The 142,656-nt window shown below is 40.6% G+C and overlaps 4 protein-coding genes across 12 annotated transcripts; 3 read left to right on the top strand and 1 right to left on the bottom strand.

The window, feature by feature from the left end:
* The first annotated feature begins 18,401 nt into the window (after nt 1-18,401).
* Nucleotides 18,402-45,353, top strand: LOC309480519 (cadherin-like protein 26). Of its 7 annotated transcripts, none has more exons than XM_082145065.1 (18): nt 18,402-18,502; nt 28,411-28,527; nt 28,665-28,820; nt 28,915-29,059; nt 30,636-30,829; nt 30,969-31,100; nt 31,232-31,414; nt 31,696-32,015; nt 32,125-32,267; nt 33,058-33,282; nt 33,520-33,741; nt 39,345-39,563; nt 39,673-39,791; nt 40,587-40,691; nt 41,012-41,083; nt 41,168-41,200; nt 44,348-44,428; nt 44,598-45,353. In XM_082145065.1, exons 1-18 carry the CDS (start codon nt 18,467-18,469, stop codon nt 44,802-44,804), a joined length of 2,709 nt encoding a protein of 902 aa, XP_082001191.1. In that variant the 5' UTR covers nt 18,402-18,466; the 3' UTR covers nt 44,805-45,353. The 7 variants fall into 7 exon arrangements, with proteins under 7 accessions (XP_082001191.1, XP_082001190.1, XP_082001189.1 ...); XM_082145064.1 differs by having other exon boundaries at nt 40,572-40,691; nt 44,351-44,428; XM_082145063.1 differs by having other exon boundaries at nt 40,572-40,691.
* Nucleotides 45,354-78,021: 32,668 nt separating this feature from the next.
* Nucleotides 78,022-123,332, top strand: LOC309480674 (cadherin-like protein 26). The gene is made up of 17 exons (XM_082145312.1): nt 78,022-78,124; nt 113,993-114,109; nt 114,253-114,408; nt 114,503-114,647; nt 115,200-115,393; nt 115,533-115,664; nt 115,796-115,975; nt 116,257-116,579; nt 116,689-116,831; nt 118,095-118,319; nt 118,563-118,784; nt 120,827-120,945; nt 121,729-121,845; nt 122,176-122,247; nt 122,336-122,376; nt 122,470-122,539; nt 122,711-123,332. The coding sequence occupies exons 1-17, from the start codon at nt 78,089-78,091 to the stop codon at nt 122,888-122,890; spliced, it is 2,472 nt and encodes an 823-aa protein (XP_082001438.1). The 5' UTR covers nt 78,022-78,088; the 3' UTR covers nt 122,891-123,332.
* On the top strand, nt 85,247-87,856 carry LOC309480045 (uncharacterized protein). The gene is made up of 5 exons (XM_082144408.1): nt 85,247-85,290; nt 85,388-85,742; nt 86,330-86,397; nt 86,538-86,581; nt 87,647-87,856. Exons 2-5 carry the CDS (start codon nt 85,616-85,618, stop codon nt 87,735-87,737), a joined length of 330 nt encoding a protein of 109 aa, XP_082000534.1. The 5' UTR covers nt 85,247-85,290; nt 85,388-85,615; the 3' UTR covers nt 87,738-87,856.
* Nucleotides 91,049-94,796, bottom strand: LOC309480185 (uncharacterized protein). Of its 3 annotated transcripts, XM_082144583.1 has the most exons (10): nt 94,701-94,796; nt 93,700-93,801; nt 93,270-93,502; nt 92,809-92,902; nt 92,506-92,705; nt 92,297-92,414; nt 92,119-92,210; nt 91,900-92,006; nt 91,515-91,691; nt 91,049-91,366 (listed from the first exon to the last, which is right to left on the bottom strand). In XM_082144583.1, the coding sequence occupies exons 5-8, from the start codon at nt 92,557-92,559 to the stop codon at nt 91,920-91,922; spliced, it is 351 nt and encodes a 116-aa protein (XP_082000709.1). In that variant the 5' UTR covers nt 92,560-92,705; nt 92,809-92,902; nt 93,270-93,502; nt 93,700-93,801; nt 94,701-94,796; the 3' UTR covers nt 91,049-91,366; nt 91,515-91,691; nt 91,900-91,919. The 3 variants fall into 3 exon arrangements, with proteins under 3 accessions (XP_082000709.1, XP_082000708.1, XP_082000710.1); XM_082144582.1 differs by lacking the exon at nt 94,701-94,796 and having other exon boundaries at nt 93,700-94,076; XM_082144584.1 differs by lacking the exon at nt 94,701-94,796 and having other exon boundaries at nt 92,851-92,902; nt 93,700-94,076.
* Nucleotides 123,333-142,656: the final 19,324 nt, after the last annotated feature.

Here is a 142,656-nt window from a genome sequence, read left to right as displayed (position 1 = left end):
ATCCCGTGTCTCTTGCTATTCTGTATTAAAAGAAAATACAGGACACCTAGAAATGTCCTCATCATCTTTTATCCTCATGCCATTCGAGATACGACTTTCTTTCTTCAGATGAAATAAAAGGTTTTTATAGAAATAAATAATCTCTGGGAATACATATAAGTTAGTGCAAGCTCATGTGTTCCTAAAAGTTGAAGCATCAAACATCACATAGAGCAATAACTAGTAATCCATACGACCCCAATGGATGAACCAATTTCTTCTGAAGTGAAACGATAAGTGTTTGTAACTGTTTGTAATGCTCACAACAAAATACAAAAAATAACAGATAATAATAATATAACGAGAAACGAACAATACAGAAGAACAGAGACGCCAGATCTTGGCTTGAAGCTTCACGTTGTTCATTACAATGTGTTTTGTGAAACGTGAGGTTGACTCTCATGCACGCGCTGGTGACAGTTGGTCTGAAGTGAAAAGATGAGTAAATTATGAGAACATTTCTGGGTGTCCTGTATTTTCTTTTAATACATAATAGCAAAAGACAAGGGATTCCTTCTTAAGATTCATCAGTGGGAAGAAAGAAAGAAAAAGAAGACAGTAAAGACAAAGAAGAACCGCATGCATGCACAAAATGGCGGCTAGTACAGCACAACATTCTGAAAACCTTTGTTTTAAAAATGGGTTATCTGAAAATAATGATAGAAAAAAACAAAGGCAGCGTGTGTGGAGCACCTGGCTCTCTCCGACATGTTCCCTGTGTTGGTCTGTTGTTGTCATCGTTACTGTAATTGTGTTATCAAGTTCTGTGCTCCTATTGGTTCTTGATGTGACGGTCATCTTGAAAGTCGTCACACTGCCGGACAGTGGCTCAAAATTTCTGACACTGCCAGAATTTTATCGAAGTACACAATTTATCAAGTGGATGCTGCACACTGGTGGTGGTGAGGAGAGATCCCCTGATATGATTGTAAAGCGCTTTGGGTGTACAGTAGTACATATGAAAGCGCTATATAAATGCCCGATTCCGATTCTATTCTATCATAATGATCATTAATTGGCTGTTGGTGAACCTGTCAAACTAGCGCTTAAAGGAATAGTTAACTTCAGAATTAAAATGTCCTGATAATTTACCCACCCCCATGTCATTCAAGATGCTCATGTCTTTCTTTCTTTCTTCAATCGAAAAGAAATCACGTTTTTTGAGGAAAACATTCCAGGATTTTTCTCCATATAATGGACCTCAATTGCAACTAACGGGTTGAAGGTCCAAATCAATGCAGTTTCAAAGGCTCTGCACGATCCCAGCCGAGGAATAATGGTCAAACCATCTGTCATTTTCAATAACAAAACAAAACAAAAACATTTATATACTTTTTAACCACAAATGCTCGACTTTGGTGTTCTGCTTCTGCACGACATGTTACGTTATCACATTGGAAAGGTCATCGACCCAGTGTTAAAACGAACATTCAAAGACTAAATCAAACGTCTTTTACAAAAATAAATGTAAAACATCGATGTCGGACAAATTTTGAAGTTGGAGGAGAAAATGAGATCGGTACTTCCACCTACGTCACAAGCGACGTGATGACGTAATATGTCGTGCAGAAGCAGAACACCGAAGTCGAGTATTTGTGTTTAAAAATTATATACATTTAAAAAATTTTTTATAAAATGGCAGAGGGTTTGGCTAGATAAGACCCTTATTCCTCGGCTGGGATCATGTAGAGCCTTTGAAACTGCTGATTTGGACCTTCAAACTGTTGGTTACCAATCTAAAGGGTAGTTTAAACGAGAATGCATGCTTTGACGATGATGCATAAACTGGTTGTAACGACAATGACTATGACATGCGGTCACATGCTGTTCAAATTAGTAAATCCTGATCTCCAAGTCTGCTTGAACGGTCAAAATTGCATCTTTGTGGCTCCCCCGAGGGACATTTGAGTCACATAAGGAAACCCTGTTTTCTTAGAATCCCCTCTAAAACCCCCATTTCAGCTCTGGACTCCCTGTGACTTTTACAACCTCACAGACTCGTGACATTCCAGAACACACACACACGTACACACACACACACACACACACACACACACACACACACCAACATCCTTTTGTGTCTAACTTAAAATGTGTGTAACTCAGACTGGTATCTGAATTTCCTGTAGGTATGCGTGATTAATGTTGTTGTGATCATACAGTTATGATCTTCGAGTGTTTGGATCTGAAATGTATTTTTGAAGAATGTTCTCCCAGTAGAATCGCATCCCGTAACCCGAGCTCATTGGCAGGTCATAAAATTTGACCACAGAGCTATCCAGCCCTATGCATGAGATAACAGGGTCGCAACATTCCAACACACACACACATACAAACACACTCTGGACTGTGAAACAGAAACCCCCTACAGAAAAGGACTTTTACCCATAAAGTCACTCCTAAAGGTACTAAATATATAAATTTGTGTGTTAAGAGGTGTGTGTAACCCATAGGAAAGCATATGTCCTATTTGTGACCTTAATAGAACTGCTATTGCCTATACAAATGCATAATAATGTATCGTTGCATGGCTACAACGCCTAGATTCTATTTTTGATATCTTTGTAATCCTCTCCAGCTAACGGAGTTGAATTCCTATAACAGAATTCAGTGATGCGCATTGTTTTATAAGTTCATATGTCTGGAGAAAATCCTCTCCAGTTAAAGTCAATCATGACTCATTCGAGTGGGCGTGTCTAACCGGACAAAGGAATCTTCCCGCTCGAAAAATCTCGACAGCTGATTCGTCCTTCACGAAGGAGGGGACGGCACCTGGGACACTGATAAAAGTCCAAAATCTCTTCTCTTCGCTCTCTCATCCTTCCGCTTCCAACTCAACTTCTTCTCCCCGGCGCAGCGTTTCTCCAAGGAACATCTGAAGGAGGCCCTGGCCTTCTCCTCGGACCAACACATGTTCGAGTCGTAGCTGCCGTTCGTTGCAACTAAGATTTCCAGCCTCTCCCATCCCGGGAGACGAATCTGAACTTTCTCGGTAACATCACATTCAGTGAGCCTTTCAAGCCTTTCAAGCCTCCCGCGACACCGGAAGACGCAGCAGAAACAGGACACCATCCTCGCTTCTTGCATCAGCTTCAGCCTGACCAAAAAGAGCACTCGCAAGTATATTGATTCCTATAAAAGCTGTTCCAGGTGTCTAGGTCTTAGGTCTGTGATTTAAGTTACCCTTTATCTTCCCTCTATATCTTTCTTTCTTTCATTCCATTTTCATTCCGATCACGTCATGTTTGTTTAAATGTTTATGTGTTTGTTTGCATTTTTACGTACGTTTATATTTGTAGTTTATAATCTCTAGCGTGTGCCATTTTATTAATAAACCCATCTATACTTTTAATTGTCTCTGTGTTTGAAAACCCACCTTATAAAAGTCAATGAAACTTCAAGATCTAAGCTACAAGCTCGATATTGACTACCTTGAGTAGTTTTAATTCATAAACTCAGAAAGTTTGATATTCGCGGCCAGAAGATAAAACTTTCGTGGAGTTTAAAAGGGATACCCCTTCTTAACTGTAATGATCAGACAGTACAGAACAAGGTAATCTCGAAAATTGATAAAATAAATGTACATGCGACTTATGAATTATGACCATGCGTTATAAATATTAATATTCCCTATATTCTTGAGCTAATTCACATTAACCCAGAGGCATTTACGTTACATGGTGTTGCATGAAAATGTGGAGAATGTGAAAACAAAGATGCCTCTTAAATTTATAAATGTATCGATTTGTTGCACGTTGCATCGATGCATCGTTACACCACTAATAGAAAGTATGTGATGAAAAACTAAATTGTATCATGGCCCCCTAAAAACTTTTTGTTAAAGCAATGTTTTATTTAATATAACTCTAATATGAATGCATGTTTGTCCTCTCCCCACAGCTTGAAATTCACCTGGGCTCAGGAGTCTATGTACCAAAAAATGTGTTGTGGTCAGCTAGCCATGCAAACAGCCCCACTACCATGGCACGGATGCTTCTCCTTGGAGTATTTGATATTGAGACACTTCTAAAGAGCAATCTCAGAGGTATCACTTACGGAAATGAACTATGGTTTTACTATAGTAAAACTGTAGTTAACTATGACTGTAGTAACCGTGGTATTTTGGTCAAACCATGGTTTTTAAAAACCATGGTTTTGATACCATGGTTTTACTACAGTTATATTGTAGCAATACTACAGTAAAACCATAGTAACCGTAGTTCAAGATGTTTTTTTTTGTTTTTTTAATGTGTATGAATTGGTCTTTTGGGCTTGATTGTACTTGTTTTAACTTTTATTGTCAAATAAATCAAATATTTTTTTTATTTTTTTTTAAATGACTGTAGTAACCGTGGTTACTACAAAAACCACGGTTACTACAGTCATGGTTACTATGGTTTCACTGTAGTATTACCACAGTGTAGCCATGGTTTTACAAAATTATCTTGAATTACATTTAAGCCATTTACTTACAACAAACATCTACAAAATAACAACAGAAAGAAGTTACCATTCTATGATACAGACTTTATTACAGAAATTACATAATCTGAAAAAATATATAAACTCGCATTTGTTCTCACACATGTGACATAAAACAATAAACTATAAAGTTATACAAAATTATTGGTGATAAAGTGGTGCTGTGCAATGGTTAAAAAATTCAGTTGCTAATTTACAAAAAAAAAAAAAGCAATTTGTTCCACTGTAATAATGATCTATATACAGAAATAACATTGCACAAATAAACATGACTTAGAGCACCTTTAAATACACAGCATCTACCTCCTCTAAAATGTCTATAACCTGTAAACACGTAACCAATTTATACTGTACATACATTAACAAGATGACAACAACTACTTCATTACTTAAAAACATTACTAAAAGTTTAATGGAAAATTCTTACATATACTACTAAACAAATTCAGAAGAAATGAGCAGTTCTTTGAAGAATGTTTAAAATGATATCCTGATATATGAAAACATGTGATGCAGCATCCATGCCAGTAGCTGTCAGTATGAAGTCAGTCAGGCCAGTTGGTTACAGTCCAGCTTTGGTTCGGTTCTGTCTCGACATTCAGCCCAAATGGGGGTTATCTGAAAATAATGATAGAAGCTAAAATGATAGGAGCTAAAATGAGAAGAATACACACCACATTAATACAAGACTTGCTGGATTACTCAACTGTACTATCGGGTAGCCGAGTTATATTGTCCAAGTGCAATAATGTCCATTCAGCCAGTGTTTTCATAAATAACCCATAAAATAAATTAAAATAAAACCCTTTTACTTATACTCTTGAAAGGTTAAACAGAACAAAAAGTACAAGTCTCATACATAATTTCAAGAAAGAAAGAAAAATGAGTTGGAATAAAGGACAAAAGAGATGGTGAAAGTATTGGTTTGAGTAGAGACATCTGTAACCAACAAAGGGATAGAGCTCTAGACACTCAATTCAATCGTAAATGCATAATAACAGAGAATTGAGAAATACCCAGACAGATAATCAAGAAAGGGTTTTTCTCACCCAAAGCTATTGTATTGTTTCAACCTGGAAAACAGTGCATGAGTCATGTGGACCTATTTTATGGTGATTTTTCATTCAAAATATATTAACAATAAGGAACAAGTTCAATTTGTGTTGGTTATAGATCTGCCAGGTTCTCACACCAGCCAATCACAGCGCACTCCCACTTCGTTTCACCTTCGTTCATCTTAGGAACACAAATGAAGATATTTTTAATGAAATTCTGAGGGCTTTCTGTCTCTCCATTGGGAGCAATGCAACTAACACATTCAAGGCCCAGAACGATAGGAAAGACATCATTGAAGTAATCCATGTGACTCCAGTGGTTTAACCGATTTTATGAATCGATGCCGGTGCTTTGCTTGTTTTTGCAAAAAAATACTGACCTGCAATCCAGTAGGGGGAGCACTGCGACGCATGCGAATTGTTTTGACTCAAGACCGGAAGTTGTTCTGTGAATATGCTTTAGATAATATTATTTTGTAAATATAGAGGTAAATTATGCTGTTGTTTTTTGCGCAAAACAAAGCACTTGCATCGCTTCATTAAATTGAGGTTAAACCACTGGAGTCACATGGATTACCTCAATGGTGTCTTTACTATGTTCACTAAAAAATAAGATGAAGAAGTCACATGGACAATATTTTTGATACTTTCAGAATTTAAATGAAGTAAATAAAGGGATAGTTCACCCAAAAAATGGAAATTCTGTCATTAATTACTCACCCTCATGTAGTTTCAAACCTGCAAGACTTTAGTTCCTCTTTGGAACACAAATGAAGATCTTAATAATGAAATCTGAGAGCTTTCTGACCAACCATAGACAGCTACGTAACTACCACTTTAACGCTTTAAAAAGTTCATAGAGATTGTAAAACTAATCTATTTGAATTGAGCAGTTTAGTCCAAATTTTCTGAAGAGACAAGATCGCTTTACATGTAGGGCTGTTGCGGTGAAGGATTTTCCCTTGCGGAAATTTTGAGTGGCTCAATAGTGCTGTATGCGGTATTAACGCTATTTATTTATTGATTTATTTTGATTTATTTGTTGCTATATAAATAAGTGTTACGATGTGGTCAGCAGGCACAAAAACAAGTACATCTTCAGTAACCAATGTAGCCGAAACTAAATAGCGTCTCTGCGCATTGAAAGGCTGTCACTCAGCGGCTGTCACATTGTCACGGCAACAGACTGTCTTTGAGTGAGTCATTAAACATCATTCAACGAACACGTTCAAAAACGCTGATTCATTAAAAGATAGATGTAATGAAACAAGGTGTTAATTATTTTTAACTTTGAGCTCCACTTTTCAAGGCTCAGCTGACCAGCAATGCGTCGCATGGGTAACGCTGAAGCTTCACTTAATAGAGACCAATGGCATTGATTCAATGCATGACTCGCTGATTTTTGTTTTGTCGCGGCTTCCTCGCGCTGTGGATGCTGACCAGCGCTGACACTGGTAAACACTGGTCACAGCGCTGACACCAGCGCTGACATTCATGGTAAATACCATTAAACGTTAAAAGGATGACAAGACATATATTTTCGTTTTCCTTGGACACGGCAACCTTTTCACCAATATATATGACTTGACCTCAAAAAGAGACGCAGGTCATCGCACGCGCTCAGTCGATCTCTCTCATTCACTGTCTGTTTAGGCTTAAGTGCAAATCAGCGAAGCCTCTATACAAATCACCATGATAAAAACAGTCTTGTTATCATTATTAACTTATTTAACGTTCAATGTACATGCACGAAGTTTCAAAACAAGAAGGGTATAGCCTTTTGAAAAAAGAAAACACGCGAATATCGCAGTTGCTGCGATTACTTGCATTCCTCTGCGCTACTGCGCTACTGACAAGTTGGCTTGTCAGTAGCGCAGTACTGCAATATTGCGGTTATCGCGACAGCCCTATTTATATGATGAACAGATTTAATTTAGTCTTTTCTTCACACTTAAACAATGATTAGCGAACATAAACAGAAGCTCAACCGAACATGCTTGACACGTGAGGGCAAACCTCTCTCAAACGTGCTGCGCAACACACGAGAATGAGCCTCTTTTGTTCTCGCATGTCAAGCGAACATGCTTGAGCTTCTGTTTACTGTAACTGATGTGTGAATTTATGAATGTTTATATGTGAATAAAAGCCTAAATTCAACCTGTTCATCATAAAGGAAGCGATCATGTCTTCACAAAATTTAGACTAAACCATTAAATTCATTTGGATTAGTTTTACAATCACTTTAACTTTTTAAAGCGTTAAAGTGGTAGTTGCTTAGCTGTGTATGGGGGGTCAGAAAGCTCTCAGATTTCATTATTAAGATCTTCATTTGTGTTCCTAAGATGAACGAAAGTCTTACTGTTTTGGAACGACATGAGGGTGAATAATTAATACCAGAATTTAAATTTTTGGGTGAAACCCTTTAACATGTTCAAGCTAAAATTGTAGCAAAATGATCATTTAAATGCAATTGTTTCTTAATTGCATTTACACTCACAGTTAGGACACTTACGATTGCATTTTTATAAATACCCGCAATGAACGTAGCAAAATTCAATGTGGATTTAAAAAAAGGATTCCGAGCCGATCACATCCCCGCCTCACCCTGTCAATCACTGCATCAAGTGCCTTAACTTTGAGTGTAAATGCTAGGAAAAATAACTTAAATGATCATTTTGCTACAATATTTGCTTGAACATGTTAAACATCTAATTTCTGTAATAAATTTTAATTGTAATTTTAAAAAAAGGGTATAAACGTTCAAATGTATGTTAAAATTATATGTTAAAGCTAGTGTAGTAATGTAAATTATTATATTTTTGATTGAATTTTTTTTTTTTTTTTTTTTTTTTGATGTAGCACATATCGTATGGAAAATGTAAATTCAAATACAGAAAAACATTGCCATTTTACACCTTGCATTGCCATTTTGCATGCTACATTTCAAATTGACATTTGGTAGCTGTATGCTACCATACATCATGAATGTCAGAGTTTTATGTGAATTAACTTTCAATTAAGTGACAGAAATCTTTCAGATTTCATTTGAAGAGCAGTTACTGTGCTTTATCAAGATTGGCATCATTCTGTCATTATGGCAAACAAACTCTTAGGACTAAAATTCAACCTCACCAGAAAAAAATATCATAAGATGCCTCACAGCTGAGGATGCAGGAAGACTTTCAGATGTGTGATAAGTGAGACCAGCACTGGTAGTTTACCCCATCATCTTCATGATCTAAAAATTAAAGACACATTTGCTGAGTTTCAACGAAGTTCTCTGTTAAAATGAATGACCTGTATATGACTTAGGGCAGAATCAGTTAATTACAATCATTTAAACATAGAGAACGAGTGATCAACTATTTTATCTGTGCACTGTTCGGTGGTGTTCAGTCACGTTGTTCAAGTGCATACAGTATTGTGGACTAATGTAAAGTACACCAGCATGGCACCTCTGGTTAAGCACTCATTTACAATAATTACCTAAATGTGTACTCACGACACAGAAACTCAATTGCTTTAAAATATATTTGCCGACAGTTAATATCACCGACTCGATTCGTACCTAATTACACAATTTACACTCGTTATTGTCATGTTGAGTAGCTGTAATGCTTTATACATTTGTTATTTGGTTAAACATAAACATAAACATAAAACCCACCTTTGAATTTCCTCTTCTCTTCATCTTATATTCTTCTGTTTAAAATATGGCTTACTACAATCGTACAAAACATTTACTATATTATTATACATAGAGCAGATATCCCTCCCATGGTTTACGTCTTTACAGTTAACATCGCTACACATTATTGCATCCTTAGGTAAATAAATATTATTCAAGGATCTATCTGCCAATATAAAAAGCTAAAAGATCCTCCTTAGTAAGTTCTGACCAATCCATTTTTACGGTATTGACATTCTTTTCATTGTCCAAAATCGCTATAAGATACTCCACATTTATCAACATAAAAACAGGTATATGATCAGTTGTTACTGTGTCATAAATACTCATACCCTTCAAAGAGGCATGTGCATCAGCTGTACTGATACAATGATCAAACCAAGATGTAGTATTCCAAGCCTCGCTAACATAAGTATAGCTATCTACAGGCAAAATTACTTCACTTGACAATATGAGATTAGTATCCTGACAGAATTGAACAATATGTTTAGAAAACAAAAATGTATGCATTCATATCCCAAATAACATATACATTAGAAGTAGAATTACTTTCAATAAAAGAATAAAGGCTAACCTATTTAAATACTCATCTTCATTATGGTGACATTCATAAGGTTATACATTTAGGTTAATGAATTCCTTGTCCTGATAGGAAATCTGTATTGCTATACCCCAGCTGACACCAAGTCTAACCAGCCACATTTTTATTCCACAGTATAGCCACAACCCCGGGTATCCTACCTCTAATTATACCAGTACCACTATCTGTTGTGGATTCACCAACACCATGAAAATTGACATTAAAAGAGTTCAGTTTTTCCAACTCTTGCACAGCTAAAAATGTCTCTTGCAAACATAGAATATCACAGTTCTCCAACAGCCTGGCTTTATCCCCATCACTCTGGCCCACGCGCAAACCACGACAGTTGTATGACACGACCCGAATGTCCATGGGGGCCACTAATGGATGATCCATTAGTGATCCATTCACTAATTAATGATCATACTAGCCGAAGGCACACGCATATCCCCGGACCCCGGTACAGTGTGAGACCTGATAACTCCCGCCCTGCGCGGCTCACAATAGCGTTTAACAAATGCCACTTCAGGCCAGAGCTCCGGGTCATACATTTCACTGACCTTATTACATTTAGCAGAAACTGTAAATTAACTATATCTGCTATATACAGAATCAATCCTCTGACAAGCAACTTTGCGCCCAAGTTTTTCTTTCAGATACCCAGACAAAGTCAAAGCATCTAAATCAGGTGTGAACTTGGAGGCAAAAACACTCACCAGTTTAGTCTTGATCATTTTGATGTTGCCCATAGCTCCAGTGCCAACAACAGACATAGCATTACCAATCTTATTTTTCTGTCTGAAAATGACAGCAAGTGATCTTGATTTGGTAGTATCATTCTCAAAACCTTGACGGCGAGCCTTTTTCACCACACGACTCCACTTTGGAGAGTTTGAGAACGTCTCAGGTTACGACTGTAACCCTAGTTCCCTGGGTAGGGAACGAGACGATGCGTCAATGACACTTTGGGAAGGCCCCTGCGTGATTGCGTCTGAAGCACATGTGTCAACTAGTCCTATGGCGAGAATGAACATCACGGGCGGGTGACGTCATGACCTGGAAAGGATAAAAGCACATCCGGATTACGACCGCGCCAGCTTCAAAAAAGGCCGAAGCAAGTCGATCACAGGGATGTAGTGACGAGAATGGCAAAGTGACGCATCATCTCGTTCCCTACTTGGGGAACTAGGGTTACAGTCGTAACCTGAGACGTTCCCTTCCGAGGGAACTCGCGATGCGTCAATGACGCTTTGGGAACGAGAATGCCCGAACGCCATACAGCCAATAACCTGTCATGTAAAACTGTCACGACATGAGAACTCTAGACCCCGGGGCATCCAAGTCTAAGTCATAAAATCTGACAAACGTAAGTGGCGAAGATCAGCCAGCTGCATCACAAACTTCTTGGATGGACACCCCAGACATAAGGGCCTTGGAGGCTGCCATACTCCAAGTAGAATGGGCTCTAGTAGCCAAAGGTGAAGGCTGGCCCAGAATCTTGTATGCAAGAGAGATAGCCTCGACTATCCATTTGCTAACCGCCTGCTTGGATGCAGGAAGGCCTTTCTTAGGGGGCCCAAAGCATACCAATAACTGATCAGACTTTCTCCACTGGGCAGATCTGTGGACGTAAGTATCCAGTGCTCTGACTGGACAGATAAGGTTCAGTTTCTCCTGGTCTAAATCCTTAAAGGGAGGAGGACAGAATGCCTGCAGTACAATAGGCTGAGGTATGTTGGTTGGAACCTTAGGTACATAACCGGGTTTAGGATAGAGGAACGCCTTAACCATACCGGGTGCAAACTCAAGGCACGAAGGAGATGATGATTCCTCCACAGACCTTGAGCTGAGCGGCCTTCCATTACCGCTCCCCAGCCCGTGAGAGAAGCATCTGTCGAGAGCGAAACTCGATGGCAAAGAGCTCCTAACACTGAACCCTGGGATAGAAACCAAGGTTTCCTCCATATAACCAAGGCACGGAGACACCGCCGTGTTATCTTGATCATACGGAGTGGGTTCCCCCTCGGGGAAAACCCCTTGGTCTTGAGTCACCACTGCAGGGGTCTCATGTACAGCAGGCCGAACTGAATAATGTTGGACGCGGCTGCCATCAGACCCAACAGTCTTTGAAACTGCTTTACAGTGAGTGACTGGCCTAGCTTTATTTCTTATAAAAACGCGAGGATTGAAGCGACACGAGCAGGCGAGAGCACGGCCCTCATTGTCACTGAATCCCACATGACACCAAGAAAGGTGGTCCTCTGTGCTTGAGAGACTACACTTTTCTTGGTATTCAATCTTAACCCAAATTTCTTCATATGCGCGAGAACGACATCTTGATGCCAAACTGCCAGAAGTTCCGACTCTTCTAGGATAAGCCAGTCGTCTATGTATTTCAGAATACGTATGCCCTGCAGCCTGAGCGGGGCTATAGCTGCATCTACGCATTTCATGAACGGGCGGGTTGATAGAGCTAGACCAAACGGAAGAACTCGATACTGGTAGGCTTTGCCCCCAAAAGCGAACCTTAGGAACTTCCTGTGTTGTGGAAGGATGGAGACATGGAAGTATGCATCTTTCAGATCTATTGTGACAAACCAGTCCTCGGATCTGATTTGAGTCACGATATGCTTCAATGTCAGCATCCTGAACTTCAATTTCTTGACTGAACGATTCAGAAGACGAAGATCTAAAATGGGACGCAACCCCCCATCCTTTTTTGGAACAATAAAATACCGGCTGTAGAACCCTGAATCTCTGTTGGCCGGCGGAACCGGCTCTATAGCTTCCTTTGCTAAGAGTGCTTCCACTTCTTGTTCCATCACCAGAGCCTGCTCTGGATGTACTACTGTGAGTAACACCCCGTTGTAGCGTGGTGGACGAGAACCAAACTGGATTCTGTACCCCTTTTCTACTATGTGCAGGACCCATTGAAATATATTTGAGATATATAGTCTTCCACTCTGACAGATAATCTACTAAGGGAACCAGCCTCTCGAGGATGACCTCTGGTATAATAGGAGCCATCACTTCGGTGACCTGGAACATACTGGCAGGAAATAACCAAACTGACTGACTTTCGACCCTCCTCAGAGGGCGCGAATCCAACGCAGCGTCGAGGGGGTGCTGAGTCGTAAATTACAGTAACAGTTTGGCCATTCATTTACTGGACAGGGGCATTTTGGGGGCCTTTTTTGAAAACTATACGATTATTGTCTCCATGTAAATTACAAAAACATGAATTTGTGAAAACGGTGACATCATGCGCATGTGTATGACATGTTCAGTCTATAGGCACGTAGTGTTTCTTTACAAAGTGATATCGCCATCTACTGGCCTGGCATGAATAACACAGCATTTTTAATTGTTTTCGTGGATCCGTGTGAACGGGGATCATTTTGACAACATTATTGTCTGTACATGAAAAATGAAAAATGCTAAAGAAAAACTTTCCATTTTTAGTCCAATGGAGGTCTCCAATAATATGGGTGAAGGTTTTTGCATGTTACTTGTCTTTCCTTTTAGCAACACAACAAGATTAAATCTCTTGTCTTGTCTAAAAAACAAAGATTTATTTCTCATATGCATTTTCTCGTTATTTCATCTGACTCCATAAATGAAAATGTTTTAATGATATCTGTGCACCATTAAATTTGAGCGAATGTTTGACTATTCTTTTTAACTCTTTACTGAAAATAATGCCAGAGTCCATTAGAATAAAATCAAATGTTTACAATTTATTATGTCAGGTAAATGTAGCATGCCAATTTCATAATCAGTTCAAAGATAATCACTACAAAACATCAAATGCTTTGGAATAAAGAGAAGAGATGCGAAGTACATGACGCTGAGAGTCACGGCCGCTCTCAGCATTCACGGGCTGATCTGAGGTACAGAATTGTGCTGATCCTCTAGTTGCATTTCATTATATAGACAGAAACTTCTTTCACATGGAAACATCTGATAACAATTGGAATTTACATTCAGAATTTACACCTTTTGGGAGTAGTAGACCATTTGTCTAGAGACCCACCCTCCTCTGTGTGCCAGTTATCTATAAACTCTTAAAAACCTTATTACCTTTTGTTTTACTTCTTTGGAAATGAGACCTTTGTACCAGTCGCACTGAGACATTTCATACGATACCAAACATGTGTAGTACTGTATGATAATTATTCACATTATAGATTCTTGGGTGAATTTTGGTGATCTCAGCATGAGGGATGGAGGAAGAGGGGAAGAAATGTAGATTAGGATTGCTTAGGTGAGACTTGTGTCTCGAATGATAGTGCTAGTTTCACAAGAGAGAGTTCAAATGTTAATTCCAAAAAAGGTCCTTTGTCTTCTCAGGGAGTGGTTGTTCCTCAAGTAGACTGCCTGGCATTTATCTAATTTCTCAAGTCTTACAGGGTTGATGGAGGTCGGTATAAAAATAATACAAAATGTAACTTATCAATATCCATGTTTTTTTATTAATGTTACATCTCAACAACTGACATACTGTAACATCACACAGTTGACCAAATAAGGACTGCTAAGGTCAAATTTGTAAAATACAAATAATGGACTAGACTTGCCAAGCCTGTTCCATGTTCCAACCAATGAACCATGCCAATAACCAAAGTGCAGGCAAGTTCTCTGATTACACTCTCTGATAACATTGTTTGCTCATTGTTGGGAATTAGGTGTGCCTTGTGTCAGAACTTTTTATCATTTACTGTTCGACAATGTTTCTAAAGAATTTGAATTAAGCAGCTCCTCAAGGTAACAACGAGACGCATTGCTGCCACATACATATTCTTTTTCCACTCAATATAAACGACATATTTTCTCGTAATAACGAGATCTTATGTCGTTTTAACGACATCTTTTTCTCGTAATAACAAGATGTTATGTCATTAAAACGACAAATTTTCTAGGCCTTATAAGGACACGTGTAGTCATGTACAAAATATGCCTTTAGTTTATCCACATAAAATGTATAGCCTATCATTTCTTTATCATACGTTCAAAAAGCTGAAGCAGCAGCCCCCAATGGACATTCATGTTAAAAGATAAAATTCTGTACACACCTTATTAATAAAGCATGTGTAGCCTACAGATTAGCAGATGATTCCAGAATACGAACATTGCGTTTAATTGCACATTAGGCTAAGCGTTTTCTTCCCATAGAACACCCTTATTATAAAGAAAAAGCTCAATGTGGCTTAATAGGCTACTACAGTGATAAAGAACAAATGCTGTACACACCTTATTAATAAACCATACTATCCTACAGAAAAGCAGATGAGCCCAGAATATGAACACAATGCATTTAATTACACATTACGCATTTTCCTCCCATAGAAACCCTTTATTATAAAGAAAACTCTTAACGTGGCTTTCTATGGGAGGATGGCATTGCAGTGCACAACAAATCCTTTAAATGGTATTCAATGCAAAACAAAAATGAAAAATATATTGTGCCATTAATTAGCCCACAAATAATATTTATTTTAAAGTCTAAACAAATGTATTTAAAGAAAAACACTAGCATTGGGCGTTTATCTGCAGTGTTGGGCAAGCTACTTGGAAAATGTAGTGAGCTAAGCTAGCAGTTACTCTACATTAAATGAAGCTTCACTACACTGAAGCTACCACCCTGGAAAATGTAGCAAGCTAAGCTTCAGGAACATGGCAAAAGTAGTTCACTTCATCTAAGCTATTTTTTAAAATTGCATTTTTATATTGAACCAACTTCATTCCAAATCAATGCTATCTCAGTGATCAATAAAACTGTAAGTTCAACAGATAGGCAAGCATAATTGTTCTGTTCAATTGTTTATTCAACAACTGTTCCAAACCAATTTGGGAACAAAAACAAACAAACATAAAACGTGATCCACATAATAACAAAACCAGGTGTCGAGAGTGTGCGTGTATTCATCTGTATGTGTACGTATCCATATGCACAACATGTTTGCCTGGGTATGCACCAAGGTTATTTTCGTAAACGAAAACTGAAACTAAGACTAAAACTATTGGTCAAAAAACATTTTCGTAAACTGAAATAAAATAGAAATTTCAACATTAATGAAAAACTAAAACTAAACGAAACTAACAACAGTTACTGAAAAAATAACTGAAACAAAATAATAATTCGCAAAAATAAATAATCGTTTTCGTAATTAATAAGCTCTCCTAAATAAGCCTACCGGAAAATCACTTTTTTCCACTGTGCTACTTTATTTTTCAATGTATTTTTTAAAAACATTTAGTATTTTTGAGCAGGACTGAGGTTGATTAATAGATTTATGCAAAAAAAATTGAAAAAAATATTTATCTGATACATTTTTACAGCAGATTAAAGTAGTGGCTGTTTTCAGCCACAAACATAACGAAAGGTTGTAAATTGAAACAATGCACAAGGGTTAAAATGTTTTCCATTTTCAATGTTTAATATTCTTAAAAAATAAAAGTTTATAGATCTTTGAAAAGGTGTACCTGCATTATTATGCCATTATCATTATATTAGATGAATATGGTCTCAGAACGACAATATTATCGTTTATCGCAATAATTTCTTGGACAATTTATCGTCCAGCAAAATTTGTTATCGTGACAGGCCTAGATAAAAGCGTCTGCCAAATGCATAAATGTAAATGTAAACACTGATTTAAATGTATGGCGATGATGTTGTCAGGGATCGGCCAGGCTCCATCACCATTCAATCACAACGATCACTATCACCTAAGTATTAATCACCAGCACCTGCACGCCATCTGCTCATCACCACCTACACTTATAAGCACACACCTCACTCTGGCACTTTGTCCGGTCTCGTATATGAGTAAGGACTCATCTCATTGTCTTTTCCTATCTTTCATGCATCTTTGGCAAAGTCTCCTAGTCCTCGTCCTCTTCCCACACCGGTGTGTGCTTCCACCATCCTCCGCTCCATCATCCACGACCTCCTCAACCATCTCTAAACAGAAAAGACTGTCAGTATCTCCATTCATCATTACTCATAGACCTTTGCCTTTAAAGTTTCCCGCTACTGCTATATTTGCTTCATATTGTCAATAAACCTGTTTCTCACCTCTACCATTATTGTTTGGAGTCTCTGTTCCGTAACAGGTCACGTGTGTGTGTGTGTGTGTGTGTGTGTGTGTGTGTGTGTGTGTGTGTGTGTGTGTGTGTGTGTGTGTGTGTGTGTGTGTGTGTGTGTGTGTGTGTGTGTGTGTGTGTGTGTGTGTGTGTGTGTGTGTGTGTGTGTGTGTGTGTGTGTGTGTGTGTGTGTGTGTGTGTGTGTGTGTGTGTGTGTGTGTGTGTGTGTGTGTGTGTGTGTGTGTGTGTGTGTGTGTGTGTGTGTGTGTGTGTGTGTGTGTGTGTGTGTGTGTGTGTGTGTGTGTGTGTGTGTGTGTGTGTGTGTGTGTGTGTGTGTGTGTGTGTGTGTGTGTGTGTGTGTGTGTGTGTGTGTGTGTGTGTGTGTGTGTGTGTGTGTGTGTGTGTGTGTGTGTGTGTGTGTGTGTGTGTGTGTGTGTGTGTGTGTGTGTGTGTGTGTGTGTGTGTGTGTGTGTGTGTGTGTGTGTGTGTGTGTGTGTGTGTGTGTGTGTGTGTGTGTGTGTGTGTGTGTGTGTGTGTGTGTGTGTGTGTGTGTGTGTTTCTCTTCCACATGTCAAGTGCGGGGCTCCGTATTGGGTAATCAGTATGACAAATATTTTTTTCTTTTTCTTTTGTCGAATTTGCTTTTAAGTCATTATTCATACTTTTCTGACTAAGATACAGTAGTCAGGGTCTTCTCAGACTCTTCTCTTCTCAGTCTTTTCTGTTTAGATGGTGTGTGTGTGTGCTTCAGGGGGCAGTCATGGTCTAATGGTTATAGAGTTACTGGTGATTCAAAGGTTGCTGGTTCGATTTCAGTACCGGCAGGAAATGACTGGTGCCCTTGCGCAAGGCACCTAACCCCCAATCACGCACCTAACCCCCAATCACTCCCCGGGTGCCACACAGGCTGCTCGCTGCACCGGGTGTGTGTATCCACGTTTGCAGTGTGTGTGTTCACAACTCACTGCTCTGCTCCTAATGTGTGGGCACTAACTTGGATGGGTTAAATGCAGAGGTCAAATTCCAAATATGGGTTACCATACTTGGCCATCACGTGTCGCTTTCACTTTCACTTGTCAACATTTGAAGTGGATGAAAAAAGTTGTCATCAAAGTTGTCCTAAGACAAGAACGGGTATTTTTCAAAATTCATGTATAACTTTAATGAAAGGTTTTGATCCACTTCAGATGTTGACTACTGTATAAAGTACAAAACATTTGCTGAATTTCAGCTATAGTTGCCAAAGCAATATTTCTCATTTTGGTTTACTTAAAGTAGCCTACAAAAATAACTAAAACTAAATAAACAAACTATAAACATATAAACACACACAAAAAGAATTCAAATTATGAACTAAAACTATAACAGTATATCAATGATAGTAAAATGGCACTGAGCCAGTCCCTGCCCTCCCTGATTTGAATATCCCCTCCCCTCTCCCATCAGTTATATGAGCAGCGGTGAACACTATTGCTCTATGAGAAAGAAGGAAACTCAGACTCATTCACACTGGATTGCTTGACAATCTGCTTCAACATGAAGATCCTTCCTGTCAGTTTGCTCCTAGTGCTGGTGAGTTCAAGGCCTGTGTGATGTGATGCAACTTTAGCTATGTGTTTATGTTACAGAAACTAAGTCTAGCACACTGTATAAAGTCAGGTGAAATTCAGGTTTATACATATGGGGCGCCGTTTGTAAAGCGGCTCACGCTGAAAATAACAGCAACATTTTGTCACATTTAGCTTCAAACAATGTTTGAAAAACTGGTATGAATTTTTGACGGTCACTTTTTAGCACATTTACAACAATATTTGTCAACTTAGAGATATTTTAAATAGTTAAATCTAAATATTAAATGTTACACCTAAATGTTAAATCTAAATATTAAATCTAAATCTAAATGTTAAATCTAAATATTAAATCTAAATCTAAATGTTAAATCTAAATGTTAAATCTAAATGTTAAATCTAAATATTAAATCTAAATGTTAAATCTAAATCTAAATCTAAATGTTGAATCTAAATCCGATTACCGGCATTTTGAATTTGCATATTTGTTAAATATTTAGTTCCACCTGAAACATTTAGATTCAACATTTAGATTTAGATTTAGATTTAACATTTAGATTCAACATTTAGATTTAGATTTAACATTTAGATTTAGATTTAATATTTAGATTTAACATTAAGATTTAGATTTAACATTTAGATTTAACATTTAGATTTAACATTTAGATTTAGATTTAACATTTAGATTTAACATTTAGATTTAGATTTAGATTTAGATTTAACTTTTAGATTTAACATTTAACATTTAGGTGTAACATTTAATATTTAGATTTAACTATTTAAAATATAAGTTGACAAATATTGTTGTAAATGTGCTAAAAAGTGACCGTCAAAAATTCATACCAGTTTTTCAAACATTGTTTGAAGCTAAATGTGACAAAATGTTGCTGTTATTTTCAGCGTGAGCCGCTTTACAAACGGCGCCCCATATATACAATGAGCTGAATAATGTTTGATTTCCATCGAATGATTAGCTGATGCGATTATTTGTCATGTGTCTTCTAGTAAAAACTGTTGGTAGAGCATGCTTATTTAATTAGTTATGTTGACTTAGATACATGTTACCACTATTGGGTGTGGATGAAAAGTGTATTTCATTGCTGGACGTCTTTGAGATCATGACACATGAACATGAGCATGCACTTTAAGAATGGTTTGAATTGTAAGTTCATGCCTTAAGGTACTCTCAAATATGCTTATTAGTAAAACTAATAATTATGTGAATTCAGTCAAATGTGCATTGGCTGTATCTGTTGAATATATTCTCTATAATCTGTACAGCTGCGAGCTTAATTTTGAAGGTTTGACACATCATTAAGGGAATGTCAAGCAGTGCAAGCGTATGTCCTCAAGCAATGTTAGAAAGGGAAACATCACAGAAAGTTTGTTTTATTAATGTGAATGCTGGCCAAAAAAAAGTGAAATTATAAATAACATAATAAAGGACATAATAAAGAATCCTTTATGCAACATCATTTACTCTTCACAAGTTCTCCTTTGGTGCAAATTATATTTTAATTACCCTGACTATGGCAATAAAATAAATGATTTTAACAAGCTTGTCAAAATCTTCTCAGCAAAATGTTTATATTTAAAGTAGTCAAAGCAATTTGGGGACTGCATTACACATTTAAAACCATCTACAGTTTACAAAAAATCAAAGTTGTAAATAAAACAAAGATTATTGGAGTACGTTTTACAAGAAAATACTATTTCAGTATTCTTAACTTAAATTCACATTTAATTCAATGTTACTTGCCGTTTCTTGGTAATTGTTTGTGAAATTTACTAGCAATTTGGAGTCAAGTCAAGTCACCTTTATTTATATAGCGCTTTTTACAATACAGATTGTATCAAAGCAGCTTCACATTGATAACATGAAAATAATACAACAAAATTTGTTTCTAGAAGAAAATTGCGTCATCGTCCACCCTAAGTAAGGCAGATCAATAATATTGTTGAATATTAAATGTCCCCAACTAAGCAAGCCAAAAGCCAAGGCGACAGTGGCAAGGAACCAAAACTCCATCAGGTGACAGAATGGAGAAAAAAAACTTTGGGAGAACCCAGGCTCAGTCGGGGGCCAGTTCTCCTCTGCAACAATATTCACTCAAAATCATACATTGTTCGCTCGTTGGCCAAAGTAAATCCTCACCAATTTATTACAATGTTTCTATTCCACAAAAACATTTGAATTTGTTTCTTTGACTTTCACATGACATTACGACCTTAAGTCACAGGAACAATCCTCCTCGAGCAACCTTGGGTTATTGGCTTTTTTCAAGGAGAAGAACGTGGTAGTTCAAGGTTTGTTTCTTGAGGCCTTTAAACCTTTTCAAACCAATCCATTTTTGGGTGATCACCCACATTTTTAGCTGCTAGACTAAATCACCCCTCTATTAAGAATCACACTGACTTACTACTAAAATGAGAATCTACTACATGTAAAATAACAATAATGGCTAGTCTGGTGAAGATGAATAAGATTCCCAAAAGGTTGAAATAACAATATTAATTATAAAATAAAACAAACTCATGTAATACACAAAGGAAACAGATAACTGAAGAAAGACAAACTAAGGCCCTGTCCCAAATGGCACACTTCATATGCACTTTCGGTCTCGTAGACTTACAATGGCTGCCGCGTGCGCGTGCGCGTGTCCGTGTCCGTTAAGTCCGCGAGACCGTAGAGTGTCCCATTTGTCATTTTAGGTCTCAGAAGGGTGCTCGCGAGCAATTTTGCAGAGCCCGCACATATCCTTTTCACAACACAAAATAACGACACTCGGTTACTAACGTAACCTGGGTTCTCTCTAGAGAGGGAACGAGTGTTGCGTAAGTTAAGCTTACGCTACGGGAAAACTCATTTTCTCGAGAATATTGAAGCAAAAAATTATCCTTTATTTTTAATAATTTAAAACGCATTTGCTGCAGCAGGTAGACATAGGCGAGGCAGCTCGTGCGCCCATTGGCTGCTCTGCAGCAACCTATCAGTGCGTCTGGCATGACTTCAGCGCCAATGGGAAGCCTTCCCTGCGCTACATCATGACCCACCAAAATGGGTGTGGCCTAAGCCTATAAATACCCATCGCTTAGGTTGCACTATGATTTCAGTCGACTGGAAGCGAAACCATAACGCAGCACAAGCACGGCAGGTTACGCAACACTCGTTCCCTCTCTAGAGAGAACCGAGACTAGTAACCGAGTGTCGTTCTCTTACGAGAGTACTCTCGTGTTGCGTAAGTTTAGCTTACGCTACGGGAACCACATGTAAAACGCTGTGCGTGCTAGATTCCAACACTAATGTCCCAAGGGCAGTATACCCGGGGCTCTTGTAAAAGTGGAATAGTCGGCAGAATGGGGAGGGACGACTCGGTGTTATGAAGATAGGGGCTTACACATATATACAGTTAAGGCAATTATATCAACCTTGAAACTGCATAGGCCCACAGGACGCTGCAAACATATCAACGGTCTGAGCAAATTAAGTGCGTTAATGTAGCATAATTAGACTGAGAACAGCCTAGCCTGTAAGGCGGGCACTTCCAGGTTATAGAACCTTACAAATGTAGACGGGGAGACCCAGCCTGCCGCCATACAAATGTCTTGAAGTGAGACCCCACTTGTCCAAGCCCACGACGAGGCCATGCCTCTAGTTGAGTGGGCCCTGACACCCAAAGGGCAATCCAAGCCCTTGGATGCATAAGCCGACGCAATAGCGTCTACTATCCATCTAGACAGGGTCTGTTTCGAGATGGCTAGCCCTTTAACGCGGCCACCGAAGGAAACAAAAAGCTGCTCTGTCTGCCTGAAGGCAGCAGAACGTTCCACATAAATCCTCAAAGCCCTTACTGGGCAGAGAAAATTAACCCCAACCTCGCTGTCGGATGCAGGGAGGGCTGACAGGGAAATGACTTGCGCTCTAAACGGGGTCGCAAGTACCTTCGGGACGTATCCATACCTTGGTTTGAAGATGACCTTAGAGTCATTAGGCCCAAATTCCAGACACGTAGCACTCACTTAGAGTGCGTGAAGGTCGCCCACCCGTTTTACTGTGGCCAATGCCAGCAGAAAAGCGGTTTTGAAGGAAAGGTATTTCAGCTCTATCGCATGTAACGGTTCAAATGGGCCGCCTTTCATGGCCTCTAGGACCGTAGAAAGGTCCCACACTGGAACCGAAGGGGCCAGAGGAGGATTCAGCCTCCTAGCTCGCCTGAGGAAATGGATTATGAGGTCATTCTTTCCCAGCGACTGGCCATTTACAGGCTTTATAAATGCTGCTATGGCCGCCACATACACCTTGAGCGTGGATGGGGTTCTCCCGCTGTCCAACAGCTCTTGCAAGAAAGAAAGCACCTCCGTTACCTCGCAATCTAGCGGGTCCAATTCATGAGCTGAACACCATTCAGCGAACACTGACCATATTTAGATGCGTAGAGCCGTCTAGTAGACGGAGCTCTAGCCTGTGTGATTGTGTTCATAACTCCCTCCGGGAGGTGAAATGGTAATAATTGATCGCCCACGCATGTAGGGCCCACAGTTCGGGGTAAGGGTGCCAAACTGCGCCCCCGGCCTGAGACAGTAGGTCCTTCCTCAGCGGAATCGGCCATGGAGCTGTGCTCCCCAGCTCCATCAACTCTGGGAACCACACTTGATTCTCCCAGAGCAGGGCTATCAGTATTATCGAGCATTTGCACTCCCTGATTCGCTTGATTACCAGTGGTAACAAGGCCACCGGGGGAAACGCATAGAGAGGACATCTGGGCCAGTCTAGGGCCAGCGCGTCCCTTTCTTTTGAAAAGAATACTGGGCAATGAGCGTTGGCCTGCAACGCAAACAGGTCTACCTCTGCTCTGCCAAAGATGTCCCAGATGTTTCGCACCACCAGGGGATGCAAGGACCATTCCCCTGGGGGAAGCTTGGCCCTGGACAACATGTCTGGGCCCACGTTCAGGACGCCCGGCACATGCGCTGCTCTCAGCGAGCACAGATTGTGCTGGGCCCATATGAGGAGGCGTTTTGCTCTCGCAAGAAGGCTCCGGGACCTGAGACCGCCCTGGCGATTTATGTAAGACACCACTGACATGTTGTCTGTTCTGACTAGAACGTGGTGGTTCTTCAGCACAGGGAGGAAAAACCGAAGGGCGTTCTCGACCGCTTTCATCTCTAGACAGTTTATGTGTAGACACTTTTCTGCGTCCGACCACAGGCCCATTGATGGCCTCCCTTCGTAAAGGGCGCCCCAACCCGTGTTTGAGGCATCTGTCGAGACTACTTTGATTTTTGAGGCTATCCCCAGGTTCACGCCGGACTGGTACCAGTCGGCCCTCGTCCATGGTTTCAGCGCTGCTGTGCATGTCTGATTCACCGTGAGACGAAGCGAACCTGATGCCCATGCTCGCGCTGGAACACGCCGCTTCAGCCATAGCTGAAAAGGGCGCATGTATAGCAGACCCAGCCGCAGCACCGTCGAGGCTGAGGCCATAAGAACCATCATCCTCTGAAACACTCTGAGGGGAAGATACCTCCCTACTATGAATGTCGCTGCTAGGCGCTGGATTACTGCCGCGCGTTCTCGCGTTAGGTGTGCCAGCATAGACCTGGAGTCCAACTCTATCCCTAGAAAGGATGTTTCCTGGCTGGGATATAGATTGCTTTTGGCCCAGTTGACTCTGAGACCCAGCTGTTCTAGATGGTCCAGCAATAGCGCTCTGTGTGACACCAGTTCCTCTTTCGACTGCGCTAAAATCAGCCAGTTGTCCAAATAGTTCAGGATTCTCACGCCCCTTCGTCTGAGGGGCGCGAGCGCTGTGTCCATGCATTTCGTAAATGTACGAGGTGCTAAAGACAGGCCGAACGGGAGGACGGTGCACTCATAAGCCTGGCCCTCGAAGGCGAATCTCAAGAATGGCCTGTGACGGGCTGCTATTTGAATCTGAAAGGTAGCGTCTTTCAGATCCACTGATATAAACCAGTCTCCCGGTCGAATCCGAGCGAGGATTTGTCTGGTTGTGAGCATTTTGAACGAGTGTATCATAAGCGCTTTGTTCAAACGCCTGAGATCTAGTATGGGGTGGAGCCCGCCGTCCTTCTTCGGTACTAAGAAGTAACGGCTGTAAAAGCCCAACTAGCTCTCGGCTAAGGGGACGGTCTCTACCGCCCCTTTCCTTAGCAAAATCGCTATCTCGGTGCGGAGTAGGTGTGCTACTCCCTGATTCACAGAAGTTTCGACCCGGGCTGTAAAGCGCGGCAGTCTGCGAGCGAATTGTAGCGAATAGCCCCGTTTCACTATCTCTAGCCCCCGTTTTGAGACCCCTGGAATCGATTCCCACACATTCCCAGAATGAAATCTGGGCTCCGGTCGCTGATATTCAGGGACTCGGGGACCCGGCCATGATGACGTACTTCGTTCACCAGGCTCACATTCAATGGGGCAGTCGGCACTTCGTGCGGCGGCTTTGTAACTAACATCCCGGTCGCAGAAACGGGAAGGTGTTACGTTACAAACGAGGTTGTGTGAGCTCGCGGCACGAGGTGCTTTTCAGAAAGTGTGTGCGTTGTGTGGCAGACACGTGATTTACACCTGAAACACCGCCAGCGTGAGCTGGGTTCATACACTGGGGCATTATGTGTGTGCGTAACACAGATACAGTCGTGTTCATATAGGAGTGAGGACTATACAGTGGGCACATTTCCTACACTTAAAACATGAACGGCATGAGCCGGTTTGACTGATATGGACCCCGGGGTGGTGTGAGACACTGCGTGGGTAATGCCTATGTGTAGGGGTGAACACTGGGCAGTGGGCACTTTTTCTACACTTAGCGGTTGAGCGGCATGAGCCAGCTTTATTGTTTTCGACCCTGGATGAGTGTGAGAGGGTAGTGTTTATGTGTAGGGGTGGGCACTGGGTAGTGGGCACATTTCCTACATTTAAAACACCTTCGGCCTGAGCCGGAATATGACCCGACAAAATGCTCTTTTTGAGATTTATGTGGGTCGCCGTGAGAACGGCGTTTGTGTGCAGGCGAGCGAGTTGAGGAACTGACTCATTGGCTGCTGAATACACTCTTCGAAATGCCTCTGTTGAGGGAACTGAGAGAGCGGGTCGTGCCGATTTCGATGGCAGTCCTGCAGCGGCGAACACACATGGAAGCAATAAAAGGATATATGCGCCGGATAGCGCAGCAGGTACGGCGAGTGAAGGCGGCGATAATCCAGCCGGCATCCTCTGTCTCAAGCTCATCCCGCTGAGTGCTGTTCGACGGCGCAGCTTCTTCTTCTCTGTAGATCCAGCGAAGTGAATCACTCGCTGAAAGGAGACGAAATCATAGTGCAACCTAAGCGATGGGTATTTATAGGCTTAGGCCACACCCATTTTGGCGGGTCATGACGTAGCGCAGGGAAGGCTTCCCATTGGCGCTGGAGTCATGCCAGACGCACTGATAGGTTGCAGCAGTTGCCGCAGAGCAGCCAATGGGCGCGCGAGCTGCCTTGCCTATGTCTGCCTGCTGCAGCAAATGCGTTTTAAATGATTGAAAATTAAGGATAATTTTTTGCTTCAATATTCTCGAGAAAAGGAGTTTTCTCGTAGCGTAAGCTAAACTTACGCAACACGAGAGTAGGGGAGCGCGGGGCACAACCTAACGCGGGGCTAGTTGTAACACGCTTGTTTTAAATACTTCCGCACATGCTTCGATGACGAAACTTTGTGTATTTACTAGTTGCCATATCAACACTATGTAGAAAAAAAAATTCCGCCAAAATTAATTTTTGTTTTGGAAGATATCCATAGACATTTATTAAACCATAGCAAAAGTAAATTTCTTACTTAAGTTAATTTTTTATCTCTATTTTTTGTGTTTATTTAAAATAAGACAAATCTGATATTATTTTAATCTCCAAGATGTTATTTAACAGTTGAGATAGTTCTTTAATGCTTCGCTAACTAGCAGAAGACACTAGCAGGGTTTAAATCCCAGTTGTGCAGGCGGGGGCATGTTGTAACACTGCGTTACAATGTGCCCCTATTAGAAATATGCTATTATATTCTATACTTTTATTAATTTTATTGGGAAAACGTGAGAAAAAGGTGAATAAAGACTGAGAGTCAATGTTCAGAAATGACTAATTATTTATTTGTTTTGAACAATGTTGTATAGCTGTGTTTTCATGTGTTCGTAGTCAAAACTCAAACATTTGTTTATATTTAATTATTAAAACTGGCCATTATTTTATATGAAAAAGTTTTTTAATTGTATTTTATTTAGAAAATATTTTAGTTTGTTTTGTATATATTTTTCATTAGATCAGATAACATTTTAAGCTGTCATATGTTATGTTACAATGTGCCCCACATATGTTACAATGTACCCCACCTATGGGGCATGTTGTCACATTTCACTTCCATTCTTTCGGGGTATGTCAAGAAAAAAGTATATACTGTATTAATAAAACAAAACCACATAATTGTACTAGACATGTGGGAAATTAATGTGGGAAAAAATAAATACTCTGAACCATAAGTAGATTTACACAAACTGAGAAAGTCAAAAAGCGTTAGGTTGTGCCCCGCTCTCCCCTACTCTCGTAAGAGAATTGTTTCATCTAAATGTTTCATTCACAGTAGCTGCCTTTCATAAAGCCATTACTATCAAACTTTTGAGAACTTTTTACTTACACTACATAGGTTATGTGGTGTAAGTGTATTTTCTAATGTGGCAACTGTAGCCTGTATTACTGCAATTATTTCAGCAACAAGGGTGAATTGAAACATGCATCTTGAATTGTTTGCTGTTGAATGAACTGATTGTTAAAAGTACTAAACTGAAAGAAGATCATAATGTTGTGTTTTGGTGATTAAACCAAATGTTCTCTTTACATATTACAATAATCTGGTGTTTGAAACTATGGTTATGTGGACTGAAAAGTCTATAACTGTAATGAAAGCATGGGATCAGGTTATGAAAGAATGACTAGCTGTTACAAGTGTTATCAGTTTGGATTTTTGTACTAAGAGTTTTGAAAATGTACACCTTACTTAATAAACCTTACTGAATAAAAAAAAACCTGATCAGATTCCAAAAATGAAATTCTTGTAGATGATTAGATTATATGGCATTTTAAAATACTAGTTAATTTTTTATTGATTACATAATTACTTAATACTCACAAAATGGATGTAAATTATTAAAAATGCTTTATTCTCCTCTTTTCATTTTTCCTATCCAAAAAAGCCTATATATATGTTCAGAAAGTCTTCCAGTTTTACCGAATAAACACAGACCAGCCACTAGTCAGGCGAGTATAATTAAATGGACTTTTGAGAGACCGAAAAAATATATATAAATAAATAAAAATAAAATATACTTTTTTTTTAGTTAGTGCTTCATTTTGATCGTTTTAATTTTAAAAGGTTTTATTTCTTTTAATTTAATTTGTTATTAACTTTTCATCAGTTTACGAACCCCCTGCAGTTTCTTCACAAACCCTAGTTTGGGAAACCCTGAAATAATGTAATGTTCAATGCACCTAATGTTGTTGAAAACAGAAAATTTTATAATTTTTCTTTCTCTTTGTATTTTTTTATTTTATTTTTTTATCAGCATGATAAAGGATTTTACTCAAATCAATGTGATAAACGAGTTAGGTCCAAAGTAATTTAAAAGTAATCAGATTATATTGTGTGTAATGTGATAGATTATCTTACTAACTAAAAAACAAATTTCATGTAATTTGTATTCAGTGATGGACTACAATTTGTAAGTAATCTACACAGCACTGAAGGTAATGAAAATATAGGTAAAATAGGATGTTATGGCCGGAATTTGTGAGATTCACGTATTGACAACCTTTATAACAACTTTCATAACATTATTTATAACTTCTTTATTCACTTCTTTTTTATCTCAGTTTACTTGGACCGTGTGTGTATGGGCTGACAGGGGAAGACAGAAGCGCGCATGGATCATTGAGTCTTTCACTATTGAGGAAGAAAACCCTGGTCCATATCCATATACACTAGGCAAGGTGAGCGGAGTTAGAAACAGTTTTGTCGTTCAATTCCATTTCATTTTTATAGCGTTTTTCCACATTACATATGTATACAAGTACTGGATTAGCATGATTATGTGAACACTTAAGTGTGCCTGTTGTTTGTGTTTCAGATTGAATTGAATCAGTCTTATTTAGTCAAATACCAGCTAAAAGGTCAGGGTGTGGATTTAGAGCCAACGGGTATTCTCAATATTGATAAAGATGGTTATGTTTTAGTAAATGGAACGGTGGACTTTGAAAATAAACAAGGAATTAAAGTTCTCAAAGTAAGTACTCCCTAATAAACAAATCACTTTGAAATTCATGTAAATACACTGCAAAAAAGGCTTGTATATTGACATGCGCTGGACTCAATTACAGTTGACATTTGAAGCAAAAGACAAATCAACCGATGAAGTGGAGACAAGGCTCGGGATTCATATCCAAATATTGGACATAAATGATCACGCTCCAAAATTTCAGCAGTCGGTCTATGAAGTGATTGTGGATGAGTCACATTCTCAAGGTAACCCAGTTTAGCTTTCCCTTCACTCATTTATTTGTGAAATTGTAAAATTAAATGATTAGTTCACAGTTCGTTCTGCAATTCCAGTTCCCGTTTGGCATCCACACAGGATTATTCATATCACTCATCCTCTCCGGTGTATTTGTATCCTGGTCACCCGCCTGCTACGTGGTGTTTTGAGTATTATCATCATCATCTGTTCAACCTGCCTTCAATAAACTGTTTGCTGAAATGGCCGGGGCTTGAAAACAGCCTTGGGGTCAGGAACGGTTCTAGGGATGAATCTTTGATTTGGAAAGGAATTGGGAATGAACTCAGGGGCCATGACAATGCTAGCAGGAAGGGTGCGTGTCAGGGGAGTGTGTTCGGGAGAGACCTGGACAGTATTAGGCACCGACTCGGAACCGTGCTCTGTGGCTGAAGAGAGGTTGAAGTGGGAAATGGCGTCGGGGTCCATATCGACCACATCCTCTCCTGCGGCCTCCGCGGGTACCAGTGAATATGGCTAGGCGGGTTCCCTCAAAGGATTGCTTGTAGAAAGGAGTGTTAGCTGAACAGGTCTCCGTTGTGCTGACGGAAGGGGGTTCAGGGAAGCTGCTAGTAGCAGTATTGGACCTTCCTCTTCCAACTTGACAGCGGGCTGCTATGGTCTCCTCAGTCCTTCGCGTACATATGGCAAAATACTCAAACAAGGTCATCTGAGACCCTGACTCTCCTCCAGGTAGATAAATCTCACTCCGCTGTATCACATGTTGGTCGGTTCGTTCTGCAATTCCACCGTGCTTGCTGGATCCAATGATGGTCGGTTTGTTCTGTCAGAATGAGAGTCGTAGATCCAAATGCAAGCAAACAGTTTATTGAAGGCAGGTTGAACAGATGATAATACTCCACGTATAGCAGGCAGGCAACCAGGATACAAATACACCGGAGAGGATGAGTGATATGAATAATCCTGTGTGGATGCCAAACGGGAACTGGAATGAAGAGAACTCCAAATGATCTCCAGAAATCTGGGAACACAGACGAGATCGAGGAAATAACTCCATAAGGAAACTCAGACACCGGAACTGAGTAAGAGAGCATAAACAAGAGTGACGAACCAACACCATGCAATAATCACACCCGCTAGATATAGGCAGCTAACAAACAGAAGTAACTAGCTGCAGCTGCGGGCTGATTAAGTGATCAGCTGGTTTCTAAGCAACAAACAAGCAACACACACACAGATCCCGCACCCACAAACATACCAACAGAGACACAAAATGAACACATGGATCGATGAACCGTGACAGATTTTTAATGAATAGCCTAAACAACTTATTTTGGTCGGATCCTCACGCCCAGCTATTGTTAAAGATACTTAATATAAAGTGTAAAGTTCTATTTCCTAAGTGCAATGACCATGGATATTAAACAGATAGGATTGGATTATGTAATACAGCAGTAAAAACAGCATACAGGTTTGAAACAACATAACGGTGAATAAATAAGGACTGGGTGAAATATTCTTAAATATTGAATAAATTATTTGAGGGTGAAGAAATTACTTTACATTCATCTAGCACTTTTTGTCTAGGTAAAACAGTAGTGACAGTACTGGCATCTGATGAAGATGATTCAAGAACAAACAATGGAACATTTGATTTAACAATCAAGTCTGTCACACCAACACCAGACAATGTTAAATTTTATATTCAGCAGCAAAAAGATGTAAATCAGCAACAGCAACAATTTGGGAAAGTTTATTTTAATGGGTGTTTGAACTATGAGGTATGAAACTAATTTCTTTCATTGGTAATAATAAGCTACTTTTGTACCTTTACCTGTTTGGCATGCATTGCTTTTTGTGCTTTATAAATATTTATCCATTCCTACACAAGAAATCTTCTACAAAATTGATCTTTTCCAGAAAGCTCAGAAATATACAATCCTGGTTGAAGCAAAGGACAAAGGGGAAAAGATACAATTATCAAGTACAAGTACAGTGATAATCAATATTTTGGACAAAAACAACAATCTTCCAGAGTTCTCTGGCAAAACAGTAGGTTTCATATTGGACTGGAATTTTCCAAGTTTTGATTGCTTGTTATTTTTAATTTTTTTATTGTATTTATTTTAATGGTAGGCATATTGTCCTATAAAACCCAACCAAATATTTGACTTGTGTTTCAGGGACCTGGGAAGGTCAAGGAGCGAGAAACTGGGGTTGAAGTTCTGCGACTGCAAGTAACAGACAAAGACACCCGTGGTTCAGAAGCCTGGAAAGCCAAATACACTATCCATGGAGATAAAAAAGAGCAGTTCCAAATTGAAACAGACCCTAAAACAAACGATGGGATTTTAACAGTTGTTAAGGTAGGCATATGGTTGACGTTTTTATTGTGTAAGTCAGCGTGCCCAAAGGTTGAGTCAGTGTTGCTGGTTTAGGCTGGTTATGATGCTCAAACAAACAGAGAAAATGTTTTGATTGCGCCAGAACCAGTTTGCACTGAAATACCTTGTCGTTATATTGTTGCCTCTGCTGGGATTGGAGCTATTTTGACATAAAAAAAAAAGATATGAAAATATGTATGCATGCATTCATGTTGACACTTCTCTGAACTCTCTTTATTTTTTGGCTCATTCCAAACTCCTAGCAAATGGACTACGAGGAGCAAACATACCAAAATCTATCCATCAGTGTGCAGAACGAACTTCCTTACTGTTCATGTAAGGTCAAAAAGCAAGTAGAGAATGCCAAGTGGGAGGTCGACATTATACCCCAAAACTCTGGCATGAGTGTTGAAAACCTCTATAATACCATTCCAGTGACCATTTATGTTGAAGATGTCAACGACCCTCCGGTATTTATACCCCCTGTAAAACACGTTCACATAATGGAGAACATAGCAGCAGGAACAAGTCTTACAACCTTCACTGCTAAAGACATGGATGGAAGCCATACAAACACATTTAAGTATGAGAAGCTAATAATAAGTGTAAAACTAATGCCACTGTAGTTTATTGGAGGTACAGGATCACATATAAACACAGGTGAATTCATCTGGTGTTTGTTTGGTTCTCAGATTTGTTAAAGGTGAAGATATTGATGGATGGATAACTATTGATGCAAAGACTGGACGAGTATCCACGAATAAAATTCTGGACAGAGAGTCGCCGTTTGGGATAAACAGCACCTATAGAGCAACCCTATATGCTGTTGATGATGGTAAGATGATGTTTTTTAAAGAAATGAATACTTTTATTCAGCAAAGATGCATTCAATTGATCCAAAGTGACAGTAAATACATTTTTGTTACAAAAGATTTCTATTTCAAATAAATGCTGTTCTTTTGAACTTTTCATCAAATAATCCTGAAAAAGTTATCACTGTTTCCACAAAAATATTAGGCAGCACAACGGTTTTCAACATTGATAATAATCAGAAATGTTTCATATTAGAATGATTTCTGAAGGATCATGTGACACTGAAGACTGGAGTAATGATGCTGTAATTACAGCGTTGCATCACAGGGATAAATTGGAATATTATTGCACAATGCTACTGCTTTTACTGTATTTCTGATCGAATAAACGTAGCCTTGGTGAGCATAACAGACTTAAGAGAAATCTGACTGACCACAAACTTTTGAACTGTAGTGTACTTCTAACTATTATAGATATTGTCATATTCTGAAGTATACCTGGACAAAGAAGTTATTTTATTTTATTTACAAAATTATTTACAAATTTAATTGAATTAAGTAATTAACCACACAGGGTCCAACATTAACATCTGTCTAGCGGAAAATGTATGAAAAAAAAAAAGCTAGCCAGTTAGTCTAGTTGTGTAACCAGACTTACTATAATGGCATAAAGTCAGTGTCAGAAATGTTAGGGTGATAAAACTGTCCTCTTATCATAATGAAGAAAGCTAAACTCATGAATGATCATGGATGGCATTATCATGTTTTGTACTCCAAATTAATTTCTGTTTACCCCATTTCTCCGATTGGCAGGTGTCCCACCGCTGACAGGCACAGGAACTCTATTTATTCACCTGAATGATCAAAATGATAACGCACCAATGCTGGAAGTGAACACAGTCAACATGTGCCTGGATACAGAGCCCACAGTGGCCAGTATCACAGCTGTGGACCTGGACCTTCATCCATACAGTTCACCTTTCAACTACGAGCTTTTAGGATATGTTAAGGACAAATGGAGAGTTGAACCAACCCATGGTAATGTCACCTTCTACTTCACTCATCCCAGTCCACCCTACACAATTCCTCACTTAATGTCCTGTTTCAATCTGGAAAACACATCACAGAAGAAAAAAAAGTTATGAACAGTGTTATGTTATGTTAGGCAAATAATGCCAGAGATCTCTTAGAAAGACAGCACTCTTCCACCACCTCTTTGAGGTTGTGTTTCTGTATCTTTTAGCAGTAATAATAACACATCTTTTTCTCTTGAAGGCACAACGGTGAGTCTTGTAAAAGAACACAGTGTGTATTCAGGTCATCACCTCCTCCAGATCAAAATATCAGACCAGCAGGGATTGTCCTCCATCCAAAACCTGTCAGTCACAGTGTGTGACTGCTCTATCGCTCCCGACTGCCATGTCAGGATGACTCGGATGGCTCAAATGGGACCTGCTGCAGCCTGGATCGTTGTTCTTACAGTTCTGATCTTCATAGGTAATGCAGTGATTTACAATGTTTTGTAAAGGTAACCAAAAAACACATCCTTCTGTACAAGTCAATCCAACCATTAAAGGTGTGGTAAAACAACAACCGAAAATTATGTGGAGACCTATTGAAACCGGTTTTTGAATGACTTTTTGAGAATTACATTTTTATTTTATTGTTCCAGACCGCCAAAGATGGTGAATCATAGTGGAAAAGTTTGTGCACTAGCGTACACTTATGAGAATCTCATGTTGATCCAGTCACACGTGACTCTAATCAATGACATACCTGTCACGCTTTGGCTGACAGAATATAAACACAGGGTAAACAAGGGAACTAACTACACAGGTGGATGAAGGTTAACTAATCAGGGACTAACAAGAACAGGTGCAGACAAGACAGAACATAATTGTGACATCACGGTCCCCCTCGGAAAGGCGCGTCCTCATGCCGTGATGATGACAGAAGTTGATAGGTGTGTTCGACATTGGCTGCGGCTGGATGTAACCGATCGGCGAAAGTTGCCGTGTACAGGAGCTGAAAACAGACAGGTGAAGTCGGACACTTTCTGGTTCCCGTAGTGACCGCTCACGTGGTGTTTGCATACTTTACCACAACTAAAGTGAAATAAATGCAATATTTGCCAAATACACAGATGTTTCAGAGACATTTTCATTCAATACTTAATGTACTTATGTAATACTTAGTTCAACATAAGCCTATAGCTACTATCAATGAAGTGGAGTCAACATTTTTTAATCAGTTTTATTTTGATAAACACAACACAAAATAACATTGCGACTACATGATCATTGTCATGCGGTGAATCCGGCCAATCGTGGAACAGCTGTGTCTTCATCAGAGCTTGTGCAGCCGCTCTTGAGAAACTGCACTGGCTGAGTTCTCCGGCTACTCTCGAATCGCTCTCGCGATACTTTGATGGCATATGTCACAGTCAAGTGGCGTCTGCGCTGTATCAAGTCGGACAAAACATCTAACCGGCATGCACTGCTTCAAGTCAGCCGCTGATCGGTCTGTGCAGAGCTGCATGAAGTCGAACAAGCCTGATAAAAATAGAAAAGGGGCGGAGGTTTCGGTGGAGGGTGTGGACCTGGGGATGGACTGGACCCTGGGGGCGTCGGCCACGGGCACCATGGTGGCGCAGACAGTGAGAGGAGCCAGGGTGGAGTCCATACAGAGGGACCCTGGAGCCGATCGGCGGAGGCGGAACCATGGTGAGTGGTGGAGGAACCGGTGGAACCAAGCGGCTGAAGGTCCAAGGCGACACCGTAGAACCGGAAGACAGGAGCTGAGCCCCTGACCTGCGGGACTGAGGCGGTGACATGGGGACGGATGACCGGGGTGACGATGTGGTGAGGGAGGCCGACGGGGAGGTCAGAGGAAGGGAGGAGTCCAGGGGTGCCAAAGAGGTGCAGGTTGAAGGCCGACCTGGAGTGTCGAGCAAGCCCAGCGGAGCTTCCGGGCAGACGGACCGCGGAGGCGATGAAGGAGTGGTGGGTCGAGGTGAGGGCGACAGGCCTCGGTGGTGGCAAGAGGTGGTGGTTTGGGCCTGGAGGGGACTGTAGGGGTGTAGTTGGGGACTCGGCCTCTAGCCGAGCTGGTGGCACAGGAGCCCGAGGCGCAGAGGATGAGCTGCACGGAGTGAGCAGCGGTGGCAGAGCCGAGGAGCTACACGACACCAGTGGTGCCGACGGATCCAGGGGGCTGGTCGTGACCAACGATGGAGACGGGAGAAGGACAACAGGCAGGGATACGGGCGGAAGACTTCTGGGCAGGACCGGTGAAAAAGATGAAGTGAGGGTGGGGACTTGGGTGGGAACAAGATCCGCGGACCACAGGTCTATCAGGTCACAGTCCGCTCCTGGCTCTGCGATGGACTTTCTTACATGCGTCGACTCCGGGGCCCTGAAGTATGCGCCTTGGGCTCGTCGGCCGGTGAAGAGAGACCGCTGTTCCGGAGCATCAAGGCCAGGTAACCAAGATAGGGCCTGCTCTGAGGGCAGAGGAGAAGCTGCAGCATGGGTGATTCCATCAAGTTCATTTCTTTGTTGGGTCGGTTATTCTGTTAAGCTTTGGCTGATGAAGCAGACAGACGAATCTTGATTCCAAAATATGTCAAAGTTTTAAAGGACACAAGCAGGTGAATAGGACGCAACAGCGTGTATAACATAGACACGAACAATAACCGACAAGGGACTGAACTGAACAGGGAGAATATATAAACAAGGGTAAACAAGGGAACTAACTAGACACAGGTGGATGAAGGTTAACTAATCAGGGACTAACAAGAACAGGTGCAGACAAGACAGAACATAATTGTGACAATACCGGAATCCATATATGCTACCGTTTATCATGGTCTGCTTTGTCATTCTCACAAAATTATCTTGCTCGATTGTGCACAGATTGTTTGGCAATCCCCACGGGGTTTCATCTGCATGGATTAATCTGACTTGAAGGACTCATTGGTTATTCAGGGTCTCTCATCAGGGAAATATCTAACAGTATAGGTGAATATTAGTAAAACTTATAAGTCAACCAGGGTACTCATTACCATCTTACTGGGTCGCGTGGTGTTTGTATGTGATTTCTAGGCCTAATCTTAACCCTCTAGGCGCCACAGTCGAGTTTACTCGACAAGATGCGGCACTGAATAAAACGGCCGATTTTGTCAAATAGGGTGTCAAATTTCGTTCGACCTCCCCTCCACTAGATGGCAGACATGTCATACTTCATCCCGACTCAAAAAAAACGTCATGCTTCTATACAAAATCTTCGAGCTAGAGTTCATTGAATCAGTGCGAACAAAAGCGGAGCTAGTGTGCGAGTGAGCCATTTTATTAGAGCAATATTGTCAACTTCAGCGAGTATTTGCATTGGATTATTATTATTATTATTATTAATATTATCTAATGGCATCAATAAAGCTTACCCACAATGAAGTGTTGGGTCTTCTATTCGCGGACCCTGATTCTGAAGGGGAATATCTGCCTTCAGAAGATGACGGTGATTCTGAAAGTGAAAGTATAGCCCTACACCAAGCACAAACGGTGAATCCTTTGCTCAATGTAGATGGTCCTTTGCCCAATGTCAGTGGTGGGAACAATGTTTCCCGGGGTCGGAGTGTTCATCGCGAAGTTACCAGGCGTGTTAGTGTTGTGGGGAACGAGGCGGGAGATTTTTACCGCGCTAGCTTTGTCTTCTGACCGTGTGCCTCTCCGCTATCGCGGCGACAGTATTGTGGTGGAGACTTTGTCTAATGCCACTGGGTATGTTAGACGAGGTCGAAGTATTCATAGGACAGTTAGGGGGTAACGTGGAGGCAGGGTGGGGAGTCGCAATGACAATGACAGTAGTCCGAGCTGTGCACACTCGCCACGCGCGCGAGGGAGATCTGGCCGCGCTGCTCGTAGCAGGAGCAGAAAAGGAGCAAAAAAAATAACATTGTCTCTCGTCTTGTCTCGTCTGTCTCTCGTCTTGTCTCGTCATCTCACTCATGATCTGTGCCTTGCCGTGGAGAGTGAGCTTTTGAACTAAACAGGTCTTGTCTACTTGTGTTTGTGTGTCATATGAATAATATATATGTGCCCCATACATGGAATCAGAGTGCCTACTGTATGTAGTAGATGGAAAATCTCTACAGCAAAAGGCCAACTGCTACATGCATTCGGTTTGTTTCTACCATTTATTAGTAATGATTTACACAGTTTGTTTACAACTTACTATTTACCTGAGCATTCAGTATTGTGCAATATAGCATACAGAAGGTGAGGGAGATTTTGGGGGGAAAGAAGTGCTGCATTTTATCATTTAAACATGTGACTTTTCATGAAAATTCTATAATCCAAGATGGCCGCCACCATATGACGTCATAATATGCAAATTAGATGGGAAAATGTAATCCCTACATAAACTTTGGGTCATCCTTAATATTTCTCTAATTTACAGAAAGTCTCTATCTTTTATCACTTTTAAGATATAGCCTTTTGAAATTAAGATGTCAAAATCGAACGTTTTAAGAAAAAACCTCTGGCGCCTAAAGGGTTAAGAACGCTCACAGGTTTACCAGAGTATTGTGTTTGGTTGTGGTGATAACATTTGGACCTCCCTGTCAAGTGGTAATTCTTGTTTCTTGTTCCTTCTAGTACATGTGTTCATGTATATAAGAGAACTGCCCCTCACCACCGTTGATGCCGCAGGGTCTGTGACAGTCCATTTTTCAGTCTCTCATATACAACATTGGAGGGACATTACAAACAATGTGTGGCTCCTCGATACACTAGAAAACGGTTATTGTCATCAAGTCAGTATAAGACCCCTGTTATGTACTGTACCTGTATTGGCCCACAGTAGTTTGGGACCTTTGCCAGGCTCTTGCTTCAGATCCACCCCAGGGGCTTCCATTCAAAATACTTTCTTGTTCAGTAACAGGATGGGAATTTCAGACCAATCCTCGGCCTCAGACCAATTGTCACCTCAAACATCTACCTTTCTGCATATTATGTCATGTGACTAAAAATGTAAATGTGGTAGATGTATTGCGTGCTGTTGAACCTGGCATATGGTTCACCTTCGTAAACCTAAATGATGCATATTTGCACATCCAGATTACATTCAGACATTCCAGGGCAGAACATACCAATACTGCGTCCTTCCCTTTGGCCTTTCTCTCTCCCCATGTGTGATCACACAATGTATTCAGGTGGCATTGGAAGTTACCAATGCAGTGGGACAGCCTGTTGATTCTACACATCGACAAGCAGCCAACAACAACACACTGCAACCACTGAAGCATGTTGCAGCCTCAGGGCTGAAGATGAATCTGCAGAAAAGCTGTTTGTTCTTCATCAGTCAATGTGTTTTCTGGGTATGCACCTGGATTCAATATCAATGAGGGCAACTCGCACAGTGAACAAAAGTTGGTAGCAAGGTTCTAAGTTTCCAGAAACCCTACATCGAATTCCCGTGACTGAACTGCTGCCTCAGCAGTCATTCATCTACTGTGGTTACACCTTCAGCCATTTCAATGCTGGTTAATAGCCAGGTGATTGTCAGCCGTGCACAACTGCGGTTTCTCTGGCATGGTGTGTAGATGGGCTGAGATGGGCTTGGCATGTCTGGCATGGGCTGCCTCCCACATGCAGAAAAGTGGAAACCTTGGATGCTTTTCTGACAGGATGGGGAGAACTGTGGCAGAATTGTGGCATACAGGGGAGGTTTAGTTCATGGCTGAGGGTATGTCATATCAATCTGTTTGAGTTATGGGTGGTGTTTCTTACCCTTCATCTTTTTAGACAGGGACTTGCAGGAGGCAGATACTAGTGAAAACAGACAATACCACATTAGTGTTTCTCATCAATCATCAGCATTGTTGCTTCTTGCAGACAGACACCTCCTGTCAATTAGAGCAATGCGCATTCCTGGTCAGAGCTGGTCAGAGCAAGAGTGTGGTGGATTCCCTTTCTCGCTGCAGCCTGAGCTCAGTGGATGGGTGTCTCCACAGACCAGTGGTTTGATCAATTTGGGAGAGATATGGGATGGTGTCAGTGGACCTCTTTGCCAGCAGGACATTAACACATTGTTCCCTATAGTTGAGCAGAATCAAGTACTAGTTCAAGTACAAGCCCTAGCTCACGTGTGGCCAGATCTCCTGCTATATGCTTATCCTCCTCTTCCACCGATCTGGGTGGTCCTGAGACGTGTGCAGGAGAGACAACACAAGCTAATATCCATTTCCGGAGACATTGAAGTTGTGTGTCTGGACCCTGGAGCTCCAGTACTGACTGAATCAATGCAAGATTCTCTGTATGGTACATAAACACTCAACCTTTCCATTATGAATAACCATTTCTGGCAGTCTTCCACTGTTAATCGAACCACGGTTGCACCAAGGTAGACAGAAATTCTCTCTTTTTTCAGCAATGTGCTTAATGGTCCTTCTGATCTCCTGCAAGGCAGAAAAAAAAATGATTGAAATGGACGATGGCATTGGTTGTCTCATCAAAACAAATACGGAAAATCCAGGAACAGACTGCGTGGTAATTTCATCACACAACCCACAGTAGCGGCCCTTCAGTAATATTTGAAATGGTGCATTTTATTCATTTTTAGGCATCACTTTACAACAAGGTTCTATATGTCAACATTATGTAATAACATGAAATAATGAACCGTTCTTTTACATCATTTGTTCATTTAAGGGTAATTTTTCTTTGCTATTGTTATATACTTTATAATGTAATTTTTTCTTGTGATCAAAGCTGAATTTTCAGCATCATTACTCCAGTCTTCAGTGTCAGGTGATCCTTCAGAAATCATTCTAATATGATAATTTGATGCTCAAGAAACATCAATGCATTGTGAGACATATTTACATTTTATTTATTAATGAAAAGAAAAGATTTATTTGAAATTGAAAGATTTTGTAACATTGTAAAGGTCTTTGTCACTTTTGGTCAATTTAATATGTCCTTGCTGAATAAAAGTAGTCATTTCTTTCAAATTAACCCAAAACTTTTGGAAAGTACTTGATGTGACATTTTTTGACAAGATTGAAATGATGCATAGTTCTTGTTATTTGAAGAATATAATTACAGTAACATATGTGTAAGAAACACTGTAAAATAAAATGTTTCCACATTAACTTTATATATTTTTAAATGCTGTAAAAACTATAGTTTATAGTTCATGCTACCTTCATTAACAAGTTATAATTAACCGAACCTTATTGTAAAGTGTAAAATATTGATAAGTGTAACTCATATTTATATAAAACATTCATTGTTGCCTTGAATGATTGTTTTAATTTAAATCATCAGGTTGTCTTCAGAAAGGTTCCTTCCAGTATAGGCATTCAGAAAACAGATTCTTCTAACGTAAATACCAGCTTTAAGTTGTCTACAAATGTAATTTCAAGCCACAAGCTCACATCACGAACCGTGAGTAACAATAAAACTCTTCATGTTTGTCTTTGGGGTTAATTAGAGCATTCTGGGAAATAATCTTTGTTTCAAAATTATTTCAAACATAAATAATATCATCTAACATTTCTGGAAATGTTTCTGTATGTTATGTGTATGATTAATTGTGCATGAGTAATTAAAACTGAAAAATTAAATGTTTTATTTAAAAAATACAGTTAAAAGCAGTTCAATTTTATTTATACTCCTTTCAAGTGAAATTCTGCATCCTGTTTTCTATCATATACAGGAGATGTAACTTTTTTTTTATTATTATCTTTTTGCTTCAAAATTTCCAGGTGATACATAAAACACTGGAGGCTCCACAGCTAGACTTCCCCGACCAGATGTCCATACGCTCAATAGATAGGGTATTACAACCACAGCAAGTTTCCAATGTTTTGGTCATTTCATTGGTTTTGTGATGGACTGTTTCTTCTATGTGTGTTTTCTAGAGTCCCAGAAGATCATACAGAGAAAATTTCAATGTAAGAATGTAAACAGTAGGGCTGGGACAAAAAATACGTCGACGCAAAATATGCGCGTCGATTCGTCGACCTATATTCATTTATCTAAAAAAAACGTTTGCAAATTACTTCACAGTGTGTACCTTATGTGCGCTGATACGCGATGGCCGGACCATCATTCTATCCAACGTTATATAACCAATCCAGGGGTTTTCCTGCATTGAATTTTTTTTGGTGGCTGCCAAAGCCTTATTTGATCGGTGAGTGATGTAGAATAGAATGACTGACTGCGCTTGACAGGGCGCATATAAGTACGAGAGAGAGCCCCGGCCGCGCGCGCGCACTCGCCGTCTTCAAACAACACGAGCGCTGTCTTGCTCTCTCTCTCTCCCTCGTGCATATTAATCAAAATCATTAGACACGATAGAAAAAGGGCGGAAGACTAAAGTTTCACGTGGAGCATTCGGAGATTTTTTTCTCTTGAATTACCGCGGAGTGTGAATTGTGGTAAAAAATAAACTGCCGGGATAATCACACAACGCTTGCCGTAGGCTACAGGTCCACTAATGACACGTCCGATTTGCGAACTAATGACTCATTTGAACCGATTCACTTTAATGAATGGTTAAAACAACTGATCTGTCCAACACTGAACTCACGAGACGTCTGAATCTGTGTAACAAATCGGTAACACTTTACAATAATGCTCCATTTTTTTTTATTAGTTTTTTTTTTTTTTTTAAGAAAAAGGTGAGTGGCAGAGTGTATTACTATACGTTGTTGTTATTTTTATGTGAATGAAGAATTAAAAGATGCACTTTTTTCAGTAAGCTATGACTAGCTTACGGAAGGCGCTTTTCCACTACACAGTACCAGCTCGCCTCGACTCGACTCGACTCGGCTTTGTTTGGTTTTCCACTGTGTAAAGGCGCTTTTCCACTACACAGTACCAGCTCGCCTCGGCTCGCCTCGACTCGACTCGGCTCTGTTTGGTTTTCCACTGTGTAAAAGTTGTACCTGTACCTGCTTCCAGGTACTTTTTTTCGTACCACCTCCGGCGCGGTTCCAAGCGAGCTGAGGCGATACTAAAATGTGACGTGAAAACACGGCAGACTGCTGATTGGTCAGAGAGAATCGTCACTATTCACTGCGTCATCATTGCACGCGTCATACGGAGTATCCTGAATAAAAAACAGCAAAAACAAAAACATTCAAAAACAGCATACACTCGATTTCCTCCATTGTCCTGTGTGTGTGGGTAGCGAGTGTGTCTCGCGCGTCTCCCGTAAAAGATTAAGTCACGGCAGTTTCCTGCAGCGTCGCTATGACGACCAGGTACTATTGTGGAGGTACTGGCCCTCATTTATCAAAAGTGCGTACACCAAATTTCCAGCGTACACCTGGCGTACACCCAAAACCACGGTGACTTTGAGATTTATCAATATGAACGTTGGCGTACGGCACGCTCAAATCCTACGCCAGCTCAGGAGGTGGTGTACGCACGTTTTGAGTGCGGGAATGCGCAGAAAAACAATTCCTAACACCACAAAACGCACTGACAAACTAAAAGATATGATATATTATGACCCACTGTAAAAAAACAACAACATATAGTAATTATAAACTTCAGTGTTTATTTTTGTGCAACATGGACTTCAATGTTTAAGTTGTGTGACCAAAGCATTTGATTTGTAGGCATATGTATTCCTTCAGTTGCGAGCCTGTGCGCTTTACCTGACGTTTCAAGCCTTGTTTATACTTTCGCCTGACTCCGCAGCGCGAGTCTCCGCAGACTGCGCGCGCACCTCCCCAAACGGACGAGGCGTTTATACTCGACGCGCTCGCCATTGTACTATTCTTTGAAACGATGGTTAGGCCAGGGTTAGGCCCGGCAGGTGTGCACGGACTGGGTTTAGTAATGAAAGGCTTTCAATGACCAAAAAAATTAGTCAGACTGACAAAATAATAAAAATTACATTCTTCTTCTTTTAAATAATAATAATAATAATAATACAAATAATAATAATAACGACATTCTTCTTCTAAATAACAATAAGCGTCATTAATAATAAAAATCTAGAAATCAATTTTGTTTCTTTCCACTTCCCTGGTTTCGCTTTCTCTTTCTCAAAGAAGTTTCTCTTCTTTGCCGTCTTCCGTGTGTCCATGGCGTAAAATGAGGGCGTGGGGGAAGCGGAGACTTGAATATATAGGGGCGTGTTATTCTAATGACGATCGTTTTCAGCCGCGGCATTTATCAAGGTCAGGTATTGCGTACACCTGGATTTCAAAGGTACGCACAGCTTCATAAATCAGGCGGTGAGAGGAGTGTAAGCATAATCTTACGGCAACATATACACCCGTTTCTACGCAAGAATGATAAATGAGGGCCACTATCTGCAATGGAAAACGGAGCGAAAAGCGAGCCGAGCCGAGTCGAGTCGAGTTGAGCTGGTACTGGTAATGGAAAAGCGCCATATGTGTTTTCAACATAAATGTTCAATTCTGTTAGTTCAGGAAGGACGCCATGACAGGCTGCTGGCTCCCACTGTTAATTTTTATTTATTTTTTGTTGGAAAAGCACTCTCTGTATTAGCTTAAAGCCCTCAAGTTTACATTGGTTACTGCATTCTTTCAATTGCTCTAAACAAGTATTTTGGGTGACCTTTTTATTTTTTTATTGAATGCTAGACATCAAGTTGTTGTTATTTTCATCTGAAAGAAGAACTTTTTCTCAGTAAGCTAGGCCTTATGTGTTCAGTAAGCTTGTTTCAGTTTTCAAGGCTTTAAGGTTTTATTGAATGCTACCTCTGACTAAGAATGCATTACTATGCACTTGTATAGTCTTTTATTTTGGAATTTTAAGAGCAATAAACATATATTGCAATGTTAAGGAATTCCTGTTTTTTTCATTCAGATATGTAAATTAACATGTATAAATTGCTATTAGTCAATTAATGGGGATTGGGGAGATAATCGAATCGAATCGAATCGGACTGGAAAAATGAATCGTTAGATTAATCGATGCATCGAAAAAATAATCGCTAGATTAATCGTTTAAAAAATAATCGTTTATCCCAGCCCTAGTAAACAGTAATAATTAATAAGATATGCAAACATCGGCTCAGCTCAGCCTCAATTACATCATAATCTGTGTTTTTTTTTAAGCAGCGTTCGAGTATCAGATCAAGTGCTTTTTATGGCAATGCGGCTTACCTGAGCAACAGCCTTGCTGTTATCATCAACAAGGTGATTTTATGCTTCTTTCAACATATACTACTAATCAGAGGATTGGACATGATCTACTCATTCTTTATCATTAATCATTTAGAAGCATTTAAAACCTTTAGATCATAAGAAACATGTCCAAATGTTTGACAGAATGGTCAACCATTTTCATTGCCCTTCTTCTCTATAGAAACTACTTGCTCTCCAAACCCGTGATGAGGAGTTTGTTGTTTATGAGCCGCACTGCTACACGGATGAAGGACAAGCTATGGACAATGCTGAACTGGATGCACTCTCTATTCCAGAGAATGACTTTCATCCAGAGATGCTTATCGATCTGGACAGCAGGTTCTGTCAACTAGCAATAATTTCCAGACCTGACCTGATGCAAAGGTAACAGTTATCTCAAGAAGTGAAGCAGATTTTTTGAAAACCAGATACTGAATGAAAACTTGAAATAAAAAATATTGATACAGAATATTGGATGATCAGCGATGCTGGGTCAAACATTCAGGACAAATGGAACGAGGGTCTTCTAATATTTTTCTTCTATTTAATAGTGTTGATGTTAATGTAAGGTTTTGGGTTTTGGGTCAGTGTAGATACATTTTTTGTTGTGACTCTCAGCGCCACGTCTTGTTTTCTTCTGGTGTTTTAACCACTAAGTGTCACAGTGGTGTTCTGTTTAGTTTGTTTTCATTGGACTTGTCTGCCTGTCTTCATGTCATCATCATCATTATCAGTTCATCTGTATCACCTAGGTTTAGTTCATCATCATCATCTACATCACCTGTGTTCTGTTAATCAGTGTTCATCTGTGTTAGTATTTAAGTTCCTTCAGTTCAGTCAGTCTTTGTCTGTTCTCTGTTGTATGTAGGTGTGTGTGAACCTTCTGCCTGTCTGTACCTGTTTGAATAATATTGCTAGTAAACATTTTGCATTGGAACTTTTGACTAGTGATGGTGAAATTAAGCTTTGTGAAGCACTGGGGCTTTCCCCCTCGACTGTATCGTAAAATGGTTCATTACTCGAAGCTTTTCAACACGTTGCACACTAACGACATCTTGTGGTCAAACGGTGGAAAAAGCATTCCTTTCTGTCCCAGAAGACCTTTTTTTTCTTCTTTATTTTATTTAATAAATCACTTTCTGCTCTGTAAACCACAAAGCAATACAATTAATCCTCATAATTCAAGTGTTAGTGTTGATGTAGTTCTTATACAATGTATGAACAAATAACTGTATGAATTAATTTATGAAAAAATTTATAATAAATGGGACTAATTCACTTGTACAGAAACCATTCTTATGAATCTGCTTTGATCTACAAATGCAGCCTTATTCACATAAACTTTAGCCTCAGTCCTAATCCTACGAGTTCATAGGCAAGGCTTATATAGGCATATATAATCAAAAAAAAAAAAAAAAAAAAAAAATTGTTGTGGAATGGTGAAGTGCTTGTGAACTGGGGAGCTGACATTTTATTTTGTGGGTAATTTAATAAATGAATGTTTTTTATTAAGGAACAGGACTTGTTCAACAGTGTGAGGGCTAAGTCTATTTCTTTCTTTTTTACTACTACCGAAGGGTATGACACTCGGAACCTGCTCAAGGGGTTCGCGCTATTTTTGAATCTGAATCCGAAGCGGTCACGTGACTTTGTGTGGAAACGAAGCTTCGGACGTCACAGATCACGTGGTTATGGCAAAACTAATCAAGCTCTGATACACTGCTTCAGGGGGGGGACCCAGCCTCCCTCTCCCACCTCCTCCCATATACCACCTCTCAACCCTTCTTCCACCACTGCCTGTCAGCCCCTCAACTCCTCTAACCACCTTCAGAGAGGTGGAGTCGCCGTGGATCTGCCGGCCTACAACTCCAGCCTGGTCGGTGGATCCCCGGTCTCCGCCTCCAACCTCCGCGACCAGGACTCCGCCTCAGCCTGACGGTCCATTAACGTCCCTTTGGCTCCTACCTCCCTCAGCTCCACCGTGGCCCATCAGTTCCGCCAGGCTCCCTCGTCCCCCCGGATCCACCTTGGTCGCTCGTCAACCTTCCCTCACCTCTGGACTGCACTCCTCTGGCTAAGCCTCGTCCCGTCTCTTTGTACACATATATACTCTTTAATGGACGTATGCACGTTTTAACACAATTTAAAACAACGTAGGCTTATTATTCATGCATTACTTCTACTTACAGTATATTAAGTTGCTCAAGCAAGTGGTCAAATATTTAACCATGTATTTATATTAAAAATCGCAAAAAAATTAAATTAAAACTTAAAATTGACAAAAACAGCTGACTCTCATGCTGTCACGGATGGAACAGGAGTCAGACAGGTGGTATGTGAAACGTAGCTTTATTAACAGAAACACGGAACCAGATGGAGATATGGTGAGTATGCAAGCAGATGATAATCAGACAGGAACTTAACTGAAGAATAATCAGAGTCTCTGTTTCAGATAGCGGCTGGAAGATCTCAGGAAGAGGGCTGAAGACTGAAGAAGGCAGACGGAGCTTCGGATGTAGACGGAAGGCGGATGAATCTCAGGTGAGTAGCGGGTAAGTAGCGTAATAGAGTCTGAGTGTCTTGTAGAGACGAGACCAGACAATGAGTGTGAGAAGAGGAGCTGAATATAAAAGGTGGTGGAATGATGAGATGCAGGTGATGATGATTAGTACTCCGGAGATGATGAGCGAGTGGGAGGAGTGAGTGAATCTGGTGGAACCCTGACAACCGTCACCTCAGAACCTCCTCCAGTGGCGAATAACATCAGAGCACAAATCCTTGCTGGTGCAGATGTGGATTTAGCCTGTTTATTATCTATGTTTCCCCCAGCCAAGTACAATCGCCAGGTGGACTGCAGAAATATTTACATTACGTTCAAAAAAATACTCAGAATTCTTCCAGCATACTATCTCTGGCTGAATTTTTCTGCTGCTACACAGAAATAATTTGCTCTGCTTTTCCCCATAGACGGTGCAAGCTGAACGATTATCCATCCCTTATCTAGCGCTGTCTTATGGGGTGTAGTCATCTTTATACATATCACAGGCTATTTTTAGCTAAATGCGTCTAATGGAATCAGTGTTCATTATTGAGGCACTCTGGACACTAATCTCCATAACAGGGTCTTCCTAGGATTCCGCAATATATACTGTGCAAATTGCAGATTAGTTAACCTTTCCACCACGACCTGCCTACAAATTAATTCCTCAATGCCTCCCTTCCTGGAACAGAACCAGATTAAGTCCACCAGCTTTGTTCCATGGCTCGCCAGAGAAGATCCCTCCTTCGGTAGGGATTTTAGGAACAGAGGAGAGCGGAGCGTAGGTGGAAGGAGGATAAATTACAGGTGTTGTTTGAAATATTACGGGAATCTTTAGTTACTTATCAGACTGCAGTTAAAACATCTAAGAGAAATTATTTTGCTGATTTACTCATAAAGTGCAGTGGTAATTCTAAAGTGCTGTTCAATACTATCAATTCAGTGGTTAACCCAACTGCCACATGTCTTGTTATGCTTGCTACTGCCTGTGATGATCTGTTAAACTTTTACACCCTAAGCCTACAAACTATCCCAGTCAAAGAGGAGTACCCTGGGGTTCGGGCCAAATTCAGAGTTCGGAGCCCTCCCCTGGCCAGCACGCCAAATAAGCATAATTTACTATATCTGATTTGATTTATGTGTGAACTGAAAAGGACTTTATACTTACCTTGTGAGCACACCATAATGAGGTGGACTAGTGCCAAACTGATAAACCTCATTCCATGGCCTGCCAATTCCACAGATACAAATGGCAGAAGTTACCACACTGCCAAGCGTTCTGTAAGAGGTATCAACCTCTCATTATAGACTGCATATCGTAGGGAAAAAGGTTTATTCAGTGCCCTAAAACAGCTAGCTGGCAGGAAACAACTGAATACATTGACCAGGGGACTCGTTGCGAGGGGATACACAACACTGTTTAGGGAGGGGTGTTGCCCTGACAGCTTATGTCCCAATACCCTCTGTAGGTGGGTGCGGTTGCCATAATCTGGCAGCCTAGCTGAACGGAGATGGGGCGAAATCTCTGCTGGAAACTGGAAACATCCTCTAAGTATAACACGATCTGGGTGATAGACTGATTTTGCTATAAATATAACCAGTATCCAATTACTCAAAGTTAGACACCATCAGAAAATGTCCCATGTGTACCAAAAGAGTCAAACAAGGTTTTTGGGTAGCATGAGATTCCTGCTTCCAGAGTCAGGAGAAATAGCAAGAGAAAGGGGGACACCAGTCTCAAGCTCCACTTAATCAACTCAAACTGCAATCCCCACGATCAAAGCCGCCGCGTCACCTATAGGCAAACACGAGACTGGAACCACGGGGCGCCAACATTTCTAACAAGCATATATTGTGTGAGTCGTCCTCCGTAAAAAACGGGGGCATGGCATCACACACTTTCTATACTTTAGACCTGACATTTTATCAGACTAACTCCCGGTCTAATGATTTTCCACACACACAATACACTTTTTTTTTTTTGATTTCACAAAGTGCTCAACAAACATGTGACTTTTGAAGACAAAGAAGCTGATGACGTGCATTTCAGGCACTGCATTGCTTTTTTTATGGTGTCTGTGATGCGATGCACTACAGCACATCGCCATGTCCATATGTTCGGCCAATCAGATTGACATGTTAAGACGTGCTTCAGACAATGGCTCATGCAGGAGCGTTCCTATAACAGCCTTTTAGATACACTTTAAGAGAAGTTTAGACTTAAAGTACATTACGTCTGTGGGAGATGTGTGGGAGATGATTGTAACACATTTTGCTAAACCACAAATGGGAGTGTTTTGTTTCAGATCCAATACATTTCCAGATCTGCCTACCACAATGTGAGTCATTTTAAGATAAGAAATTATTGTTGTGGTTTAATTATTTCTTTTCAGGGAAATGACTTCAGAGATTTTCGATACCAGAAATATTAGACTTTATTAACAAACAAAGCCGAGAGACCCTCTGCAGAAAGAGCCCCCGCAGAAAGATTGTCCAGCAAACGTATATACCTTCATCCTTCTCCCAAATATGGTAATACATTCTATAGGTATTTTGAGAAATAGTTTTGTACCATGTGACATTACTGAAATAGAATTCTCTGCTGTAACCACACAGCTCTCAGGTTCCAAAGTCACCCAAAGACATACACAGACAGAAAGGAAATAATAGTGTACAAAAAATAGTTAAATTACTTATTTTCTAAATAATAAAATCTTCAACATTCCCTCCTCTGGGGCTTATTTAAGCCCCACATTCACTATCGTTTTCCAGAGTGTAGTTTCAAAATCCAGTCCCCTCCGTTATACTACCTTAGTGACTAAATTAAGTCACTCATTCTTATTTTCAATGACTGAAATTATGCCACCACACTCCTGGAGGAGCAATCGAGCCAAACATCTTTCTCCATACATTTTTCTTTCTTTCAGTTGTTTTTCTTTCTTTCAATGGAGAAAGTAAAAGACTCGAATCCTCCCTAATCAAACATCAAACATTGTTACAAGTGTGTGGATGAAATTGGTTCAGCATTGTCTGTTATTGTCACAGTTATGTATAATATGTCAAACATAAAAATCCCTTATGCAATTAAAAGTTCTTCTTGCAATGTAGATATCCTCTTCGACCCAGACACCCAGGATCTGGCTTATTCATTATCTTCTTCATCCTCAATAATATATGATTTAGTTGCCCTCTCCATTATCTTCTTAATATGGAAAGTACACAACAGAATAATAACCCCCTTTCAATATTCAATATATACTCAATCGTATTTGCTAATTTTTCTCCAAACATAAGTCATTCTACTTTTTTCATGTAATTGTTTTCATTATAATAAAGGCAAATCATTATAATAAATCTCTGCTGATTATAGTAGAATCATTGGTTTAGTTTGCTTTTTAATTTTGCATAATCCATATGAATTTTGATTTAAAATAGGGCTGGGGAAAAATTACTTCCTCTCATTTTTATTCGCTTCTTATTTTTATGAAGGAATATCAATTCTTAAATTTGAAGAATCAATCTTTTAGTCAGTCATTTTTAGTTGATTAAACAAACATAACATTGTAGTGCACCTTCTATCCATTAAATCGCAATATGCTTCGTTATAACGTTTTACATTTCAAATTCTGTCTACTTTATTACCAAATTTAAACAATAAATAAAATGTTTAATCTCACGTGTTGCAGCTTCTTCTCATTTTTACTCCTCAGTTCAAGCATACCTTAACTGAATACCTTTTCTTCCTTTCTACTAATTTCTAAATGAACTATCATGAATAAACTTAATTATGTCACATGTAATCACTCAAACTAAGAAAGCTTTAAGAGCAATGTTACATTTACTTCATACAAGTCATTCAATAAACTCATTAGACAATTAGAAAAAATAACTCTCAAAAATAACTTTTTATACTATCTTACATATTCATTAGGGGTGTAACGATATTCAAACCGAACCGACAAACCGCGATACAACAGCCACGGTTCGAACCGCGATACTCTCATGTCGAACCGAACGCGCCCCGCCCCCTGCTGCCCCGGCCCAACTCTCACATCACTTTGTCACAAAACTATTTTTTTCTTCCTTGACATTTGATTAAATAGTTATTAATGAGTACACTTTTAACAACTAATAAGAGCTGTAGTTTTACTAAATATTATTATAATATTATTTACTAAATAAAGTGCATGTCACGTGATTTGGGTGATCGATCACGCTCGAGAGTTTACATACGCACTTCAGGATGGCAACTCCGCGGCATATTGAGATTGAAGACCCTCCGGTCACAACCACTGACTGATACAGCAGCAGTGCTGATCACGAATCACCGACACCTGTCATCATCCAATATGATGACATATCACAGCATTTTTTAATCATCGTTTTCAGACAAATCATTGTTTGTTTTGCGAACATAATCCTCTGCCGTCTGGTCGCTTCCGCTTCAAGCCGGACTCGTCTCGCGCTAACGGTAATTCCTTTTCACTGTCCACGTTTTGATTTCGGCAAATCAATTTTAGCGAATGCAAACAACGTGATTATTGTTCATGAGTCCAACATCCAGCCACGCAAGAAAACATGTAATCTACCTGAGGGAATAATATGCTCACAAAACATTTCTGATTATTATTAATGTTTAAGACTGGTTTGTTTTCCCCCCCCCCAGGATTCTATGAAGAATGTAAAGATCATAAGATATTTATTTGAAATAGAAAGCTTGTGTAACACTATAAATGTAGGCTACTGTCACTTTTGATTAACGTAATGCATCCTTGCTGAATAAAAGTAGGTAATTACTTTCTTTAATTTCTTTCCCCCAAAAAATTATCTTACAAACCTCAAACTTTTGAACTGTAGGCCTATGTACAGTATAATGTTAAAAAAGCTTTCTATTTCAGATAAATGCTGTTATTTTGAATGGTGGTTTGTTTGTAATGTGACATTTTGTTTGTATGACTTTACAATAATTTTTAGAATTAAATTGTACATAAATAGGTTAAGCAATACAAATGTGTTTGTCTGATAACCTTTTAAACATATACTTAACTGTCTGCAGACAATGAAATGATGTACATTGTGCGATGCAGTACAAATATTTTGAGTGTCCCTTGTTTTCCTATAAAGAACCACGATTGTCCCGCATTTTACTTTTCTGAAGTTGGCAACCCTACTCAGGTGTGCAGTTTATTTCTGACTAGTCAGTGGAGGCATTTATTTCATTTTAGTTAACTCAGGTGTGCTAAGTGCTCTAAAGAAAGGCTGAAGCCACTGTATAAAGTTCAGTTAATAAAGTTAAAGTTAATCTAGCGTTATTATTGCTGGTGCCCTGCCATGAACCCTGCCCCCACAGCAAACAGAACCGAACCGAACCGAACCGTGGCTCCAAAACCGTGATATGAACCGAACCGTGGCATTGGTGTATCGTTACACCCCTAATATTCATTGTACGTACATTTCTTTTTCTGTATATCTAATTTTAATCTTAATTATTTCAAACATAAAGCATTATAACTTAAAACTTCCTTTCTATAATTTAAGTCTCTGCACACAAATCATTTTAATCTTCAATTTCTTTGGAATGACTGCTGTCCCATTATCTAAACTTATTTCTGATAGAATTTCAAATCTAAGGAATACTTCTCTGGGAATGTTTAATTACTTCTCCTGACCCTCCTCTGCTGATTTCATTGCCTTTACCTTTCTCTATCTTGCTCATATAATCCATTACCAGGTGTTTTATTAGCCCTTCTGGTACTGATATATGGCCTATTTGTGTCACTGTTCCTTTTTTACCTTTATTTTTGGCACAAATTTCATATGTGTACAGTCAGAAATTGCCAGAAATGCCTTTTATTTAATTTTCCTTTAATTCTTAATTTAGCCTTTTAATTCTTTCCTTATTCTTAATCCCTCTTTACTCCCCCCTTGCGCACTTGGTGAAAACCATGCGCATCTGGATTGAGAATATTCAAAAGTATGTTTTTGTGCAATAACCTGTCATTCTTACCCCCCTCTGGTACCATATAAATTGTTCATAATGCCTGTTTGTTATTGAATTTGAACAACTTACAACTGAGGTGGTCGTTCTATTAGCACCATTTAAAATACATTAAATTAGTCAATAGCATATTGAATCAAATCATAATCTTATAACTTAAATTGAAATCAAATGTTTGTTAATAGCCAGTGTTAATCTTTTCTTTAATTTTCAACTGTAGCCTTAAATTAATTACTTATACTCCTGTATTGACAAATTACATTCGAGTAGGCCCACCATTTATGATCTTTTTTTTTTTTTAAATGTCATTTAGTTCTAGTTGTATTTTCCTTCATGACTTGTCTTAATTCTCACTTTGCTATGACAATTACTTGAATTAGTCGCTTATTCATTATTTTGTTTCTTTTTAAATCATTTATAATTTCTTTTCTACATTGTTTTTGATATATTCTTTAATTCAATATTTTTCCTTCTGGTGGGGTTATTATTAAGTTGCTACTAGTATATTCAAAGGCTTTAACATTACCTTTAAATAAAGTTTGGTTGATGTTGACTTTGAACTTGTACTCATCTCTGTTGATTCTCTCTTCTTTGCACAACTTTTCGTGAGCTTTCCACATTCTGCAAATTTTCATTTAAAGTTCTTCTTGTCGTTTGTCTTCTTTTTACATTCATGTTGATCATTGTGTGTTGTTGTAATTGGCTTTTTCATTTACTTTCATTGGCAAGGGAAGATCATTGCCAGCATGTCCTTGAACCCTCACTTCCTGTTGTGGGGGGTTACTGGAGTCGTTTGATGTATTTTAAGTTGAGAGGCATGGACTCAGATGTCAGTTTGCTGATCAATGCTCTTCTGAGATGACAAAGCAGTCACTGGTTCTTTTTGTTTGAATCGTCTTAGTAACCTTCCTGGAACTGAACTGTTCTCATCTGTGAATGAAACCTTCATTATTTCTGTTAGTTCAGTTAGTGACAACAACATATTAAATCATCTGCTCATCTGGCCCATTGTCCTTCTTGCTGTCACCTGTAAAATGATCATGTGGGCTGAGTGGTGTTCTGTCCCCTTTTGGGGGTCTTTAACCCCTATATTACTTTTTACAATTAGTCAATTCAGCTCAGTTATCTCATTGTTTTGAGTCCCACTGTTAGCACACTATTTATCAGGCATCTTAGACAACACTCAACCCACTTTGCAACAAGAAAAAAGTTACACAACAATATTTCATACTTTTGACAAAACGTCAGCTCCTTCATGATATTCTGAAAAGAAATTCAGATGTGTTATGCTCCTTCATATTCTGAAAGGAAAGTCAGATGTGTTAGGCGCTGCGCAAAATGCAGTACTGTTTTATTCTTTTCTTTTCTATTGCCACTACAGTTTCAACCAGGAAATTAACCAAATCCATCCATGGTCATTATTGGGCAGAATATGCCCTGTGGGCCCACATATCAAATTTAGATACAGCTGTAGGCAAAATAATGGATTTGCCTTGGTGTACACCATCTCTCACTCATTCATACTCAGTCACTCATTGGCCATCACACATTCTTCTTCCGCAGGTTGTGCTCTAAATGCGGAACTTGTAAATTTAGCTGTGGAATTCCAAAGGTCTGACGGACACCGTCACACACAGCTACGCAAACACTATTCAGAAGTGTCAGTGATCTTAATGTTTAGTTTAACACCGTTGTTATAAACCCTTTTTTCTTTTTCTTTTTTCAAACTCTAATAGATTAAATATTTCAGAATAATAGGCCTTAGTATGGTGCAGTTGAGAGTAAGACCGCCAATTGTAATTTCTCAAATGCATTTTTTCTTTCATTTGTTTGGTCTACTTTTTCATATTCTTTTTATTTTTGCTCATGAGCTGCTTTAAGAAGAAAATTGGAAATCTCTACCTAATCTTGGAAAATTGGAGATCTCTACCTAATCTTGGATCCATGGCCAACAACATTTCCATCTCATTATCCCAGTTTCGACATCATTTTTGATTTCATAATTTTTTTTCTTCTCCAATCTATCTCTAGAAAATTATTAAAACAAGATGGAGTGACCAGTATCATGGTTTTGCAAACAAAAATAATAATCATTTTTTGACATTTTGTGTCTATCTTTTTCTTTGCCCTATATGTCTAATATAATAGCCCTCACTATACCAAATCCAGCCTCAGTTTTAACTATTTGGTGAGTTGAGCACCCACTTCTCTGTATTTTCTTTTTCTTATAGAGCTGGACTTGTACCTACTGAAAAAGCAGAGAGGGTTAGTTTAGCAGAGAATATAAAGAATTGCTATGAGACCAGTGAATAATCAGAATGAATAATGTTAATATAATAATTAACCAAATTTGAAGCAGTCTCTAGAGTGTTCATAAGGTTTGTCACACCTGTCGTGTCGTAAGGGTCTGTTCTTCTGTTTTTAGCTTGGCTGTCGCTCTGCATGTTTTGCCAGCCGTCACTCAAAGGCCATTGCAGAGTGGAGAATAGGCTCTGTTGTTTCTCTGCCTCTTCTTAGTTTGGGCTTTTTATCGATCCTGCCAGTTTTGCATCTCAGTATTTCTCTTTGTCCTCAGGAAAAGTCTCAAGTGAAAGTTTCACCTTTTCCCATATTAATTCAGTCTTTCTGAGTCTTTTTGATTGGTCAACTTCAAGAGGGGAGCTGAGAACCCCTCACCCACTCTCTGTTCTTCTCTCTGCATTTGTGTCTTTGCTCTTTGCCCTCTTGTTGCTTCCACCGGACACTGAAGCCATCTGCAATTTGAACACTCAGAGATCTGCATGAATCAAATTGAACTTTCACATATAAGCTATTAGTTCTTTATCACATTCCACTTTTTAACCTGCATCTTTTCACTATTCCTTTTTATATAAAAAATCTCACTGGTTGACAATAGCAGTTCCCCAATTCTATTAGTAAAGCAGTTCTTCATTGCAGGAAAAAGCAATATCAGCAATAATTCTAACTTTGATTATCTGAGTATAATAAAATTAAATAATTTTCCCTATCATAAAATCATACTTCAATCTTTCTACTATATTTTCATGCAGTGTTCACAATAATCTAGTATGTTTCTCAACAAACATCAAGGAATTCCTCTTATTTTTTACTCTCATCTACTTCTGAAGTATTCATGACTTTTGAAACTTGATCACTCAATCTTGCTAACCTTCAGCACTGCACCAGTTATTTTTCTCTTAACACAAACTTATTAATCTGCAATGGAATACTTTTTTCCACTCTGTCTTCAGGGATAATGAGATACAAATTTTAGACGTCTTCAGATATAATATATAATATATTAAGCACGTGCAATCTTATTTATATTCATCTATTAATATATCATTACATTTATTGATTAAACATAAATCTTATTATGTTAACTTGTTTTATACAATATTCTTTATAGTTAATATCTTGAAACAATTGTTTTCCCTTACTTTTCTTTCTTTTTTTTCTAATACACACCATTTCAGTCCCCTTCATTCACACATTCTCTGTCCCTTCAAGCAACCAGGGTCAGAGGTCACTTATTTTCAACCACAGGCACAGTCACACAGGATCCTACAGGCACACCAACATGATCTCACACACTCTTTTTTAACAATACTCAGTCAGATCTGAACAATACATTACAAATGTCTGCAGATTAACCATCTATATAAGCTAAACTACACCTGTATCAATCAATGCCCACTTACAGGTATAAAACATAAATAACTGATATCCTTATATCAGTACGCTTGTCATCCATCAAGGCCCACTTGACAAGTAAGACATAACTATCCTATTCCATAAACCTCTGTGATTCACTTCCTCAACACAACAGAGTGAAATAAGACCTAACTTCTACTGTGTTCATGCTATTCTTGTATCCATCAAGGCCCACTTACAAGAACCCACAGTCCAATTGATATCCTTATCAATAAATTCAAACCCTCTGTGTGCATGCTTTTTGCTCATCATCCTTCAAGGCCCTCTTGATTGAACAAACACAGAACTTTACGTACAGTACGTACGTCAAAACTCTCAGCGCTAAATCAGCATCCCCAGTAGTTATAGAATCCACTCAGGATTAAACAAGTACTGGCAAACACTATCGGGAGCTCCCCCACGCTATTACCAACTACTTGACATTTACAAAGACAATGCATGCAATTATTTCTGATATCAAACATCTCTTTTTAAGTTCTTTAAATTTGGAGAAGCTTTTTCTTACCACATCCGGGCCACTGGTGACTAACACATACCTTATTCAAAAGCAAAACTGCTCACCTCAAAGTACACCGGCCACTGTTGTCTGTGTAAGTCACCAGCGAGCCCTTCGTGGCTTCTTCAGCTCCTAAGCCACGTCCCATCTGGGTCGCCATTTGTTGTGGTTTAATTATTTCTTTTCAGGGAAATGACTTCAGAGATTTTCGATACCAGAAATATTAGACTTTATTAACAAACAAAGCCGAGAGACCCTCTGCAGAAAGAGCCCCCGCAGAAAGATTGTCCAGCAAACGTATATACCTTCATCCTTCTCCCAAATATGGTAATACATTCTATAGGTATTTTGAGAAATAGTTTTGTACCATGTGACATTACTGAAATAGAATTCTCTGCTGTAACCACACAGCTCTCAGGTTCCAAAGTCACCCAAAGACATACACAGACAGAAAGGAAATAATAGTGTACAAAAAATTGTTAAATTACTTATTTTCTAAATAATAAAATCTTCAACATTATCAATTTTGCATTTGGCAAGAAACACATTTTGTTTCCTAATAATATGGTAAACTGTATATTTGCTTTAATGTTCAGACAAAAGAAGAGCATGGCTGTGTGTGAATGTGTCACAGTGGTAAGTTGTCCCACTTAGTTGCAATTAAGTTGCACTTCAGACAAGATGAAGAAGAGATTAAGGAGAACTAGTATGCTCTGTTATATTTCACAATGTTTCCTATCAACTGGGATTAGAATAAAAAACAACGTTACACAACGTGGACATTGAGTCATTGGGGAATACCTGAACTGTTCACATTTGTGAGGAATACTGAAATCACATTTTCTTTAATATAGCAATAAACCAACTAAGAAAAGTCTAACATTCAAAATATTTTAAAGCAGTGAAATCCCTTTGTTTTAAAAGTTTTAGAAACAGGTTAGTTTTTCAATGAGACATTTCAATTAGAATTTTAGTCAATTAGATGACGTTTTTTTTAAGGAACAGAAGCATCTCTGCATGTTCAGCTATAAGCCTGCTTCTGTTTTCATTCAGAAAGTGTGACACTGAGCTGAACAATCTTTCACCTTCCACACTACTGCATGGGGCTGAACGATATGTTTGAGCCATTTGAGCCAGACCTGTAAATCGCAGATTTTAAACTGTAGAGTACTTGAAGGGTTTGTCTGAATAATGCACAGTGGCCTCTCCAAGGTATGTTTCCAGCTATATAGGAGAGGCCATTGCAATTTCTTCAAAAACACTGTCCAGACTGGTTGTGGAGTGCTACGGCTATTCTCAAATTCTCAAATAGCGGCAGTTTCAATTTCAAATGTTTTATCAGATTACTCGTATTATACAAAACATTTTTTGTGCCTCCTCTTGATACTTTTAAAGTACAACGTTTGTAGTCTGCCATGCGTAGGTTGTCATCATTCATTTTGAAATATTTCCGCACCACCGAGACTGACATTTTGTCTGCTGTTGTGTTTCTGTGCACTGAAAGTTGTCAATTATGTCAGAGCTATCGGTCTTTGGTATCGGAGTATTTTTATGAGTAAGCTACGAGTACAAGTAGGCCTACATACGCTCAGTATCGGGCCATCCCTATATGCTGCATTTGGAACCACTGTCACAACTTACCCTGAAGAATCTGACACACTAGCAGTGGTATTCTTGGTTCCATCTGGATTGCGGGACACAATTGCGCCATTTTACCGTTTCTACAAATTAAAATGAGCAGCGCGTCAAAACAACTGAGTTCACACCACAAGCACTTGGGTTTATGGTAATGATCTTTCAGAGCTATGTGTATAATATTTTTATCTAGAGCCAAAAGTGCTTCATTCAAGCCCTTCCCACTCCGTGCGTGTTGCTTCTCTCGCTCCCTTGCTAAAAACGTAATGCACCACATTAAAAGCTGCAGACGACGCGTTGTTTTTTAACAACTGTAGCAGAAACGCTGTGAGCAGCAAAATAGATACTTTCTCTAAAACACTGCAGAAAATGAGAATGCCACTAATACAATTATTTTTATCTATCATACAAATGACTCCGACCGTTTAACTAAACTAGGTTTGAGACAAGTAAAGTTTAATATACATTTAGCATTATTAATCAACATATAAAGAGCATTTCATAATAAACAATGTTAGAATTTGGAAAATTATTTAGAGATAGGGTGAGTTTTGATTATTAGATTATGTACATTGTTTGTTTTAGCAGTTTATTGCTTTGAGCAAAATATAAAAATGGTCCATACTTTTCTTATTATGTTTTCTTAGTCACAAGGCCTTCTATGTGCCATACACAAATGTGTCTAAATGTAAAATAAAAAAATAAATAAAAAAATAGCCTGTTAAAACATCTAATCTAACCTTTTTATGTTCATATCCAGTTGGGAAAATATTTAATTTTTTGGGTAAGTTTTTGGTAAAAATTGTCACTGTTTTGGCTCTCTGGGCCCAGGATTCTCATCTTTGACTATTTTGAGTGTTTAGATTTTTATTCTTTTACAAAGTACTACTTTGTAAATGTATTACTGTTCCAAAAAAGTATTGTCCTACCTCCGCTGGGAAGAAAATATAGAGACCGGACCTCTTGAAACTTTAATTAAATACCCCTGCCTGCACTATGTTGATAAAAATAAAAATCTTACATGCTCTCACTAATCTTATTCCCTCCCTGTTCTAGCTTGTACTGTTCTGAACAATGTCTGAAACATTATATTGCTAGCCCTTCTCGTGTTTAAAAGTCGCTTTGGATAAAAGTGTCTGCTAAATTAATAAATGAAGACCTCTGATGCAAAAGCCTCTAAAAGCCACCTATGTCAAAAACGAGATAATAATATTGAGCGAATGCTCTCCGCACATAGTATACGCTCATCAAATACTTTCACTTCAAACTCACTAAATCCCAGCCTCAGCCCATTCAGAAATGCCGGTACTTAGGTAGAAACCTATACATAGGAGCCTGATAAAAATGTTTATAATAAAGAAAAACGTTAGACGGACTTAGAGGCTTTTGCATCTGAAGTCTTCAAATGTAAATGTAATGTGTTTGCGTGTGTGTGCTTGTACGTATGCATGGTTTACAAAGACAATTGCATGTAGGCTATAATTCCATGGCATTATTAATATGTAATAATACTACATACATACTATATAATTCAAACATCTTAATAAAAAACATACTAAAGAATGCTTTATGGAAATTAAAAAAAATCCCTAAAGTTTTCCATGAGGGTTATGTTTAGGGGTTGTGTTCTAAAGGGTTAGGGGATAGAAAATATGTTGAATGGTTGTATGACATTTTCATGATTGCCATCAACATGTACTTTTTCATGAAATTCAAATGAAATTCAAATGTAAAACATGCATGCTACTTATTGCATGCTAACAATTGTATTACAATACAAACCGGTGTGCATCATTACAGATGGTCATGACTTTTAAAATCAGGCAACACTGACCTCTAGTGTTTAACAGGTGACTTGTTCATGTCTTGTGTTAACCATGTGGGGAACAGAAATTTGTCTTGGTTACATTTGGAATCTGATAAACATTACGCAAAAAGAGAAACTCACAACAGTCAGACAAGTCTCTCGTTTCCATTGAAAAACCATGGACACACAGCGCAGAGGAATGCAAAATCATGTTCTGTGTGAAAGGACCCTCAGTGTACTGGAATGTGGGTCAACACAGTAAGAGTTCTAAATGGGCTATATTTCTATAAATAAATGAATAAATAAATATAGTTCTATATTTTCAGTACAAGGAAGTAAAGTACACTTTTAAGAAAAATGGTTCCAAACAGTGCCAAATGAGGGTTCTTCGGCTTGTAACAATAGCAGAACCCTTTTTAGAAAGTTCCATATAGAACCATGCTTTGAAAGTGCTATATAGGACCTTTATGGTGTTATAAATAACCTTTAATATTATTTTTTATAAATTATTTATTAATATATATATTTTTTAATAACCCTCTATCTGCCTGGTCTTATATATTTTTGCCTCTATTTGGGATTTACATAAAAAAAAAAAAAAACAGCATGTTGTGTCAATTAGGTGCTTTTATTTTGTATTGACATGGCAGATTATAAAAATGACAGTGCTTTAACAACAGAGGTTAGCTAAATACATTAATAAATAACAACTGACATTGAACACGATTTAGATGTAATGAAGACCAAGTTCCAGTGAAATATCTTCACAATCCCCATGAGGTCTTTACACATTATGTGTGTATTCTGAGTGACAGTTTCTCTCTGCAGATGATGAGGTTATGATGCGTGAGTGACAGCATCTGAAATAAACAATTGAGTTTAGAGTTACATTGTGTCTCTTCCATTTGTTCATGAAGGCCAAAATTAACAAAAATGGACAGAATGAGCCCTTTAGCATGCTAAAAGGAAAAAGTGATATAAAGTCATGATTTAGCTTTAATGTTGTTTTTTTGTGACTGGGTATCCTATGTCACGGTTCATGAATTCGCTGCCTCTTCCTTGTCTCGTATGATTGTGTGTAGTGTGTGTGTGATTAGTGTGGGTGTGTCCTCGGATTACGGCTGATCATCAGCGCCAGCTGATTCCACTCTACTTACCCATATATTCTCAGTGACTGGTGTCTTGTGTTGTCAGATCGTTGTGGTGTTTACTGGTGTTGGTTTCTTTCCTGTTTGGCGTCCTTTTCGTCATCATCCTTCTTCTGGATTAATGGATTCCTCATTCACCTGTCATCCACCATCAGCCCGGTAGCCCATTGAGGTCCCTGCGTCACTTTCCTGCCCTGTGTGTTGTGTTGTTTGGACCTGATCATCACTGTTTATTTATAATAAACATATTTTACCTGCATCTTGCTTCCTCTCGCATTCATGACAGTTTAGGCATAAAGTCATAATTTAAAAAAAATCAAACAATATAGATCATAAATCCATCTCTGTTACTTACTTTGTCGAGAAGATGAGTATCCTTTAACTGAACAGTGCTGCTCACACTAACATGTTCTGTCAAATTAAAAAGAGAAAAATACATGATTGTTAAGATTTTTAAAGTTATAATTTATAGACATTTTAAGAAAGAAATAATTTACCTGTTGAGAGTATGTTGACAGTCTGTGTAGTAACTGTAGTTGTATTGCTGAGCTCCAGAAAATCAGTAATGAGGACATGGCTTTGACAGTTACAGATTTGAAAAACAAAAAAGCGGGAATAAAGAACCCTAAACTCTAACACAAAGAACCATTTCAGCATATAAAGGGTTCTTCAGGACGATACGGTACTAAATAGAACTGTTAATGCGTGTAAAGAACCTTTAAAGAACCATCTTCTTTAGAGTGTAGGAAGAATTTTGATTTCTGCCTCCAATAACCAGTTGTGGGTTTCAGTGTTAAGCCTTGATTAATTTATATGTTAGTACATAGGCTAGTTAAAGGAACCGTATCTAAGAAATGTATTTCAATTAATCATAAAATGGCCCTGATATGTCACTAGACATTAAGAAATCATGTTCATTTCAAATACTTATATCACTGACAACAGTAGTCCGGCCAGGATACTGTCATTTAAAAGTGAAGTTGCAGCCCTCAACTGATGTTGATGTTGTCATGTTGTGTTTTGGCCTGATGCTCCACCCTCCACCTATCTACCAATCACGAAGTCAGTAGTGTTTCGGCATCCGGGTTGCCAGCTCTGCTCTAGTTACCACAGCTGCAGCTACAAACGTGTCGGATAAAAACTGTCTAACGTTGCGAAACCTAAAAGACCTCGTTATGAATCCGAAATACGTCGTGAAAAAGTCCGGAAAAAAAACGTACTGTGTAGGACTCGTCACTTGCCATTGGAAGCTCCTTGTAGCAGCCGACGTTCCTGCTGGATCCTGCAGCCTAACTGGCAACCTCGAGTCAGGGGGGAGGGGGAGGGGATACACCGCTCTACAGTCATTTGAAAGTGATTGCAGTACCAGTTTTGGCCACAATCTTACATACGGTTCCTTTAATTAAAGACACTGTAAATTAAATTATAGCGTGCTGTAAATTAAAGTGGTGATTGCTACCCTCTTGTTCCATGTAGTTACAGGGGAGGGTAAGTACAATAAAACACACACACAATCTCACTGACTCTGAAACCTTTATTCGAAGAAAAAAAAAACTTATTTCAAAACAGATTTATAACACTTCTAATTTGTTTCTCTTGCTTGGCTTCCTCCTCCTCTTGTTCCTCTTCTTCTTTTTCTTTCTTTCCACTGATGAATCTTAAGAAGGAATCCCGTGTCTCTTGCTATTCTGTATTAAAAGAAAATACAGGACACCCAGAAATGTCCTCATCATCTTTTATCCTCATGCCATTCGAGATACGACTTTCTTTCTTCAGATGAAATAAAAGGTTTTTATAGAAATAAATAATCTCTAGGAATACATATAAGTTAGTGCTAGCTCATGTGTTCCTAAAAGTTGAAGCATCAAACATCACATAGAGCAATAACTAGTAATCCATACGACCCCAATGGATGAACCAATTTCTTCTGAAGTGAAACGATAAGTGTTTGTAACTGTTTGTAATGCTCACAACAAAATACAAAAAATAACAGATAATAATAATATAACGAGAAACGAACAATACAGAAGAACAGAGACGCCAGATCTTGGCTTGAAGCTTCACGTTGTTCATTACAATGTGTTTTGTGAAACGTGAGGTTGACTCTCATGCACGCGCTGGTGACAGTTGGTCTGAAGTGAAAAGATGAGTAAATTATGAGAACATTTCTGGGTGTCCTGTATTTTCTTTTAATACATAATAGCAAAAGACAAGGGATTCCTTCTTAAGATTCATCAGTGGGAAGAAAGAAAGAAAAAGAAGACAGTAAAGACAAAGAAGAACCGCATGCATGCACAAAATGGCGGCTAGTACAGCACAACATTCTGAAAACCTTTGTTTTAAAAATGGGTTATCTGAAAATAATGATAGAAAAAAACAAAGGCAGCGTGTGTGGAGCACCTGGCTCTCTCCGACATGTTCCCTGTGTTGGTCTGTTGTTGTCATCGTTACTGTAATTGTGTTATCAAGTTCTGTGCTCCTATTGGTTCTTGATGTGACGGTCATCTTGAAAGTCGTCACACTGCCGGACAGTGGCTCAAAATTTCTGACACTGCCAGAATTTTATCGAAGTACACAATTTATCAAGTGGATGCTGCACACTGGTGGTGGTGAGGAGAGATCCCCTGATATGATTGTAAAGCGCTTTGGGTGTACAGTAGTACATATGAAAGCGCTATATAAATGCCCGATTCCGATTCTATTCTATCATAATGATCATTAATTGGCTGTTGGTGAACCTGTCAAACTAGCGCTTAAAGGAATAGTTAACTTCAGAATTAAAATGTCCTGATAATTTACCCACCCCCATGTCATTCAAGATGCTCATGTCTTTCTTTCTTTCTTCAATCGAAAAGAAATCACGTTTTTTGAGGAAAACATTCCAGGATTTTTCTCCATATAATGGACCTCAATTGCAACTAGTAGCCGGTGTTTTCATAAATAACCCATAAAATAAATTTAAATAAAACCCTTTTACTTATACTCTTGAAAGGTTAAACAGAACAAAAAGTACAAGTCTCATACATAATTTCAAGAAAGAAAGAAAAATGAGTTGGAATAAAGGACAAAAGAGATGGAGAAAGTATTGGTTTGAGTAGAGACATCTGTAACCAACAAAGGGATAGAGCTCTAGACACTCAATTCAATTGTAAATGCATAATAACAGAGAATTGAGAAATACCCAGACAGATAATCAAGAAAGGGTTTTTCTCACCCAAAGCTGTTGTATTGTTTCAACCTGGAAAACAGTGCATGAGTCATGTGGACCTATTTTATGGTGATTTTTCATTCAAAATATATTAACAATAAGGAACAAGTTAAATTTGTGTTGGTTATAGATCTGCCAGGTTCTCACACCAGCCAATCACAGCGCACTCCCACTTCGTTTCACCTTCGTTCATCTTAGGAACACAAATGAAGATATTTTTAATGAAATTCTGAGGGCTTTCTGTCTCTCCATTGGGAGCAATGCAACTAACACATTCAAGGCCCAGAACGATAGGAAAGACATCATTGAAGTAATCCATGTGACTCCAGTGGTTTAACCGATTTTATGAATCGATGCCGGTGCTTTGCTTGTTTTTGCAAAAAAAGACTGACCTGCAATCCAGTAGGGGGAGCACTGCGACGCATGCGAATTGTGTTGACTCAAGACCGGAAGTTGTTCTGTGAATATGCTTTAGATAACATTATTTTGTAAATATAGAGGTAAATTATGCTGTTGTTTTTTTTTGCGCAAAACAAAGCACTTGCATCGCTTCATTAAATTGAGGTTAAACCACTGGAGTCACATGGATTACCTCAATGGTGTCTTTACTACCTTTCTGGGGCTTGAATGTATTAGTTGCGTAGGCTACCAATGGAAGGAACAGAAAGCTCTTGGAGTTCATAAAAAATATCTTAATTTGTGTTCCGAAGATAAACGAATGTCTTACGGGTTTGGAACGACATGAGGGTGAGTAATTGATGACAGAATTTTTTTTACAAAGTAGAGCTAGGGCTACTGTATGATGAAAGGCAAGATGTTCACTAAAAAATAAGATGAAGAAGTCACATGGACAATATTTTGTATACTTTCAGAATTTAAATGAAGTAAATAAAGGGATAGTTCACCCAAAAAATGGAAATTCTGTCATTAATTACTCACCCTCATGTAGTTTCAAACCTGCAAGACTTTAGTTCCTCTTTGGAACACAAATGAAGATCTTAATAATGAAATCTAAGAGCATTCTAACCAACCATAGACAGCTACGTAACTACCACTTTAACGCTTTAAAAAGTTCATAGAGATTGTAAAACTAATCTATTTGAATTGAGCAGTTTAGTCCAAATTTTCTGAAGAGACAAGATCGCTTTATATGTAGGGCTGTTGCGGTGAAGGATTTTCCCTTGCGGAAATTTTGAGTGGCTCAATAGTGCTGTATGCGGTATTAACGCTATTTATTTATTGATTTATTTTGATTTATTTGTTGCTATATAAATAAGTGTTACGATGTGGTCAGCAGGCACAAAAACAAGTACATTTTCAGTAACCAATGAAGCCGAAACTAAACAGCGTCTCTGCGCATTGAAAGGCTGTCACTCAGCGGCTGTCACATTGTTACGGCAACAGATTGTCTTTGAGTGAGTCATTAAACCGTTCATTCAACGAACAGGTTCAAAAACGCTGATTCATTAAAAGATAGATGTAATGAAACAAGGTGTTCATTATTTTTAACTTTGAGCTCCACTTTTCAAGGCTCAGCTGACCAGCAATGCGTCGCATGGGTAACGCTGAAGCTTCACTTAATAGAGACCAATACGCTGATTTCACGCAGCCGTTATTTTGAAATCGAAAGCGAGGCTCCGGTGGGAAGAAAACCGGAAGTGTCGCCTTTAATCACAGGAGAGTCGTGAATGCGATGGCGTATTGTTGTGTTTAGATGTTGTGTCAATTCTAAAAATGTACATACATTTCATTCATACTTTAGACTACAGTGAAATTCATTTATAAATAAAATATTTTTTTTATATATAGAATGTAAAAAAAGAAGCAGGAATGAACTATATACATGTCCTATATTGGATATTAACATCCAATAGTGTAAATCGCGGCAGCAGCTTCAGGTTGGTAATCCAAGGCATTGTTGTTTATCGTTACTTCCGGGGATCTTCCCACCGGAGCCTCACTTTCGATTTCAAAATGGCGGCTGCGTGAAATCAGCGTATGGCATTGATTCAATGCATGACTCGCTGATTTTTGTTTTGTCGCGGCTTCCTCGCGCTGTGGATGCTGACCAGCGCTGACACTGGTAAACACTGGTCACAGCGCTGACACCAGCGCTGACATGCATGGTAAATACCCTTAAACGTTAAAAGGATGACAAGACAAATATTTTCGTTTTCCTTGGACACGGCAACCGTTGTTTCACCAATATATATGACTTGACCTCAAAAAGAGACGCAGGTCATCGCACGCGCTCAGTCGATCTCTCTCCTTCACTGTCTGTTTAGGCTTAAGTGCAAATCAGCGAAGCCTCTATACAAATCACCATGATAAAAACAGTCTTGTTATCATTATTAACTTATTTAACGTTCAATGTACATGCACCTGAATCTAAATTCAACCTGTTCATCATAAAGGAAGCGATCATGTCTTCACAAAATTTAGACTAAACCATTAAATTCATTTGGATTAGTTTTACAATCACTTAAAGTGGTAGTTGCTTAGCTGTGTATGGGGGGTCAGAAAGCTCTCAGATTTCCTTATTAAGATCTTCATTTGTGTTCCTAAGATGAACGAAAGTCTTACTGTTTTGGAACGACATGAGGGTGAATAATTAATACCAGAATTTACATTTTTGGGTGAATTAACCCTTTAACATGTTCAAGCTAAAATTGTAGCAAAATGATCATTTAAATGCAATTGTTTCTTAATTGCATTTACACTCACAGTTAGGACACTTACGATTGCATTTTTATAAATATCCGCAATGAACGTATAGCAAAATTCAATGTGGATTTAAAAAAAGGATTCCGAGCCGATCACATCACCGCCTCACCCTGTCAATCACTGCATCAAGTGCCTTAACAGTGTAAATGCTAGGAAAAATAACTTAAATTATCATTTTGCTACAATATTTGCTTGAACATGTTAAACATCTAATTTCTGTAATAAATTTTAATTGTAATTTTAAAAACGTATAAACGTTCAAATGGATGTTAAAATTATATGTTAAAGCTAGTGTAGTAATGCAAATTATTATATTTTTGATTTTTAATTTTTTTTTATTTTTTTTTTAGATGTAGCACATATCGTATGGAAAATGTAAATTCAAATACAGAAAAACATTGCCATTTTACACCTTGCATTGCCATTTTGCATGCTACATTTCAAATTGACATTTGGTAGCTGTATGCTACCATACATCATGAATGTCAGAGTTTTATGTGAATTAACTTTCAATTAAGTGACAGAAATCTTTCAGATTTCATTTGAAGAGCAGTTACTGTGCTTTATCAAGATTGGCATCATTCTGTCATTATGGCAAACAAAAAATTCAACCTCACCAGAAAAAAATATCATAAGATTATAAAGTTTATATACTATACAAGTTTTATATACTAAAACTATTGGTCAAAAAACATTTTCGTAAACTGAAATAAAATAGAAATTTCAACATTAATGAAAAACTAAAACTAAACGAAACTAACAACAGTTAGGCTACAGAAAAAATAACTGAAACAAAATAATAATTCGCAAAAATAAATAATCGTTTTCGTAATTAATAAGCTCTCCTAAATAAGCCTACCGGAAAATCACTTTTTTCCACTGTGACTGTGCTACTTTATTTTTCAATGTATGACCGTTGCGCTTGAGTCTTGCGTCTTCTGCAGCATCACGTGCATGACACGACGCTCTAAAAACGCGGCACTCAAGTTCAAATAAGTTCAACTTTTGATCCCACTGTGCCGCTCTTTTTCCCCACTGAAAAACATTTTTTTCCGTTTTTCAAAGCATAACCGACTGTGTGAACCAGTCCTAAGAAGCAGAAAGGCCCAAATCTATTTCCACCTCATGCAAATACAGCTGTACCTTAATTCCAGGAATAAGATAACCATCTCATGTGAAACTAGCCTAAACAAGATAGGCCTATACCACACATATTAGACAAGATACCACACTGAGCAGAAAACGGAAAAAACAAATAGCATGTCTATAGCCCAGAAATAGATGTATATTTGTCAGAGTAGAAGTATACTAAATGTCTGGTCTGAAGAGAACATTTGAATATGTGTCTAACTATGATTATATGATTTTAAACGATGCAATAGACAGAAAGCATAAATGGATCAATACAAGAATAATGTTTGAAAGGATTAATAATTGAAATAACCTTAAAGAATAATCATAATAATCATACGCATATCTTTTTCTTATACACCACGTTTAACAAGATTTCATTTTTAATATTATTATATAATTTTTACTTTTTAGTTGCATTTGTTTGGTTCTTTGTTCATCCTCAAACAATTATTTAATTTTTATTATTGAAAGGTTTTCACAAGAGTTAAATGTAAACGGCAAACATTAAACTTTGCTGAAATGAAATGTCTTTAACTGGAAATGTTCTGTTAACTCTGCTAAACTATAATTACTAAAACTGAAACTAAATATATAAAAACTAAATAGAAATGTGTTCACAAAATAAAAACTAAACTAAAACTAACAAAACCATTAATGAAACTAAACTAAAACTAAACTGAAATTTATAGGAAATTTGAAAATGATATTAAAATAAAAACTAATATAGAATAACTATAATACTAAAAAAAATAACTATAATAACCTTGGTATGCGCAATTTAGACTTGGGCATATTTGCAGGACTAAGTTAATTTATCTCAACTCAGCTCAAACCACAGTAGCAAAATAATTAAGACCTGCTCCAAACAGTACCAACATGGCGAAAAAATTACCACTAGATTCTGGCCAAGGCCCCTCTTTTGCAGGATGTGTTATTGAACCCATCGTCAATACTACGGCAAATGTACAAATAAATAAATAAAACATCTAGGTGAACATCAGATTATGTGGTCATGTTTGATACCAGCCAATCAGAAAGATTATAGAGATGCACAATTTTATAGGCCAATTCCGATTTTTCATTGAGTTTGACCCGCCGATACAGATTAACAGGGGCCCTTGGCGAAGCGGGGGCCCCACAAAGATATATTGATAGCCTATATGAAGAGTTCAGATGCAAAAGCCTCTAAGTGCCATCTGAAATTTTCTTCTAGAATTATCATTTTTATCAAGCTTGTATATTTAAGTTCAGTAATTTCACTTAAATGGCAATGAAAATGACCTATTAATTGTCCTTTAAGTGAAATAACTGAACTTATACGAGCTTGATAAAAATGATCCTTTTAGAAGAAATGTTCAGATGGCACTTAGAGGCTTTTGCATCTGAACTCTTCATATCTTGATATAGACGGCGGTGTTGTGAGGGGCCCACCTCTTGGTTCTGTGACCGGGGCCCAACATTTGGTGCTACGCCCCTGCCCAAACTGATTAATAAAAAGTAGTTTAAATGGGTACATTTTCTATACATGGGTAATTCTTCAACTATGGTACTCTTTGAGCTAAACAGTTTCAGAAAATAAAAACATTTCTACAAACAGTTTTTTAGAATCAGTTGGTTTCTCAATCTGTCTAGAAACCTTCCCTTAAGTTGGCTGTGATGATTTGTATTGAATAATATATATATTTTGCCATTTTTATCAGACAGTCCAAGAAAACGGTCATTTCCATCACATAGCAAAACATGTGTTTTGAAGAGAAAATAATGAAATATCTTCTGTTATAAATATATTTGATTAAACAGCACACACATCTCTGATCAAATTTGTAATTTATTTATTTTTCAGAAATGTGACTGTAAAGATTTTACAATGTTTACACTAAAAAAACACCTAAAACTAGATCACTGGAACATTTCATTTACTTATCATAGCTCAAAATCATGTATTTCTCAAAGTGTATACACATATCTTACTACCCCTAACTGCACAATTATCAACACCACTGCATATAGTTGTTTTGATTGTATGTTTTTTATATGTTTTACTTTAAAATATGTGTTGTGGTGGAAATGACATGGCGTGGCGGAAGAGACAGTGTGTGGCGGAAATGACATAGATTGGCAACTTCCAATTAAAAACTATTTTTCTACTGCTCTATGTGGTGAACCAGAGCAAATCAATAAGCAAGAGCATTAGTGAACAAAAACATATCAATATTTTTTTATGAAAAACAATCCAAAAAATGAAAAAAATCAGCAAATCATTTCTTCACTGCTTTCTACATGCTGAACTAGGACAAACTAGTACAAACTAGAGCAAACCCTTTATGTCATCATTGCCTTAATATAACCTTAATATAACCAGTTGAATATAATGTTGAATAACAGATAAAATAGGCAATATTTAAGTGGATCTGATTTTATTCTTTCTCTATATGATCTTGACCTCTGTGCTGTGGTATTGCTTGCCATCTTAAAGAAAGAACCAAGACATCATGTCAAACTTACTTATCTATTGTTCTCTTATTTACCAACAATATTGTAACAATAATAAATAATAAAATATTTTAACTTAACCTTTTCATGCATGAATTATGATAACCTCAGTCAGGATTTTTTTCCTATGTGTTTTTATTGCTCTTAGGGCATGAAAAACAAGATTTGATTTTTTTTTTTTTTTTTTTTTTTTTTTTTTTTTTTTACACATTTTTCAAAGAGATTTTCAGATGTCCACTTGAGCTGACAGCATGCGTTTATAGTTTAAACGGAAGAGATACTGTATTAAACATACCGTAATACAATAATCAAATAGATAAAGTATGTGTATTTAACAAACTAATCAATAAAATTATATCAAATCATGTGAAAACTATAAAATATATACAAAAAAATATAAATGTGAAATATTGCAAAGGCAAAGTTGAACTTCATACAAGTTGCACTTCGCGTGTCTTTGATATCAGAACATGAACACGTGATTCCATCAGAATTTTCTACAGCCTGTCAAGGTAGCCTACAACTGTGGAAACCACTCAGATGCTCTCTCCAGTGCACCAGAGTATGGAGATTTACCCTTATTAGCTGAGAATTCTGATTATGTTCAAGATGGACACATTTCTATCATAGCCCTCCTCTGAGAAAACCTAGCGATACGTTTTTTTCAATCTCATCTGAAATGATCAGTGTTGGGGGTAACGCATTACACATAACATGCATAACGCATTCAGATTACTTTTTGATGTTACAAGTAATGTGTTACAAGTAACATGCATTACATAATCAGATTACTTTTTGATGTTACGAGTAAAGAAACGCATTACAATAACGTGCATTACGAAATCAGATTACTTTTTGATCTAACAAGAAAAGTAATGCATTACAAGTCACATACATTATGTAATCACATAACTTTATTGATGTCAATGAAAATTACATTCTAATAATACAAATACATTTTGTAGATCATTCTGGTGAATGATCGTGTTTGCATACTGTATGGACACTCTGAGTTACCGTACTGGAGGAAGCGCGCATGCGCATTAGTTCTGCCTGCGCTCGTGTCATCCCCCCGCCGAGTTCAAGTTGCTAGTTTAGCATGTTGTCTGTGGCAGTATAAGTTGATTATACACAACAGAGGTTTATATAATAAACACATCTGGCTTGGATTCATGGACTCCTCACTCATTTCTACACATTTATTTACAGTCAAAAAAGTCACTGCAGATTAAGTATTTTCGTATGAACTATCGTATGAAGTATGAACTGTAGCTGAAATATAGCCATTGATGCATGAGGTCCACTACAGTGGACAGATGATTAATCAGATTTTTCTCCCAATCTAAAATTTGGGAAATGTAACTGTGATATGACTCATTAGATATTGGTTGATGCTGCAATATATATATATATATTTTTTTTTTTACCTAAAAAGAGTCTCCTAGCATAGAATGAATAGGTGGATATTCCAGAGCAACTTGGCATTTCTGACTGACCATTGGCCATCTTGGTTTGGAGGGGAAAAAAATCCAAACATAACGGCTTGCCACTTGGTGACAATGTATAGGATGATGCATCAGGGTCCACTGAAGAGGATGATGTGCAATTAAGCTATCAAAACCCATGCAAATTTAAGAAAATGTTTTTTTAATAGCTGTCCACTGTAGTGACCACTATGCGTGAAAGGGTTAATTAATTATATGTTTTTTTACATTCAAGTTTTAGTATTATAGCCCAAATAATTTGCTGTTTAGCACGAACAATGTCATTTCCACCACCGTGGAAGCCACTGTGGTGGAAATGACATTTCCCCCCTTTCTCTCTAAAATATCATGCTATGTTAGCCTGCTAATATTAGTTTTAGAGTTAGCATTAAATATACACAAATTACACATTATTAAATTAAATTTATCCAGTTATTTGTACGTCCATGTGAAATATGAGCCGTTTGGAAATGACGACTAATAAACATACTCTCAGTTTTAGTCATATTTACCTTGATTTTCTTCTTTTCATTAACCGAGGTCACCCTTTCACCCAGCCTTGTGTTCCACTGTGGAGTTTCTGTTGCTATGGTTACCAAGTATACAAACCTAAAACAATGATCCCAGGATTCTATTTTGTACAGTGTGGTGGAAATGACAGTGAACCCAAGGGACAAGGGTTCTACTTATGAAAAATATAGGAAAATGTGAATAAATATTGCAATATATAATATGTATAATTGAATTAGACAATATTTTATCATTTGTACTTGAAATGTACATTATTTAAATATTTAATTTAGAATTAAGCGAGGTTGAAGGTACAAAGTCTGACTTAGGGACAGAGGGAAAACAGTAAAAACCATGCATAAAAGGCCTCATATTATATAATAAAAAGAATGATTGAGCCATGATACATTTTTTATAAGTTCCCCTTGGGGTGAAGTAAATGTGGCAAAAACAAAAAAGAAGAAATGTTTTTTAGATTTTATTATTTCATCCAGGGACAAGAAAAGTACCATAGTTAAAGAATCACCCACATATTTTTGAATCTTTCTGATTTCTGACATAGCCTACTCTAGTTCTTGTTAAAACACATACATGCAAATTATGCGCATTTTAGGTACTTTTATTGTGAAATCATATTTATTTTGTCCATGAAAAGTGTGCTTTCACTTTAACTGAGCGTGAGCTCAATGGTGAATGAAAAATAGACTCGGCGCCGAAACCCTCAGCTTCACTACTGCTCAGCTCACGCGCTGCTCCTGCTCGCGGAGTGTGAATGCACTTGAAAATGCACGCCGAAAACAATTCACGCTACTCGCGGTTGCGGTCTGAAACGGTCGTAATTCACAAGATTTCCTACATGTGCGTTCCGTGTGCACGTGTGATGCTGATGTTGCGCGATGTTAATCATGCGGCGACCGAGTTGAGCTTGTGCTTCAGAAAATGTAGCTTCAGCTTGTGTGGACGCTACCGCACTACTTGATCAACAAAAGAGCTTCGCTACTGAAAAGCTATTTGATTCAGAAAACAGCGACGCTACCACCACGCTATTGAGAAATGTAGTTAAGCTAGTAACGTCACTACTTGTAGCAACGCTACTGCCCAACACTGTTTATCTGTATAGGCGAAGTGTTGTGTTTCAGCCGCCCAGCCACAAACTGGCGCAAGAAAATGCAACAGAATTTGATTTGTTAAACATGAAGGGTCTGGCATGGCCGCTCGCTCTAACGTTAACCAAGATACATGTTCGCTATTATTAGGTGCATATCCAAGTGTTTGTGCGGAGTGTGGAGCACGCACCTTGCGGTTCAGGGCTTCCATAAATTTTCACTTCAGTGAAAAGTCTACTTTCATATTATAGCTAATTTAGATTTTGTTTATGGTGAAATTAAGAAATTAAGACCTCCACACCAAGGGGTAAAACATTAATATAGGCATTTCACTGCATGCTTTGCTTTAGTAATTGTTGCTAGATTGTTGTAGGATTACGAAACATGAATTATGAATTTGGTAATCTGCCACATTGTACTAATTTGTCTTCTAATTTTAATTTAGTTCAGCTGTGTCCATTATTGTTTTTATTTTATTTTATTTTTTTAGCTAAATTAAAATGAGGGAATGAATTAGTACAATGTGGCAATGATTCAACTTGAAACGATGGAAGGAATTCTAAATGTATGGCGATGATGTTGTCAGGGATCGGCCAGGCTCCATCACCCATAGACATGTATAGAAAGGCTAGATGGCTCAAGGCGGAGTCAGCTGTGTCGTCACTTGGCGGCCATCTTAGGTCAGGAGACTGCGCTGCTGCTCCCTGCTGCTGTGGACGGAAGGTGAGTGACATACGCCAACTAAAATGCTCGTAACTTGCTGAATTCTTGACGGATTTACAAACGGTTTGGTTTATTACAAACCTTATTAACGTGGCTATGATTTGTGCTGATGCCGTTTGTGGCTATAATTTTTCACAAGTATGCAGTTAAATAGCCGCATCCTTGACGTTTATGACACACCAAGCCGTTTGAAAATCGGTTGAAAATTGAGCAAAATATAGTTATTTCAGCACTACATGCACAATAGACTTTAATGTTATAACTGGACGAGCGGTCCTGTCCTAAGATGGCCGCCGTGTGACGTCGTCGGGTCCCATTGGCTCTCAGCGCCGGTAAGCTATCTAGCCTTTCTATACATGTCTATGCCATCACCATTCAATCACAACGATCACTATCACCTGAGTATTAATCACCAGCACCTGCACGCATTCTGCTCATCACCACCTACACTTATAAGCACACACCTCACTCTGGCACTTTGTCCGGTCTCGTATATGAGTAAGGACTCATCTCATTGTCTTCTCCTATCTTCCATGCATCCTTGGCAAAGTCTCCTAGTCCTCGTCCTTAGTGATGGCCAAATGAAGCGTTTCGAAGCATTATTGCTTTCTGATACAATTGTGTCGAAAATGGTTCATTACTCGAAGCTTCATTCAGATAGAAATTGCAGCACCATCTCCTGGTGAAGTAAATGTAATGCAACAAAGCTGACAACCATAAAATGCAAGTAGGCTTATATGTTAACGCCCCGTTTATTACGTGTTTACCGAGGCGATCAAAGCTGAAACAGTGTTAGTGCTGTGAAACTCATTTATGTAGGTGAATTTTACAGATACTGATGGATTTCATGTGTTCACCTTGATAATAAAACATTAAGCATGATGTGTGTGTGTAATTATTTCTTTAGACAAGGACAGAAGATCAGACCAGCTTAAAAAAAGTTGGAAACCATCACAGAAATTCTAATGGTTTCTATTAAAATACCAATAGGAACCATTGGCTTTTATCATTTAAACCACTATAGAATTCTTTTTTGTAGTGTGTTTGGGACATATTCCATTAGGATTTAATGCCCCCACCAATAGAACCCAACACATATCAGTAGAGACCCCACAGAGACCACTATAATCCCCATTACAACCAATAAAATTCCCATGAAAACCATTAAATCCAATAGAATTTCTGTAATGGTTTCTATCGTTTTTTTTTAGCAGGGCAGTATCATGTGTGAAAGCTTTATCTTGTTTAGCTGTGGGAAGCAGAACTCTATAACTTGTTAACTGGTGGGACTGATATTTTTGTATGTTAAGGATGTGCTTGTGTAACTGGTTGTACTTGTATAATGTAGCAGAGGGTTTTTGAAGTTTCTGTCTTTGATGCATGTTTTTATGTAACAATGTTCATATGTTCTCTAATTAATAATAAAAAAAATGTGGCAGAGGGTGTGCTTTGGGTACATGCAGAAGGCTTAGACAAAGTGTTCATTAAATGGTATGGTTTTTATTCAGAAATATTATTTTGGAAATATTATCACGGTGTTGCCATTGTTTGGCTTCACTTTTATAAGAAATACAGCCGCCAGGTTTCAAACCTGTCAACACTGGATTGGGCTGTCAAAGCAGTCAGGTGGTTCACTACAGGAGTGAACCAGTGTGTTTGCTTCAGAAGTCATTTTCACGTGACTAGTGACGTAATGATACAAGCTCCGAAGCAGTGGTTCATTGCAAGGACCGTTCGAGTTTGAAGCAAGCTTCGGAGCGTCAGTGTCAGACGTAACATCACTACTCGTCCTCTTCCCACACCGGTGTGTGCTTCCACCATCCTCCGCTCCATCATCCACGACCTCATCAACCATCTCTAAACAGAAAAGACTGTCAGTATCTCCATTCATCATTACTCATAGACCTTTGCCTTTAAAGTTTCCCGCTACTGCTATATATTACGTGCGTGCGTGCGTGCGTGCGTTCTTCCTTCCTTCCACATGTCAAGTGCGGGGCTCCGTATTGGGTAATCAGTATGACAAATATTTTTTTCTTTTGTCGAATTTGCTTTTAATTTTGAAATCATTATTCATACTTTTCTGACTAAGATACAGTAGTCAGGGTCTTCTCAGACTCTTCTCTTCTCAGTCTTTTCTGTTTAGATGGTGTGTGTGCTTCAGGGGGCAGTCATGGTCTAATGGTTACAGAGTTACTGGTGATTCAAAGGTTCGATTTCAGTACCGGCAGGAAATGACTGAGGTGCCCTTGAGGAAGGCACCTAACCCCCAATCACGCACCTAACCCCCAATCACTCCCCGGGTGCCACACAGGCTGCCCGCTGCACCGGGTGTGTGTATCCACGTTTGCAGTGTGTGTGTTCACAACTCACTGCTCTGCTCCTAATGTGTGGGCACTAACTTGGATGGGTTAAATGCAGAGGTCAAATTCCAAATATGGGTTACCATACTTGGCCATCACGTGTCACTTTCACTTTCACTTGTCAACATTGAAGTGGATGAAAAAAGTTGTCATCAAAGTTGTCCTAAGACAAGAACGGGTATTTTTCAAAATTCATGTATAACTTTAATGAAAGGTTTTGATCCACTTCAGATGTTGACTACTGTATAAAGTACAAAACATTTGCTGAATGTTTTAAACGCATTTAATTTCAGCTATAGTTGCCAAAGCAATATTTCTCATTTTGGTTTACTTAAAGTAGCCTACAAAAATAACTAAAACTAAATAAACAAACTATAAACATATAAACACACTCACAAAAATAATTCAAATTATGAACTAAAACTATAACAGTATTATCAAACCGGGCACTGAGCCAGTCCCTGCCCTCCCTGATTTGAATATCCCCTCCCCTCTCCCATCAGTTATATGAGCAGCGGTGAACACTATTGCTCTATGAGAAAGAAGGAAACTCAGACTCATTCACACTGGATTGCTTGACAATCTGCTTCAACATGAAGATCCTTCCTGTCAGTTTGCTCCTAGTGCTGGTGAGTTCAAGGCCTGTGTGATGTGATACAGCTTTAGCTATGTGTTTATGTTGCAGAAACTAAGTCTAGCACACTGTATAAAGTCAGGTGAAATTCAGGTTTATACATATGGGGCGCCGTTTGTAAAGTGGCTCACGCTGAAAATAACAGCAACATTTTGTCACATTTAGCTTCAAACAATGTCACTTTTTAGCACATTTACAACAATATTTGTCAACTTAGAGATATTTTAAATAGTTAAATCTAAATATTAGATGTTACACCTAAATGTTAAATGTTAAATCTAAATGTTAAATCTAAATCTAAATGTTAAATCTAAATGTTAAATCTAAATATTAAATCTAAATGTTAAATCTAAATGTTAAATCTAAATGTTGATCCGATTACCGGCATTTTGAATTTGCATATTTGTTAAATATTTAGTTCCACCTGAAACATTTAGATTCAACATTTAGATTTAGATTTAGATTTAACATTTAGATTCAACATTTAGATTTAGATTTAACATTTAGATTTAGATTTAATATTTAGATTTAGATTTAACATTTAGATTTAAGATTTAGATTTAACATTTAGATTTAGATTTAACATTAAGATTTAGATTTAACATTTAGATTTAACATTTAGATTTAGATTTAACATTTAGATTTAACATTTAACATTTAGGTGTAACATCTAATATTTAGATTTAACTATTTAAAATATCTCTAAGTTGACAAATATTGTTGTAAATGTGCTAAAAAGTGACCGTAAAAAATTCATACCAGTTTTTCAAACATTGTTTGAAGCTAAATGTGACAAAATGTTGCTGTTATTTTCAGCGTGAGTCGCTTTACAAACGGCGCCCCATATATACAATGAGCTGAATAATGTTTGATTTCCATCGAATGATTAGCTGATGCGATTATTTGTCATGTGTCTTCTAGTAAAAACTGTTGGTAGAGCATGCTTATTTAATTAGTTATGTTGACTTAGATACATGTTACCACTATTGGGTGTGGATGAAAAGTGTATTTCATTGCTGGACGTCTTTGAGATCATGACACATGAACATGAGCATGCACTTTAAGAATGGTTTGAATTGTAAGTTCATGCCTTAAGGTACTCTAAATATGCTTATTAGTAAAACTAATAATTATGTGAATTCAATCAAATGTGCATTTGGCTGTATCTGTTAAATATAGTATTCTATATAATCTGTACAGCTGCAAGCTTAATTTTGAAGGTTTGACACGTCATTAAGGGAATGTCAAGCAGTGCAAGCGTATTATGTCCTCAAGCAATGTTAGAAAGGGAAACATCAGAGAAAGTTTGTTTTATTAATGTGAATGCTGGCCAAAAAAAAAGTGAAATTATAAATAACATAATAAAGGACATAATAAAGAATCCTTTATGCAACATCATTTACTCTTCACAAGTTCTCCTTTGGTGCAAATTATATTTTAATTACCCTGACTATGGCAATAAATTAAATGATTTTAATAAGCTTGTCAAAATCTTCTCAGCAAAATGTTTATATTTAAAGTAGTCAAAGCAATTTGGGGACTGCATTACACATTTAAAACCATCTACAGTTTACAAAAAATCAAAGTTGTAAATAAGACAAAGATTATTGGAGTACGTTTTACAAGAAAATACTATTTCAGTAATCTTAATTTAAATTCACATTTAATTAAATGTTACTTGCCGTTTCTTGGTAATTGTTTGTGAAATTTACTAGCAATTTGGAGTCAAGTCAAGTCACCTTTATTTATATAGCGCTTTTTACAATACAGATTGTATCAAAGCAGCTTCACATTGATAACATGAAAATAATACAACAAAATTTGTTTCTAGAAGAAAATTGCGTCATCGTCCACCCTAAGTAAGGCAGATCAATAATATTGTTGAATATTAAATGTCCCCAACTAAGCAAGCCAAAAGCCAAGGCGACAGTGGCAAGGAACCAAAACTCCATCAGGTGACAGAATGGAGAAAAAAAAAACTTTGGGAGAACCCAGGCTCAGTCGGGGGCCAGTTCTCCTCTGCAACAATATTCACTCATAATCATACATTGTTCGCTCGTTGGCCAAAGTAAATCCTCACCAATTTATTAGTGTTTCTATTCCACAAAAACATTTGAATTTGTTTCTTTGACTTTCACACGACATTACGACCTTAAGTCACAGGAACAATATTAATCACCCCTCTATTAAGAATCACACTGACTTACTACTAAAATAAGAATCTACTACATGTAAAATAACAATAATGGCTAGTCTGGTGAAGATGAATAAGATTCCCAAAAGGTTGAAATAACAATATTAATTAAAGCTGCAAGCAGCATTTATCGGGGTTCAAGCAGTTAAGGCCTTTAAGGCCTTAAAGAACAAAAGCATCAAAAGATATTAAGTTTTATTTAGCAAGCATTTAACCACTGACGTATATGATGGAAAAGACCATTTACAGCCAATACAGGCCATTTAACATAGGAAATATATGGTTTTCAAAGCTTTTTGACAGTTATAGCACCTTTTTGCCTGAGTCTTCTTACAGTCTTGCCTGATCTCCACCACTTTTATTAGTAGTACTCAAAGTGTGCCAATATATATGTGTCAAATTTGTTGTAAATATGTAATTTTGATAAGGAGTTTAGACAATTATATCCGATTGTTAAGTTGCGTGACGTTTTGGGTCCAAGCGCTCCTCTCATCCAGAAATAACAACGGTGGAACCTGTAAATTTATTTACGATCACGTCCTTCTTAGTGAGGCACCCTTGGCGGTCAAAAAGGGTTTAAATTCCTTTAACACCAACAGAGTGGTTAGTGTAGCTCATCACTCAGGTGGCATAATTAAGGGTAGAGTCCAGGCATCAATGAAAAAGAAGATTTACGAGGTTGAAGTGAGTTAGCTCGGGACACGGGACACAGCACTGCGGCATTGTAAAAACACTCAATAATAACCAAAACACTAGCGAACGCGGTAGGTAGGTAGAGAGGACCTGGACTTTGGACCCGGAAAGAGTATTGGTTACGTCACGACTTAACAACCGAATTCAGTGGTGTAACGAACCAACACCGGGCCCTTAAGTAGGATTATCAAGGCGGGCCCCTTGATGACGCAATTGATGACGCAATGTCCACGAGTAAGCTACCATGAATAGGGCAGGATATGATCATACACAGCATATAAGAGATGAGATGACTAACAAAATCAGGAGGAGCCTACGCTCACCAAAAAACAAACAAAAACAAAAAAAACACTGGTGACAGCGCACCATAACACATTGTTAGGCCTAGGTCCAAATACATAAAAAAGATGCTCTCTTACATTATAGCGGGATTTTCCGGGCTTTCCTATGTGCAACTGCAAAGTTGTTGATTAGATCAGGATTGTGCGCACGGGCATTCTCAATTGACCCTTTGCAGGGAGTTTGATTGACAGGCGATCTGACTAATCATAATCCGCCATTTTGTCCCACAAAGCAGTCAGGAGAGTTAGTAGATTAACATTGGAGGATTTAAATTTGAAAAACAAAGTGTACTGACGTCTTAGCACTTTAAAACAACATTCCTTTTATGTTCATTCATGTTTATTTTAATGCTATAAATTAACTAGAAGGAAGAGATGATTGGTTCACGAGCAGCTTTAACTGAGCCTCGAGTCTACAGCGATCTGTCAGACACATTAAAGAGTCACAAAACAGTATTTATTGTTTAAATGTCTCTAAAAAATGACTACATTTGAAAGGTGAGACTTTTGGTGCTTTTCCATTACCAGTACCAGCTCAACTCGACTCGACTCGGCTCGGCTCGCTTTTCGCTCCGTTTTCCATTGCAGATAGTACCTCCACAATAGTACCTGGTCGTCATAGCGACGCCGCAGGAAACTGCTGTGACTTAATCTTCTACGCGAGATACATCCGCTGCCACACACACAGGACAATGGAGGAAATCGAGTGTATGCTGTTTTTGGATGTTTTTGTTTTTGCTGTTTTTTATTCAGGATACTCCGTCTGGCGCGTGCAATGATGACGCAGCGAATAATGACGATTCTCTCTGACCAGTCAGCAGTCTGCCGTGTTTTCACGTCACATTATGATTTTAGTATCGCCTCAGCTCGCCCCAGCTCGCTTAGAACCTCGCCGGAGGTGGTACGAAAAAAAGTACCTGGAAGCAGGTACAGGTACAACTATTACACAGTGGAAAAAGTACACTGTGTTACACTGTGTAGTGGAAAAGCGCCATTTGTTTCATATCAAAAGTACTTGTCTGTCAGCGCGCAGTCTCCTCTCTGATCCGCAATGTATTTTTCACTGCGTGAGAACTTGGTGTGGTGTGAGAGTGGCGTCGCTTGTCAGACATAGCAACAGTAACTAAAGTGGGCGGGTCTTTGCGAATGGTCATTGACAGTATGGACGGGGATTCGCCAGTCCCAATTCAAAACAAATTTCATCACAATCCATCATTGTTCGTTTCAAACATGTGAGAGCATCAAAATGATCAACCCGTTCTCATCTCAGGGCGTCATATAAGGCCGTTTTGTCACGTCCTTCGGCGTTTTCTGCCCACGCATATAGCACCCTTTTGCGTATAGATGACACGCACATGGCTTTCAACCAACTTCAATGTAAAACCATCCGCGATGTAATTACACGCTCAGGGCTTCGCCAGTCGTCAATTCACCTCAACATTGACCGACTGCACAGACTAAAGACGTTTTCAGCAACGACTTATGTTTGCTCTATGATTAGGATTGCCTACACCTAATATAGGAGGTCATTGTTTTCCATTATTTATCTTTTGAGAGGAGATATTCGCCATTTTCAACACCCTTATCGTCTGTGAGAGACGCTCGCGGCTTAACCACCTCCAATGCAACCCACCCGCGTTTTACAGGACGCAGTTGGACTTTGCTAGCCAATCCAAGTGCGTGATATCAGACGCTTTCAGCAACAGTAGCATGCGTAGGCTACAATTTCGTTAAGTTTTAAATAAGCCTGTGGTAGCCTACTCAATTTAAACGTGAATGTGTGCTAGGTATCCTAACTAAAAACACGACAATATAGGTTCCATCATCCCTTAATTGCCCGCAGGAGTATATTGGCCGAATTCAACACGCACCCTTTATCGTGTGTGAGAGACGCTCATGGCTTTCAACCATCAATGCAACCCACGGGCGTTTTACAGGACGCAGTTGGACTCGTTGAATATGGACGCTTGGCCAGGACCCCTTGGCGTCACTTTTTAACGCACTGGGTATACCTTTGGCGTCATTTTTCAACGTGCAGGGTAGTCTGTTTGACTTCTATAGAACTCTGAACCGGAGCCTGCGGCGTTGAAATTTGACGTCTTGGGTAACACCGCAACCCGTCTGCTGTGCTGTGTATGGGTCGAGGCTACAATAAATAAAAATAAAAAGGAATAGACTACAATGAATGATCTATGCCAGGGCTAGTAAAATGGCGGCCCCCAGATGATATTTATCTGGCCCTCCAACTGGTTTTTGATGTTTAAAAACCCTCGCAATCTGATATCAAAGTGCCCTCTCTGCGCAAAGGTTTAGCGCGTTCGGCAACCGCATTCAGCGGTGAGTTTAACAACGCACATGGTGTGCAACCGCATTCAACGGTGAGTTTAACAACGCTCAACTGCAGGTAAAACGGCATTCAGAGGTGAGTTTAACCAAAACAACGCTCAACTGCAGGTAAAACTGCATTCAAAGGTGAGTTTAACAACGCTCCACGGCGTGCAAGTAAGCAGTTTAAGCGTTTTCTTGTCATAGGAACTGGTACATAGGTAGGCTACACTGCTTTAACTAGAGCATGCTGGGTAACGTATTTTTATCGGAGGTTTGTTGATGTTAATAAATATATAATATGCTACGATTGTGTTCAATTAATATTTTATTTTTTATTTTATTTTTTATTGATTAAATCCTCTAAATTAATAACGCTGACGTCACTGTATGGGGCGATCCCAAGGTCCATTGCGATTTCCCACTTGGTAAGTAGAAGAGTTAATTAATAGAGATGGATACTATTCTTAAATTTACACATCTAAAAACTGTTGAATCAGGACAAGAAGTTGTGTTTAGAACCTTTAGATGTGTAAGGTGGCAATTTCGTATGACGGTAAATAATAGAAGGCATTATAAAAATATAGTTTGCTGCACCAAATGTGCAGGCTAGCAAAGTTAGCTAATTGAATTCAAGTTCATTTTTGTCGCATATAATCATGTATCATACTGGGGAATGTAATATTTTCAGTATTACATTAGCCCACAACTATTATCCAATATTAGAAATGTTCAGATGAAGAACAGTTGCCAGATTGGTTTGTTTTACAGCCTAATTGTTTAAAATCCACGCAAAATTATATAATTAACACCCAAATAAATCTATAATTAACAATACAAATTAATTTATAACTACAACATTATTGTGGCTCATCACAATATGAAATGATAAATAATTTGTGTGTTCTTTCAGAGGCTATTTAAGGCTACTACAGTGAACAGTGCAACTGTAAAATTATTTTCCATTTCTGTCCTTTGCCTTAAAATAAAAAAAAAATCCACTTTCCCAAGCCTTTTTTTATCACACATAGATCAACCCAAAACCAATCAAATGGCTGGGAAACTATCCAATCTGGCAACATGAAGAATACTGGTGTAAAATATAAGGTGTTTGATTCTGAATTGCTGAATTGCAGGTCCTTCAATTTTGCCTGCTCTTTATTCTAATCCCCCACCACACATACACACACAGAAACACACACAATAAAGGCACTTTTAAGAGCCACGTCTGTCTTGTGTTTTTCTGTCAAGTATTACTGTAAGTCATGATGGCAATGGCAGAAACTGCAGAGTACCTCTGGCCTTATCTGAAACTGGCCATTGATTGCATACAGTTGAAGAGGAATGTTTCTTGCATTGTACTCTTGCATTGCATTGATGTTTCTAATAATTCAGTGGATTTAACTAATGTCTGATAACTGCTTTTGTTCATTTCAGGTGAGTAAACTTGAAGCTGTATGATACAAGCCAATTTTATTTATTGGCAAGCCAGATAAAAGGGCTTCGAATAAATGGATTGCAGAAATAATAACCCATCTGCACCCCACTCCTGTCACTAAAATTATTTGGAGAAGATGCGGAGGGCCTATGAATTTATCTTGACAAAATGTAAGTAATGTTTTGATTTAGAAATTATGAATGTTTAAAATGTATATTTCTTTGTTAATATGTAAAGATTTTAAATGAAAGTAAACTTGTATTATAGCAACCTCCACAGCACAGCAACCGGAGAGTCAAATGGTGCAGCAGGCGGAGAGTCAAGCGGCGGCGGAGAGTCAAACCAAGGAGTCTGAGACTGTATTTGTTCTTAACCTTGTTCCTCTGTCTTCCCCACTCTCTCCAACCTCTCTCTTCTACTTCTTCTACTTGTACAACTATTCTTCCTTCACTTTCTTCCAAACTTCCACTGCCATGCTCTAAGTCTTTGCAACAAATGAAAAGGACAAACACCTCTGCCTCTTCACACTATTCTCCCTCTGTCTCTCTTCCATCTCCGTCTGCCTCTTACATTTCCACGTCTTTGTGTCAGGAAGGGCCACGTGTGAAGAACAGAAGAAAAGGTAACCTTTTGCATGGTACATCTTACCCCACACTGGTAATAAATTTGCTCCCAGTCAGAGTTGACTTCATGTAAATTTGATTCATTGGGCTAACCGGGTCATTGGTAGCCAGTTCACAGTATTTAGTTATTTAGCTGTGGCCAATGTCCAAGGCCTGTGGTTAATGTCAGTCCCTGACTTAAGGTCCTTCCACACTGAGTCTGAAATTTTCGTATGCGTTTTTCCGTATTCGTCATTCGGTGGCTCTGAATTGTCAAAACACCATTCCAAATTCTTGCTACTGATCCGAAAAACGCAGAAAATCGAACCCGATCCTATTTTTTTATGACGGCAGTGTGTAAACGTGATTGACAAAATATATTTATTCGTCGATTTCAGAGTCAGTGTGCAAGGACCATTAAGCTAAGAGGACTTTGGGAAAGCCAATCCTGTACATTTTGCTTTCAAAAACAGGGACAAATTTACTTTGACATAAATGAAAAGTACTGCATATTACCTCACATGTGAAATTATAAATTTGAACTGATTTAGCTACAAAGCATGGCATCATGGCTTAATAAACTTTCCGTGTCTTTTCATCATTTCAGGTTGCCGAAAATGTAGTAGGCAGAAGGTTTTCCTCTTTGATCGAATAACTGGGGAACGGATAAATGAGGTAAAATGTGTTCTGTTAGGCTGCTTTCTTGTCTAAATTACTGATTCTGACCTTTCAAAGATAATAAAACAATATGTTATGCCCTAATCAGTGATTGCTAAAACAGTTCAAATAATTATTATTCGTGTTTTTGTGTGTAGGGGAAAGCCGAGTTGAAAGTCCACTGGTTGCCATGCACTGTGTGGTAAGTCATATTTTATTTATTATTTAATTCTCAGTACTCAAGCAAATAGCGATGAGGTGGAGGCATTTGGAAGAGCTAGATCCGGCAGGTAGGCCCTTGTAACCTTTAGGACATGCATTCCGATGATGAAAAATTATGGAATAGTCTTCCGAGCATTCCAAAATCAGACACACTCTCTCAGTCCAGACTAAAGACAAATATCTGGACTGTCTTTAGTCTGGACTGAGAGAGTGTGTCTGAATTTGGAATGCTCGGAAGACTATTCCATAATTTTAAAGACAAATGGGCGAATGATCTACCTCCTTGTCTTTATTTAGAATATTCTGTTTGTAAGATCCTGGAATTTTGTGATTAACACAATGGATTGTAGGTAATGAGGAGCTGAACCATTCAGTACTTGCTGAGTAATTAATAGAACTCTAAAATTAGCTGACAGACAGCCAATGTATGGACAATAAAATGGTCCTGATGTGATCTGGTTTTACTGTTTCTAGTAAGTTCTCTAGTGGCTAGCTCTAGCTCTGAAATATCTTATTTATTGAGCCTGCAGCAGGACATCCACTTGGTAATGCATTACAAAAGTAGCAGTGTTTCATGCACACATAAATTAATCTTTCAGCATCTGAAACACTTATGTGTCATAATTTAGTTGTTTCCTGTTGTACATGTGTTGGAAATGTGATTTTCCTCTTCCCACTAATGACAACTTCATCCCTCAGTTTATCAGAAACATTTTGAAATCCGTAAATTGAGATACATGGCTTTCAATGTACAGGAACTGTGTGGAACATTGTGTAACTAGAGCTGCCAGACAATTGTAGTTTAGTAAAAAGTACAATAGTTTCCTGTGAGATGCAATGTTGTATAAAAATGTGTAAAATGAAAAAACACCGTAAATTGAGTGAATGTACTCAGTTGCATTCCACCACTGGGCTTAACCAGGGTTAATGCTACTTTAACAAACATAAATACATTTCAATGAACTCTCTAAATTTAACCCAACAGGTTTTTTTTTTTTTTTCCTCTGTGTTCTAATGAATTTTTTGCACTTATGATATTTTACAGTGGCAAAACCTGGGATGACACATGGGAGCCTGCCAGTGAATTCCTGCATGTTATGCCTAATTCCCCACATCCCAACCAGCTTTCAGCATGACAGCCTAGTCACCTGGACTCAAGCACCCTTAATTTCTTTTCTTTTTTTTTGTGAGTTTTTTCTTTTCTTTTCTTTTTCTTTTTCTCTTGCTTTTGTTCATTAAAGTTTTTTGCACAATACCCAGTCTCTTTTTGTGTTTATTTTCTTAATGGTGTGTAAAAAAAAAAAAACTTTTGCATTTTCAATAACTGCACAACAGCCAGGAAGTGTGCCATGGAGATCATAAGGGAGAAAATGAGTGCTGTTTGGCATAATGGCATTCCCAAAGGCATTATTTGTACTTTAAAAAAAAAAAATTATATAGTTTAGGTAAGTCTACTTGAACTATTTGTTTGGTATGCCAGCCATGAATACATACCACAGAATACTCCTAAAGATATTAAAATGTTGTAATCCTACAATTTCCGATATTAATTCCTTTAACATTTATAATTGTAATTACCTATTTATATTTGCCTTTTTACAAAATAATGTAAAATTAATCATGTAAATATATATATTGTTTTTATTTTGGGGGGCAAAGTGTTCTTCAAAGGGAAGAAAATAATGTATTTTCTGGTGGCAGCCTTGCATCTCCTGGGGTTTTTTTTTTTTTTTTAAGAAAAGAAAAATTAAAGTCTTTAAATAGTTTGGCATATCAATACATTTTGGGAAATTAGTACAAAGTGTGAGCGCAATCATCTTTAAATGTTACAGACGCATTTTATTTGATTAAGAGATTAACTTACATCTGTTTAAAACAAATACTGCATGCTAGAATAACTATCAAGAGTAATTTTCTTTCTGTAAGATCCCTGTAGGGTTACATAACATAGGTTACATAGCCTATCTTCAGTCAGAACTGGGAAGAGTCTGTTTTTTTATTTTTTATTTTTTATTGCAGAACTTATACATAAATGATCATGGAAATAAAGCGTTGTTGTATATCTTTCAATGAAAAATAACAACAAAATAAATAAATATCCTGGATTTGCGTACATCAAAAGTCGGAAGAGCCTGTAAATACCATATATGGACAAGTGTGACGAGGCTTTGACGTTTCCATGGCCCCAGAAGGACAAGCTGTGGTTGGACTAACGTTTAGGTCAGAATAAAAAGCGCTCCATATCGCAAACTATGTTTTGCTTGCGTTATGTTGTCAGTAATACTGTCAGTTAACAATAAGGTATTGCTATATTGAAAGAAATTACACGTTTACCGAGATCCTAACCCTAACCCTATAGTGTAACTACACACTTCAATGAACTACAATTTACAGCGCCCGTCCCATGGACACAATGATAGAGGCTTATGGGTAATGTAGTTTAAAAACGTTTAGTAATGGAATTAAATAAATACAATCTTTAATGAACAAAGGGACATCCAAATATGTTCATTATACATACCTCTTTGACATATTTGAGAGCCAGACTGAAATTTGGTATTTTACTGTGAGCACTTTTTAAAATGCTTTTTTAACACCTTTCCATGTATGCCAGACATCTCTGTCCAACATTATGTATTAAACATAGCATAAATAATTGTCCTACCAATTTTCACTTTTATACACTTATCAGACTTTGCATTTGCAGACTTTGTAGAATGTGCAGTTTTTTGCTCTTCCAGGGGTGCTACGGGACCCCTGGGGGAGGAAGGGCAGTAAAACCTACACATATGTACTCTCTTCATCATGGACAACAAACTGTATTGAGTCACATTTATATCTGAACATTATTTTGCTTTCCCGCTTTTTCTATATTTACATCATGCTTGTGTTAGGTTTTGATTATATTGCAAGACTCTGAACTCGGAATACAAAAATACAGTAATATTTTACAAATGTTGTAAAATAGACCTTTTCTGAATTGCTAAAACACTAAACCTCCCAAATTATCAATAGCCTAATCGAATTTGTCGAGTAAATCACTCTTTCTGTAAAACATTAAACAAGTTCAGGTAGTTAAAACACTGTTTGCAAATCTCATGCACTCTTTTGGCAAAACTCTAAACACATTCTCACTCACTAAAACACATTTCGCACTGACACATTTATGTTTCAAAACACTAAACACGGGCAGGCAAAAGTTAAACAACTACAACACAGTGTCATCGTTAACACACAACTACTCAAAATTGTTCACTTATTTCTAATGATGAGACCAAACCAACTGTACATCATACAAGTCAGTTAAGAGTGCCAAAACTGACTCAAAATGTTACACTGAATGTTACCAACAATGGATGGAAACAATATAAGAGGGAGAGGAGGAAGAAGAGTATGTGAAATAGGTGGTGAACAAAGAGGAAGAGGAGGAGGATGAGAAAGAGCAAGGTGTGAAGAATGTTGTCAAGGCTGGATCTGCTTTAGGGATTTTCCCTTTTCCTGAGATGACATTGTTATGTGGAAGAAGTCATCAGGCCGGACCAACATGAAGACATGATGCTGAAGCAGAATAAAATCTCTCTCACTGACCTTGATTCCTCTAGTTGCACAACTCTCCTGAGTGACTGTAACGCTTTTCATTTAGAGTTTTTTACTGTAACCTTTTTGTCTTTTGCAGTTGGGTCACTGTATTTTCACAGTATAAAAAGTGCTGAATATACAGACCTTCAATACTATACAATATTCAGTACAATACTATACTTGCAGTGCAGTGCAGTATACAATTTATTCACCTTACTACTGTAAGTTGTCATTACTATACTTTTTTTACGCAATTGCAAAATTTGTTTACTTAGTTACGATATACTTTTATTTCGGTAACTGCGTGTTTTGGATTCTGCTCTTCGTTTTTCTCTGTAGTGTCTAACGGTTGATCTGTAGTGTTTATAATATTGACTGATGTGTGTATGATCTGAAAGCATTGTTTGATTTGAGCACAGATAAAATGGTTTTGAGGCAATTGTTTGATTTTGCCATAAGAGTCAGATGTTCTCTGAATGTGGTTTGAAAATTTGGTTTTGTGTTTAAGGTTTTGAGAATGTGAGTTTCAAGAAATGTGTTTTAGCAATCCAGAAAACTGTAACATTATACTGTTAATCAGGTCACAGCTGATAAATCTACACAATTGAGTGGTGAAATGTTCTGAGTACCACAGAATCACATCAGTTGACTATGAAACCTGTACTAGATTACACAGAAAGCACATTGAATATTATGTTGGGGAGAAAATTATTCCTCATCATTATGGTGTTCTTCCTTATAATCTGCTTCTTCCATGTCTCTTAACAGGTTTCAATTGTTATACAGCACCCTACAGTTCAACTAATGAAAGTTACTGTACCACACAGTGCATGCATGCATGCACACATTTCTATGTATGTGAAAGAAGAGGTAACACTTTGGTTATATTTATGGTGATAAAAAGCAGATTTTATTACATGCTTTATATTCATAGTTAAGGTCATTGTCCAGAAGTATGAAAGGTGTTACTGTCTTGTAGATTACAGTCCATCATCAGATATTTCGTAGTCACTGTCGTACTCATCAGCTGAAGCACTGTACAAGAAGTTGATGTCCTCTGCTCCAGACAAAACTTGCAGGTAACAGTCTCTTGCTTGCACCTTCATTTCTCTGATTTGATGCCACTTTCTGAGGATGATGCTCTGCAGACCTTTCAAACCTTCTTCACTTAGGCCACATTGCGAATCTTAAAAGAGGAACACAAGAATATAAGACCAGCATTAGAAACTTTATAAACAGTCATCATTGTTGTGTATATTTATTAGGGCTGCCCCCTAATAGTAATCTTTGGTCGGGGCAACCCTATGTTTATGTAATTTATTACAAATACATACTTTTCATTGTCTCACTGGAAAACAAGCAGGACAGCTCTCTGAGGGTATCGGAACGAGTTGAAAGAGATTTCCAATGGTGGTCCATCTCTGCAACAAGAATCTTCTGCTCCTCCTCAAGTCTCCTTACTGACATGATGATGTCAAACACCTTTCTCTTTGACCTTAGATCGACAGAGTCTGGAATGCATTTATGATAAATAAATAAATAATTTGTATTAAACATCAACCTTCAAAGAATCTCTGAAATAGTATGGGGTTACAGAATGACATTTGAAGCATTGTGGGTTATGTGTCATTATGTATCAGATTTGTCAGAAGCAGTCAACAAACAGTAACAATTACAATTATTTGTGACTAAATGTATTACAAGTAATCATTTCCTCACCGTCAGCCCAATCCTTTACATCATTCTTCCAATTGGCTCGCTGTCACTGTCAATTGCGCTTTCATGGACTCTAGGTTTTGTAACTGGCTTTGCAGAGCTTTTGTGGTCTACAATAACAAACAGTGGTAAGAAACAAAAAACAAATGCTCAATGCACAGCTTCATACACTGCTAACATGCAGTACTGAACATCTAAAATTAATTCTACTGATGTCATTACCTTTTGATATCGGCAGGTCAGTGAGATAGCCAAATTGTTGAACTTTTGCTGATTCCAGCGCATGGCCATGAGAGTCAGCAAGTCTGTGCATCCTGAAAAACAAAGAAAATATGATGTTACCATATTCCTCCTAAGTATTATGTAAGGATGTAACTAGTGCAGTATGTGGTAATCTTACCTGCTTTTGACATATGCTTACTGGTTACTGCAATCCTAGATAGGAAGGCATTGCACTGTTCCACCTCCTCCCCTAGTGTTAAACCAGCACCGTCCTGATATGCCCCACTCCATTTTACCTGGTTAAGAATAAAAAAATAAAAATAAACAGATGTTTGCAGATGTTCAGTTTAGATAATACGATTCTATCACATAGCAACACTTCCTTACCTCGTATTTAAAATCATGGGCTTTGGCATGAAATACCGAAAGGAATGGCTTCATGTTAAGAAGGTGCTGGAGCTCTGGAGCAGGACTCTGTGCCGACACACCACAAGCTCCAATCCCTCCTCGTCTACCTTGCTGGCAGATCTTTATGAGGTATCTCTGGCTGCTGACCACTCCCCTCCACAAACACTTCTTCCACTGAACTACAATATGGAAAATTGTTGATGAAAATAAGACTCTCCTAAACAAACTCTTCAGAAAGAGGTTATTATAGTGCTGTAGTCTAATTATCATCTAGAATTTTACATGTTTGGTTGTGTTGTGAATGTGGTCTACAAATCTTTTTACGTCTTCATCCTTGGCTATGAAGACGCCTTCAAAGATGGCCTGTTCCTCAGATCTAAAAAAACAAAAAAACAACAATTGATGATTGACAACAATTTATAACTTAAAATCTGAGATTTCTTAGTTCACATTAAAGAGCTATGTTTTCTTATTAATACAAACACTGTGATACACAGTTTGGAGTAGCTAGCAGCATTCTTGAAACGGTAATGCTTGCGGTTTCCATCAACTGAAACTGCAAGCATATCTAGGGTGCATGCAGGACAGTTGAAGGGCTCTTCCTTGCATATGTTGTCCACCTCAAATCTCACAGCCTCCCACTCAAAAAAACTTTTCAGAAAACTGTCTGCTGAGATCTTGCTTATCAACCAACAACTCAAAGATATCAACAACACTGCAGGATAGATAAATTCAATACTCACACGACCAAAGCGGACCGTTGGCTGATTCAGTATTCTTAAAAATGCTTGGCAGGACAGTCCTGGTGCCGCCATCTTCATTTCTTCAAATGAAAAAAAGACATCTGTGGCATAAACTGTGGCAAATTGAAGGGTTGCAGGCCAGTAGTCACTTCTGTTTAGGGCATCGACTCCAGCAGTCCAAGTGGATTGGCATGCCTCACAAATTAACTCGGGCATGGTTCGATCATGTCATCCTGGAAATATCAAAAACACATCCACTGTAATGTAAACCAGGGTTTGGGTTCTTTGTACTATTTATATATTACTTTGTATACTTCATATATTTTTAGTTTTATATCTATGTCAAACTTGTAGGGAGTCGCGTATGGATATATATTTATTTTAAAGATGCTTCTCAAACAGGACAAAATAAAGTTCTTCACATTCTTACCATTCATTGTGACCACAGCAACAATCTTTCCTGGACTAACCCTCAATAACTCTGGTGAACAACCACAGATTTTGTCAGGCATCTCCACAGGTACAAGCCGGACTGAAAAAGAGCATACAGTACACTTGAATTATGTTAAGGGGGTAAGGCTAAAAATAATTTTTGAAGCTGCCGAAGAGGGACCTAAAGAAAAAAAAAAAAAAAAACAGAATTGAACATTTTACACCAGTATTCTCTTCATCTGTGTTGCCAGAATGGGCTAAATTGTATGTGATATTCCTTTTCAATAAACAAGAAGTGAATATTGTTAATTACATTTTAGATAGAAATTAGACAAAAATTGTCAATAAATGTAAGTTTTGCTCTATTTCAAAAAAAAAAAAAAAAAAAAAAAATTCCAAACAAAGCCACATCAGAACTTCTAATATATATATATATATATATATATATATATATATATATATATATATATATAAATCAGTCAATAAGTTATGACAGCATTACTTGTTACATTAATTATACACATTAATTGTTTTATTTCATATTGAAAAATTGTGATGAGCCACAATTTAGTAGTTATGAATTAATTTGTATTGTTAATTATAGATTTATTTGGGTGTTAATTATATAATTTTGCGTGGATTTTAAACAATTAGGCTGTAAAACAAACCAATCTGGCAACTGTTCTTCATCTGAACATTTCTAATATTGGATAATAGTTGTGGGCTAATGTAATACTGAAAATATTACATTCCCCTACGATACATGATGATTATATGCGACAAAAATGAACTTGAATTCAATTAGCTAACTTTGCTAGCCTGCACATTTGGTGCAGCAAGCTATATTTTTATAATGCCTTCTATTATTTACCGTCATACGAAATTGCCACCTTACACATCTAAAGGTTATAAACACAACTTCTTGTCCTGATTCAACAGTTTTTAGATGTGTAAATTTAAGAATAGTATCAATCTCTATTAATTAACTCTTCTACTTACCAAGTGGGAAATCGCAATGGACCCTGGGATCGCCCCATACAGTGACGTCAGCGTTATTCATTTAGAGGATTTAATCAATAAAAAATAAAATAAAAAATAAAATATTAATTGATATATATTAATATCAATCGTAGCATATTATATATATTTATTAACATCAACAAACCTCCGATAAAAATACGTTACCCAGCATGCTCTAGTTAAAGCAGTGTACCTATGTACCAGTTCCTATGACAAGAAAACGCTTAAACTGCTTACTTGCACGCCGTGGAGCGTTGTTAAACTCACCTTTGAATGCAGTTTTACCTGCAGTTGAGCGTTGTTTTGGTTAAACTCACCTCTGAATGCCGTTTTACCTGCAGTTGAGCGTTGTTAAACTCACCGCTGAATGCGGTTGCACACCATGTGCGTTGTTAAACTCACCGCTGAATGCGGTTGCCGAACGCGCTAAACCTTTGCGCAGAGAGGGCACTTTGATATCAGATTGCGAGGGTTTTTAAACATCAAAAACCAGTTGGAGGGCCAGATAAATATCATCTGGGGGCCGCCATTTGACTAGCCCTGGCATAGATCATTTGGGACATTCTACCAGAAACGTACATTTCCACTTTAAAAAATCTTGGGGAAAAAAATATATTTTTCTTAAATCTGAACGTTGAGACATATGGAGGACATGTTAAACTATGAGAAACACATATCATCCCATCTCAGCATGTTTTTATGATTAAATAAAATACATTTTTATACGCATTTCACCCCTAAAATGTCAGGCCCTGTCACAGACAAATTTGTATATGTTAGAATGGTTTCCTAATGAATTTCTTTGATACAGATAGCATTTTCTTATTGATCACATGTCCCTGATTGTATCTAACATGGTTTTATAATTCCTTTAAGAAATATAAGTAACTTTTCGGTCAACTGTAGTACACAAAATCACAGAATACCCGCAGGCACTCATATAGTTGTAAAATAACTACCTTTACATAGGAGATTTTTATAAAAACATAGTAGTGGATATATACCCCCACCTTCATCTACACAGTTAAAGAGATTAATTAATTAATATTTCCTCAAATAGTACACTTTTATCATAATTTCCTGTGTGACAGGACTGACCATGGCGTGACAGGACTGACGGTACTGTGACAGGACTGACTTTATGGATTTTGATGATGCAGAAAAAGTTATGTTTTGTGTTCTTTATTTAAGTTTTGATTGGCATTTCTTTTTTAAATTATTATTATAATTTTAATGTTAAAGTAATATTAGACTATGGTAAAATTCAGCCAAGGACATACATAATATTGCCAAAAGTATTGGGACAGCCCTCCAAATAATTGAATTTAGGTGTTTAAATCACTTCCATGGCCACAGTTGTATAAAAATCAAGCACCTTGGCCTTCATTTTACTATTGCATGCGTTAAATACATAACATATGCAATAAATGTAATAAAAAAGAACAATAACATTAATTTGTAAGGCCGTGTCACACAGGAATGTGACAGGGCCTGATGTGACAGGGCCTGACGGTTGGCCATTGTAAACTGCCATTACTCAGCCTGCTAGCATGCTAGCATAAAAACTGTTAACATGCAAGCAAGGAATTTCAATAACCTTTTTAGACATGTTTTGGATTTAAAACATTTTCATTATTTTCTGGAATGTTTAACCGTGACAGGGCCTGACCCTTTAGCTCGTCTTCCTAAAAAAAACATACAAAAACAAGCTTAAAATCATACAATTCAATGAAACAATTCAGCCTTAATCAATGTAAGCTTCACCTGGGTCAAATGATGTCACTTCCTCTGAGTGATACCCTTAAAGGTGTATTTCACACATTTTATGTAGAGTTTTATGTAAACGTGACAGGACTGACCAAAACATTGGGACAGTTGTAAAATAGAATTTATTTGTAGAATTTATATATAATTTTATGTTTTTGATCAGTTGATGTGAATGATAACAGCTTAAACTTGTTATTGATGAGTTTTTTTTTTTTAAATAACAGTTTGTAGCATAACAAAACTATGAAAGCTGTAGCTCCAATTTGGCTGAGGACAAGGGCATGGACAGGATTTGTAATTTTCAAAAGTGTTTTTAATAAAGAAAAAAATATCTGAGAACCTAATGAATGACATATTCCTTTACAGAACAACTCACAGAAATCAACTATGAGCCAGTTTTAGAAATTTTTGGATGAAATACTTTTTTATTCACTGTAACAATTCAAGGACAGATAATGTACGTTTCTGGTAGAATGTCCCACTTATTGTAGTCTATTCCTTTTTATTTGTATTTATTGTAGCCTCGACCCATACACAGCAGACGGGTTGCGGTGTTACCCAAGACGTCAAATTTCAACGCCGCAGGCTCCGGTTCAGAGTTCTATAGAAGTCAAACAGACTACCCTGCACGTTGAAAAATGACGCCAAAGGTATACCCAGTGCGTTAAAAAGTGACGCCAAGGGGTCCTGGCCAAGCGTCCATATTCAACGAGTCCAACTGCGTCCTGTAAAACGCCCGTGGGTTGCATTGATGGTTGAAAGCCATGAGCGTCTCTCACACACGATAAAGGGTGCGTGTTGAATTCGGCCAATATACTCCTGCGGGCAATTAAGGGATGATGGAACCTATATTGTCGTGTTTTTAGTTAGGATACCTAGCACACATTCACGTTTAAATTGAGTAGGCTACCACAGGCTTATTTAAAACTTAACGAAATTGTAGCCTACGCATGCTACTGTTGCTGAAAGCGTCTGATATCACGCACTTGGATTGGCTAGCAAAGTCCAACTGCGTCCTGTAAAACGCGGGTGGGTTGCATTGGAGGTGGTTAAGCCGCGAGCGTCTCTCACAGACGATAAGGGTGTTGAAAATGGCGATTATCTCCTCTCAAAAGATAAATAATGGAAAACAATGACCTCCTATATTAGGTGTAGGCAATCCTAATCATAGAGCAAACATAAGTCGTTGCTGAAAACGTCTTTAGTCTGTGCAGTCGGTCAATGTTGAGGTGAATTGACGACTGGCGAAGCCCTGAGCGTGTAATTACATCGCGGATGGTTTTACATTGAAGTTGGTTGAAAGCCATGTGCGTGTCATCTATACGCAAAAGGGTGCTATATGCGTGGGCAGAAAACGCCGAAGGACGTGACAAAACGGCCTTATATGACGCCCTGAGATGAGAACGGGTTGAAATGATCCATGGGTGAAATTGATTGGATTTAATTCATTTTTTTGTCAGTTCCTATCATAATTTTAACATTTTGGCGTTATTGTTTAGCTATTTACCTATGTTTTCAAATTTCCTTTGTTTTTTTGTTGTTGTCTCGATCGGACTAACGGCTTTGAAGATAAACACAATTTTTTAAAGCTCTAAATGACACTTACAAAAACCAAAAGGCGAAACCTGGCATGTTTGGTATTGTTGGACTCGGCAAGGATTCAGGAGTCTAATAATGCTGCGTTCACACCAAACGCGAATAGCGCGTCAAATTCGCGTCTACCGCGTCTAGTTTGACGCTTGACCACTTTGTGTTAATTCGCGTGTCTAACGCGCGTAAAAACAAAAGTTTGAAGCGAAATTTACGCGCGTCAGAGGTGAAAGTTTTGGCGGCCATCTTTTTTAGATGTTTATCGAGCATTAGCATTAGCATTAGCATTAATCGAGAGAGTCACCGCTCGTATATGCTCTGGAGAGCAGAAACAGCTGCGTAGGGGACATCGTCGCTGTACTCGGGTCCACCAGACCCTCCGGAGGGTTTCAGGAGTTTCACAATTTGCTCCAGGAGCTAGGTTTGATGGACCTAACGGTGAGGACGCTGAAGAGGACAGCGTAGGCCGTATAAGGCCTCGGCCTCGAGTGGTCTATGCCCACCCACATAAACATTTATTTTTGTTTTGAAAATAAATGGAGCCAGCCTCCAAAAGTGAAACCTGTCCTGTGATTTTTAACAAAGTTTTTATACACTAAATTGTGTTTGTTGTCTTTACATTAGAATAATAATGTTTCATATAATCTAGAATAGATATGGAATAAATAGCATTCAAAACAAAATGAGTATCTCTCATATATTGAAATCGAATAGCGCGTCAGGCGCGAGTGATTTCAATGTTAAGTCAATGCAAAGACGCGTTACGCGCGTAAACAATTCCTGCGACGCGAATGAGGCGTAGAGCGCGGCGCGGTAGACGCGAATACGTATGGCAAGCCAAAGTATTCATAAACGCCTGGTCAGGCGTCTGATTGCACACTGACACGTCAAAAGCGTGCGTTTTGACCGCCAAACGCGCGTCCCTGACTGAAGATTTGCTTTGCACACCAAGCATTTTAGTCATATTACAAAATAATTTATTGAGGCCAAACATAAAATAACATTATAAACTGTCACTTCACCACGTGACAGCAGCAAGCAGGCTCCTGGTTGGTTAACGCGGCGCGAATTGACGCAGAAGTTCAGATTTTTCAACTCGGGTGGCAGACGCGAATTCGCGTCAAACACGAGAATGCACAAATAGCACTACATTAAACATTCGCGCGTAACGCGCTTAACGCGCCAGACGCTCAATTCGCGCCATTCGCGCGAACGAGGCGTATTTATGGCAAGCCAAAGTATTCATAAACGCCTGGTCAGGCGTCTGATTGCACACTGACACGTCAAAAGCGGGACGCGCGATTTGCCATAAAAGCGCACGTTCTTAACGCGCGCTTTGTGGTCACGGAAAACGCGCGTCACAAACGCGCGGTTTCTGCATCAAAACGCACGTCCTAGACGTGTGATCTGCTATTTAAAACGCACGTTTGCAACGTGCGCTTTGGGGTCACCGAAAACGCGCGTTTTTGACGCGCGTTTATAATAACAAAAATGGGCGTTGAAAACGTGTGTTTTGACTAAGACAAAACGCACGCTTTTGACGTGTCAACAGTTAACCCAACAGGCAGTACAAACGTGTGTGAAGTTTCCAACCAGGCGAAAAGGACGCATGAAATACGAGTTACAATCAGTTTGAACGGGTCAGTGTCATTGGCTGCTGAAGGCTTGGGTCTAACCATTTCTGTGGGCTTAGGGGGGTTTAGCTACTGTTCATAGACTAGGCTACCACCATTTAACATGCCATAGATCAGGTTATTCAGCCTATCTATTTTGTCCTTTTTTGTAGAACTTATAGAAATAATATATTTAAATTGCAGTTTTATCAAAATTTTGATAAAAATAAAATTGCCTTGTTTTTCTTTGCTCATGCCTTTTTGTAAATAAACACATTAGTGGTCATTCTAGCTCTAACATGAAATCATTAACATTTGTGTGGGAAAATCAGTTACGGTGGAGGTAAGCAATCAATGCAGGTTAATCAATATCTGTCTTTAGAGAACAACGTGGACTTTCGTTGTGCTTACATTTGAAGGTATCACAAGCAGGTGGCGCTTCTTGAAACCTTTTTGTTCAAATATTGTGCGCTCAACACAGACAAACGTCTCGGTTACATATGGTAACCCTCGTTCCCTGAGGGAGGGAACGGAGACGTACGTCGTGGTGAACGACGAATAGGAATCTCGCTAGAGAGGCCAATCTACTTCGAGTGAAACTAAAACAAGCCAATACACATTGGCGTGCAATCATTTGTATCAGCTGCGCAGCCTCGCAGCGCGGGTATTTAACGAGCAGCTGATGCGATTGCACTTCAGTTTTTTGCTGAGGAGCCAAGCCTGAAAAAGCTGGACGCCCCTGCGGGTAGCAGCAGATGTGGCGACGGGACGTACGTCTCCGTTCCCTCCCTCAGGGAACGAGGGTTACCATATGTAACCGAGACGTTCCCTATCGTCCGGTCACTACGACGTACGTCGTGGTGAACGACGAATAGGAATCCCTACCAAAGCGCCACAGCTGCTGCACCCCATCCAGCGCCCTGTGTAAGCCTCCACACCTTCTTGCCTGGAAGAACGATAGGAGAAGGCTTACACCGAGAGTATCCGTCACTGTTGTTCCGTTATAACCCATACAGTGAGATTATTGGATAACACTGGGAAAGCGTGCCCGATCTGAGGGAGGGGAACGCTGCGGGAGCCACATTCTTAAGAAGAGTTATGTGGGAATAGACATATGGACTAACCCGAGGGTTGTACTGCATATGAATAATGGGTGACTTAGCCCAAGGGAAAGACACGGGCTTCCGTTTAGGAGCAGCCGTGGAGAATATACACATCTGGGATCCCCGTAGGGTCACACATATGGGACCCAGCCTAGACCCGGATCTCAAGGATTCAGCGGATAAAGGCCTGGCACTGGACGCTCCGCCATGTCCGTGCCGAGGGTGTTGGAGGACTCAACAGGTTCGACTCTGGAGCAATAAGGATGCACAGTAGGATGCAGCAAGCCGACAGAGCCGGTACTCACAGTGCTTCTACCCGTTTAGGGTGAGAACACGGGAGGACACAGGCTCTACACGTAGGCTATAGAATCTAGCGAACGTGTTAGGTGTCGCCCAGCCCGCAGCTCTACAGATATCTGTTAGCGAGGAGCCACGTGCCAGCGCCCAGGAGGATGCAACGCCTCTCGTGGAGTGTGCATGCAACCTGAGCGGGCAGGGCACGCCTTGAGCTTGGTAAGCCAAGGCGATGGCATCCACTATCCAGTGGGCCATCCTCTGCTTGGAGACAGCCTTTCCCTTCTGCTGGCCTCCGTAACAGACAAAGAGCTGGTCTGAGGTCCTGATGCTTTGAGTTCTGTCCACGTACATACGCAGAGCGCGAACGGGACAGAGCAAAGCCAGGGCTGGGTCTGCCTCCTCCAGGGGCAGCGCTTGCAGGTTCACTACCTGATCTCTAAAGGGAGTGGTAGGAACCTTGGGAACATAGCCAGGCCGGGGTCTCAGTACAACATGGTTGTCACCCGGCCCGAACTCTAGGCACGATTCGTCGACCGAAAATGCTTGCAGGTCCCCTACCCTCTTGATCGAAGCCAGTGCAATCAGCAGCAAAGTCTTCAAGGAGAGAAGCTTTAAGTCTGCTGACTGCAAAGGCTCAAAGGGAGCATCCTGAAGTGCTCGGAGCACCAGGGAAAGGTCCCAAGAGGGTATGGAGGGGGGACGAGGAGGATTTAATCGTCTCGCCCCCCTAAGGAACCTGACGACCAGGTCGTGCTTCCCAACTGTTTTGCCATCTATGTGGTCATGATATGCTGAAATAGCAGCAGCATGTACTTTAAGGGTGGAGGGAGACAGCCTTCGCTCCAACCCTTGCTGCAAGAAGGAAAGCACTGACCCTATCGAACATCTTCGGGGGTCCTCTCTACGGGAGGAACACCACTCGACGAACAGGTTCCACTTCAAGGCGTACGCACATCTCGTAGACGGCGCTCGCGCAGAAGTGATGGTGTTAAGTACCTCTGGGGGTAAGTCACCTAGAACCTCCGCGTCCCGTCCAGGGACCAGACATGGAGTTTCCAGAGGTCCGGACGCGGGTGCCATAGGGTGCCCCGTCTCTGAGTCAGAAGATCCTTCCTCAGAGGAATGGGCCAGGGAGGGACTGTCACGAGGAGCATGAGTTCTGGGAACCAAGTCCGGGTGGGCCAATAGGGAGCCACCAGAAGGACCTGCTCCTCGTCCTCCCTGACTTTGCACAGGGTCTGTGCAAGTAGGCTCACTGGGGGAAATGCATATTTGCAGAGGCCCCGGGGCCAGCTGTGAGCCAGTGCGTCCGTGCCGAGTGTTCCCTCGGTCAGGGAGTAAAACAGCTGGCAGTGGGAGGTCTCTGAGGAGGCAAACAGGTCTACCTGAGCCTCCCCGAACTCTCTCCAGATCAGCTGAACCACCTGGGGGTGGAGTCGCCATTCTCCCGGGAGCACAGCTCGTGATAGCTCGTCGGCCACACGGTTGAGCACACCGGGGACATACATGGCTCGAAGCGACCTCAGACGCTTCTGACTCCAAAGGAGGAGATGGCGGGCGAGTTGCGACATGCGACGGGAGCGTAGACCACCTTGACGGTTGATGTACGCAACGGTCGCAGTGTTGTCCGTACGGACCAGCACGTCTCTGCCCTGTAGCGGCCTTTTTAGGCGGCTCAGAGCGAGACGAACTGCTAGCAACTCGAGGCAGTTGATGTGCCAGTGCAGTTGGGGGCCCGTCCACACCCCTGACACTGCATGCCCGTTGTACGTGGCACCCCAGCCGGTGGCAGAGGCATCTGTGAATACCACAGCATGCCTGGACACCTGTTCCAAGGGGACTCCTGCCCGAAGGAACGAGGGGTCTGACCAAGGGCTGAAGGTCTGGCGGCACGCCGGTGTGATTGCCACCCGGTGAGTGCCGTGATGCCACGCCCATCTCGGGACTCGGCCGTGAAGCCAGTGCTGAAGCGGTCTCATATGGAGCAGCCCGAGCGGAGTTACTGCTGCTGCCACTGCCATATGCCCCAGGAGCCTCTGAAAACATTTCAGTGGGACCGCCGTCCTGCCTTTGAACGAGTTCAAGCAGTTCAGCACCGACTGAGCGCGTTGCTCTGTGAGGCGCGCTGTCTGTGCGACCGAATCCAACTCCATACCGAGATAAGAGATCCTCTGCACGGGGGCGAGTTTGCTCTTCTCCCAGTTGACCTGAAGGCCCAGCTGGCTGAGGTGCCTGAGCACGAGGTCCCTGTGTTCGCATAACTGATCTCGAGAGTGTGCCAGTATGAGCCAATCGTCGAGATAGTTGAGAATGCGAACGCCCTGTTCTCTCATGGGAACAAGGGCCCCCTCCGTGACTTTCGTGAAGACACGGGGGGACAGGGCCAGCCCGAAGGGCAGGACCTTGTACTGATATGCTCGACCCTCGAATGCAAAGCGCAGAAACGGCCTGTGTCGAGGAAGAATCGAGACATGAAAGTACGCGTCCTTCAGGTCGATCGCTGCGAACCAATCTTGGGGACGGATGCATTCGAAAATGCGTTTCTGCGTAAGCATTTTGAACGGTAGCTTGTGAAGGCTCCGATTCAAAACTCGCAGGTCCAAGATCGGTCGTAACCCACCTCCTTTCTTGGGTACAATGAAGTAGGGACTGTAGTGCCCTGACCTCATATCGGCTGGAGGGACCGGCTCTATCGCATCCTTTGCCAGTAGGACTGCGATCTCCGCACGCAAGACATGGGCATCGGCTGCTCTCACTGTAGTGGAGTGGATGGCCCGAAACTTGGGGGGACGCCGGGCGAACTGAATCGCATAGCCGAGCCTGATGGTCCGAATGAGCCAGCGAGACGGACTGGGGAGCGCTAACCAGGCTCGCAGAGACCGTACAAGCGGGACCAAAGGGACCGTAGGCGTACCCGGAGTGGGGCAGCGAGGTGGAACACAGGGGCTCGACTCGGGAGGCTCTCTCTGGGAGGCAGCCCGTAGCGGAGTCTGAGTGTGCTGTGCAACACTTACCTGATTCCACGAGGCCGGAGGTGCAGGAGGCGGCTTGGTTGCGTCCTCGAACTGCACACTGCTGCCTGCTGGCGATAGAAGAGGCGGATGAGAGTGGTGAGGATTCTCTCCCCCCACTGCTCTCCGGGCCCTCTTCGGACCCAGAGATGTAAGAAACTGCTCTTTTATTGAAAATTTGGGTACCGCTGGTTTTGAGGCCAGCGGCGGAACAAAAACAAAAGGAAAACAAGGATTTTCCACCCGGCCCTCTTCCGGGGGATGGAGCGATGCGGTCATCGTCTCCTGGAGAGCAGTCCCTGCCATCTCTGGGTCGCCCGTCCTAGGGCCGCTTGCTCCTGGCTTTGCCGCCCTTCTTAGCGGGGTCCTGGACGGGCGGGGCGGCCCGCCTGCGACTGGCTCCACGGCGCCGTTTAGATGGAGGCTGCTGCGGCGGCGCGGGAGCAGGGGCAGACGCAGGAGGCCGCCCTCGGCGACGAGCAGACTGAGGTACCGCCGACGGAGGGGTGGGAGCAGCAGCTGGCCGCCGCGGCAGGATGTGACGGATGGCCTCAGTCTGCTTTTGCACAGCCGAGAACTGCTGGGCGAAGTTCTCGACCGCGTCGCCGAAGAGGCCGGTCTGGGACACGGGGGCGTTAAGGAACCGGAGCTTGTCGGTCTCCCGCATGTCCGCCAGACACAGCCAGAGATGGCGTTCCTGGACCACCATGGTGGACATCGCACGACCCACCGACCGCGCGGTCACCTTCGTCGCACGAAGCGCGAGGTCCGTCGCGATACGAAGTTCCTGAAGAACTTGGGGATCATGACCACCCTCGTGCAGGTTCTTCAGTGCCTTGGCCTGATGAACCTGCAGCAACGCCATGGCGTGCATGGCGTGCATGGCAGAGGCAGCTTCCCCACAGGCCTTGTAAGCCTTGCCGGTTAGATCCGACGAGTACTTACAGGCCCGTGAAGGGAGACACGGTTCTCCGCGCCAAGTGGAGTTAGGGCACAGTTGCATAGCAACGGCCCGTTCCACTGGCGGGATGCGCGTGTATCCCTTAGCTGCCCCGCCATCAAGGGTGGTGAGGGAGGAGGAGCCACCGGAACGGTTTCTGGCAGTGAAAGGTGCCGTCCACGCCCCCGTAAGCTCCTCATGCACTTCCGGGAAGAAAGGCACTGGGGTGGGTTGCTGAGAACCAGCGCGCGCCACCCCGAGATACCAATCGTCCAACCTCGAGGGTTCGGGACACGGTGGAGGATTCCACACGAGCCCGACCCCGTTGGCGGCCCGGGAAAGCATGGCCATCATCTCCGGGTCCGTCTCAGGCATCGTTGACACACCCGAAGGAGGTAACGGCGCTGAGTCGTCATCCTCAGAGACATCTGACCCACCCTCCGATGCCGCGATCGACATCTGATCCTCACAGGGAGCCCCAAAGGAGACAACCGGTACACACCGCGAGGATGGTCCAGCTTTCTCCAATGGGGGCTCAACTGGCTGCGGAGCATGAGAGGGGTGAGGGCTCCTAGGGGGTTGGTTCCCCGAAGGAGACGCGCTCACCGTGATCCTCAGGTCACCCACGTCACTGCCCGAAGCAACCCTCTGAGGAGGATTGGATCGAGGCAGCGGCACGGGGACTCCGCCCCTTTGCAGGAACGTGAGTCTCGACCGCAGCTCCGCGATGGTCATCTTCCCACAATGGGTACATGACTCATCCACAAACGCTGCCTCAGCGTGTTTAATGCCCAGACACACGAGGCAGCGTTTGTGACCATCCTGTGAGCCCAGGTAACGACCGCATCCAGAAACACACAGATAGAAAGTCATTTTTTCTCACTTGAAAAAGACGCTCTCCATCTGTGTAAGCTCTTTTAGGGACTGCTCTCACTGGTGCTGAAACACACAGGGGGAACAGACACTGCGAACACAAACGGGAATGTGCACCCGTCTGTGCGCTCTCTCTCTTCTCGCTGTCTTACCAGCTGTAATAACAGCCTTTGAGCGCTCGCGGCGCACCTTACCAGCTGTAAAAACAGCCTTTTTTGTTTGCTCAGTTTACCGTGACAAACCACAGAAAGACAAACACACAAAGAAGAAAAAGAAGACTGTCCCCGCTGCCGTGTTGTGACACCCGCACCGAAAGAGAGATCCAAAAGGCTCGTTTCCTTCCACTCTCAGAAGACGCATCGAAGTGCTTGGCTCCGAAGCAAAAAGCTGAAGTGCAATCGCATCAGCTGCTCGTTAAATACCCGCGCTGCGAGGCTGCGCAGCTGATACAAATGATTGCACGCCAATGTGTATTGGCTTGTTTTAGTTTCACTCGAAGTAGATTGGCCTCTCTAGCGAGATTCCTATTCGTCGTTCACCACGACGTACGTCGTAGTGACCGGACGATAGGGAACAGTAATTAAGTACACAGGTGATATTATCCTTTTTTTTTTTTTTTTTTTTTTTTGACTTAGTGTTTAAATAGGGTATTTTATACTTTATAGAAGTATTTAAGACTTACAGGATTAGATTGAGAGCTTGTGCTCAGGGCAGGACATATATAAGAACTTAATTTGTCCCTATATTTTTTCCATTTTCTTTTTCTTGTGTAGGCCAAAGAAAATATCTAGATTGCAATTTTATGAAAATTTTTTTTTTACCAAGATAACATTGCCTTCTTTTGCACATTAATACCATTCTAGCTGTATATCTATACCTCAAGTTTTCAAACTTTAAAAGTTAACATTTGATTGGGGAAAAGTGTACAGATGTGGTTCTTGATCGATGCAGTTGTAATGAAAATTTGTTAAGCAACATAACCTTTATATATATATATATATATATATATATATATATATATATATATATATTATATTATATTATATTATATATATATATATATATATATATATATAATGACTATAAAATGTATCACTATTGCAAGCAGGGTGCCACCAAGATGCTTTACAGGGACCAAATTACAAAAACATCCGATAGTTCAATCAAAATTCAAAACATTCTGTCTAAATTTATTCACCCTCATGTTATTTCAAACATGCACAAGTCATCCTAATTTTTAAGATTTAACATATTATGCTTTTTATTTCTTTTCTTAAATGTGAGCAATGGTAACAGAACTAATTTACATCCTGGGATCAATCAATTATATTTTTTATCCAATTTATTTTCTACAAATGTGATGCATCTTACCAGGTTTCAAATATAAATAAATACTGTCTATGTTATAAGGCTTATGTTATGAAGTCTTCACCTCAATTAGCACCAAATAAAACCAGTCAACCCATTAACATGGATAATCCATCTCTACATCTCTAGATAGATGGATAGTCATCTACATCTAGATCGATAGATAGGTTTAATTTCAAATGTCAGTAGAACCAAATCAAAAGCAATCTACTGGTGCAGAATATAAATTACAGTTTGAAGTGCATCAATAGCCGGACTACCAACAGGTCCTGCAAGAATGTCCACATCCTGTAGTTGTTGCATCTGTGCCTGGGTTGGACTGAATTGTTTTTATCAGGAACTGTTACAACTTCCTGCCAATTCAAAGCAGGAATTACAAAATTTTGAGCAGGGCTGGGTCAAAAGAGTTTTCTGACCCCGTTCCAGGGGGGCGCTGTCGAGCCCTCCTGCCACGCCCGGGTACCAGCTTCAGCCCGGCCCTGATGGCCGCGGGTTCTGACCCGTGTGCAAAGTTTCAAGAGTTTTCGAGCATGTTAAAGGCCCCAAAAGTGCCTGAATAGTAAAAAAAAAATAATAAAAAAAAATATAAAAAAAAATAATAATAATAAAAAATAATCCTAAGGAAAACAATAGGGCCTTCGCCCTAAAAATAATCAATCCGAAAACAATAGGGCCTTCGCCCTTTCAGGGCTTGGGCCCTAAAAACATGGCACATAAAGTTAAACTAATGCTTTTTGGGTGTGTGTATTGTAAGTTGTATACCATTTCAATTCGTTGGGTTCGTCTGCAGCATGCTGCAAAGCACACAGTACTCCTCTGCATTACCTATACATTTGTTAACATTAAAAAGTTAAATGTGAATTCTTTGGGCAATCATAGTGTAGCCTACTAAATGTCAACATACACGACATGAAAAATACTATCCCAGAACGGTTCTGAAATTACATTAAATCATTCTTGCATTACTTTTTGCATCCTTTAAGTTATTTTGATGTATATCTGGATTGTATTTCTGTATATTTGGATATTCTTACTTGATTAAATACATTTTTAGACTGAAGATAGCATCTAAAGAGGTGTAATATGACATACTGTACATTGAAATACTGTACATACATTACCATTACAGAATTAAAACAGCAGTAACTGGTCTAAATACATGACCATGGAGCACCCCAAACAAGTAATTATCAAAAGAAATGACAGCAGTAGATAAATACCAATAGATTCTTCATTTGTGATGTGGAGGCAAACTATAACTCGGGCTTTGATTCTTTCCGTACATTTTTATATGTGTTTTAGAGATTTAATTCAAATCAAATATTAACATTACTGCCCTAACTATTTCTGAATAGGATGTCTACTTCATACATATTTGGAATAGTATGGAAATACAAGGTTCAGATCACTAAAAACCATACATGGAAGTCGAAGATCTCATCGGTGGAGTCTGGATGTCATCTAGTGGAAAATTTTGGTACTGCGCACAATACAATCTTTCCTAAAATTTATTGAGACATCAACCTAAAATCTGGCCCAGAACTTGTCCAGATATTTAACATTGATTTTCTTGAAGTTTTAGGGTTGAAAATGTTTTGTAAATTTTTTTTATATATATATATATATATATATATATAAACAACATTATGTATTGTATACATTTAAAATGTTCATAAACTTAAACTACTTTAACAACTTTGTTTTACTTTACTAATCTGAGAAGTGTACCCTTTTAGTACCCTGTTAGTTCGCAGTGCATTAAGTAATGTTAACAACAACTTTTGATTTTAATAAATATTAGTAAAGGTTGAAATGAAATTTGAAATTAACATGTAGAAGTGCAGTTCATTATTAATTAATGTGAACTAATGTACTTAAATACTGTATGAAACCTTTTTGTAAAATTTTACCAAAATTACAATTGGAAAATTAAAAAAACTGTGTTTTTTTCTCTCTTTCTTTTTTTAACTTAAATGATAACTATTGGATTATAATAACTCACCAATTATAATCCCCTCCTCTGTAAAATTTTACATCGATAATTCCATGCTGTTTTGCTTGGGTTTAATGATAATACAAGAGACCTAAACCACATAGGGACAAAGGCATAAGCGAAGAAAAACAAGGCAATTTTATTTTTATAAAAAATTTGATAAAACTGCAATTTAAATATATTATTTCTATAAGTTCTACAAAAAAGGACAAAATAGATAGGCTGAATAACCTGATCTATGGCATGTTAAATGGTGGTAGCCTAGTCTATGAACAGTAGCTAAACCCCCCTAAGCCCACAGAAATGGTTAGACCCAAGCCTTCAGCAGCCAATGACACTGACCCGTTCAAACTGATTGTAACTCGTATTTCATGCGTCCTTTTCGCCTGGTTGGAAACTTCACACACGTTTGTACTGCCTGTTGGGTTAACTGTTGACACGTCAAAAGCGTGCGTTTTGTCTTAGTCAAAACACACGTTTTCAACGCCCATTTTTGTTATTATAAACGCGCGTCAAAAACGCGCGTTTTCGGTGACCCCAAAGCGCACGTTGCAAATGTGCGTTTTAAATAGCAGATCACACGTCGAGGACGCGCGTTTTGATGCAGACCGTGACCGTGACCACAAAGCGCGCGTTAAGAACGTGCGCTTTTATCAGGCGGTCAAAACGCACGCTTTTGACGTGTCAGTGTGCAATCAGACGCCTGACCAGGCGTTTATGAATACTTTGGCTTGCCATAAATACGCCTCATTCGCGCGTCAAGTTCGCGCGAATGGCGCGAATTGAGCGTCTGGCGCGTTAAGCGCGTTACACGCGAATGTTTAATGTAGTGCTATTTGTGCATTCTCGTGTTTGACGCGAATTCGCATCTGCCGCCCGAGTTGAAAAATCTGAACTTCTGCGTCAATTCGCGCCGCGTTAACCAACCAGGAGCCTGCTTGCTGCTGTCACGTGGTGAAGTGACAGTTTATAATGTTATTTTATGTTTGGCCTCAATAAATTATTTTGTAATATGACTAAAATGCTTGGTTTGCAAAGCAAATCTTCAGTCAGGGACGCGCGTTTGGCGGTCAAAACGCATGCTTTTGACGTGTCAGTGTGCAATCAGACGCCTGACCAGGCGTTTATGAATACTTTGGCTTGCCATACGTATTCGCGTCTACCGCGCCGCGCTCTACGCCTCATTCGCGTCGCAGGAATTGTTTACGCGCGTAACGCGTCTTTGCATTGACTTAACATTGAAATCACTCGCGCCTGACGCGCTATTCGATTTCAATATATGAGAGATACTCATTTTGTTTTGAATGCTATTTATTCCATATCTATTCTAGATTATATGAAACATTATTATTCTAATGTAAAGACAAAAAAACACAATTTAGTGTTGTTAATAATTGTTAAAAATCACAGGACAGGTTTCACTTTTGGAGGCTGGCTCCATTTATTATCAAAACAAAAATAAATGTTTATGTGGGTGGGCATAGACCACTCGAGGCCGAGGCCTTATACGGCCTACGCTGTCCTCGTCAGCGTCCTCACCGTTAGGTCCATCAAACCTAGCTCCTGGAGCAAATTGTGAAACTCCTGAAACCCTCCGGAGGGTCTGGTGGACCCGAGTACAGCGACGATGTCCCCTACGCAGCTGTTTCTGCTCTCCAGAGCATATTCGAGCGGTGACTCTCTCGATTAATGCTAATGCTAATGCTCGATAAACATCTAAAAAAGATGGCCGCCAAAACTTTCACCTCTGACGCGCGTAAATTTCGCTTCAAACTTTTGTTTTTACGCGCGTTAGACACGCGAATTGACACAAAGTGGTCAAGCGTCAAACTAGACGCGGCAGGCGCGAATTTGACGCGCTATTCGCGTCCGGTGTGAACGCAGCATTAGGAGGTCACTCCTGTGAAAAAACACTGGCATTGTGCCAATGACATTGTTAGAGCCAAATGCTGCTTTGTATTTGGGTTGTAATTCCTTTGTTTAACACTGGGTGGCGTATGTCTGTAACTTGGCCTTAGGTATAAAGGCAGCAGATACAATGTTGTTTACAGGTGTTTGACCCGGAAGGGCAAAGGGTTTTTGAACGCTTGCGCGCGGCGCTTTGTATTGTTACACTGATGGAAACTATGGACAATGCTAAAATAAATGGACCACTTAGGATTTCAACATCAACATTCGTCTTTATGCATTTGGTTTAGCACAGGGCAATCAATGGGCGTAGTAACATAGCGTGTCAAACACGCCTTCCCCGGGTTCAAACAACTAAGTAGTTCAGCAATAAAACGAACTCCTTAACAGACGTATACTGAGTTTTTTGAGATACACCAATGTTCTCATAGACTATCATGGCACCCTGGACAAAGACACTGCGTGCCAATTTTCAGTAGACTAACAGTTGGGTGCGCTTATAGCTATTTTCATGATTTTTTTCACTGTTATAGCGCCACCAAGTGGCCAATTGTCACGATTTTTTTCATGTCAACTCAGATTGAGCTTATGAACATGTGTCCCAAGTTTAGCGAAAATATCTCTTTCCGCTCACAAGTTATAACCATTTTATAGTACCACCAAGTGGACAATTGTCATGATTTTTTTTTCACGTGACCTCAGAATGAGCTCATGAACATGTGTCCCAAGTTTTGCGAAAATATCTCTTTCCATTCAGAAGTTATAACCGTTTTATAGTGCCACCAAATGGCCATTTGTTGCGATTTTTTTCAAGTGATCTCAGATTGAGCTCAGGAAGAAGTATCCCAAGTTTAACAAAAAAATATCTTTCCGTTCACAATTTATAACCGTTTTAGTAAAAGTGGCCCTGGTGCCATCAAATATTTTGGTTCCCCTTATCGACCGTTAATTGAAATTTTGAATTGTTTGGATGATTATTGATTGTCAGACTCCAGAGAATATTCTTGCAGTGGTTTGGTTCCGATCGGGCCAAAAACCTAGAAGTTCGCAAAAATAGGTTTTTCCAAAAAATGGAAAATCGGAGATAGCCATTTTGTCCGCCTTGAGCCAAGGATTCCAACGATAAGACACTTGATCCTGGGACAAACGGTCTAAGAGTTATGAGCAATTTTTAACTTTTGGTTGCTGTAGCGCCACCTATGGGCCAATCGGGGTCATACTCTGATAGGTTGTCCCCAAATTGAGGCCTACCATCTGGCCAGGTTTCAAATCCTTACAATTACAATAGGGTTTCAGCACTTTGTGCTTGAACCCCTAATAAAACAAACTCAGGTAATCCACAAAGGAAACAGATAACTGAAGAAAGACAAACTAAGGCCCTGTCCCAAATGGCACACTTCATATGCACTTTCGGTCTTGTGGACTTACAATGGCTGCCGCGTGAAGGGTGCTCGCGAGCGCTTTTGTCGAGCCCGCACATACCTTTTCACAACACAAAATAACTGTTTCATCTAAATGTTTCATTCACAGTAGCTGCCTTTCATAAAGCCATTACTATCAAACTTTTGAGAACTTTTTACTTACACTACATAAGTTATGTGGTGTAAGTGTATTTTCTAATGTGGCAACTGTAGCCTGTATTACTGTTATTATTTCAGCAACAAGGGTGAATTGAAACATGCATCTTGAATTGTTTGCTGTTGAATGAACTGATTGTTAAAAGTAATAAACTGAAAGAAGATCATACTGTTGTGTTTTGCTGATTAAACCAAATGTTTATTGTACATATTACAATAATCTGGTGTTTGAAACTATGGTTATGTGGACTGAAAAGTCTATAACTGTCATGAAAGCATGGGATCAGGTTATGAAAGAATGACTAGCTGTTGCAAGTGTTATCAGTGTGGATTTTTGTACTAAGAGTTTTGAAAATGTATACCTTACTTAATAAACCCTACTGAATAAAAAAAACCTGATCAGATTCCAAAAATGAAATCCTTGTAAAATTCCTTTTAAAATACTAGTTTTTTTTTAATTGATTACATGATTACTTAATATTCACAAAATAGCAGTAAATTATTAAAAATGCATTATTCTCCTTAATTATTCTTTTTATCTTTTCATTTTTCCTATCCAAAAAAGTCTATATATATGTTCAGAAAGTCTTCCAGTTTTACCAAATAAACACAGACCGGCCACTAGTCAGGCGAGTATAATTAAATGGACTTTTGAGAGACCGGAAAAAATATATAAATAAATAAAAATAAAATGTTCTTTTTTTAGTTAGTGCTTCATTTTTATTTATTATTTTTATTTAACATTTTTAAGATTTAATTTGTTATTATTAACTTTTCATCAGTTTACAAACCCCCTGCAGTTTCTTCACAAACCCTAGTTTGGGAAACCCTGAAATAATGTAATGTTTAATGCACCTATTGTTGTTGAAAAAAGAAAATGTAATACTTTTTCTTTCATTTTGTATTTTTATTTTTTTTATCAGCATGATAAAGGATTTTACTCAAATCAATGTGATAAACGAGTTAGGTCCAAAGTAATTTAAAAGTAATCAGATTATATTACGTGTAATGTGATAGATTATGTTACTAACTAAAAAACAAATTTCATGTAATTTGTATTCAGTGATGGACTACAATTTGTAAGTAATCTATCCAGCACTGAAGGTAATGAAAATATAGGTAAAATAGGATGTTATGGCCGGAATTCGTGAGATTCACGTATTGACATAACCTTTATAACAACTTTCATAACATTATTTATAACTTCTTTATTCACTTCTTTTTAACTCAGTTTACCTGGACCGTGTGTGTATGGGCTGACAGGCGAAGACAGAAGCGCGGATGGATCATTGATTCTTTCACTATTGAGGAAGAAAACCCTGGTCCATTTCCATATACACTAGGCAAGGTGAGCAGAGTTAGAAACAGTTACCTGTTTTGTCGTTCAATTCCATTTCATTCTTATAGCGTTTTTCACATTACATATGTGTATAAGTACTGGATTAGCATTATTATGTGAACACTTAAGTGTGCCTGTTGTTTGTGTTTCAGATTGAACTTGAAAGGTCTCATTTAGTCAGATACCAGCTAAAAGGTCAGGGTGTGGATTTAGAGCCAAAGGATATTCTCAGTATTGATAAAGATGGTTATGTTTTAGTAAATGGAACGGTGGACTTTGAAAATAAACAAGGAATTAAAGTTCTCAAAGTAAGTACTCCCTAATAAACAAATCACATTGAAATTCATGTAAAAACACTGCAAAAAAGGCTTGTATATTGACATGTGCTGGACTCAATTACAGTCGACATTTGAAGCAAAAGACAAATCAACCGATGAAGTGGAGACAAGGCTCTGGCTTCATATCCAAATATTGGACATAAATGATCACGCTCCAAAATTTCAGGAGTCGGTCTATGAAGTGACTGTGGATGAGTCACATTCTCAAGGTAACCCAGTTTAGTTTTCCCTTCACTAATTTATTTATGAAATTGTAAAATGAAATGATTAGTTCACCCACAACAAGGCATTTGACATATTTTTAATGTAGTTGCAGACCAATATATATATTTTCTCATAACACAAAAGCAAACATTTATAAATTATTAGAATTGTTACACATGACACAACAATTATTATAAATTTTTTTTAATACAATCAAAGTTCAAATTAATTTGAGGCATTGTAACTTATTATTATTATGTATTAAGTTATTACAAGATTTTTAATGAATAGCCTAAACAACTTATTTTGGTCGGTTTTCTCACGCCCAGCTATTGTTATACTTATTATAAAGTGTAAAGTTCTATTTCCTAAGTGCAATGACCATGGATATTAAACAGATAGGATTGGATTCTGTAATACAGCAGTAAAAACAGCATACAGGTTTGAAACAACATAAGGGTGAATAAATAAGGACTGGGTGAAATATTCTTAAATATTGAATAAATTATTTGAGGGTGAAGAAATTACTTTGCATTCATCTAGCACTTTTTTCCTAGGTAAAGAAGTACTGACAGTACTGGCATCTGATGAAGATGATTCAAGAACAAACAATGGAACATTTGATTTAACAATCAAGTCTGTCACACCAACACCAGATAATGTTACATTTTATATTCAGCAGCAAAAAGATGTAAATCAGCAACAGCAACCATTCGGGAAAGTTTATTTTAATGGGTGTTTGAACTATGAGGTATGAAACTAATGTATTTCATTGGTAATAATAAGCTACTTTTGTACCTTTACCTGTTTGGCATGCATTGCTTTTTGTGCTTTATAAATATTTCTCCATTCCTACACAAGAAATCTTCTACTAAATTATTATTTTCCAGAAAGCTCAGAAATATACAATCCTGGTTGAAGCAAAGGACAAAGGGGAAAAGATACAATTATCAAGTACAAGTACAGTGATAATCAATATTTTGGACAAAAACAACAATCTTCCAGAGTTCTCTGGCAAAACAGTAGGTTTCATATTGGACTGGAATTTTCCAAGTTTTGATTGCTTGTTATTTTTTATTTTTTTATTGTATTTATTTTAATGGTAGGCATATTGTCCTATAAAACCGAACCAAATATTTGACTTGTGTTTCAGGGACCTGGGAAGGTCAAGGAGCGAGAAACTGGGGTTGAAGTTCTGCGACTGCAAGTAACAGACAAAGACACCCGTGGTTCAGAAGCCTGGAAAGCCAAATACACTATCCATGGAGATAAAAAAGAGCAGTTCCAAATTGAAACAGACCCTAAAACAAACGAGGGGATTTTAGTTGTTAAGGTAGGCATGTTTGATGTTTTTATTGTGTAAGTCAGCGTGCCCAAAGGTTGAGTCAGTGTTGCTGGTTTAGGCTGGTTATGCTCAAACAAACAGAGAAAATGTTTTGATTGCGCCAGAACCAGTTTGCACTGAAATACCTTGTCGTTATATTGTTGCCATTGCTGGGATTGGAGCTATTTTGACATAAAAAAAAAGATATGAAAATATGTACCGGTATGCATGCATTCATGTTGACACTTCTCTGAACTCTCTTTCTTTTTCATCTCATTCCAAACACCTAGCAAATGGACTACGAGGAGCAAACATACCAAAATCTATCCATCAGTGTGCAGAACGAACTTCCTTACTTTTCATGTAAGGTCAAAAAGCAAGTAGAGAATGCCACGTGGGAGGTCGAAGTTATACCCCAAAACTCTGGCATGAGTGTTGAAAACCTCTATAATACCATTCCAGTGACTATTTATGTTGAAGATGTCAACGACCCTCCGGTATTTATACCCCCTGTTAAACACGTTCACATAATGGGAGTTCACATAGCAGCAGGAACAAGTCTCACAACCTTCACTGCTAAAGACATGGATGGAAGCCTTACAAACACATTTAAGTATGAGAAGCTTATAATATGTGTAAAACTAATGCCACTGTAGTTTATTGGAGGTACAGGATCACATATAAACACAGGTGAATTCATCTGGTGTTTGTTTGGTTCTCAGATTTGTTAAAGGTGAAGATATTGATGGATGGATAACTGTTGATGCAAAGACTGGACGAGTATCCACGAATAAAATTCTGGACAGAGAGTCGCCATTTGGGATAAACAGCACCTATAGAGTAACCCTATATGCTGTGGATGATGGTAAGATGATGGTTTTTAAAGAAATTAATACTTTTATTCAGCAAAGATGCATTCAATTGATCCAAAGTGACAGTAAAGACATTTTTGTTACAAAAGATTTATATTTCAAATAAATGCTGTTCTTTTGAACTTTTCATCAAAGAATCCTGAAAAAGTTATCACTGTTTCCACAAAAGTATTTACATTTACATTTAGTCATTTAGCAGACGCCTTTATCCAAAGCGACTTACAAATTAGGACTACATTCAGCGAGTCATCAAAACAAAAAAGCAACAACAACGCAAGAAGTGCTCAAGATACGAAGTTCAGGTATTTTTCAGAGTAGCATAAGCCTGATAAGTGATGTTTCAAAGGGAAAGGAACATTTTTTCTTTTTTTTCTCTATAAGGTTAAGTGTTCACGGAAGAGATGGGTTTTCAGATGTCTTTTGAATGTTGTCAGGGATTCTGCATTCCGGATGAGGGTGGGGAGAGCGTTCCACCAGCATGGAACTGTGAATGAGAATGTTCTGGAAAGTGATTTTGTGGCTTTCTGTGATGGAACCACGAGACGTCGCTCGTTGACCGATCGTAGGTGTCTGGTAGGGATGTAGACTCGTAGGAGTGAGTGAAAGTAGGAGGGAGAAAGTGAAAGTGAAAGAAAGAAAGTGAAAGTATTTGGCAGCACAACGGTTTTCAACTTTGATAATAATCAGAAATGTTTCATATTAGAATGATTTCTGAAGGATCATGTGACGTTGAAGACTATGTAATGATGCTGCAATTACAGCTTTGCATCACAGGGATAAATTGGAATATTATTGCACAATGCTACTGCTTTTACTGTATTTCTGATCGAATAAACGTAGCCTTGGTGAGCATAACAGACTTAAGAGAAATCTGACTGACCACAAACTTTTGAACAGTAGTGTACTTCTAACTATTATAGATATTCTCATATTCTGAAGTATACCTGGACAAAGAAGTTATTTTAATTTATTTACAAAATTATTTACAAATTTAATTTAATTAAGTAATTAACCACACAGGGTCCAACATTAACATCTGTCTAGCGGAAAATGCATGAACAAAAATGAGCTAGCCAGTTAGTCTTGTGTAACCAGACTTACGATAATGGCATAAAGTCAGTGTCAGAAATGTTAGGGTGATAAAACTGTCCTCTTATCATAATGAAGAAAGCTAAACTCATGAATGATTATGGATGGCATTATCATGTTTTGTACTCCAAATGAATGTCTGTTTACCCCATGTCTCCGATTGGCAGGTGTTCCACCGCTGACAGGCACAGGAACTCTATTTATTTACCTGAATGATCAAAATGATAACGCACCAATGCTGGAAGTGAACACTGTCAACATGTGCCTGGATACAGAGCCCACAGTGGCCAATATCACAGCTGTGGACCTGGACCTTCATCCATACAGTTCACCTTTCAACTATGAGCTTTTAGGAGATGTTAAGGACAAATGGAGAGTTGAACCAACCCATGGTAATGTCACCTTCTACTTCACTCATCGCAGTCCACCCTACACAATTCCTCACTTAATGTCCTGTTTCAATCTGGAAAACACATCACAGAAGAAAAAAAAGTTATGAACAGTGTTATGTTATGTTACTCTAGGCAAAAAAATGCCAGAGATCTCTTAGAAAGACAGCACTCTTCCACCACCTCTTTGAGGTTGTGTTTCTGTATCTTTTAGCAGTAATAATAACACGTCTTTTTCTCTTGAAGGCACAACGGTGAGTCTTGTAAAAGAACAAAGTGTGTATTCAGGTCATCACCTCCTCCAGATCAAAATATCAGACCAGCAGGGATTGTCCTCCATCCAAAACCTGTCGGTCACAGTGTGTAACTGCTCTATCGCTCCCGACTGCCATGTCAGGATGGCTCGGATGGCTCAAATGGGACCTGCTGCAGCCTGGATCGTTGTTCTTACAGTTCTGATCTTCATAGGTAATGCAGTGATTTACAATGTTTTGATGGTATTAACAGTCCTAATAGATGATGAAGGATTTCGCAAACAGTTTCATAATACTAAAAAAACACATCCTTCTGTACAAGTCAATCCAACCATTAAAGGTGTGGTAAAACAACAACCAAAAATTCTGTGGAGACCTATTGAAACCGGTTTTTGAATGACTTTTTGAGAATTACATTTTTATTTTATTGTTCCAGACCGCCAAAGATGGTGAATCATAGTGGAAAAGTTTGTGCACTAGCGTACACTTATGAGAATCTCATGTTGATCCAGTCACACATGACTCTAATCAATGACATACCTGTCACGCTTTGGCTGACAGAATATAAACACAGGGTAAACGAGGGAACTAACTACACAGGTGGATGAAGGTTAACTAATCAGGGACGAACAAGAACAGGTGCAGACAAGACAGAACATAATTGTGACATCACGGTCCCCCTCGGAAAGGCGCGTCCTCATGCCGTGATGATGACAGAAGTTGATAGGTGTGTTCGACATTGGCTGCGGCTGGATGTAACCGATCGGCGAAAGTTGCCGTGTACAGGAGCTGCAAACAGACAGGTGAAGTCGGACACTTTCTGGTTCCCGTAGTGACCGCTCACGTGGTGTTTGCATACTGTACCACAACTAAAGTGAAATAAATGCAATATTTGCCAAATACACAGATGTTTCAGAGACATTTTCATTCAATACTTAATGTACTTATGTAATACTTAGTTCAACATAAGCCTATAGCTACTATCAATGAAGTGGAGTCAACATTTTTTAATCAGTTTTATTTTGATAAACACAACACAAAATAACATTGCGACTACATGATCATTGTCATGCGGTGAATCCGGCCAATCGTGGAACAGCTGTGTCTTCATCAGAGCTTGTGCAGCCGCTCTTGAGAAACTGCACTGGCTGAGTTCTCTGGCTACTCTCGAATCGCTCTCGCGATACTTTGATGGCATATGTCACAGTCACGTGGCGTCTGCGCTGTATCAAGTCGGACAAAACATCTAACCGGCATGCACTGCTTCAAGTCAGCCGCTGATCGGTCTGTGCAGAGCTGCATGAAGTCGAACAAGCCTGATAAAAATAGAAAAGGGGCAGAGGTTTCGGCGGAGGGTGTGGACCTGGGGATGGACTGGACCCTGGGGGCGTCGGCCACGGGCACCATGGTGGCGCAGACAGTGAGAGGAGCCAGGGTGGAGTCCATACAGAGGGACCCTGGAGCCGATCGGCGGAGGCGGAACCATGGTGAGTGGTGGAGGAACCGGTGGAACCAAGCGGCTGAAGGTCCAAGGCGACACCGTAGAACCGGAAGACAGGAGCTGAGCCCCTGACCTGCGGGACTGAGGCGGTGACATGGGGACGGATGACCGGGGTGACGATGTGGTGAGGGAGGCCGACGGGGAGGTCAGAGGAAGGGAGGAGTCCAGGGGTGCCAAAGAGGTGCAGGTTGAAGGCCGACCTGGAGCAAGCCCAGCGGAGCTTCCGGGCAGACGGACCGCGGAGGCGATGAAGGAGTGGTGGGTCGAGGTGAGGGCGACAGGCCTCGGTGGTGGCTAGAGGTGGTGGTTTGGGCCTGGAGGGGACTGTAGGGGTGTAGTTAGGGACTCGGCCTCTAGCCGAGCTGGTGGCACAGGAGCCCGAGGCGCAGAGGATGAGCTGCACGGAGTGAGCAGCGGTGGCAGAGCCGAGGAGCTACACGACACCAGTGGTGCCGACGGATCCAGGGGGCTGGTCGTGACCAACGATGGAGACGGGAGAAGGACAACAGGCAGGGATACGGGCGGTCCTGAGACGTGTGCAGGAGAGACAACACAAGCTAATATCCATTTCCGGAGACATTGAAGTTGTGTGTCTGGACCCTGGAGCTCCAGTACTGACTGAATCAATGCAAGATTCTCTGTATGGTACATAAACACTCAACCTTTCCATTATGACTAACCATTTCTGGCAGTCTTTAACTGTTAAGCGAATCACGGTTGCACCAAGGTAGACAGAAATTCTCTCTTTTTTTCAGCAATGTGCTTAATGGTCCTTCTGATCTCCTGCAAGTCAGAAAAAAAAATGATTGAAATGGACGATGGCATTGGTTGTCTCATCAAAACAAAGACGGAAAATCCAGGAACAGACTGCGTGGTAATTTCATCACACAACCCACAGTAGCGGCCCTTCAGTAATATTTGAATTGGTGCATTTTATTCATTTTTAGGCAACACTTTACAACAAGGTTCTATATGTCAACATTATGTAATAACATGAAATAATGAACCATTCTTTTACATCATTTGTTCATTTAATGGTAATTTTTCTTTGCTATTGTTATATACTTTATAATGTAATTTTTTCTTGTGATCAAAGCTGAATTTTCAGCATCATTACTCCAGTCTTCAGTGTCACATGATCCTTCAGAAATCATTCTAATATGCTGATTTGATGCTCAAGAAACATCAATGCATTGTGAGACATATTTACATTTTATTTATTAATGAAAAGAAAAGATTTATTTGAAATTGAAAGATTTTGTAACATTGTAAAGGTCTTTGTCACTTTTGGTCAATTTAATATGTCCTTGCTGAATAAAAGTAGTAATTTCTTTCAAATTAACCCAAAACTTTTGGAAAGTACTTGATGTGACATTTTTTGACAAGATTGAAATGATGCATAGTTCTTGTTATTTGAAGAATATAATTACAGCAACATGATATGTGTAAGAAACACTGTAAAATAAAATGTTACCACATTAACTTTATAGATTTTTAAATGCTGTAAAAACTATAGTTTATAGTTCATGCTACCTTCATTAACAAGTAATAATTAACCGAACCTTATTGTAAAGTGTAAAGTATTGATAAGTGTAACTCATATTTATATAAAACATTCATTGTTGCCTTGAATGATTGTTTTAATTTAAATCATCAGGTTGTCTTCAGAAAGGTTCCTTCCAGTATAGGCATTCAGAAAACAGATTCTTCTAATGTAAATACCAGCTTTAAGTTGTCTACAAATGTAAATTCAAGCCACAAGCTCACATCAACCGTGAGTAACTATAAAACTCTTCATGTTTGTCTTTGGGATTAATTAGATTAATTAGAGCATTCTGGGAAATAATCTTTATGTTTCAAAATTATTTCAAACATAAATAATATCATCTAACATTTCTGGAAATGTTTCTGTATGTTATGTGTATGATTAATTGTTCATGAGTAATTCAAACTGAAAAATTTTATGTTTTATTTAAAAAATACAGTTAAAAACAGTTCAATTTTATTTATACTCCTTTCAAGTGAAATTCTGCATCCTGTTTTCTATCATATACAGGAGATGTAACTTTTTTTTTTTATTATCTTTTTGCTTCAAAATTTCCAGGTGATATATAAAACACTGGAGGCTCCACAGCTAGACTTCCCCGACCAGATGTCCATACGCTCAATAGATAGGGTGAGTATTACAACCACAGCAAGTTTCCAATGTTTTGGTCATTTCATTGGTTTTGTGATGGACTGTTTCTTCTATGTGTGTTTTCTAGAGTTCCAGAAGATCATACAGAGAAAATTTCAATATAAGAATGTAAACAGTAATAATTAATAACATATGCAAACATCGGCTCAGCTCAGCCTTTCTTACATCATAATCTGTGGGGGTTTTTAAGCAGCGTTCAAGTATCAGATCAAGTACTTTTTATGGCAATGCGGCTTACCTGAGCAACAGCCTTGCTGTTATCATCAACAAGGTGTTGCTTCTTTCAACATATACTACTAATCAGAGGATTGGACATGATCTACTCATTCTTTATCATTAATCATTTAGAAGCATTTAGAACCTTTAGATCATAAGAAACATGTCCAAATGAGGATGGTCAACCATTTTCATTGCGCTTTCCTTCCCCCCTTCTCCTCTATAGAAACTACTTGCTCTCCAAACCCGTGATGAGGAGTTTGTTGTTTATGAGCCGCACTGCTACGCGGATGAAGGACAAGCTATGGACAATGCCGATCTGGATGCACTCTCTATTCCAGAGAATGACTTTCATCCAGAGATGCTTATCAAAGCACTGGGGCTTTCCCCCTCGACTGTATCGTAAAACGGTTCATTACTTGAAGCTTTTCAACACGTTGCACACTAACGACATCTTGTGGTCAAAAGGTGGAAAAGCTGCCTTTCTGTCCCAGAAGACCTTTTTTATTCTTCTTTATTTTATTTTATTTTATTTTATTTTATTTTATTTTATAAATCACTTTCTGCTCTGTAAACCACAAAGCAATACAATTAATCCTCATAATTCAAGTGTTAGTGTTGATGTAGTTCTTATACAATGTATGAACAAACAACTGTATGAATTAATTTATGAAAAAATTAATAATAAATGGGACTAATTCACTTGTACAGAAACCATTCTTATGAATCTGTTTTGATCTACAAATGCAGCCTTATTCACATAAACTTTAGCCTCAGTCCTAATCCTACGAGTTCATAGGCAAGGCGTATATAGGCATATATAATCAAAATAAAAAATAAAAATTGTTGTGGAATGGTGAAGTGCTTGTGAACTGGCATTTTATTGTGACATTTTATTTTGTGGGTAATTTAATAAATGAATGTTTTTTATTAAAGAACAGGACTTGTTCAACAGTGTGAGGGCTAAGTCTATTTCTTTCTTTTTTACTACTACCGAAGGGTATGACACTCGAAACCTGCTCAAGGGGTTCGCGCTATTTTTGAATCTGAATCCGAAGCAGTCACGTGACTGTGTGTGGAAACGAAGCTTCGGACGTCACAGATCACCTGGTTATGGCAAAACGAATCAAGCTCTGATACACTGCTTCAGTGTGTGATGTTTTTTTTTTTTTTTATACAAGCTTCGAAGCCTCAGTGTGCCGAACATCACATCATTACTTTGGACTCCTCATCTTCTTCTGCCTGCACCGCACCTTGACAGAAGAACGGACTGCCCAAAATGGACTATAGGGTCAGAATGATCGTCCTTGCTCAGGAGAGCCAAAAATGTTTTACTTTTGCCCTGGATTTCTGCTGCCTTGTCGTCACCAGCGCCCTCGACGACGAGAGCCTGTGCACCTTGTTCCGGATCGGGGCCACATTTAACCATCAAATCAACCTCCCAGACACCACCCGACTGGAGGGAGACCGTCATCCAGTGTCTGCTGTGCCTTGATCCGGAACACGACTAGACCCAGGGAATCCTCATGTCATGCCTGACCAGCCTGATCTTCACGTCATGCCTGCCGAACCAGAGTCTCGTCCCGCCGAGACCACCCGTCCAGAGTCTCGTCCTGCCGAGATCGCCCGTCCAGAGTCCACTGTTCCTGTCCTTGTTCAGAATCCAGAGGAAATAGACTTAATAGACACCGATGTACCCTGTCATCCTCCAGATGTTCAATCTGTCTGCCTGGAACTATCCATCAGTCCTGCTGAGCCGGAGTTCCTTCCCGTCATTTCTGCCGAGCCTGAGCTTCTTCACGTCTTGTCTACCGAGTCTGAGCTTCTTCACGTCATGCCCGCCGAGTCAGAGATGCTTCACGTCAGTCCTGCCGAGCCAGAGACTGTTCATGTCATACCCGCCGAGCCAGAGACTGTTCATGTCATGCCCGCCGAGCCAGAGACTGTTCACGTCAGTCCTGCCGAGCCAGAGATGCTTCACGTCAGTCCTGCCGAGCCTGAGCTTCACGTCAACCCTGCCGAACCTGAGTCTTTTGTCCGTGAGTCTGTCTCCGAATTCCCTCCCAGCCTCCCTCTCCCACCTCCTCCCATATACCACCTCTCAACCCTTCTTCCACCACTGCCTGTGAGCCCCTCAACTCCTCTAACCACCTTCAGAGAGGTGGAGTCGCCGTGGATCTGCCGGCCTACAACTCCAGCCTGGTCGGTGGATCCCCGGTCTCCGCCTCCAACCTCCGCGACCAGGACTCCGCCTCAGCCTGACGGTCCATTAACGTCCCCTTGGCTCCTACCTCCCTCAGCTCCACCATGGCCCATCAGTTCCGCCAGGCTCCCTCGGTCGCTCGTCAACCTTCCCTCACCTCTGGACTGCACTCCTCTGGCTACGCCTTGTCCCCCCTCGTCCCCCCCCCCCCCCCCCCCATCAAGGTTCTTGCAGGTTTCAGTAAGTCAAATTTAAGACCTTTTTAAGACATTTTAAGACCATAAAGATTGAAATTTAAGACCTACACAACGCATTAACCAGCAAATAACAAATAAAATTGGCATCAATGTGCACTTTTTGTTTACATAAACATTAAAATAATAACATTAAAAATGATGTCCAGATTTTAAAAGTGTCTTGCAACATGTTATCTACTAACAGTTACAAGTTCAAATAAAGTTTTGACAAAAAAGGTTTTATAAAAAGATAAACCTCACATATTTACATATACAAAAAGATAAATTACTGACATTTACAATGCACATTAGCTTATCTTTTATTATTAATAGTAAAATTCGGTCCGATTTTCCCGTGGCGTCTGTCGTTGCTATGCAACCATGCACTGCGCTCTCCACAACAACAAAGAAGTTTTAGTAGCTAATGGATTTCCACCACCGATAAACGCTTGCTGTAGCTCTGCTACGAGATTTATTTACGGAGAAGAGAAAAACACCTGTAGTGTTTGGGTGCACCCCCATCCTTCATGTTGACTGAGCTTTCAGTGTTGTTACGGAAAGGGTGAAGCTGATCGGTTGGTTCTTGTTCTTGAAAAAAAGTTGAGATTTTTTCATCTCACTCCGCCTGGAAAAAACGGCCGCATCGCTTCTATTATGAGCGCGCTTGCCGCACGCCTACATTTGAAATAACAAACTTGAGCGCGCAAAAGACGCGATATGTGAACGGAGTCTTGGCGAACGACCTCCAATCAGGCCACGAGCTACTGGTATCTCGCGAGCATCGTGTTGGAGACCCCTGCTCTAGAGCTCCGCTTTGTAGGCTACGACTCCATACTTTTTTGCTACTTTGTAATAACTTTCTGTGGCCAGCGTTTCTGGAAATGAACGAGGGTAAAACCTTTTTTAGACCTGACTAAATGAAATTTAAGACCTCGTATGAAAATCTGGACGTTTTTAAGACGTTTTAAGGCCTTAAATTTAAAGTTCCGAATTTGACTTTTTAAGACCCCACGGGAACCCTGACTTATATTAAAATCGCAAACATTTTAAATTAAAACTTAAAATTGACAAAAACAGCCGACTCTCATGCTGTCACGGATGGATAAGTGACAGGTGGTAAGTGAAACGTAGCTTTATTAACAAACACGGAACCAGATGCTGATATGGTGAGTATGCAAGCAGATGATAATCAGACAGGAACTTAACTGAAGAATAATCAGAGTCTCTGTTTCAGATAGCGGCTGGAAGATCTCAGGAAGAGGGCTGAAGACTGAAGAAGGCAGACAGTGCTTCGGATGTAGACGGAAGGCGGATGAATCTCAGGTGAGTAGCGGGTAAGTAGCGTAATAGAGTCTGAGTGTCTTGTAGAGACGAGACCAGACAATGAGTGTGAGAAGAGGAGCTGAATATAAAGGGTGGTGGAATGATGAGATGCAGGTGATGATGATTAGTACTCCGGAGATGATGAGCGAGTGGGAGGAGTGAGTGAATCTGGTGGAACCCTGACAACCGTCACCTCAGAACCTCCTCCAGTGGCGAATAACATCAGAGCACAAATCCTTGCTGGTGCAGATGTGGATTTAGCCTGTTTATTATCTATGTTTCCCCCAGCCAAGTACAATCGCCAGGTGGACTGCAGAAATATTTACATTACGTTAAAAAAAAATACTCAGAATTCTTCCAGCATACTATCTCTGGCTGAATTTTTCTGCTGCTACACAGAAATAATTTGCTCTGCTTTTCCCCATAGACGGCGCAAGCTGAACGATTATCCATCCCTTCTCTAGCGCTGTCTTATGGGGTGTAGTCATCTTTATACATATCACAGGCTATTTTTAGCTAAATGCGTCTAATGGAATCAGTGTTCATTACTGAGGCACTCTGGACACTAATCTCCATAACAGGGTCTTCCTAGGATTCCGCAATATATACTGTGCAAATTGCAGATAAGTTAACCTTTCCACCACGACCTGCCTACAAATTAATTCCTCAATGCCTCCCTTCCTGGAACAGAACCAGATTAAGTCCACCAGCTTTGTTCCATGGCTCGCCAGAGAAGATCCCTCCTTCGGTAGGGATTTTAGGAACAGAGGTGAGCCTGTAGGAGAGCGGAGCGTAGGTGGAAGGAGGATAAATTACAGGTGTTGTTTGAAATATTACAGGAATCTTTAGTTACTTATCAGACTGCAGTTAAGACATCTAAGAGAAATTATTTAGCTGATTTACTCATAAAGTGCAGTGGTAATTCTAAAGTGCTGTTCAATACTATCAATTCAGTGGTTAACCCAACTGCCACATGTCTTGTTATGCTTGCTACTGCCTGTGATGATCTGTTCAACTTTTACACCCTAAGCCTACAAACTATCCCAGTCAAAGAGGAGTACCCTGGGGTTCGGGCCAAATTCAGAGTTCTGAGCCCTCCCCTGGCCAGCACGCCAAGTAAGCATAATTTACTATATCTGATTTGATGTATGTGTGAACTGAAAAGGACTATATACTTACCTTGTGAGCACACCATAGAATGAGGTGGACTAGTGCCAAACTGATAAATCTCATTCCATGGCCTGCCAATTCCAAAGATACAAATGGCAGAAGTTACCACACTGCCAAGCGTTCTGTAAGAGGTATCAACCTCTCATTATAGACTGCATATCGTAGGGAAAAAGGTTTATTCAGTGCCCTAAAACAGCTAGCTGGCAGGAAACAACTGAATACATTGACCAGGGGACTCGTTGCGAGGGGATACACAACACTGTTTAGGGAGGGGTGTTGCCCTGACAGCTTATGTCCCAATACCCTCTGTAGGTGGGTGCGGTTGCCATAATCTGGCAGCCTAGCTGAACGGAGATGGGGCGAAATCTCTGCTGGAAACTGGAAACATCCTCTAAGTATAACACGATCTGGGTGATAGACTGATTTTGCTATAAATATAACCAGTATCCAATTACTCAAAGTTAGACACCATCAGAAAATGTCCCATGTGTACCAAAAGAGTCAAACAAGGTTTTTGGGTAGCATGAGATTCCTGCTTCCAGAGTCAGGAGAAATAGCAAGAGAAAGGGGGACACCAGTCTCAAGCTCCACTTAATCAACTCAAACTGCAATCCCCACGATCAAAGCCGCCGCGTCACCTATAGGCAAACACGAGACTGGAACCACGGGGCGCCAACATTTCTAACAAGCATATATTGTGTGAGTCGTCCTCCGTAAAAAACGGGGGCATGGCATCACACACTTTCTATACTTTAGACCTGACATTTTATCAGACTAACTCCCGGTCTAATGATTTTCCACACACACAATACACTTTTTTTTTTTTGATTTCACAAAGTGCTCAACAAACATGTGACTTTTGAAGACAAAGAAGCTGATGACGTGCATTTCAGGCACTGCATTGCTTTTTTTATGGTGTCTGTGATGCGATGCACTACAGCACATCGCCATGTCCATATGTTCGGCCAATCAGATTGACATGTTAAGACGTGCTTCAGACAATGGCTCATGCAGGAGCGTTCCTATAACAGCCTTTTAGATACACTTTAAGAGAAGTTTAGACTTAAAGTACATTACGTCTGTGGGAGATGTGTGGGAGATGATTGTAACACATTTTGCTAAACCACAAATGGGAGTGTTTTGTTTCAGATCCAATACATTTCCAGATCTGCCTACCACAATGTGAGTCATTTTAAGATAAGAAATTATCAATTTTGCATTTGGCAAGAAACACATTTTGTTTCCTAATAATATGGTAAACTGTATATTTGCTTTAATGTTCAAACAGAAGAAGAGCATGGCTGTGTGTGAATGTGTCACAGTGGTAAGTTGTGCCACTTAGTTGCAATTAAGTTGCACTTCAGACAAGATGAAGAAGAGATTAAGGAGAACTAGTATGCTCTGTTATATTTCACAATGTTTCCTATCAACTGGGATTAGAATAAAAAACAACGTTACACAACGTGGACATTGAGTCATTGGGGAATACCTGAACTGTTCACATTTGTGAGGAATACTGAAATCACATTTTCTTTAATATAGCAATAAACCAACTAAGAAAAGTCTACCATTCAAAATATTTTAAAGCAGTGAAATCCCTTTGTTTTAAAAGTTTTAGAAACAGGTTAGTTTTTCAATGAGACATTTCAATTAGAATTTTAGTCAATTAGATGACGTTTTTTTTAAGGAACAGAAGCATCTCTGCATGTTCAGCTATAAGCCTGCTTCTGTTTTCATTCAGAAAGTGTGACACTGAGCTGAACAATCTTTCACCTTCCACACTACTGCATGGGGCTGAACGATATGTTTGAGCCATTTGAGCCAGACCTGTAAATCGCAGATTTTAAACTGTAGAGTACTTGAAGGGTTTGTCTGAATAATGCACAGTGGCCTCTCCAAGGTATGTTTCCAGCTATATAGCAGAGGCCATTGCAATTTCTTCAAAAACACTGTCCAGACTGGTTGCGGAGTGCTACGGCTATTCTCAAATTCTCAAATAGCGGCAGTTTCAATTTCAAATGTTTTATCAGATTACTCGTATTATACAAAACATTTTTTGTGCCTCCTCTTGATACTTTTAAAGTACAACGTTTGTAGTCTGCCATGCGTAGGTTGTCATCATTCATTTTGAAATATTTCCGCACCACCGAGACTGACATTTTATCTGCTGTTGTGTTTCTGTGCACTGAAAGTTGTCAATTATGTCAGAGCTATCGGTCTTTGGTATCGGAGTATTTTTATGAGTAAGCTACGAGTACAAGTACATACGCTCAGTATCAGGCCATCCCTATATGCTGCATTTGGAACCACTGTCACAACTTACCCTGAAGAATCTGACACACTAGCAGTGGTATTCTTGGTTCCATCTGGATTGCGGGACACAATTGCGCCATTTTACCGTTTCTACAAATTAAAATGAGCAGCGCGTCAAAACAACTGAGTTCACACCACAAGCACTTGGGTTGTTTATGGTAATGATCTTTCAGAGCTATGTGTATAATATTTTTATCTAGAGCCAAAAGTGCTTCATTCAAGCCCTTCCCACTCCGTGCGTGTTGCTTCTCTCGCTCCCTTGCTAAAAACGTAATGCACCACATTAAAAGCTGCAGACGACGCATTGTTTTTTAACAACTGTAGCAGAAACGCTGTGAGCAGCAAAATAGATACTTTCTCTAAAACACTGCAGAAAATGAGAATGCCACTAATACAATTATTTTTATCTATCATACAAATGACTCCGACCGTTTAACTAAACTAGGTTTGAGACAAGTAAAGTTTAATATACATTTAGCATTATTAATCAACATATAAAGAGCATTTCATAATAAACAATGTTAGAATTTGGAAAATTATTTAGAGATAGGGTTTTGATTATTAGATTATTGTTTGTTTTAGCAGTTTATTGCTTTGAGCAAAATATAAAAATGGTCCATACTTTTCTTATGTTTTCTCAGTCACAAGGCCTTCTATGTGCCATTCACAAAGGTGTCTAAATGTAAAATAAAATAAAAAAAATAGCCTGTTAAAACATCTAATCTAACATTTTTATGTTCATATCCAGTTGGAAAAAATATTTACTTTTTTGGGTACGTTTTTGGTAAAAATTGTCACTGTTTTGGCTCTCTGGGCCCAGGATTCTCATCTCTGATGACTATTTTGAGTGTTTAGATTTGTATTCTTTTACAAAGTACTACTTTGTAAATGTATTACTTTTCCAAAAAAGTATTGTCCTACCTCCGCTGGGAAGGAAATATAGAGAACGGACCTCTTGAAACTTTAATTAAATACCCCTGCACTATGTTGATAAAAATAAAAATCTTACATGCTCTCACTATTCTTATTCCCTCCCTGTTCTAGCTTGTACTGTTCTGAACAATGTCTGAAACATTATATTGCTAGCCCTTCTCGTGTTTAAAAGTCGCTTTGGATAAAAGTGTCTGCTAAATTAATAAATGAAGACCTCTGATGCAAAAGCCTCTAAAAGCCACCTATGTCAAAAACGAGATAATAATATTGAGCGAATGCTCTCCGCACATACGCTCATCAAATTCTTTCACTTCAAACTCACTAAATCCCAGCCTCAGCCCATTCAGACATGTCGGTACTTAGGTAGAAACCTATACATAGGAGCCTGATAAAAAAATTTATAATAAAGAAAAACGTTAGACGGACTTAGAGGCTTTTGCATCTGAAGTCTTCAAATGTAAATGTAATGTGTTTGCGTGTGTGTGCTTGTACGTATGCATGGTTTACAAAGACAATTGCATGTAGGCTATAATTCCATGGCATTATTAATATGTAATAATACTACATACATACTATATAATTCAAACATCTTAATAAAAAACATACTAAAGAATGCTTTATGGAAATTAAAAAAATCCCTGAAGTTTTCCATGAGGGGTTATGTTTAGGGGTTGTGTTCTAAAGGGTTAGGGGATAGAAAATATGTCAATATGTCACGTCAATGTTACGTGGTAGTTTAATGAGTTTATGTTATTATTATTTCTAATTTCCTGCATTGTACGCTCTTCACACACCAACTACGTGACATGAGAGAGGTTTTTGTAAGATTTTATTAAGATAAAATGAAAAAAAAAATATTGTAAAAATGCATAAAGTCTTCTGTTAGGATTAGCGTTATGGTTAAGTTAACGTATTTATAGCTGTATATGAAAACATTAGTAGTTTATGGAATGTACCCATTTAGATATGTAAATGTGTATGTCTTTTACAGCTCACTTCCCCCCTGTCAGGTCTTGTATTGTTGGCTGTTGAATGACATTTTCATGATTGCCATCAACATGTACTTTTTCATGAAATTCGAATTAAATTAAAAAGTAAAACTAATTATAGCATGCTAACAATTGTTTTACAATACAAACCGGTGTACATAATTACAGATGGTCATGACTGTTAAAATCAGGCAACACTGAGTGGGTCAACAGTAAGAGTTCTATATGGGCTATATTTCTATAAATAAATAAATATAGTTCTATATTTCCAGTACAAGAAAGTAAACTACACTCTAAATAGTACCAAATGAGGGTTCTTCGGCTTGTAACAATAGCAGAACCCTTTTTATAAGGTGCCATGAATAACCATGCTTTGAAAGTGCTGTTTAGGACCTTTAATGGTGTTATAAATAACCTTTTCAACAATATTTATTTTCATTAATATTAGTATATTAGTATTTTCATATTATTAATATTACTATGATTAATATTATTTTTTATGAATGATTTATTAATATTGTTTGTTTTTTTAGCCCTCTATCTGCCTGGTCTTATATCTTGTTGCCTTGTTCCCTGTCAGTTTGTTACTATATGGTTTCTATTTGATTGTGTTAGTTCAGTTCAGGTGTGTTTCATTAATTATCTCATCAGCTCCTTAGTTTGACCTTGTAAGCCCTCTGTTTCTGTAAGTTCCTTGTTCTGCATTGTTTCTACATTTATCACATAGTGTGAAGCGCTGACCATTGTGACCACAGCTATCTTGTGTGTGTGGGCGACACACACATCGGTTCCAGCCTGACCAGAGTCCAGTGAAGGCTCCAGCCCCTGACCAGCCTCCAGTGAAGGCTTCAGCCTCTGACCAGCCTCCAGTGAAGTAGGGATGGGGAAATTAAGCCTCATGAATCACTGAGGCTTTCCCTGACTGTTCCGGGAAAAGATTCAAAGCTTCGAGAGTGTCGAGAACAGCGCCATCTGGTGCTTATTTAAAATAAAGCAGCCAGAAGCCTGTGTTAGAAGCTCTGCCAGATGAAGCAACCACAACACACTCCATAGTTTCAAGGTTATGTGTACAAATAAAAGCCTTCCATGTTTGTGTTTGATTTGTTCATTAAATATATACATTTTCTCTCCTCACAAACCCATTAACCAGACTGAGCCAACAATGACTCGTTAAATAAGATCTGGGGTTCGAGCCTTCTGACACCCAAAGCGAAACACGCACGTGATTGGACAGAAAGTGAGGCTTCATTTGTCGTCGATGACGTGACTCTAGTAAACCAATACACACCCCGATACGGGGCTTCACTAGAAATTGTGTCGCATGTGCGATACGCTCATCGAAGCTTCAGTGTGATACGTAACATCACTACAGTGAAGACTCCAGGCCCTGACCAGCGTCCAGTAAAGGCTCCAGCCCCTGACCAGCGTCCAGTGAAGGCTCCAGCCCCTGACCAGCCTCCAGTGAAGGCTCCAGCCTCTGACCAGCCTCCAGTGAAGGCTCCAGCCCCTGACCAGTGTCCTGTGAAGGCTCCAGCCCCTGACCAGCCTCCAGTGAAGGCTCCAGCCCCTGACCAGTGTCCAGTGAAGGCTCCAGCCCCTGACCAGCCTCCAGTGAAGGCTCCAGCCCCTGACCAGCCTCCAGTGAAGGCTCCAGCCCCTGACCAGTGTCCTGTGAAGGCTCCAGCCCCTGACCAGCCTCCAGTGAAGGCTCCAGCCCCTGACCAGCGTCCAGTGAAGGCTCCAGCCCCTAACCAGCCTCCAGTGAAGGCCCCAGCCCCTGACCAGCGTCCAGTGAAGGCTCCAGCCCCTGACCAGCATCCTGTGAAGGCTCCAGCCCCTGACCAGCGTCCAGTGAAGGCTCCAGCCCCTGACCAGCGTCCAGTGAAGGCTCCAGCCCCTGACCAGCATCAAGTGAAGGCTCCAGCCCCTGACCAGCGTCAAGTGAAGGCTCCAGCCCCTGACCAGCCTCTTGTCAAGGCTCCAGCCCCTGACCAGTGTCCAGTGAAGGCTCCAGCCCCTGACCAGCATTCTGTGAAGGCTCCAGCCCCTGACCAGAGTCCAGCCCCTGACCAGCCTCCAGTGAAGGCTCCAGCCCCTGACCAGCCTCCAGTGAAGGCTCCAGCCCCTGACCAGCCTCCAGTGAAGGCTCCAGCCCCTGACCAGAGTCCAGTGAAGGCTCCAGCCCCTGACCAGAGTCCAGTGAAGGCTCCAGCCCCTGACCAGTGTCCAGTGAAGGCTCCAGCCCCTGACCAGCATTCTGTGAAGGCTCCAGCCCCTGACCAGAGTCATGCCCCTGACCAGCCTCCAGTGAAGGCTCCAGCCCCTGACCAGCCTCCAGTGAAGGCTCCAGCCCCTGACCAGCCTCCAGTGAAGGCTCCAGCCCCTGACCAGAGTCCAGTGAAGGCTCCAGCCCCTGACCAGCCTCCAGTGAAGGCTCCAGCCCCTGACCAGCCTCCAGTGAAGGCTCCAGCCCCTGACCAGCGTCCAGCCCCTGACCAGCCTCCAGTGAAGGCTCCAGCCCCTGACCAGCCTCCAGTGAAGGCTCCAGCCCCTGACCAGAGTCCAGTGAAGGCTCCAGCCCCTGACCAGCCTCCAGTGAAGGCTCCAGCCCCTGACCAGCCTCCAGTGAAGGCTCCAGCCCCTGACCAGAGTCCAGTGAAGGCTCCAGCCCCTGACCAGCCTCCAGTGAAGGCTCCAGCCCCTGACCAGCCTCCAGTGAAGGCTCCAGCCCCTGACCAGAGTCCAGTGAAGGCTCCAGCCCCTGACCAGCCTCCAGTGAAGGCTTCAGCCTCTGACCAGCCTCCAGTGAAGTAGGGATGGGGAAATTAAGCCTCATGAATCACAGAGGCTTTCCCTGACTGTTCCGGGAAAAGATTCAAAGCTTCGAGAGTGTCGAGAACAGCGCCATCTGGTGCTTATTTAAAATGAAGCAGCCAGAAGCCTGTGTTAGAAGCTCTGTCAGATGAAGCAACCACAACACACTCCATAGTTTCAATGTTATGTGCACAAATAAATGCCTTACATGTTTGTGTTTGATTTGTTCATTAAATAAATACATTTTCTCTCCTCACAAACCCATTAACCAGACTGAGCCAACAATGACTCGTTAAATAAGATCTGGGGTTCGAGCCTTCTGACACCCAAAGCGAAACGTGCATGTGATTGGACAGAAAGTGAGGCTTCATTTGTCGTCGATGACGTGACTCTAGTAAACCAATACACACCCCGATACGGGGCTTCACTAGAAATGGTGTCGCATGTGCGATACGCTCATCGAAGCTTCAGTGTCATACGTAGCATCACTAAAGTGAAGGCTCCAGGCCCTGACCAGCGTCCAGTAAAGGCTCCAGCCCCTGACCAGCCTCCAGTGAAGGCTCCAGCCCCTGACCAGCCTCCAGTGAAGGCTCCAGCCCCTGACCAGTGTCCTGTGAAGGCTCCAGCCCCTGACCAGCGTCCAGTGAAGGCTCCAGCCCCTGACCAGCCTCCAGTGAAGGCTCCAGCCCCTGACCAGCCTCCAGTGAAGGCTCCAGCCCCTGACCAGCGTCCAGTGAAGGCTCCAGCCCCTGACCAGCATCAAGTGAAGGCTCCAGCCCCTGACCAGCGTCCAGTGAAGGCTCCAGCCCCTGACCAGCATCAAGTGAAGGCTCCAGCCCCTGACCAGCGTCCAGCCCCTGACCAGCATCAAGTGAAGGCTCCAGCCCCTGACCAGAGTCCAGCCCCTGACCAGCCTCCAGTGAAGGCTCCAGGCCCTGACCAGCCTCCAGTGAAGGCTCCAGCCCCTGACCAGAGTCCAGTGAAGGCTCCAGCCCCTGACCAGCATCAAGTGAAGGCTCCAGCCCCTGACCAGCGTCAAGTGAAGGCTCCAGCCCCTGACCAGCCTCTTGTGAAGGCTCCAGCCCCTGACCAGTGTCCAGTGAAGGCTCCAGCCCCTGACCAGCATTCTGTGAAGGCTCCAGCCCCTGACCAGAGTCCAGCCCCTGACCAGCCTCCAGTGAAGGCTCCAGCCCCTGACCAGCCTCCAGTGAAGGCTCCAGCCCCTGACCAGAGTCCAGTGAAGGCTCCAGCCCCTGATCAGAGTCCAGTGAAGGCTCCAGCCCCTGACCAGCCTCCAGTGAAGGCTTCAGCCTCTGACCAGCCTCCAGTGAAGTAGGGATGGGGAAATTAAGCCTCATGAATCACAGAGGCTTTCCCTGACTGTTCCGGGAAAAGATTCAAAGCTTCGAGAGTGTCGAGAACAGCGCCATCTGGTGCTTATTTAAAATGAAGCAGCCAGAAGCCTGTGTTAGAAGCTCTGTCAGATGAAGCAACCACAACACACTCCATAGTTTCAATGTTATGTGCACAAATAAAAGCCTTACATGTTTGTGTTTGATTTGTTCATTAAATAAATACATTTTCTCTCCTCACAAACCCATTAACCAGACTGAGCCAACAATGACTCGTTAAATAAGATCTGGGGTTCGAGCCTTCTGACACCCAAAGCGAAACGTGCATGTGATTGGACAGAAAGTGAGGCTTCATTTGTCGTCGATGACGTGACTCTAGTAAACCAATACACACCCCGATACGGGGCTTCACTAGAAATTGTGTCGCATGTGCGATACGCTCATCGAAGCTTCAGTGTCATACGTAGCATCACTAAAGTGAAGGCTCCAGGCCCTGACCAGCGTCCAGTAAAGGCTCCAGCCCCTGACCAGCGTCCAGTGAAGGCTCCAGCCCCTGACCAGCCTCCAGTGAAGGCTCCAGCCCCTGACCAGCCTCCAGTGAAGGCTCCAGCCCCTGACCAGTGTCCAGTGAAGGCTCCAGCCCCTGACCAGCCTCCAGTGAAGGCTCCAGCCCCTGACCAGCGTCCAGTGAAGGCTCCAGCCCCTGACCAGCCTCCAGTGAAGGCTCCAGCCCCTGACCAGCGTCCTGTGAAGGCTCCAGCCCCTGACCAGCGTCCAGTGAAGGCTCCAGCCCCTGACCAGCATCAAGTGAAGGCTCCAGCCCCTGACCAGCGTCAAGTGAAGGCTCCAGCCCCTGACCAGCCTCTTGAGAAGGCTCCAGCCCCTGACCAGTGTCCAGTGAAGGCTCCAGCCTCCAGTGAAGGCTCCAGCCCCTGACCAGAGTCCAGTGAAGGCTCCAGCCCCTGACCAGCCTCCAGTGAAGGCTCCAGCCCCTGACCAGTGTCCAGTGAAGGCTCCAGCCCCTGACCAGCCTCCAGTGAAGGCTCCAGCCCCTGACCAGCGTCCAGTGAAGGCTCCAGCCCCTGACCAGCCTCCAGTGAAGGCTCCAGCCCCTGACCAGCGTCCTGTGAAGGCTCCAGCCCCTGACCAGCGTCCAGTGAAGGCTCCAGCCCCTGACCAGCATCAAGTGAAGGCTCCAGCCCCTGACCAGCGTCAAGTGAAGGCTCCAGCCCCTGACCAGCCTCCAGTGAAGGCTCCAGCCCCTGACCAGCCTCCAGTGAAGGCTCCAGCCCCTGACCAGTGTCCTGTGAAGGCTCCAGCCCCTGACCAGCCTCCAGTGAAGGCTCCAGCCCCTGACCAGCGTCCAGTGAAGGCTCCAGCCCCTGACCAGCCTCTAGTGAAGGCTCCAGCCCCTGACCAGCGTCCTGTGAAGGCTCCAGCCCCTGACCAGCGTCCAGTGAAGGCTCCAGCCCCTGACCAGCAACAAGTGAAGGCTCCAGCCCCTGACCAGCGTCAAGTGAAGGCTCCAGCCCCTGACCAGTGTCCAGTGAAGGCTCCAGCCCCTGACCAGCATTCTGTGAAGGCTCCAGCCCCTGACCAGAGTCCAGACCCTGACCAGCCTCCAGTGAAGGCTCCAGCCCCTGACCAGCCTCCAGTGAAGGCTCCAGCCCCTGACCAGAGTCCAGTGAAGGCTCCAGCCCCTGACCAGCCTCTTGTGAAGGCTCCAGCCCCTGACCAGTGTCCAGTGAAGGCTCCAGCCCCTGACCAGCATTCTGTGAAGGCTCCAGCCCCTGACCAGCCTCCAGTGAAGGCTCCAGCCCCTGACCAGAGTCCTGTGAAGGCTCCAGCCCCTGACCAGCCTCCAGTGAAGGCTCCAGCCCCTGACCAGCGTCCAGTGAAGGCTCCAGCCCCTGACCAGCCTCCAGTGAAGGCTCCAGCCCCTGACCAGCGTCCTGTGAAGGCTCCAGCCCCTGAACAGCGTCCAGTGAAGGCTCCAGCCCCTGACCAGCATCAAGTGAAGGCTCCAGCCCCTGACCAGCGTCAAGTGAAGGCTCCAGCCCCTGACCAGCCTCTTGTGAAGGCTCCAGCCCCTGACCAGTGTCCAGTGAAGGCTCCAGCCCCTGACCAGCATTCTGTGAAGGCTCCAGCCCCTGACCAGAGTCCAGCCCCTGACCAGCCTCCAGTGAAGGCTCCAGCCCCTGACCAGCCTCCAGTGAAGGCTCCAGCCCCTGACCAGAGTCCAGTGAAGGCTCCAGCCCCTGACCAGCCTCTTGTGAAGGCTCCAGCCCCTGACCAGTGTCCAGTGAAGGCTCCAGCCCCTGACCAGCATTCTGTGAAGGCTCCAGCCCCTAACCAGAGTCCAGCCCCTGACCAGCCTCCAGTGAAGGCTCCAGCCCCTGACCAGAGTCCAGTGAAGGCTCCAGCCCCTGACCAGCCTCCAGTGAAGGCTCCAGCCCCTGACCAGCCTCCAGTGAAGGCTCCAGCCCCTGACCAGCGTCCTGTGAAGGCTCCAGCCCCTGACCAGCCTCCAGTGAAGGCTCCAGCCCCTGACCAGCGTCCAGTGAAGGCTCCAGCCCCTGACCAGCCTCCAGTGAAGGCTCCAGCCCCTGACCAGCGTCCAGTGAAGGCTCCAGCCCCTGACCAGCGTCCAGTGAAGGCTCCAGCCCCTGACCAGCATCAAGTGAAGGCTCCAGCCCCTGACCAGCGTCCAGTGAAGGCTCCAGCCCCTGACCAGCATCAAGTGAAGGCTCCAGCCCCTGACCAGCGTCCAGCCCCTGACCAGCATCAAGTGAAGGCTCCAGCCCCTGACCAGAGTCCAGCCCCTGACCAGCCTCCACTGAAGGCTCCAGCCCCTGACCAGCCTCCAGTGAAGGCTCCAGCCCCTGACCAGAGTCCAGTGAAGGCTCCAGCCCCTGACCAGCCTCCAGTGAAGGCTCCAGCCCCTGACCAGAGTCCAGTGAAGGCTCCAGCCCCTGACCAGCCTCCAGTGAAGGCTCCAGCCCCTGACCAGCCTCCAGTGAAGGCTCCAGCCCCTGACCAGAGTCCAGTGAAGGCTCCAGCCCCTGACCAGCCTCCAGTGAAGGCTTCAGCCTCTGACCAGCCTCCAGTGAAGTAGGGATGGGGAAATTAAGCTTCATGAATCACAGAGGCTTTCCCTGACTGTTCCGGGAAAAGATTCAAAGCTTCTAGAGTGTCGAGAACAGCGCCATCTGGTGCTTATTTAAAATGAAGCAGCCAGAAGCCTGTGTTAGAAGCTCAGTCAGATGAAGCAACCACAACACACTCCATCAATGTTATGTGCACAAATAAAAGCCTTACATGTTTGTGTTTGATTTGTTCATTAAATAAATACATTTTCTCTCCTCACAAACCCATTAACCAGACTGAGCCAACAATGACTCGTTAAATAAGATCTGGGGTTCGAGCCTTCTGACACCCAAAGCGAAACGTGCATGTGATTGGACAGAAAGTGAGGCTTCATTTGTCGTCGATGACGTGACTCTAGTAAACCAATACACACCCCGATACGGGGCTTCACTAGAAATTGTGTCGCATGTGCGATACGCTCATCGAAGCTTCAGTGTCATACGTAGCATCACTAAAGTGAAGGCTCCAGGCCCTGACCAGCGTCCAGTAAAGGCTCCAGCCCCTGACCAGCGTCCAGTGAAGGCTCCAGCCCCTGACCAGCCTCCAGTGAAGGCTCCAGCCCCTGACCAGCCTCCAGTGAAGGCTCCAGCCCCTGACCAGTGTCCAGTGAAGGCTCCAGCCCCTGACCAGCCTCCAGTGAAGGCTCCAGCCCCTGACCAGCATCCAGTGAAGGCTCCAGCCCCTGACCAGCCTCCAGTGAAGGCTCCAGCCCCTGACCAGCGTCCTGTGAAGGCTCCAGCCCCTGACCAGCGTCCAGTGAAGGCTCCAGCCCCTGACCAGCATCAAGTGAAGGCTCCAGCCCCTGACCAGCGTCAAGTGAAGGCTCCAGCCCCTGACCAGCCTCTTGAGAAGGCTCCAGCCCCTGACCAGTGTCCAGTGAAGGCTCCAGCCTCCAGTGAAGGCTCCAGCCCCTGACCAGAGTCCAGTGAAGGCTCCAGCCCCTGATCAGAGTCCAGTGAAGGCTCCAGCCCCTGACCAGCCTCCAGTGAAGGCTTCAGCCTCTGACCAGCCTCCAGTGAAGTAGGGATGGGGAAATTAAGCCTCATGAATCACAGAGGCTTTCCCTGACTGTTCCGGGAAAAGATTCAAAGCTTCGAGAGTGTCGAGAACAGCGCCATCTGGAGCTTATTTAAAATGAAGCAGCCAGAAGCCTGTGTTAGAAGCTCTGTCAGATGAAGCAACCACAACACACTCCATAGTTTCAATGTTATGTGCACAAATAAAAGCCTTACATGTTTGTGTTTGATTTGTTCATAAAATAAATAAATTTTCTCTCCTCACAAACCCATTAACCAGACTGAGCCAACAATGACTCGTTAAATAAGATCTGGGGTTCGAGCCCTCTGACACCCAAAGCGAAACGCGCATGTGATTGGAGAGAAAGTGAGGCTTCATTTGTCGTCGATGACGTGACTCTAGTAAACCAATACACACCCCGATACGGGGCTTCACTAGAAATTGTGTCGCATGTGCGATACGCACATCGAAGCTTCAGTGTCATACGTAGCATCACTACAGTGAAGGCTCCAGGCCCTGACCAGCGTCCAGTGAAGGCTCCAGGCCCTGACCAGCGTCCAGTGAAGGCTCCAGCCCTTGATCAGCCTCCAGGGAAGGCTCCAGTCCCTGACCAGCGTCCAGTGAAGGCTCCAGCCCCTGACCAGAGTCCAGCCCCTGACCAGAGTCCAGTGAAGGCTCCAGCCCCTGAACAGCCTCCAGTGAAGGCTCCAGCCCCTGACCAGCCTCCAGTGAAGGCTTCAGCCTCTGACCAGCCTCCAGTGAAGGATCCAGCCTCTGACCAGCCTCCAGTGAAGGCTTCAGCCTCTGACCAGCCTCCAGTGAAGTAGGGATGGGGAAATTAAGCCTCATGAATCACTGAGTCTTTCCCTGACTGTTCCGGGAAAAGATCCAAAGCTTCGAGAGTGTCGAGAACAGCACCATCTGGTGCTTATTTAAAATAAAGCAGTCAGAAGCCTGTGTTAGAAGCTCTGGCAGATGAAGCAACCACAACACACTCCATAGTTTCAATGTCATGTGTACAAATAAAAGCCTTACATGTTTGTGTTTGATTTGTTCATTAAATAAATACATTTTCTCTCCTCACAAACCCTTCAACCAGACTGAGCCAACAATGACTCGTTAAATAAGATCTGGGGTTCGAGCCTTCTGACACCCAAAGCGAAACGCGCACGTGATTGGACAGAAAGTGAGGCTTCATTTGTCGTCGATCACGTGACTCTAGTAAACCAATACACACCCCGATACGGGGCTTCACTACAGTGAAGGCTCCAGGCCCTGATCAGCGTCCAGTGAAGGCTCCAGCCCCTGACCAGCCTCCAGTGAAGGCTCCAGCCCCTGACCAGCCTCCAGGGAAGGCTCCAGCCCCTGACCAGCATCCAATGAACACTCCAGCCCCTGACCAGCGTCCAGTGAAGGCTCCAGCCCCTGACCAGCGTCCACTGAAGTTTCCAGCCCCTGACCAGCGTCCAGTGAAGGCTCCAGCCCCTGACCAGCGTCTAGTGAAGGCTTCAGCCCCTGACCAGCCTCCAGTGAAAGCTCCAGCCCCTGACCAGCCTCCAGTGAAGGCTCAAGCCCCTGACCAGTGTCCAGTGAACGCTCCAGCCCCTGACCAGCGTCCAGTGAAGGCTCCAGCCCCTGACCAGCGTCCAGTGAAGACTCCAGCCCCTGACCAGCGTCCAGTGAAGGCTCCAGCCCTTGACCAGCCTCCAGTGAAGACTCCAGCCCTTGACCAGCGTCCAGTGAAGGCTCCAGCCCCTGACCAGCATCCAGTGAAGGCTCCAGCCCCTGACCAGCATCCAGTGAAGGCTCCAGCCCCTGACCAGCCTCCAGTGAAGGCCTCAGCCACTGACCAGCCTCCAGTGAAGGCTCCAGCCCCTGACCAGCCTCCAGTGAAGGCTCCAGCCTCTGACCAGCCTCCAGTGAAGGCTCCAGCCCCTGACCAGCGTCCAGTGAAGGCTCCAGCCCCTGACCAGCCTGCAGTGAAGGCCTCAGCCCCTGACAAGCCTCCAGTGAAGGCTCCAGCCCCTGAGTCCGCTCCAGTCCCAGAGCTCCACCCAGTGTCCACTGTTATCCCAGAGATCTGCTCAATTATCAATCCAGAGTCATCTCTAGCCCATGAGCTCCTCCCAAGAAGATTTGGAGGGGGGGCTATACATCCCCGGCCATAGTGGCCGGGCTACCGGGTCAAGGCCATGGAGGCCGATGCTCCCTGGGCCCCTGAACTGTTGGCGCCTCCATAGCTTCCCAAACTGCTGCCACTTCCCTTCTCCAGCCCTTCATCAGCCTCCTGGGTTTTTTGGTCTACAAAGGCCACATGCATGGAGGCATGAATCATCATGAATAATGCTCTGATTAACACCTGAGGAGATTAAGCCCATCCCCTAATGAGCCTATCAGTGAGGAATGTGACAATAACAATACAATAAAAATATAAATGAGGGTCATACCTGGAAACAAATCATGTGAACATCACATACCTGGCATTTCCAAGGTGTTTCTGGAGAAAAAAAGACTTCCCTGCTTCCAGTCAGTGAGCACACCTTCACCATACATTTCAATGGCTACGTCTACATGCACAACTTTTGTTTCAATCGGACTGAATTAATTCCGATTGATGAATCTGAATGTAGTGTTTACATGAATGCTAAACGTGATCAGGTTGATGTGCGTGTTTA

This window comes from Leuciscus leuciscus (assembly GCF_965113295.1).
Source record: "Leuciscus leuciscus genome assembly, chromosome: 18".
NCBI classification, from domain to species: Eukaryota; Metazoa; Chordata; class Actinopteri; order Cypriniformes; family Leuciscidae; genus Leuciscus; species Leuciscus leuciscus.
The sequence above is the reverse complement of the archived record's forward strand: the minus strand, read 5'-3'. Positions and strand labels throughout refer to the sequence as shown.

What these genes read in the sequence shown, in the direction of transcription:
- LOC309480519 (XM_082145063.1), top strand. Translation starts at nt 18,467, where the DNA reads ATGAAGATCCTTCCTGTCAGTTTGCTCCTAGTGCTG. An exon ending in AAGGAATTAAAGTTCTCAAA is followed by an intron (nt 28,821 to 28,914) that starts GTAAGTACTCCC and finishes ACTCAATTACAG; the next exon opens with TTGACATTTGAAGCAAAAGA. An exon ending in GAGAGTTGAACCAACCCATG is followed by an intron (nt 33,283 to 33,519) that starts GTAATGTCACCT and finishes TTTCTCTTGAAG; the next exon opens with GCACAACGGTGAGTCTTGTA.
- LOC309480674 (XM_082145312.1), top strand. Translation starts at nt 78,089, where the DNA reads ATGAAGATCCTTCCTGTCAGTTTGCTCCTAGTGCTG. An exon ending in CCTATATGCTGTGGATGATG is followed by an intron (nt 116,832 to 118,094) that starts GTAAGATGATGG and finishes TCCGATTGGCAG; the next exon opens with GTGTTCCACCGCTGACAGGC. An exon ending in ATCCAGGAACAGACTGCGTG is followed by an intron (nt 120,946 to 121,728) that starts GTAATTTCATCA and finishes TTAAATCATCAG; the next exon opens with GTTGTCTTCAGAAAGGTTCC.
- LOC309480045 (XM_082144408.1), top strand. Translation starts at nt 85,616, where the DNA reads ATGAAAAGGACAAACACCTCTGCCTCTTCACACTATTCTCCCTCTGTC. An exon ending in CTGGGGAACGGATAAATGAG is followed by an intron (nt 86,398 to 86,537) that starts GTAAAATGTGTT and finishes TTTTGTGTGTAG; the next exon opens with GGGAAAGCCGAGTTGAAAGT. An exon ending in TGGTTGCCATGCACTGTGTG is followed by an intron (nt 86,582 to 87,646) that starts GTAAGTCATATT and finishes GATATTTTACAG; the next exon opens with TGGCAAAACCTGGGATGACA.
- LOC309480185 (XM_082144583.1), bottom strand. Translation starts at nt 92,559, where the DNA reads ATGAAGCCATTCCTTTCGGTATTTCATGCCAAAGCCCATGATTTTAAA. An exon ending in CCCATGATTTTAAATACGAG is followed by an intron (nt 92,415 to 92,505) that starts GTAAGGAAGTGT and finishes ATTCTTAACCAG; the next exon opens with GTAAAATGGAGTGGGGCATA. An exon ending in TAAGCATATGTCAAAAGCAG is followed by an intron (nt 92,211 to 92,296) that starts GTAAGATTACCA and finishes TTTGTTTTTCAG; the next exon opens with GATGCACAGACTTGCTGACT.